This window comes from Schistocerca gregaria, chromosome 1, assembly GCF_023897955.1.
Source record: "Schistocerca gregaria isolate iqSchGreg1 chromosome 1, iqSchGreg1.2, whole genome shotgun sequence".
Taxonomy (NCBI): Eukaryota; Metazoa; Arthropoda; class Insecta; order Orthoptera; family Acrididae; genus Schistocerca; species Schistocerca gregaria.
This window is the reverse complement of record NC_064920.1, coordinates 622,184,804-622,288,689: the sequence shown is the minus strand read 5'-3', so window position 1 is coordinate 622,288,689 and position 103,886 is coordinate 622,184,804. Positions and strand designations below refer to the sequence as shown.

Sequence of the window (103,886 nt, the reverse complement as noted above, 5' to 3'; positions counted from 1 at the left end):
TACAAGTAGTCTAGTAGCCGCATCTCTGGTGTTGGTAAATTATTTAAAAGCTAATTGACTAAACTTTTACCATTCCTTTCACTTTTTCAAAATGTGGGAGGAAGATTACTCAAAAATCTAATTAAATATGGAATTCGATTCACATTACTAATAATAAAATCACTAAATTTATTAGTTGACTTGCATATTATTCCAACTCCTTCAGTTTGATAATTTTGATTTCCAGCTACGTCTTCTCCATGAATCTATTTATTTATTAATTGATGGATGTAATCCATCCAAACATAATGCAGGGGTTTTCTGAATATTTATTTATTAAGCCTTCACCAATTTTTTCATCTACACTTGAGTCTAAATCCACTGGAAATTATTTTTTTTTGAAAAATAATAGTCAACAATTTCTTTCATCAAATATTTATATTTATTGCCTTTAGTTGACTTAATTTTATTGAGATTATTATCAGAACATAATGTTCATGGATGACTCTATATATCTACATAATTTCATAAAACAGAACCTGTAAATAGTGTATTCATATCTTCCATAGTATCTTTTTTTAGTTAAAAGATTAACTAAACCATGAGTTCCTTCATGTAATCTATCACCAATTGTTAATTTGTGTCCTTCAACTTTTAGTGGTACTTTACCAAAAAAATTTAATGTGTAAACAGGTCTTAATCCAAATAAGCTTATCTTCATTATGGTTAATATATTCTACCATTCTTTCACTTATATTTATTTCTTAGTATGTTGTTTCTCCCTATTTTTAACCTATTCGCCATATTTATTCAATAAATCTTGCATTTCTGATATGCTTAATGTATAATCCCTATCAAGTTGCTTAACAGCTGGTATGCCATTAAATTCTTCTAAATAATATTGATTATAAGGAAGTATTTCTTTTTCAGTTTCTCTATTTTCTTCAGTATCTTTCAATACATCAGCAACTAATCTTGCAACACCTTGTTTCACTTGTTGTATTGCACTGATAACTAGTTGACCTTATTTATACTTTTCATATTCTGTTCTTAGTTTTTCCATTTCTTAAATTCTTTGTTAATGGGTCTTTTACTTTTTTATTTAGCTCAGCTTTTTTAACAACTTCTAGATCATGCAATGAAGTTCTACTTAGTCCTCTAGAACGATCATATTTTGCATAGATTTATTACAGATGAAAAAACATTAATTAAAATAATTTTTAACATTTATGTTTATTAAATCGCTGAAAAATACAATCCTTAATTTGCTTTCCTAGTCTTGTCTATTGTAAGAAATCCAAACTGGTCATTTCAACATTTTTTACACATTTCTTTAAAATCTTCAAATTTTAAATCACCAACAAACTCAGGATAAATGTGACCTAAATTTGTGTCATCTTGTCTAAAAATATTTTTAAAAATTGAGTTTATCTCTAATTGTTTTGATATTTTTTTAATACATTTGAGTTAAATAAGAACAATCTATTCCTTTATGTCTACCTCTAGTAAAATAAACTTCTTGATTTTCAAGAAGTCATCAAAACATACAACAGAACTGAAACTTCCCGGCAGATTAAAACTGTGTGCTGGACTGAGACTCGAACTCGAGACCTTCGCCTTTTGTGGGCAAATACTCTACCAACAGAATTGTCTTCACATCAATCTAGGGGTATAATTTAATCATTATTATCAATAAAAGTAATGATGTTATCAGTATGCTTGTCTTATATTTTTTCCCACGATTTTATATATTCTTGATGTATCTGTTGGTCCAGAATTTTAGAATAAATGTAGAAATGATTTTTTCCAGTTTGGAAAAATTGCAGTTAAAATATAATTGTCAATCATTAATATCTTTGCTCACAATCACTTGGTTCTATTATCACACATTGAATAGAATTTGTTAAAGGATACAATGTCCATATTTTCGTTTCTTCTCTGGAATTCTTATTTTTGGTTCCCAGTTGGGCTTCATTTAATTAAATAAAACTTATTAATAAATGAGTAGATTATTTAAATTGAGTTGTAAGTCATCTGTTCTCAAAAAAGATTGACTGCACTGGTTGATTTCATTCAATTTTTCTAACTGCCAATATTACATCGAAAAATAACAAACTTTATTGTGATATAGAAAGAATGGTGATTCCAATAGGTCAATATAGTTTAAAAACAGAAAAAATCATTCACTCAAAAAATCCTAATATAATCACTAAAGCAGATGAAATATTAAGTAGAGTTTTTATTAAGAGTGGTGTAAAATCATATTTGGATATAAACGATAGTACTAAGACTTAGTAACAAGTAGTTTAAAAACAGAAAAAATCATTCACTCAAAAAATCCTAATATAATCACTAAAGCAGATGAAATATTAAGTAGAGTTTTTATTAAGAGTGGTGTAAAATCATATTTGGATATAAACGATAGTACTAAGACTTAGTAACAAAATTGTTGAAGTTAATGAGAATACTATTAGCAGCAATGGTTCGAAAATTATTCCATTTGAATTAGTTACTATAAACTTTAATTTACCTGCTGGAATGTTCAATAAGCAAAATGATCACTTTCACTGTGAAACTAATATCATTGTATCATTTAAGCCTAATGCAGAATTTGGTGGACCAATAATGCATGTATTACATTAGCCTGTGTATATTCCGATTTCTGGTACTATTCAAGATTTAGAACTTACTGTAGTTGAGGAGAATGATAACTGACTAATTTTAATGGTGCTTGTATAACAGTTTTTTATAGAAATCTCTTAGTAAAATATTTCCATATTAAATCAGGAACAGGATCAAGAGTTATCAGTTTTACTCATTGCCTATGAATGAGTAGGATAAAAATAGTGTAATATCCCCAACTGGAACATGGAGATTAATATAAATTATGGAGATGGTTGGGTTCATCTTAATAATGCTGAGTTGTATATTAATTCTAGTATTATTGGAGCTGATAGTACAGATTATCCAACATATGATGGAAAATCCAGTTAAAAATTAATTGAGAACTATGTGACAAAGCTGTTTTGGGTCATCAGCATAAAGAAAGGAAACTATATTTTGTCTAGAATGGAAAATCCGTTCATTTCTTCAAACGTCCTTTGCAGCAGACTTCGACACTAGTTCATGAGTTAACCATGGATTGTTGTATCGTTGAGGGCTTCTGGAAAGATTCAAAATCGTAAAATGTTCAGTTTTTAGTTTTTTGCATCTACAGACTTTGTCCTTTCAATTGGTATATAATTTATTCAGTTCAGAAGACCACAACTGATTATAAAATATTTTTGAAATATATTCTGCATGGGGGTGACCCACTGTGGCGCTGTTTAACTGCTGTCGAATGTTGCACTGAATCTACATCTTCATCACGCACATTTTACTGATGTGAGAGAAAATACGTGTTAGAAAATAGGTGTTGTGGCTAACCTGTGATAGTTTGATGTATATCACTCACTCAAGTGTCATGTTTTTCGTATTCATTTGCTCTTTTGTAATCCTGAAAATATTTGAGGTGAATTCTGTTCTTTAAAGTTTCAGTTTTATTGAAGGATATTCATCAGTAAACATAAAGTGACTATAAATCCTCTGAAGGGTTTTAAGAAAAGGAGAAATGTTGGACAGTCAAAGGTAGGTGTTATTACCATAAACAACAAAGACAATAACCAAGTGTATGAACCTAACCTTGCTTGTTCACCACCCTATTGCAACGAAAGTGAGGAAGAGAGTACTTTGCAGTGGAAGCTTGATTTTGTTAGCGAAAAGTATGAATATTTCACGGGCGAATTGGATATAAGTGAAATATTTTATACCTGTATTTCACTGCTCAACAGAATTTTTGCTAAATGTGTAAGATGTATTCAGTGTAGTGAAGTCACTTCAGAACTCCCTATAAAATAATCATGTGGGACTTGCCAATGAAATGGAACTGAAGTGTGTAAGTGTTCATACATGAGCATCTATTGGAATTGTGTTGCAATAATGAAGAATATTGTAGCAAGATCTATGAACAAAACATTAGATTTTTTTTTGATGCCTCGGTACAGTTGGTAAGTGTGCTACTGCAGATGCAATTTTCTGTGGCATGATGAACGTTCCAAATCCCCTAACCAAACTTACGAACTTTAATAGATTTATAGGGTGTAAAGTAGAAGATGTCTGTATAGAATATATGAAGAAAGCTCTGGAACAGGCAGTAATAGGAAACAGTATTAACAGAGACTTGACTGCAGCATTCGATGTTACCTGGCATAAACAAGGAGATTGTGTAGCATCTGCCACCAGCATGTATACAGGGGAAGGTTTAGATCTGCAGTAATACGAGGGTCAGTCAAAAAGTAATGCCTCCTATTTTTTTTCTACGTTTAATTGTCAGGAAATTTAAATGCAATTACATAGGTTGAAAACCACAACATTGAGGATCATTTTGTCATTTTTCAATGTAATCTCCGCCCATCTCTACAGTTTTGGTCCATCTTTGAACAAGGGCATGTATCCCAGCACGGTAAAAATCACAGCTCTGCATCCTAAGCCATTGACGCACGGATGTTTTGACGGCCTCCTCATCTTCAAAATGAATCCCACGATGAGCTTCTTTTAGTGGCCCGAACAGATGGAAGTCTGATGGTGCCAGGTCAGGGCTGCATGGGGGATGAGGCAAAACTTCCCATCCAATTTTGACAATCTCGTCAGAGGTGTGACGACTGGTGTGTGGTCTTGCATTGTCATGCAAAAGAAGAACATCTGCCATTGATTTTGTTGGGCGAACTCGCTGAAGACGTGCTTAAAGTTTTTTGAGGGTTGTGACGTATTGAACAGAATTTATTGTGCATCCCTGCTCCAAAAAATCAACCAGAATCACACCCTCTGTATCCCAGAAAACTGTTGCCATAACTTTCCCTGCCGATCGCACAGTTTTGAATTTTTTCTTCCTCGGCGAGCTTGTGTGACGCCACTCCATTGACTGCCTCTTTGATTCGGGTTCAAAAAAATGCACCCATGTTTCGTCCCCGGTCACAATTTTTTTCAGAAACTCATCTCCCTCCAAACGGAAGCGCTGCAAGTGTTGGGAGGCTATTGTTTTCCTTGCCTCTTTATTCTGATCGGTTAACATTCTTGGAACCCACCGTGCACAAACTTTTGAGTACCCCAATTGTTTAATAATCGTGATCACACTGCCTTTACTAAGAGAAATAATGCGACACACTTCATCTGCAGTCACCCGACGGTCACCACGAATGATGTCATCAACTTGCTGAATGTTGTGTGGAGTCACTGCACTCACCGGCCTGCCGCTCCGCTTTTCGTCAGTCAACGGTGTTTGCCCTTCAGCTTCCTTACAACGACGAACCCATCGTCTAACAGTGCTGATATCCACTGTCACAACACCATACACCTTCTTCAGTCTTTCATGAATGCGTATGGGCGTTTCACCTTCTGCATTCAAGAATTCAATCACACAACGCTGTCTCAAACGAACATCGATGTCGGCCATCTTACAAACTTCTGCTGTGCTGCCACCTGTTGACACAGAAAGTTACTACTGCAGTGGATTACAGAAGAAGGTTTGAGGAATGGCGCCAAATTCAAATTTTTGAGTTAACTTAATTTTTTTAAGTAGAAAAAAAAATGGGAGGCATTACTTTTTGACCGACCCTCGTATCTAAATATTATAGGTGCCCACAAAAATGTAAAAGTACTCATGAAAATAACTGCACAGCTAACTATAGTGGCATCAATGGAGTAATTGAAGTGGCTAAGTGGCTGCTGTTGGTAGTATGTTTCAACTTTCTGTTGTGTTTGGTAAAGTGCAATATGTGAATTACCTTAGTGACAGTGATTCTTAAAGTTTCAAATATATTCAAGAAATGATGCCGTAAGGTGATGATGTTGTAGTGCAGAAATCTGGGTGTACTGGACATGTACAGAAATAAATGGGATTAAGACTTTGGCGACTGAAGGCTTCACACAAAAAACAAAACTCAGTGATGGTAAAGTGTTGGATAGGAAGGGAAGGTTAACTGACAGTGCACTTGACAAAGTAAAGAACTATTATCGAATGGCAATTAGGCAAACCACACAGAGTGTCGATGAAATGAAGAATGTTTGTTCTCCTTTTTTCATACTTTTTCAACCAGTGAAAGTCCAATTCATTAATTGAGTCCCAAACGAGAAAACAGTTGGTGGAAGTACAACAAGGGACTGCTAATTGGTGAAGTGTACACTCATAAACATAGTCTGCCTGATGCAGTAATGGAGGTGGTCAAACATATTTTGCCGGGCAGGGTAGCCACCTGACCTGAGGCGCCTTGTCATGGTCCGTTGCTCCCCCCGCCCCTCCCCGTCGGAGCGGAGCTTCAAGTCATCCCTCAGAGATGGGTGTTTGTGTGTGTGTCTTCTCCTTACTGTAAGTTAGTTCAAGTTACATTAAGTAGTGCATAAGCTTAGGGACTGATGACCTCAGCAGTTTGGTCCCATAAGTCCTTACCACAAATTCCAAATTCAAACCTATTTTCAGAGATGTAGCAGCACCTGAACTGTTCAAAAACTCATGGAAATACTCACAACCCCAATGAAAGTGTAAATAGTGTTATATGGTCAAGAATTCTGAAGATTGTTTTTGTTGGAACACAAACGCTTCACTTTGTTCTGTATGATGCTGTTGCTACTTTCAATGATGGGCACGTTGTAATGTGCAAAGTTTTTCGAAATATGAGATGAAGATAGGTTTCAATATGGTAAGAACAATGTTTGATTTAGACAAGTAACGTCTTCAGGTTGCTGATAGGGCTGTAAATACCCTAAAATACAAATCAGAGTGCACAGGAGAAGGACAAAGAGCGGGCTGGAGGAGGAGTTTGCAGAAGATGAAGCTAATCCATATGGAGTGCACTAACCAGGTAATCCAAACTTTGGCGCTCGATTCTCAAAAGTTTTATTTCTTCATACAAATTTCATATTTTCTCAGAATCTACCAAACCAAATTGCTTCAAATCTTCAGGAATTGTTGCACAGTCTTTCTGTGTAATGTAACTGAGCCTTTTTCCGAAAACACGAATATTGTTGAATTTATAAACAAAAAATTACACAAAAAGTAGTGAATTTCCATGACAATAGAAAGTTTAGTTTCTAACAACTGAATTCAAATTCTTAAAAGTCCCTGGGTTAAGTTGTAGCATATACTCCAGTAAACAAGCCATAAAAATTCCTCTCCCTAGCTCAGATACTTTCTGAGGAAACATGTAATTTATATGTGCTATTTTAACATTGGAAAGATAGGGCCTTGTGGTGCCCCTTAATATTAGAAAGATAAAAAGTAAGAAAAATGAAGTACTTTTTCTACTATATTTGTTAGGTGGTTTTTTCAGATATTATAAAGACGTGATTGGGAAGGAGATTTAATGGTAATCTTTGGTTGGAGTCAAAGTACTAGAGATGCCATTTTTAGATGGGCTGATAAAAATTATGTTGGAGTTGAAATAAAAGATACTCTTCTAAAAGAAGGTACAACTGCAGTAGAATACATACATATTCGTGTTCCAGTGGTGAAGTATGAACCCGAACATTTACTAAAGCTAGAAGAAGAAAGACTAAAAAAATTCAAAAATTCTAGTTCCTTCCTTTGAATCACAAACAGATGAAGTAGCTGGCTTAGATGGAAAAAGAAATTTTGAAATAAATATTACTAATTATTATAATTCTTCAGAATTTGATATACCTTATTTTATTTTTCTTGTATTTAAAACAAATGAAAAAAATAATCAGATAATTGATTCTTCTTTATTTTCTTATGTTAAGTTACAGACTATCTATTCAAAGAATGGATGAAATGAAGTTTTTCCTAAAAAATGTGGAATCTAGATCTAACAAACAATTATCTGAAAGCATATAACACTTTCCTTAATTTTAAGAGGGCCACTCAATTGAATGCTGATGTCAATGTAACTCCATTCAATTTTATTTAAAATTTTCGCATTTTTGTTATAAATATGTCCAGGAGAATGAATCTGCTAGCCATACAGAAAAAAAATGAAATTAGTTGCCACCTTTAATGATAAACTTCCAAAAGATATAATTGCCTACATATTTATGTATGGTATGAAAAATTAGACATATTACACTCAGCAAAGAATTTCAAGTGAAAATTATTAACCTAATTATTTTTTATACTTTACTGTATAAAAGGATATTCTACTGAAAAAGCTTAATAATGAGAGCAGCTAAAATTTGTTTCAAAAGATTGGTAAGCTAGGAGTAAATGAATTGTATTATATTATGGGTTGTGAATGTTTAAAAACAAGATATGGGGAGAAAATTTGAATGGTAATCGATAATATATTTAAAATTATTTTACCAAACAGATATAATCAATTAATTACCAGCTGGGATTATTCAGTTATTTGAAAAAGTGCTTAATAGTGATAGTGCATTTCATGATCTGGAGTTCATTATGTGAGAATACATTGTTTTATTTTATACACTCCTGGAAATTAAAATAAGAACACCGTGAATTCATTGTTCCAGGAAGGGGAAACTTTATTGACACATTCCTGGGGTCAGATACATCACATGATCACACTGACAGAACCACAGGCACATAGACACAGGCAACAGAACATGCACAATGTCGGCACTAGTACAGTGTATATCCACCTTTCGCAGCAACGCAGGCTGCTACTCTCCGATGGAGACGATCGTAGAGATGCTGGATGTAGTCCTGTGGAACGGCTTGCCATGCCATTTCCACCTGGCGCCTCAGTTGGACCAGCGTTCGTGCTGGACGTGCAGACCGCGTGAGATGACGCTTCATCCAGTCCCAAACATGCTCAATGGGGGACAGATCCGGAGATCTTGCTGGCCATGGTAGTTGACTTACACCTTCTAGAGCACGTTGGGTGGCACAGGATACATGCGGACGTGCATTGTCCTGTTGGAAAAGCAAGTTCCCTTGCCGGTCTAGGAATGGTAGAACGATGGGTTTGATGACGGTTTGGATGTAGCGTGCACTATTTCAGTGTCCCCTCGACGATCACCAGAGGTGTACGGCCAGTGTAGGAGATCGCTCCCCACACCATGATGCCAGGTGTTGGCCCTGTGTGCCTCGGTCGTATGCAGTCCTGATTATGGCGCTCACCTGCACGGCGCCAAACACGCATACGACCATCATTGGCACCAAGGCAGAAGCGACTCTCATCGCTGAAGACGACACGTCTCCATTCGTCCCTCCATTCAAGCCTGTCGCGACACCACTGGAGGCGGGCTGCACGATGTTGGGGCGTGAGCGGAAGACGGCCTAACGGTGTGCGGGACCGTAGCCCAGCTTCATGGAGACGGTTGCGAATGGTCCTCGCCGATACCCCAGGAGCAACAGTGTCCCTAATTTGCTGTGAAGTGGCGGTGCGGTCCCCTACGGCACTGCGTAGGATCCTACGGTCTTGGCGTGCATCCGTGCGTCGCTGCGGTCCTGTCTCAGGTCGACGGGCACGTGCACCTTCCGCCGCCCACTGGCGACAACATCGATGTACTGTGGAGACCTCACGCCCCACGTGTTGAGCAATTCGGCGGTACGTCCACCCAGCCTCCCGCATGCCCACTATACGCCCTCGCTCAAAGTCCGTTAACTGCACATACGGTTCACGTCCACGCTGTCGCGGCATGCTACCAGTGTTAAAGACTGCGATGGAACTCCGTATGCCACGGCAAACTGGCTGACACTGACGGCGGCGGTGCACAAATGCTGCGCAGCTAGCGCCATTCGACGGCCAACACCGCGGTTCCTGGTGTGTCCGCTGTGCCGTGCGTGTGATCATTGCTTGTACAGCCCTCTCGCAGTGTCCGGAGCAAGTATGGTGGATCTGACACACCGGTGTCAATGTGTTCTTTTTTCCATTTCCAGGATTGTATATTAAATTTGTGTGTGCATTGGTTTGCTCAGTGAATTTTGTCCTAGCACACTCAAGCTACCCACTTGCTATTAGCGTGATTAGCAACAGAATTATTGCAACAAAGCCACAAACACAATGTGAAATGCTAACATAAATAATAGCATTAGCTGAAGGTCGAAAAACATAAAGTTTCCAAACTATGCATCTAATAGCAGAAAGATAGAAACATACCAAATGTCGGATTGTGGACCAGTGAAATTAGAAGGTAAATCAGTTAAAACATAGAATTGCTGAACATGCTTCCAGTCTCAGAAGAATCCTAGCATAACAAATAATAGGTTTTTTATTTACTGCTATAGACTTCATGACGCCCAGTGGCAGTTAAGGAACAAGAGGCATTTTCTCACGCCGCGATTGGAAGATGGGGTTCATTGCAACCACAATTTAGGTCTTAGAATGTTATTTGATGATCCACCTATGATTGAATTTCACCTACTAGGTGTTTGGGCATTGACAAGGTGTCCTGCTGCTGCTGCTGATAGGTAGGTAGGTTACTTTTGTAATCATTTTATCCCATTTTTTAGTTTATAAATTTTATTCTTTATTAATCTTATTTCGTAATTGTTTAATGGAGTACATTACAATTGTTGTTCCGCTTCAGATTTCAGATATCCCTGATGATAGGGGTAAGACTACAAAACAGTGGTCCTGTATAGCGACTTCTGTCGTGTAAGAATACAGTCAATGGAAGTATTTTGCTATTGTAGTGGATTTGTTCACCATGAAGATTTGCAGAACGTTGTGAATGTCCCACAAATAAAAATTTGTTATCCAGTTACTGTCACTAAACTTCATGGGGATATCGTCCAAGAGGCCATTTTTCTCACTACTTCTGCCTAAGACGTCATCAGATGAAAGAACGGGAGTTGCTAACGTCGTATTTCAAATTTGGGTCTGCTACTTTTTTTATCAACTAGCTGTTACTTCCTCCTGATGGGCCAGAACCTATCTCGTTTCAGCCCTCCCAAAGAGGGAGAACCCTTGGCAGTTCTAAGGACCGAACCTTGTATTCCATGTAGGTGTCATATGCACTGGCACTGTAGCCATGGATGTAGAGTCTAAGAAATCAGGTGTTCCAACTGTAACATTTGGCATGCATTTGTCATTTTACCTGCTTGCACCCATGTTGCCACTCTCCAGCCTCTGATAAAATAATTATACCCACAAAAAAGTATTGACGAGAAAAAAACACAAGTATCCTCAGCTTGATGAGGCAGTGATGTGTGTGATCTTGAGACCTGTAAGGGTGATGGGATGATGGTGGCATGAGCTCTTGGTAATATGAAGAGGTAAGGGATTGGGATGTAAATGAGACTGCAGATGTACTGGTATGAGAAAGATATGGGATGAGTTTAGAGAAGGTCAAGAGATATACAGTGAAATTCAGCTGCCCCTACCAATGAGGTTTCTGCAACTTACATGTTCAGATACCAGGCATGAGATTTTCATATTCTCCCATTCGCTTCATGCAAACTATTAGTTCTCCAGGAAAAATAAACATTGCCTTTTTGTGGAAATTTTAAACTAGTTAAATTTTATATTTGCAAATGGTTTCTCTGGAGGCCATGGTTTTCGAATTATTCAATAAAAACGCCTTTGAAGGTCACAATTGCGTGTTTTGCTTGTGTAATCCGAAAACTAAACCCTGTAGTGAAATCCCACGACAAAATTTAACTACATTACAGTTCCTGTAGGACTAATAATTTTCATGCAGCAATTGCGAGAATATCAAAATCTTGCACTTAGTATTTGAGAGCATTGTGGGTTGCATAAAACACATTGGTAGGAGCAGTTAAATCATCCTGGATGTGTTACCAGGCGGCTGGGATAAAAATTATGCAGAGAAAGTGCGGAGTGGACTTGAAAAGCTAGGGTATGAAACAATAAAGTAGACTATACATAGTTGCTGCGATGGGTAGATTTCAGGATTGATTTCACATTTACGAAAAGGACATAGGGTGAGTTGAAGTGTAAGGAAGAGGGAACGTGGTTATAGAAACACTGCAGAAGAGCAGCATTGTCAAACACAGTGGAGTGCGGGGGGGGGGGGGGGGGGGATTATAATGAGGTGTTGGGAGAAAACTTTGAGGAGACATAGGACTGGTGTAGATTTGCTAGGTGTTTGTGAAGGAGTGGGTACTTTATCAGCTGGAAGAGAATCGGAATGGGGGAGGGTAAATGGATACGAAAAGAGAGGCAGAGTGCATGACATATAGAGATATGGAGGGTGAAGTAAAACTTGGGAGCGGCGGGCGACAAGAGGAGACCATATATTTTAAGGAGAGTAATGCGCACTTGCAAGATATAAACCCCAGCAATAGATCCTGGGCTAAAATTTTGGCCATTACTCTTGTAGTATACAGTTATGACCTTCTAAAAGTACACCTTTTAAACTATCACGTGATTTGGATGTTTGTCACTCGCTCTACTGGACAGCAGCAAACTAATACCCGAGTGCGAAGTATTGTACAGTGCAGTAGGAGGTTTGTGAATTACTGTTCTCATATTGTTGAGAGGCTTTGTTCAGTGTGTCAAAAAGAGTGATTTCCAACCCGGCACCGGTACCAGAGATCTCTTTGGTTTCATTACTTTTACGTTGCAATTCACAATGGCAGTACAATGAATGAAACGAATTGGTTTGTCGTTAAAGAAGTGGCGTGGTGCTATTCAGTTGTTACTTTCTTTGGATTTTAAAGGTAACAATGTCAAAGTGAAGTAATGTATATTTTCAGGAGATGTGATATTCTTCAATGTGACTGGCATTATTAAGTTGTAAATCGAAAATCATTTACTTCATTTCATAATAATTATCAGGTTTATTCATTTTGATTTTGAGACCAATATATGACTTAAGAATATCAATATGAGAATACTGTTACAATAATGTTGAACGTATGTGTCTGTGAAGCAAAATTATTATGTACTCATATTACTTCCCATTTTTCTCGTAAAACAACATATGTCGTCGAACAAGATTTCGAAACACGTTGGGCAGATGTATCCATCTCCCGCCTCTTCTTCCCTCGTGTGATACATCTCCCGAAAAGAAGGTATGTTCTATAAGTACTTCATGCTTTGGCATTTAGAGGCTGCAGTGGGACGGAGCGAATCACCAACAACTGGTGCGTGATAGATGTAAACAAACCTATATGATAACTTGTGAAGTATCAGAAGGGGCTAGTAAAACTATTTCAAATGCGTATACCAATTGATGTTTTAAGATGACAATTGTTGTGGAAGCAAGTAAACACTCGAAAGGCTGATGCAACTGTGAAGCATGGCATGTGAGCCCTGCTTGGTGGTGAGTAGACCGCAACAGCCTGTTCTGGCAACTTTTCTTTCAGTTCTAGAACAATTTTAGCGTATTGTCGTGAAAAGTTTCAAAGGCAACGTTAACAAGCGTTTTATAACTGTACTCAAGTTTTCAGGGGCTACAAAAAGTACATCGTTCCATTAAAAAATACTTGCTTCATTATTATTCGGCATTATTCATATATTACTTCAGAATATTTCCCAAACAACGTTGCGTGCCCATCAACCTTCCATCATTTGCGGAAAACACTGTTTAGATCTCCTGAATCGTTCACGAATCAAAAGGAGTGTAAGTTTTAAATGATTCATCCTGTATGTACGGAGTGTTTCGAAAGGAATATTAAATATTTAAGAGGTCGTAGTATAGACTAATTTGAATGAGATATTTCACCTGGGTCCAATTTTATATTGCTTACAGAGATACGTATGACTACAGAGATAAGTTTTCATTTCGCTTGTTCTTACTCAAACAGATATGCATTTATTTTTGCATTGTCATTTTCGCTCCGGACTTTTAGTTGTCACGTTGCACTTTAGTTCACTTGATTGAATTTTTCAGCTGTAACTGTGACGGTAATTCGTTGGACTGTTGTATTACCGCATCGCATTACAAGTCCTGCATCGAGACTTCCTGAAAAGGAGTTTCCAACATTATTTAAAGAAGATGCTTTAGGTATGAGAATGGGTAGTGCTGGCTTCATAAAAGAAAGCCAAATGACATCAGAGGAGCTATAGGTGGTCTTCTCAAGAGACATCCAAAATATTATGAAGACTGAAGTGTAATTTATGATATCAACTTGAAACCTAATCACTTGCCCTTGTTTAACACATTCTGTGAGTGTTCCTTTGGTTTATCTTATAACTGCTGTACGTCTGCAAGCAATAAAAATTGGACACACATTATAAGGAATGCTTTATTAGAATCAGTTTATACTAGCACATCCTAAAATATATACGAGGGGACTTCAAAAAGTAAGTTATATGTTATTATAGCACGTCAATTAACTTTTACTACGCTTAAAAGTGACGCGGACACATGACACTGCTTTTAAACATAGTCACCGTGCCTTTATGGACAATAGTGAGAACGTCCTAACAACTGTTAAATTCCTCGATGATAGGAATCCGCTCCTTGGTCACCGAGCCGTTTGCGAACCGTTGTGTGAACGAACTCACAGTTGGAAAATCTTTTTAACCAGGTTTTTTCAGCTGGCTGAAAATATGGAAACTGCGTGGTGCAAGACGTGGACTCCTTGATCAGCATCACACACGTCTATGGGACCTTGGTCAAATTGTTGGCACCATTTCACTACTGCTGGACGTGAAATTTGCACTTGATTCGTATTCCACCGGATTTTCACTATGAATCTATGTGCAATGTGGACGTTTTGCCCAGAACAGTTGTACTATGCCTCGTACTTCAATTTCGATGTACATTTCCATTTTGCTGTGCAGTTTCAATCCCACGGTATGATGGTCCTATTATATGTACCGTAGCAGAGCTGTGTCTCCAGGAAACCTGGAGCATGATTATGTGCCATTCCTGTTGCGCTATGGTCTTAGCGTGGAACATGTATCACTTGTTTTATGCTTCTCCTGAAACGTCTTATATACAAGATGTTTTAAAATTCATTTTATACACTTTTTGAGGTTGTAGAGGGAACTTAGTAGATCACATTTTACTTAGGAACCAATGTCCTGAAACGTCATCCAACGACGCCACAGAGCCTCAAAACTATAGGTGCTGGCGCCTGTAAATGTAAGTGTTTAAAGGATGATTCAAAAATGGTTCAAATGGCTCTAAGCACAATGGGACTTAACATCTAGGGTCATCAGTCACCTAGAGTTAGAACTACTTAAACCTAACTAACCTAAGGACTTCACACACATCCATGCCCGAGGCAGGATTAGAACCTGCGACCGTAGCAGCAGCGCGGTTCCGGAATGAAGCATCTAGAAACGCTTGGCCACAGCGCCCGGCTAAGGGATGATTCCGTGAAGATTTTGCTAACTTTCAAGGATGATGCAGAAGGGTAACTGTATCAGTTTGAGGTAAGGATCCCTGTACCGGAGACGAACGAGGCGAAAGTTACAAACGAAAATCGTTCTTATACCTCTGACACTGGAATACGGGTGTCGGTACTGTTGTTGTTAAGAATGTAGGATATGAAACTTTCAGAGGTGGTGCTATCGAACAAAAAAAAAAAAGAAAAAAAGGATAAATATCCAGTAAACATGGGCTCCAAAATGCATATCAAGAGCTATAAACACTTGTTCAATAAGGGAGATGACTTTCACACTAGCGAAGATGAAGATGTGCTCACAGCTTCTCAGGTATGATTTCAGAGCCCACTTTCACTGACGTTTTTTCTTGTCTTTTGTCCATACTACCACCTCTGAAAGTTGCGTACCCTACATTCTTAGCGACAACAATATCGGTACATGTATTCCAGTATCGGAGGTATCAAAATTATTTTCGCTTGCAACTTGCGACTCTTTCGCTTCTGAACCAGGGATCCTTACCTCAGATTGACTGATTTCTCCCTCTCCATCATCTTTGAAAGTCTGTAACATCACCACGGAATCATTCTTTACATACATACATTTACAGGTGCCGGAGCCTAAAGTTTGATGCTGTGTATAGCCGTTGGATGATGTTTCCGGACAAGGGTTCCTACGTAAAACTTGATCTCTATTAAGACCCCTCTGCAACCTCTAGATATTTGTAACATGAATTGCGAAACATATAGGGTGAGTCACCTAACGATACCGCTGGATATATTTCGTAAACCACATCACATACTGACGAACCGATTCCACAGACCGAACGTGAGGAGAGGGGCTAGTGTAATTGTTTAATACAAACCATACAAAAATGCACGGAAGTATGTTTTTTAATACAAACCTACGGTTTTTTTCAAAATGGAACCACGTTAGTTTTGTTAGCACGTCTGAACATATAAACAAATACGTAATCAGTGCCGTTTGTTGCAAGGTAAAATGTTAATTACATCCGGAGATATTGTAACCTAAAGTTGACGCTTGAAACCTCCGAAGTTCAGTTGCGAGAGCCGGTGGAGAGAGTCAAAGTAGTTTCATGCGCATACTGCATCGTCACCGCTTTCATCCGTTTCATGTGTCACTACATCAGCAATTACATGGTGATGACTTTAATAATCGAGTGCAATTCTGTCAATGGGCATTAACAGAGAATGCGTTGCAGTTCTACCTGTTTACCGATGAAGCGGGTTTCACAAATCACGGGGTAGTGAATCTACGGAACATGCATTACTGGTCGGTGGACAATCCTCACTGCCTCAGACAGGTAGGGCGACAGCGACCGTGGACTGTAAATGTATGGTGCGGAATCATTGGCGACCACCTCATTGGTCCTCACTTCATTGCAGTGGCCCAAACAGCTGCAACATACACCGCGTTTCTACAGAATGATCTGCCAACGTTGCTCGAAAATGTCCCACTGGAAACGCGTCGACGTATGTGGTATCAGTATGATGGTGCACCTGCACATTCCGCAATTAACACTAGGCTGACCCTTGACAGGATGTTCGACGGGCGTTTCATAGGACGTGGAGGACGCATAAATTGGCCAGCCCGTTCTCCTCATCTTACACCTCTGGGCTTCTTTCTTTGGGGCACGTTAAAGGAAAATGTGTACCGTGATGTGCCTACAACCCCAGAGGATATGAAACAACGTATTGTGGCAGCCTGCGGCGACATTACACCAAATGTACTGCGGCGTGTACGACATTCATTACGCCAGAGATTGCAATTGTGTGCAGCAAATGATGGCCACCACATTGAACATCTATTGGCCTGACATGTCGGGACACACTCAATTCCACTTCGTAATTGAAAACGGAAACCACGTGTGTACGTGTACCTCAGCCCTCATGGTAATGTACATGGGCGTCAGTGAAAAAGACCAATAAAAAGGTGTTAGCATGTGGACGTAATGTGCTGTTCCAGTCTCTTCTGTACTTAAGATCCATCACCGTTCTCTTTGGATCCCTGCGTAATTCGGTGCTCTCCGATACACACGATCGAACGGCGGAGGAGTGGTACTCAAGCGTCAACTTTAGGTTACAATATCTCCGGATGTAATTAACATTTTACAATGCAACAAACATATATATGAGAGAGAGAAGAGGGGGGTGCCAAGAAGCGGCACATGCCGTGCCTTTTCTATGAGCTCATCCTCGCCCTCCATGGGCGCGACAGTCTGAGCCATCGCGTCCTGCGTCGCAAGCTGCTCCATTTCCGCCTGCGCCACGACCGTTTCAGCGCCAGCCCCGGCCTCAGCTGCGGCTCCACCTCCAGCGGGGACTTCGGCTTCAAGTCCACGTGCAGCTTCAGTTCCAGATTCGGCACCAAAGTCGTCGGCCATTACTGGAGCGGCTACCTGCTCAGCCACCTGTTCGTGCTGCTCCAACCCAGTCTCCTGGGTATGGATCTCCGCATGCTCGGGCTCCACGGGCTTCTCCAGCGGACCCGGCTCCACCGGCTTCTCCAGCAGATCGGACTCCGGTGGCTTCTCCAGCAGATCGGGCTCCGGTGGCTTCTCCAGCAGACCGGGCTCCAGTGGCTTCTCCAGCAGACCGGGCTCCAGTGCGTTGCCCGTCTCCAGACGTCGCGTGGCCAGCTCCTCTGCCGCCCCTTCCTCCCCTGCACCAACCTGTGAAATGTGCATGTCTAAATACACCAAACCTTGGCTCCTGGAACAACAAAACGCAGCAAATAACTATTTTGTCAAAAGTACTCATCTGCTATGTATATGTATCTTGTTCATTACATGAATGCTGTGCATGTATACCTACAGCCGCCTACATCTACATCTACGTGATTACTCTGCTATTCACAATAAAGTGCCTGGCAGTGGGTTCAATGAACCACCTTCAAACTGTCTCTCTACCGTTCCACTCTCTAACGGCGCGCGGGAAAAAGAGCACTTAAATTTTTCTGTGCGAGCTCTGATTTCCCTTATTTTACCGTGGTGATCATTTCTTCCTATGTAGGTGAGTGCCAAAAAAATGTTTTCACAATCGGAGGAGAAAACTGCTGATTGAAATTTCATTAGAAGATCCCGTCGCAACGAAAAACGCTTTTTTTTTTAATGATTGTCACTCCAATTCACGTATCATGTCTGTGACACTGTCTCTCCTATTTCGCGATAATACAAAACGAGATGCCCTTCTTTGAGCTTTTCCGATGTCATCCGTCAGTCCCACCTGATGTGGATCGCACACCATACAGCAATACTCCAGAATATGGCGGACAAGCGTGGAGTAATCAGTCTCTTTAGTAGACGTGTTGCACCTTCTAAGTGTTCTGCCAATGAATCGCAGTCTTTGGTTTGCTTTACCACAAAATTATCTATGTGATCGTTCCAATTTAGGTAATTTGTAATTGTAAATCCTAAGTACTTATTTGAATTTACACCCTGAAGATTTGTGTAATTTATAGCATAATCGAAATTTAGCAGGTTTCTTTCAGTAATCGTGTGAATAACTTTTCTTTATTCAGGGTCAATTGGCACTTTTTGCACCATACAGGTATCTTATCCAAATCACTTTGCAGCTCGTTTTGGTCATCTGATGACTTTACAAGACAATAAGGGACTGCATCATCTGCAAACAATCTAATAGGGCTACTCAGATTGTCTCCTATGTCGTTAATATGGATCAGGAACAGCAGAGGGCCTATGACACTTCCTTGGGGAACGCCGGATATCACTACTGTTTTATTCGATGACTTTCCGTCCATTACTACAAACTGTGACCTTTCTGACAGGAAATCACGAATCTAGTCACACAGCTGAGGCGATATTCCATAGGCACGCAGTTTGGTTAGAAGGCGCTTGTGAGGAACAGTGTCGAAAGCCTTCTGGAAATCTAAAAATATGAAATCAACTTGACATCTCCTGTCGAGAGTACTCATTACTTCATGAGTATAAAGAGCTAGTCGCGTTTCACAAGAACGATTTTTTCTGAATGTATCAATAAATCGTTTTCTTCGAGGTAATTCATAATGTTCGAACAAAGTATACGTTCCAAAACCCTATTGCAAATCGAAGTAGTGATATGGGCCTGTAATTCAGCGGATTACTCCTATTTCCCTTTTTGAGTATTGGTGTGACTTGAGAATTTTCTAGTCTTTAGGTATGGAACTTTCTGTGAGCGAAATGTTATATATAATTGCTAAATATGGAGCTATTGTATCAGCACAATCTGAAAGGAACCTGACTGGTATACAATCTGGACCGGAGACCTTGCCTTTATTATGTGATTTAAACTGCTTTGCTACACCGAGGATATCTACATCTATGTTTCTCGTCTTGGCAGTTGTTCTTGGTTGGAATTCAGGAATTTTTACTTTGTTTTCTTTGGCAAAGGAGTTTTGGAAAACCGTGTTTATTAACTCTGCTTCAGTGGCACTGTCATCAGTGACCTCACCGTTGTTATCGCGCAATGAAGGTATTGATTGACTGCGTCTTGCCACTGGTGTTCTTTATGTATCACCAGAATCTCTTTGGATTTTCTGCCAGATTCCGAGACAGAGTTTCGTAGTGGAAATTAATAAAAGAATCTCGCATTGAAGTACGCGCTATATTTCGAACTTCTGGAAAGCTTTGTCAAAGTCCATCAGGCCACCATACGTTGTCTGCCGAAGAGTAGATAGAGTACATCTATCATTTTCCCCTTCCTGTTCCATCCCTGTGCAAAACCGAAAATAAGAAAAATGAAGCTTTTGAAATGTGGCTCTATTAAAGAATGTTGAAAATTAGGTGCACGGATAAGATAAGGAATGAGAAGGTTCTCCACAGAATGGACAAGGAAAGAAAAATGTTTAAAGCTCTGACACAAGGAAGGAAGTGGATGTTCAGACATCTACATTGATACTCTGCAAATCACACTTAAGTGCCTGGCAGAGGGTTCATCGAACCACCTTCACAGTTCTCTATTATTCCAGTCTCGTACAGCGCGCGGATAGAAAGAACACCTATATCTCTCCGCACGGGCTCTGATTTAGCTTATGGTGATCGTTTCTCCCTATGTAGGTCGGCGTCAACAAGATATTTTCGCATTCAGAGAACAAAGTTGGTGATTGGAATTTTGTGAGAAGATTCGCAAAGAAAAACGCCTCTGTTTTAATGATGTCCATCCCAAATCCTGTATCATTTCAGTGACAGTCTCTCCCCTATTTCGGGATGATACAAAACGAGCTGCCCGTCTTTGAACTTTTTCGATGTATTCCACCAATCCTATCTGGTAAGGATCCCACACCGCGCGGCAGTATTCTGAAAAAGGACGGACAAGCGAAGTGTAGACAGTCTCCTTAGTAGATCTGTTACATTTTCTAAGTATCCTGCCAATGAAACGCAGTCTTTGGTTAGTCTTCCCCACAACATTTTCTATGTGTTCCTTCCAATTTAAGTTGTTTGTTTTTGTAATGCCTAGGTATTTAGTTGAATTTACGACCTTTAGATTTGACTGATTTATCGTGTAACCCAAGTTTAACGGATTCCTTTTAGCACTCATGTGGATGACCGCACACTTTCATTATTTAGAGTCAACTGCCAATTTTCGCACAATACAGATATCTTTTCTAAATCGTTTTGCAATTTGTTTCGATCTTCTGCTGACTTTAGTAGCCGACAAACGACAGCGTCATCTGCAAACAGCCTAAGAAGGCTACTTAGATTGTCACGCAAATAGTTTTCTTGTATGAATTTTTCACTCTGCAGCAACGTGCGCTGATATGAAACTTCCTGGCATATTAAAACCTGGAATACTGATCATGTACATAGAAGGACGGCACGAATGGTGACGCTCTTGAATGACCCAAGGGGTAGTGTCGCCGAGATGCTGAAAGAAATGTAGCAGCAAACCCTTGAATTTTGACGCAAACTATCCCGTTAAAGCCTACTTGCAAAGAGAGGCCCTCAGGGGTGTGATTGGCTTTCTGAAATTACCCATAATGTTGTGTATGTTAGACTGGCAGGTATTACACCCTGCAGTCGTTCACCCTGGTTACGTTCCGTTCGCGCGGTCGCGAGTGTCCGTAGTTGTTTACTACTTCATCGCTGCTAGTTTTAGAGTCCATCACTACCATAGTAGTATGGCACAATCATGCAGACAAACCACCGTCAAGGTCAGTTTTCAAACCCATCATGCACGGCCGCGGGCTTTTGAAGTGTACGTTTCCTACGTGACGACGTTAAAATTGATCCGCAGGACATAATTGTCATCTATCTCTCTATCATGAGCAGTGTCGTCTACGTCAAATTAGTAAGTGAAGAAGTATGCAACAGAATCGTGCGCGCACATGCAAATGATCTTAAATTCAAACATTCTGATGGTCATATTGGGGCGGTCTCTGTCGATTATGCGGAGCTTGACCTCTGTACGACATGAGTCTTCGAATCGAATTCCTGTTCGAAGTACCACCGGACGTAGTTACCGCCGTTTTCCAGCCTTACAGCAGAGTGGTCATCCACATGGCCGAAAAACGGACCACCTTTACAACGTGCCCAGTTCTTAATGGGGTACTACAGATCAAAAATGAACTGACAAAACATGTGCCATCCTATCTTGTCATCGGCGTATGTAGGGCGATTATTATGTATGACGGACAGCCACGCACTTGCTCTGGTTGTGGCCAAGAAGGACACGTCAGGTCGGACTATCTCTGGCTGACGGCTTGCTGAAATCCCGACAGGTGAATCTATGGCTCCTACTATGATGACGACCCTTCATCTTAATTGTTCTGGGACTGCACGGTCGCCGGCCGCGGTGGTCTCGCGGTTAAGGCGCTCAGTCCGGAACCGCGCGACTGCTACGGTCGCAGGTTCGAATCCTGCCCCGGGCATGGATGCGTGTGATGTCCTTAGGTTAGTTAGGTTTAAGTAGTTCTAAGTTCTAGGGGACTGATGACCACAGATGTGCTCAGAGCCATTTGAATCATTTGACTGCACGGTCGGCCACCCTTTCTGATGCTGACCACATTTGTCCGAAAGCCGCCCCCAGTCGTGAGGCCACAATGGATTCTGCAGTACTGGATCCAGCCACTACAACGGCGCCCCCTACTGATGACAATCACTAACCGACCTGGCAAGAAAGAACGGATGACAGAATGGTCATTGGCCCATGGGCTGTGCCGACAGCGGCTTTTCTTCCAGACACTGGAGCAGCTGAAGAATCCACTCACATTCGGATTCTGAAACACAAGTCAGTAAACAGCGTTCCCTGTGGAAACACAAGAGATGGCGACGTGCTCCATCGAACAAGTGCTTGCAGTGAATGTCTGACGTGGGCTGAGAACAATCCCATGACTGTACCGGCGGTTCAGATGCCACAGTAACTTCCCATCCAATAGGTTGTCATGGTGATGGCTTCAGTCCCTCCGACCCCACAGAACAGCAAGATCAAATGCAGACAGCCGCTGCCGATTACCACCCAGTAGGCCTAACAAGTCTGCGCCGAGTGCCGCAGCAGCCACCAGCAGCTGATGGTGTTTCATGGCGACTGGGCGGATGACAGCGAGGAAACCTCCTTGCCCATCGTGTCGGACAACACACGGGGGAATTCGCCCCACCAGTGTTGATCCTTTTCCGTCATCAGTGACAGCAATGAGGAAACCTGACGTCACGTGCACACACTCCTTACGAGGGTGTTGATAGCCAACACGGGTGCTATGGTTAGACCTCAAACTTATTGTGTTGCGACTATAAACTGTAAGCTGGCAGCTTGAATGAATGTCAAGTTCGGACCTTACCTGAGAGATTTTATATGTTGTAACAAGTAGATGCGTTATAAGAGTCGAGGGGCATGAAAGGGAACCAGTGGTTGGGAAGGGAGTAAGATAGGGTTGTAGCCTCTCCCCGATGTTATTCAATCTGTATATTGAGCAAGCAGTAAAGGAAACAAAAGAAAAATTCGAAGTAGGTATTAAAATCCATAGAGAAGAAATAAAAACTTTGAGGTTCGCCGATGACATTGTAATTCCATCAGAGACAGCAAAGGACTTGGAAGAGCAGTTGAACGGAATGGACAGTGTCTTGAAAGGAGGATATAAGATGAACATCAACAAAAGCAAAACGAGGATAATGGAATGTAGTCGAATTAAGTCGGGTAATGCTGAGAGAATTAGATTTGGAAATGAGACACTTAAAATAGTAAAGGAGTTTTGCTATTTGGGAGGTAAAATAACTGATGATGGTCAAAGTAGAGAAGATATAAAATGCAGACTGGCAATAGCAAGGAAAGCGTTTCTGAAGAAGAGAAATTTGTTAACATCGAGTATAGATTTAAGTGTCAGGAAGTCGTTTCTGAAAGTATTTGTATGGAGTGTAGCCATGTATGGAAGTGAAACATGGACGATAAATAGTTTAGACAAGAAGAGAATAGAAGCTTTCGAAATGTGGTGCTACAGAAGAATGCTGAAGATTAGATGGGTAGATCACATGACTAATGAGGAGGTCTTGAATAGAATTGGGGAGAAGAAAAAAAAATGGTTCAAATGGCTCTGAGCACTATGGGACTCAACTGCTGTGGTTATCAGTCCCCTAGAACTTAGAACTACTTAAACCTAACTAACCTAAGGACATCACACACATCCATGCCCGAGGCAGGATTCGAACCTGCGACCGTAGCAGTCGCACGGTTCCGGACTGCGCGCCTAGAACCGCGAGACCACCGCGGCCGGCGGGGAGAAGAGGAGTATGTGGCACAACTTGACAAAAAGAAGGGATCGGTTGGTAGGACATGTTCTGAGGCTTCAAGGGATCACAAATTTAGCATTGGAGGGCAGCGTGGAGGGTAAAAATCGTAGAGGGAGACCAAGAGATGAATACACTAAGCAGATTCAGAAGGATGTGGGTTGCAGTAAAGTACTGGGAGATGAAGAAGCTTGCACAGGATAGGGTAGCATGGAGAGCTGCATCAAACCAGTTTCAGGACTGAAGAACACAACAACAACAACAACAAGTAGATCAATATGTCACCTGACATACTTTGGTGATAATGAGCAGATTTGCCTATCAAAATGTACAATACGTAATGCAAAGGGATGACACTCAATTTGACGGCATTAACACACTGAACCCAAATCCTGCATGTCAATGAGCAAAAGCTAAAACAAGCTGCTGTGGGAAACGTTTTAGTTTGGGGGAAGACGCGAGTTGCGCCATCATGGCCTGATTAAAATGGAACGCTTCTAAAAAGGGGTTGGTGACCCGCAGCGAGAGGGAGAACAAACGCTCCGGGTGATACATCGAGGAGAGCAATAGCGAGCCAGCGCTACTTGCAACAGAGAAATTCTTTTGAAAACAGCGTTCGGGAATTTCCAGATGGATAGAAACAGACCAGTGATGATCAGGAGTGGGCACGAAATGTCCGATTGGCTGAAACAAACTCAGAAAGAGTAAAAAGGGGCAACATTTCGACGCAGTTTAAAGGTATGCCCTTTGCGGTTTGCAGAGGTAGTCCCCACAAGATGAAAGGAACGCTGCTATTGGTCTGAAAAAGCCATGACGTGAAGAAAAAAGGGAACCAGGTGGGAGACAGTTTCCTACAAAAACACAAGACCGAAAACTTCGATAACTCTCCTCTGAATCAGCGTAAAGTGTAAAACAGGGCACATCATGCTCTGTACGACAGCAAAAGAGGAATTTCGTGTAAAACTGCGTTCACTTTGGCTGACATTCAGCTAGAAATCAGCTGAAGAGTCGTTGAGCTCCGATAGTTGAGATACGAGACAGCCGCGTAGTTAATTGTTCTTGCAAGAACTGTGAGGGCGTTGAAGCATACATGCTGCTCCATCTATGCACGTGAATTACTGAGAGAGTTAAATACAATTATTGATTTTGCCTCCACTAAACTCATGTTGACTGTTGATGGTGTACCTCTGACAGTTAATTTAATTCAAAAGCAGGAATTGCATGAACGCTACTGCCGTAGGATCGAAATTAAGCTGATAAAAAGAAGTTTCAACAGGAAGATTTCTAACCCTCTAACCGAAACATCAGAGTTAACTATAGGAGAACAGATTGATGTTAAAGTAACTGAAGCAAATGCCCTGAAATCTCAACAGAAGTATGAGTTGAAACAATTGTTAAGCAATTACACCATGGTATTTGATAAGAAATCGGGTGTTACCAAAAATTATGTGCGCCATTTAAATATTAGGCCACACAAAACTTACTGTCATCGATATTACTCCATTCCATGGGCATTAAGATCTGCTACCGATCGGGAGATACAGCAGATGATTAGCTGGAACATCACTGAACCATCCGAAAGTCATTACTGCAGTCCACTACATGTAGTACCAAAGTTAGACGATAGTGTACGTTTGGTTTTGGATGCTAGGGAGATTAACAAAATTATTCTTCCTGTGAGACCCCAACATCCCAATATAGAAGAACTAATCCATAAGTTTCCTGGTGTCAAGATTTTTTCTACAGTTGATTTGTGATCCTCATTTTGGCAGGGTGCATTAGTCATTGAATTAAGGAAGTACACAGCATTCCTTTATAACCACCGCAGTTATCAATTCACGGTATTACCATTTGGTTTAAACGTGAGTTTAGGTGTTTGTATTTCAACGTTGGATACTGTCTTGGGACCTGAACTGCATGAATTGGTTACCCCGTTTGTGGATGATATGTTGATTGCTACAACCAACTGGGAGCAACATATTGTCATCCTTAGAAGAGTCTTAGAAAGTTTTAGATTATCAGGAGTAACTGCTAACTTGAAGAAATCCAAGTTTTCCTTGAATGAAATCAATTTCCTAGGACATCTAATTACATCCTATGCGATTTTGCCAGCTCAGAAGAAAATTGCCGCAATAGAAAACGCGCCATCACCACGCAACCGAACACAATTAAAGGCACGTCTGGGATTAGCTTCATTTTATCGTCGTTTTATACCGACACAGGATCTTAATTCAGAAGCATTAATATCCTTACTTAGTAAGATTGTGTCATGGCAATGGACTCCAGATTGTGAAGAAGCATTCAACAGAATCAAAGTGGCACTTGTCGATGCACCCATACTACACAATCCGGACATGGCAAAGGATTTTGGACTAATGACAGATACATCGTCATATGGTTTAGGAGCTTGCTTATTTCAAATTCAGATGGTTGACAATAAATCTATTTTTTGTGCCATATCTTTTGGAAGCAGGAGACTCACTCACTGTGAACGAGTATACACAATCACAGAGCTTGAAGCCTTAGTAATTATATGGGCATTTAGAAAGTTCCACTATTGCCTAACTGGTGCTTATACAAGAGTGTACTGTGACCATCAGGTACTAAGTTTTCTAAACAACTGTAAACTCCTTCATCCAAGATTAGCAAGATGGATACTAATACTTCAAGAGTACCAGTTTGAAGTGATATATGTCAATGGGAAAGAGAATATTATAGCTGATGCTCTTTCCAGACTACCAGAAGGATTAACTGAATCTGAAGAAATAGAATCTCAAACAACAGAATTCAAAATCTTATTAAAGAAGGATGTTGAAAACAGAAGAGGTTACTTTGAGATGTGCAAAGACATGACCCATTTACAACTAGAAGATCCTCAATGGACACAAATAATTCAGAAGATACTGGCAAATGACTCACCTAAACTGAAAGAGATGTATCAATTACATGACAACGTCTTATTCCATAGAAGACAGTCACAATCGAACCAATGGCGTGTCTGTATTCCACACGATTATGAAACGAAATTAATATGGCATACACACATAGTCTGGGGACATTGTGGGTAGGTAAATGTACAGAGAAGATAGGTAGATACTGTCACATTACTAACTTGAGAAAGGTTGTACAAACTACCATAAGGAATTGTCATATTTACCAAAAGGCAAAGTCTTTGAATCATGGAGCAAGAGGACTGTTGCATCCGATTGTGGTTGAGGAACCTTTGAAGGTAGTAAGTGTTGATGTAATGGGACCCCTACCATGAACCAGAGGGAGTGTTAAGTACATTGTCGGATTTTATGATTTATTCACAAAGTATGTAAAATTGTACCAGATCAAGACTTGTACTGCAAAGGCAATTATTACGAAAATCATCACTGATTATATCCCAGGTGTTGGAGAACCCAACGTTTTAATATATGATAATGCATCAAGTTTCACCGGATACAGATGGAAAAGATTCTTGAAGGAAAGCTGGATTAAACAATTATTAATTTCTAGATTTCATCCAGAAGCCAATCCAATTGAGAGGCTATTCCAAGAAGTAACAGATCTATAAGGACTTATTGTCACCATAAACAAACTTTGTGGGTGGACTATTTAAAACAATTTGAAGAAGTTTACAATAATTTACCACACACTTCAATCAACAATACACCCTCAGAATTTATGTTTAGTAAAAAAGAAAATAATTAGTGGATAAATTGTCTACCTAAATTATCAATCAGTGAAGAATCTATGGAGGCAAAGATTCATCAGGCACTATCAGTGATTAAAGGAAAAGCTCAACAGAGAAAAATTTATAATGATTAAAGTTTAAAAAGGACAAAAACATTTCAGACTGGGACGAAGGTGTTACTCAAGACACATCCCAAAGAATCATTGCTCAAAAAAAGGAATAAGAAGTGGTCATTAATTTTTTCTGGACCCTACAGAGTAATTTCAATGCCAAATCCAGGAGCCTATATTTTAGGACATCCAATGACTAAAAAGTAAAGGGCATGTACCCGCATAAAGATTTAAAGCCATATTTCTCAAAAGACTGATACAGTCAATGATCTAGGATAATTGTGAAAAGTTTGGTTTTAATTGGTATATTGTACTAGTGACATTGTGTCATTTGATCTTGTATGTTAGTGTTAAGTGTTCTTATGGTGATGTTTCTATAACTTAGTAGTTATGAATATAAGCGCTTTGCCATTGAACTTCATACACAGCACATAAAGGAGACTAAGTTAGGGTTGTGTCTATCTATCCTTAACCTAAATGGAATCGAGATGAATATTTATTTGACTCTCTTGGGGAGGAGTTAATCTTTTTGTGACTTGATGTATTAGGAAGTCCTTTGCCCTTGAGATGAGTCGGTAGACATGGATTGGGGACGTACACAATGTGATATCAAAGGTATTAATGTTATTTCAGTTTTAATTTAATTGTATGATTGAGTAATAGACCATCTGAAAATTGTGAATGTGGGACCATCTGTTTTCTACAGGTATTCGGATACAGTATTGATAAGGATTGTTCTGTGGATTTGCATTCCTGTGCAATGACTTAAATGGACATATTATTATGTACAGTGGATGACTTCAGTGTTTCAGTGGAGAACTGTATTTATGTGCAAAGTTTGAACAGGGTATTGGTGGGAGAATGTGCTACCACACAATATGATGTGATCTGACATGAACGCTCATATAGTGTCATGAAATATGATCCAAACTCTATTCACACCAACTTGAGTGAACAGTAGTGTTGCAATAAACATCGCATTTCCTAAAGTGATAAGCTATAATTTCTTTCGAAACCTATAATAGTGACATTTGACAATTCTTGGTTTAATTTTGACTAACTTTTTTGAGTGTTGGTTTCACTCAACTGTGCGAACTGATTATTAACACTTACAGTGCTGTCTGGGGAATTCATGACGATAAACTCTGAATCCGAATCGCCCAAGATCTCAGATTCGTCATGTGGGAATGGATTTGATATATAAATTCATCCATCTCTTACAGGTGTATCGAGTACTATTGCAAAACTCTAATATTTAATTTCGAATGTTTCATGTTCTATCCGTGGGCTGTGTCCCATGAAAGAGTAGAGATCATGTATGTCATCAACCCTGAACCAGGACCTCGATCCTGATCCTGGTCTCATCTTCCCATCGTCTGCAACGTCGCTCACCAAGTCCAGCATCGTTCGTTGACGTTTGAAGAGAATAATTTTATGTATTGGAGCAGAAGATTGTAAAACATCTAAAGTTTTCCTCTATTCATCACAATTAAAGATCAATGTGTCCTTATGCAAACGAATAAAGAAAACCATTGCAATTCTCAATATTGAAGGCCTCGATGAGGTTTTTTGCCTGGTTTTCCCGTTATCCATGCTCAAATGAGGAGGCAAGATATAAATCCAGGATTGTCTTTTTGTTTTCCAGTATTGAGAACTTTAGTGGAGACACACACACACACACACACACACACACACACACATACACACCATACAATACCATCATTCACAAATCAAATATTAAAAAGTGTTATCAGTATGTTGTATTATACATGTGTGTTAAATAATGAACAACTGTGGGTAGGATTTCATAATCGACCTTCAGTACTCTTATGTACTCCTAGGGAGGCATGTGTAGTGTAATAAATATGTTATGTACTGAATCGACAGTGAGAAAGTGGCAAAGACTTTATCTGAGAGACTCCATGATAATTATATCGTTGACTCGGAATATTACTCTCTCTGTGGTTTACTCGTAACTAAGGGTAACTAGAGTTTTCTGTTCGCTTCTTTTGATGTTATGTGGAGAATTATACAAGAGACACAATAAACCGTTATTATTTCATGAGAACAAAGGTGAGCGTCACTATCTTTATTAGTAGTTTTGGAAGTATTGAAATAGCAGAACTGTTTCAGATTGAATGCAACGTGTACGGGAAGAGACGTGGACAACAGCACTCGAACCTGCAATCTCATGTATGAATAGTTGCTAAAAATATCCAGCCATGTCTCCCAAGACTCTTCATACGCGCAACAAACACTAATTCTTTTAACAGCACTATCAGGGACAATTTTATCACATTGTTACGACCTTTTACTGCGAGCATAATACATCGACAACAGACAAACAAAATATAGACAAACACTTAAAAGAATCTACCACAGCGAGCGAAAGCCCATCTATGTTCCACGTACTTCGTGAACGTAAACCACCCCAAAGAGCACTGACACGTTTCATCGACACAAAGGACAATCGTCGCCTCACCAAGCAACAAGAAATAAGCACAGTGTTCTACGAGCATTATTCCCAGTTCTATTCGGCTCAGACTCCTGTTCCGACAGCACTGGAGGATGTCTCTAAGACGATTTACGGCACCGTCACCCCACCAATGGAAGCGGCCTTGATGGAAGAAATTACGGAGAAGAAGTAGTCGACGCCATTAAAAAAAGAGCTGTAAACAAGTCTCCAGATCCTGATTGCCTCCCCTTTGAATTTTACCGGACTTTTCAATATTTATTAGTCACCCGATGGACGGACATCTGTCGCGAACTACTATTCTCAGAAGTGCCGCTCCCTGCGACCCTTGTAGAAGGGTTGATTATTCTTATTCGCAAACCATGGCTCACGGATCCAGGACTACCGCCCGCTGAAGCTACCCACAACCATTTTTCACTGTCGTCATGCGACTACTCCGTGGCGCCACATCCAAGGTGATCGTCAACGGCTGACCTACGCAGCCCCTCACCATTTCTCGATCGATATGCCAAGGCTGCCTTCCGTCCACTTTAGTTTACGCTATGGCCATGGAACCACTCCTATGTGGCCTGTGCCAGCGACTAAAGTGTGTGACTTTACGAGGCCATACTTTTCGATGTAAGGCATACGCTGACAACCTGCTGATTGTCATCCGCAACCGCCAGCGTACTGCTTGGATAGCTACATATAGCATGGCCACTGGTAGTCGTACAAGCGTCACAAAGTCAGTGGCGATGAACATCGGGGTCGGACTGCCTGAGGACAGCGTCACCCCCTTACAGCTCAGATATACTTTGAAATGCCTCTTCATTGATTTCACAGACGATATTCGACAAACCGCTGCTAACAACTTTCGACGATTTTTACGAAATTTTCGGAATGGGATAGCCAACAACCGCCTACGAGCACTGGAGATCGTCCAATGGACCTAGTATGTCAACACGCATTCCGCACATTGCTCAGATGTTACCTATACCGTTGATGTCAGCTCGCTATATACTGATGGCTTTTGGGTCCTTCGTGAGTTCAGGAATGATTTTCTAGATCACATACAAAACTCTCGCCCTTCCCCCGGATCGGGAAGGGCTTGGCCTTTACCACGTTCATGAGAGAGTGGTCCCCCTATTTGTGAGCATGTTAGTCAAACTATGGCACCGCCGTACAGACAGTCTGAAGAGTTTGTTATTACAAGAACTAGCGCCAGCCTCCCTCTCGCCACCTGTGCCGATACACCACGTTCCCCCGTCACTCTTCTACAACGGTATCTGTTACCTCGAACTCAGGTAAGTTCGACTTGTCTTACCAGCAGTATTGTGTCCGCAACGTGGGCGACCCGATAACATACTGAAGAGGAAGCATCCGTTCTTCAACTGGCGAGTAGTGTGGAGGACGATTCACCACGTAACACTGGACATTGACGTGACAGCGATGTGGTATATCATTGTCAACGGTAATAAGGTGACCAGATCAAAGTTACATGAGATCCATATGGTAGACTCACCCATGTGCAAGAGCTGTGGCGTTTAAGACAACGATGAACATCGTCTTAGCTGTCGCGAGTCTACTGCAGTGTGGCACTTAGTGAAGAAAATGTCAACGTACTTCCTTCTAGTAACGCCGAATCATATCAAACCCAAGACTAATTATTCCCGGATGAGACGGATTACCCACGCACGAAAAATAATGCCGTGATGTGGCTTCGTTGACATGCAGTACATTATTTGTTTCAAGACGGCAATATGGACTCTTTAGACTTTTGGAAATATCTGCAGGAACGACAATGCAAGATCCTCCAGAACCTTAGGTATTGACAATTATTTTTACAGTTATTTGTGGAGTGCGTTCCACGATCCTCCACGCAGCTGGATCATCATGGCTAAGAGAAGCTAAAATTACAAGACGATGATAGAACACTACAAGGTACAACGTGGAATCGACCTTGGTCATTGGGAGAAGTCATACCCGGATGATAAAGCAGATGGAAAGTTCCGTCGTGACCCCTCGTACTGTGTAACAGTATTTGCCCCTTTCCTCTTTTTGTCCCCAGTGCGAAAGGTTCTTCGCAGTTTTTGTTTCCCATCTGGTGCAAGATGTAGTGCCGGTTAATGGTGGTACGCATTCCACCCTTATGTTTCATTTAATGCCTTCCTTAGCCATACACTTTGCTCTCTTTCTTTTTGGCCATTGCTGCAACTGTAAGTATGTTTTCAGTTATGTATGTCCCCAATTCGACACATCGAGTGTACTTGTCAGTTTCAGTTACCTACTGCTTAAAAAATTAATTAAATAAATAAAATTACAAAGATAAATAAGTAAAGAAAAATAATTGGTAAGATATGTTCCCCAAGTGCAGAAGATTAAGGGTTCGGATCTCATCACATGATTTGATATTTTTTATTTTTTAATCTTTATGAAAATGATTTTGATTATTAGTTTTACTCAGTTAATTGGTTTAAATTTAATTTTTCATTCCTAATTCTTAGTCACGTCATTTTAATAGTGGTATTAACTTTCTGATTCGCTCTCATTTTTTCTTTCTTTCATTCTTCTTACATTTGGAATTGAGTTCACGTGATTTTAATTATTATCGTATATTAACTTTGATTTCACCTTATATTTTAGTGCATTTTATTACATTCATTACTCCGGTTTTCCTTGAACTTCGTTTTAATTACAATACCATTTTTCGTTGTACTTATAATACCTTCTTTCATTTAAATCTTCATTTGCGTTACTTTGTCTATAGTGCAACAAGAATTTATGTTGTACATGTTGTAACGAATAATAATTTTTTTACACCACTGCATAGTCAGTATAAATAGATTCAAAAATGTTCAAATGTGTGTGAAATCTTATGGGACTTAACTGCTAAGGTCTTCAGTCCCTAAGCTTACACACTACTTAATCCGAAGTATCCTCAGGACAAACACACACACCCATGCCCGAGGGAGGACTCGAACCTCCGCTGGGACCAGCCGCACAGTCCACGACTGCAGCGCTTTGACCGCTCGGCTAATTCTGCGCGGCTATAAATAGATTATTTCGTCCTTTGTTTGTAACCAATAGATGGGCATTTACAAATGATAAAATATTATGTTGGATAAATTAAAATAATTAAATTCACATGCATATGGATGCCAAACGGGAAAACATGAAAGGAAGAAAAATGAGAGCACATTGTAAATTCAAAATGATGATTAAAACGACTGGCAATGGATTAGAAATAAAAGATTACATTTACACCAATTGATTCAATAAAAATAATTATCCAAATCATTTCCATTACGATTAAAAGATTTCAAAGCACCTATGAAGATTCAAACCCACAATCTTCTGCTTATCGGGAACGCACCTTAATGACGCTACGCCCCTAGTCTCTACAAAGACTTCTGTGTATAAAGCTCTAGCATATCGCGCGAAATTACGAATTTTTTTTCGTCAGTTTCTCGCAAAAGATTATCCACCAGGAAAAATGGCTACAGGATGTGATATCTTGGACCTTAATGAACATCACCATACAGATGGTTTCAAAAAATCGATCCTACGCCACTGGCCTCTCTTTATTAATAAGTTTTAAGAACCAGCGTTGAGTAATTAATCTATAGGAGCTATATATCGCTACCGTAGGAATCGCGATTGCAAGAGGAGAGCAATTACGGCGCGCACAGAGACTGTTAAGTGACCATTCTTCCCACGGTCTCTGCGTAAATGGAACGGGATGAAGCCCTAGTAAATGATACAGTGAGAAGTACCCTCTGCCATGCGCTTCACAGTGCTTTCTGGAGCACGGATGCAGATGTAAATGTGGATATGCAGGATGGTCCATTGATGGTGACTGAACCAAATATCTCACGAAATAAGCATCAAACGAAAAAAACTACAAAGGTCGAAACTCGTCTAGCTTGAAGGGGGAAACCAGATGGCGCTATGGTTGGCCCGCTAGATGGCGCTGCCATGGGTCAAACGGATATGAACTGCGTTTTTTTTAAAAAAAATAGGAACCCCCATATTTTATTGTATATTCGTGTAGTACGTAAAGAAATATGAATATTTTAGTTGGACCACTTTTTTCGCTTTGTGACAGATGGCGCTGTAATAGTCACAAACGTGTAAGTCCGTGACATTCCGCCAGTGCGGACGGAATTTGCTTCGTGATAAATTACCCGTGTTAAAATGGACCGTTCACACATTCTCCGGCGGTACTTCGCTTGAATACCGTCCTTCGATTGTGCTGTTGCGGTACCAATCGAAGCGATAGGTGTTGCAGGTGCCAGCCAGCCAGCCAGCCCGCCCGTCGACGTGCAGCAGTCCAGCCAGTCAGCCCGCCCGTCGACGTGCAGCAGTCCAGCCAGCAGTGGTCCCCGCCAGCAGCCAGCAGCCAGCAGCCAGGAGCGGTCCCCGGAACCAGCGGTCCCCGCCAGCGGCCCGCCAGCGGCGGTCCCCACCAGCCCTGATCACAGCCAGCAGCCAGCGGTGGTCCTAGCTGCCTCCAGCAGCAGCAGCAGCAGCGAAGGCGTCCCCACCGGCCAGCCAGCCGGGTCGCCGCCACCGCCGGCGACAGCAGAGTGGGGCTTCGGCCCCAGTCTCCTTCGTCATTCTCTGTCACCTTCTACTCTGTGTCTCTCGTCGCCCTGCCCGTCTCTCGTTTGTTTCCTTGTCTTGTCTTGTGTTTTTCCTCTCATCATAATGTCAAACCCCACCACCTGTTCTACAGTCACCACCACTGCCATCGTCTACACCTCCCCCTCAGCCGCTGCCACCACTATCACATGGTGTGCCGCATCACTCCCCCCTCAGTACATACCCCCACTGCTCACTCTCCCATCTACCTCACTATTTGTCGCCCCATCCCCGGCTCCTCCCTCCCATGCCTCCTCTGATCCCTTCCCTCCCCTCCCCCTGCTCTTTCCGTTTCTGCGGCCCCACTAGGGTGGTTGCCCGGAGAGCTACAGCTCACGCTCAACTCTCCTCTTCGCCCTCGTCGTCATCATCATCTTCACCGTCGCCTTCGCCATCACCCTCACCGTCTCCGGCGCCGACTCCAGTACCGGGACATGTCACTTCCCGCCACATTCCAGTCGTTCCCATCCCCCACACCTCCTCCGCCGCCGTCAAGTGCCCCAGTGGCACCCCTGCCTCCTCTACTCCCAAAAAGGCTCCGCCTCGTCCCCCTTCCCCACCTCATGATGCCATGGATGTCTCCCCACCTGCCGCCCCTCCTCCTCCTCCTCCACCCCCTCCTACCGCTACCTCCTCTCCCGTCCTGATCCCTCCTTTCTTGAAGCCTGGAACCTCACCCTCTTCCTTCGCCAGAATTGTCCTGGTGCCCCCATCTCCCTCCTCACTCCTCGCCATGATTCGGTGCTCATCTCCTCCCCCAGCCCTACCCTCCACAAGGACCTCCTTCCTGCATCCCTGTCACCCGCTTCGGCCCTAATGCCTCCCTCACCCTTGCTCCTTCCCCGTCTCCCTCCCGCCAACCCCAACCCCCACGTCGCCCAACGACCCTCACCACCGTGATCACTCGGCTTAATCCGGCGATCACGGAGGAGTAGGTCTTGGCGGAGCTCAAGGCGCATCCCCATCTGGAGGTGCGTGCGGTTCACCGCATCCATAACTCCGCCGGCCCCACCCGCCTTATGCGGGTCTTTTCCGAACTTGCCCCCTCCATCAACCATCTCCTGAAGGAGGGTGCCCTTCTCTTTCACCGCCGCTACCCAGTTGACCCTTCCCATTCCCCTCCTCAATCCCTCCGATGCCAGAGGTGCTTGCGGTATAATGCGCACCCTACATCTGAGTACCGCGAGGCTCCCACCTGCCCGCACTGTATGCAAGCCCACTTTCTCAGGCAGTGCCCCAATCTCCAGTCCCCTCCCTCTTGTAATACCTGTAACCTCCCTCACCCCACTTACTCCCAGAAATGTAAAGCCCAACCCCCTCCTACCACTCCTGAGCTCACCGTTCCTGTCCTCCCTCTGGACGCCCCCACCCCTTCCGGCAATTCCCTTCGATCACCCACTACTGCTGAGGACATCATCAGATTCCTCACCATCGTCCTTCAGAATGTTCATCCTTTTCAGCGCCCCCACACCCTCCAACAGGTATCCCTCGCCGCCTGTTCCGTTTTCCACCTGAAAATGTACGCCACCTACTCCAACAACCAGGCCCATTTCACCTTCTCCCGCCTTGACACCCTTGTCTAAATCCCTATCATGGTGCGACAGCACTGTATCCTTTTCAATAACATCTGCTCCCTTCCCGCCAACAAGAACCTCTTCCTGCACACCCTTGCCACCCACTGCGTGGACGCCTTCCTCCTCAATGAAACCTTCCTCCAACCCCACCACACCGTCCACACTTCGCCATACCTCCTTCACCGTTCTGATAATCCCCTCCCGATTGCGCGTGGCGGAGTTGCCATTGGTCACCACCGCCAGATCTCTGTTCAGCTCCAACCTCTCCTTCCCGACCCCACCAAACACCTGATCGTTAGTCTCTTCTTCTCCGGCCTTACTGTTACCTGCGCCACCATCTATGTCCGCCCTAACGTCCCTATTCCCTTCAATTTCCTCTCCCACATTGACCGTACCTTCTCCTCCTACGTGATCGCCACCGACCTCAACATCCACAGTCGTTCCACCGCCCAGTTATGGCGGTGGCATCAATTCCTCTCCTCCCTTCAAGGCGACCTCATCCCCATCCCCCAGCACCCCAGTCCCGAATCCAACTCCACTCCTGATGTTGTCCTTTCCTCCGCCAACCTCCTTGGCCACATAACGGTGGATGTCCTGGAGCCTATTGGTAGCGACCATCTCCCATTACTATTCCCTTGCCAACTGGAATGCCTACCGGGATACCCTCTCCACCCAGGTCGATAGCCACCCCTTCACCTACCGTCACCCTGATGATGTAACCCATGCCGCCTCTTTTCTCCAGCAGACCTTGTCTGAAGCCGTGGAAGCCCATGTCCCTACTGTCGCTATCCACCCCCACCATCCTACCTTACCCTCACAGGCCGTCCTCCTCCTCCGTGAATCCCGCCGTCTCTACCGTGCCTTCCTCCACACGCATGACCCGGACACACTACGACGCCACCAGCAACTCCAACGACACATTCGCAATTTGCTCGCGGTCAAGAAACGCCAGGACTGGCGACAGACATGCACCTGTTTAAATGCTACCCTACCTATGAATTTGTCCAAGTTCTGGTCAGCCTTCCGTCGCCTTACCAAAAATAAACCCTCCCCCTACTATCCTTTTCTCCATGATGATCACCACTTCCCTGACACCCTTAGTAAGGCCAATCACTTTGCCTCCTACCTGTCTGATGTCTTTTCCATCCCTGATGATCCCCAGTTCGATTACTCCCTCTTCCCGGATGTCCGCGATCGAACTGACACCTCTGTCCCTCCCCTCACACCTGGTTTTCAGTACTTGGACAACATTGCACACACCGAACTCAATGCCCCAATCACTACACAGGATCTCATTGCTACACTCCGCACAAAACGCAACACCGCTCGTGGTCACGATCGTGTCACCTATCGTCACCTTCGTGAAGCTCCTGCCTCTTTCCTCTCCACCTTGGCCAGGCTCTACAATGTAGTCCTGTCCACCGGTTGCTACCCCGACCTGCGGAAAACCTCCCATATCCTGATGTTCCTTAAACCTGGAAAACCGCCATCCGCCGTCTCTTCCTACCGCCCCATCAGCCTTACCTCGGTCTTCAGCGAGGTCCTGGAATCTATCCTCACCCGCCACATCCACCAGCATCTTCGCCAGCACTGCCTCCTTCCTGTTACCCAGTGTGTCTTTTGGCCGTCCTTCTCTTCCGACGACCTTCTCCTTCACCTCACTCATCTCCTTTCCGACCCGCTTAATTCCCGTCGCTCCACTATCTTCCTCTCCCTGGACCTCGAACGAGCTTATCACCGCATATGGCATTCCAGTCTCCTCTTCAAGCTCCAGACCTTCGCCCTTCCCATTAACCATGTCCATCTGATTGGCTCCTTTCTCTCCCACCGTCCTTCCTACGTCACCATCCATAACACGGATTCCTACACCTTTGTTCCCTCCGCTGGTGTGCCCCAAGGCTCCGTCCTCTCCCCCCTTCTGTACCTTTTGTATATGGCGGACATGCCGCCGCTGTCAACCGCCCTCCACCTTCTCCAGTTTGCCGGTGACACCGCCTTCCTTGCCCTTTCGCCCCACCCTGCAGCGCTCCCAACACCTTCTCCAATCCCATCTTGACCAGTTCACTGCTTGGTGCAACCAGTGGTTGCTCAAGGTCAATCCCTCCAAAACCCAGGCGATCACTGTAGGCAAAACCACCACTTCCTTCTGCCTCCTTGATTTCTATCTCACCATCTATGGCCGTCCTCTCATCCTCACTCCCACCCTCAAGTACCTTGGCGTCACCCTCGACCGTCGCCTCTCCTGGACCCCCCATCTCCGGACAATCCAAGCCAAGGCACACTCCCGACTCCATCTCCTCAAGCTCCTTTCGGGCCGTACGTGGGGTCTGGACCCCTCCATCTTCCTCCACACCTATAAATCTCTCATCCGCCCTATCCTCTGCTATGCCCATCCGGCCTGGATCTCCGCCCCCCCTACCTTTTATAAACCCCTTCAAATCCTTGAACGCCATGTTCTCCGCCTCGCCTATCGCATCCGTCTCCCCTCCCCCACGCGGATCCTATACGATCTCATTCCTTCCCCCCACCTCCTCCTTTTCCTTGAAAGGATACGGATCCTGTACACCTCCCGCAAACTCGACCCTCCTCACCCGCTTGTCTCGCCCATCCTCTCCCACCCCCGCCCGCTGCCGCGCCTGTATTCCCACGTCCCACCCGGTCTCCATCTCTCCACCCTCCTTACCCTCTCCCAAGGTGGCTTCCGCCGGCTCCCCCTCCCTGATGATGTCCTCCTTCCCTCCATGTACCCCTCCTATCAACTTTGATCCTCTCCAGCCCCACTCCCATGTCCTCTCCTCTTGGCACCCTCCCTCCCTTCTCTTTCCTTTTCCCCCGTCCCCTTCCTCCGCCCCTCTTCCACCGAGCTCCCCCCTTTTTTCCTCCCATCGCCCTATCTCCCTTGCCCATGGCATCTGCCCTCCCCTCTCCCTGTCCCATTCCCGTTCCTCCTCCCCCTCCCTTGGCAGGTCCCCGGACTCGCACACGCTCAGTGAACATTCGCGCGCCGGAGATCATCGCCATCAGTGTCTCGTGTGTGTGCCTTTGTTTTGTGTTTAGCGTCTTTCGCCGTCACGCCACCACTGTTCACGTGTGCCGTCGCAGTCATCCGTGTTATGTGCGCTGTGTCAACAAGTGTTAGTGTTTTTCCTCGTCCAGCGTGAACGGCTTCATGTTTATTGTTTTTTGTATCTACATTTTTTGCCCGCCGTTTTTATTGTATTGTCAGTGCCACCTATATGACATATTATTGTACCACTCAAGGCTGAAGACCAGCGTAATATGCTGCTGCCAGCCCGCTTTGTATGAGGTGATTAAAATTACAATAAAGAAAAAATTAAAAAAAAGACCGTTCACCAATTGCGGAAAATGTAGATAAGGTGTTGATGTACGGCTATTGTGATCAAAATGCCAAACGGGCGTGTGCTATGTGTGCTGCTCGGTATCCTGGACGACATCATCCAAGTGTCCAGACCGTTCGCCGGGTAGTTACTTTATTTAAGAAGACAGGAAGTATTCAGCCACATGTGAAACGTCAACCACGACCCGCAACAAATGATGATGCCCAAGTAGGTGTTTTAGCTGCTGTCGCGACTAATCCGCACATCAGTAACAGACAAATTGCGCGAGAATCGGGAATCACAAAAACGACGGTGTTGAGAATGCTACATCAACATCGATGGCACCCTTGCCATATTTCTATGCACCAGGAATTGCATGGCGACGACTTTGAACGTCGTGTACAGTTCTGCCACTGGGCACAAGAGAAATTACGCAAAGCAGCATAATATGCACTATTAGGCAACGGAAAATCCAGGATGGTTACGAAAAGTGGAACATCAGCGACCTTAGCGGGCTAATGTACGGTGCGGCATTATGTGAGGAAGGATAATTGGCCCCCATTTTATCGATGGCTCTCAAATGGCACTGAGCACTATGGGACTTAACAGCTATGGTCATCAGACCCCCAGAACTTAGAAGTACTTAAACCTAACTAACCTAAGGACATCACACAACACCCAGCCATCACGAGGCAGAGAAAATCCCTGACCCCGCCGGGAATCGAACCCGGGAACCCGGGCGTGGGAAGCGAGAACGCTACCGCACGACCACGTTTATCGATGGCAATCTAAATGGCGCAATGCATGCTGATTTCATACGTAATGGCCTACCGATGTTACTACATGATGTTTCACTGCATGACAGAATGGGGATGTACTTCCAACATGGTGGATGTCCAGCACATAGCTCGCGTGCGGTTGAAGCGGTATTGAATAGCATATTTCATGACAGGTGGATTGGTCGTCGAAGCAGCATACCATGCCCCGCACGTTCACCGGATCTGACGTCCCCGGGTTTCTTTAAGTGGGGGACGTTGAAGGATATTTGCTATCGTGATCCACTGACAACGCCTGACAACATGCGTTAGCGCATTGTCAATGCATGTGCGAACATTAAGGAAGGCGCGCTACTCACTGTTGAGAGGAATATCGTTACACGTATTGCCAAATGCATTGAAATTGACGGACATCATTTTAAGCATTAATGTGGTATTTACAGGTAATCACGCTGTAACAGCATGCGTTCTCAGAACTGATAAGTCCACAAAGGTACATGTATCACATTGGAACAACCGAAATAAAATGTTCAAACGTATCTACGTTCTGTATTTTAATTTAAAAAATCCTACCTTTTACCAACTGTTCGTCTAAAATTGTGAGCCATATGTTTGTGACTATTACAGCGCCATCTATCACAAAGCGAAAAAAGTGCTCCAACTAAAGCATTCGTATTTCTTTACGTACTACACGAATGTGTAATAAAAAATGGGGGTTCCTATTTTAAAAAACGCAGTTGATATCCGTTTGCGCTATGACAGCGCCATCTAGCGGGCCAATCATAGCACCATCTGGTTTCCCCCTTCAAGTTAGACAAGTTTCGTTATTTGTAGTGTTTTCATTTGACGCTTATTTCGTGAGATATTTGGCCCGGTCGCGATCAATGGACCACCCTGTAGACATTCCGTTCCGTTTCGCCAGGTGTGAATCGCACTCTAGCAGTAGAGTGTCGTGCGCAGAGACCTCGGCGGTGTGCACGGGCTGCTGCGGGGCGGAGGTGAAGGCGGTGGTTGCGGCATGCAGCGCGGCCAGCTGCTGCTCCAGGTACTGGTGCACGCTGTGCAGGCGCGTCTGCTCGCGCGCCGACAGCGCGTGGTACTCCTTCAGCAGCTGCTTCAGCAGCCGGATCTGGCGATCCCGCTCGTCCTCCAGTTCCTTGCTCGCCGCGCACGTCCCCTTCTCTGCAAAAGAACAGTATTTGCTGCACCATTACTAGCACACGCTCTTCACTTCAAAACTCTTGCAACCGTCGTTGGACAGAAAACCCGCCTCCGTTGTCGAGATCGCTAAGGCACACCCGTGTATTGGCACTCGACTCGGAAATAGCCGATTCTGTAGTGGTGTGCACATGGCCAAGCGGGCAGTGATGCGTTGCGCAATGTACGATGTGACGCTCGAGCTTATCCCTTTCGTGAGCCGTGGGAAACATGCTTCCCACTACAATGAACTCGCTCCTAGTCCCGTGGAATTCACAGTTCCCACCTCTGTACGGCGCTACCACCTAGTGAACAGTATAGGGTACTACTACCAATCAGAAGTTCCCGCCGTTTTTGCTGTACCTTCGCGCAGAGGCATTGTATAGCTGAGTGTTGCTCTGTAGAGGAGCCTTTCAGTGCTGTTTGCGTGACATTTTGTGATTTTTTCCTCAAAGCTATAGTATTTGCCCAAATTTATGAAGGACTACGTAAAATTGGAACGAGGAGAATTCCAGTTTGAAACAAAAGGAGCCCTTTTTGCAGTAAAATGGATGGATAACCGTCCAGTCACTTTCCTGTCCTCAATTCATGACCCATGAGAAACAGCCACAGTGAAAAGGAAAAACAAGGATGTTACTAGTATAGAGATTTCTTGTCCTGAAGTTGTGGCAGAATACAACAAAATAATGGGTGGTGTCGATAAGTTTGATCAATTACGAAAAAGGTATGCTATTGGCAGACGTTCTGCAAATTGGTGGCACAAAATATTTTATTTCCTGGTGGACGTTGCTGCACTGAACAGTTTTATCCTTTGGAAAATAAGTAAAAGAGAAAGTGGACAGCATGATCAGCTCACATACAGGATCCATCTAGTTAGACACTTGACCGCTGGCTTCTCATCCCAAAAAAGGCGTGGACAAAAACCTGTCATTCTGGCAAAAAGGGGTAAAGTACCTGAAGATTTTCGTCATGTGGCTGTAGGGGAGCATCAACCCATTTTAGGAGAAACCTACTGGACGTGCCGTCATTGTAGTACCAAAGCTGCGGAAAAGAGCACTCGCTGTGTTTGTGCGTATTGTCAAATACCACTTTGAAAAGACCCATGTCCAGTATAGACTCATCGTCCAGTATTATAGTTTGGAGAAACCCTTTGATGCCTTTTATCTGGACTAGCATGTTAACTGTGACTTCTGTTGTGGAAGACGGCATGCTTGTCACATATAAATATTTGGAGTAGACATGTACGACTATTAGCCACATAGTGGCCAGAAATGCTGACAAAGTCTGGCCGGCCGCAGCGGCCGAGCAGATCTAGACCATGCGGCTGCTACAGTCGAAGGTTCGAAGCCTGCCTCGGGCATGGATGTGTGTGATGTCCTTAAGTTTGTTAGGTTTAAGTACTCTAAGTTCTAGGGGACTGATGACCTCTGATGTTAAGTCCTATAGTGCACAGAGCCATTTGAATTTTTTTTTATGTTGTAGCAGCAAAAGCATGATTTCCGTCAGGTGAGTACAGGATTACATAAGCAAAAACTTATAGAAGTAATGGAATAGCACATTTAAGAATGAATAATAAAATAGAAATATGAGTTAACTATTAGAAACAGCACAGCGAACACATTGTCACAGCCAAAATAGAAACAAAACCAATACCCACCTCAGTAGTACAAGTTTATACGCATACTAGCTCCATAGATGAAGAGATTGAAAGAGTGTATGATCAGATAAAAGAAATTACTCAGATAGTTAAGGGAGACGACAATTTGTGATGGAGGACTGGAACTCGATAGTACAAAGAGGAAGAGAAGAAAAAATAGTAGGAGAATTTGCGCTGGAGAAAGAAATGAAACATGAAATGACTCTGAGCACTATGGAACTTAACATCTAAAGTCATAAGTCCCCTAGAACTTAGAACTACTTAAACATAACTAACCTAAGGACAGCACACACATCCATCCACGAGGCACGATTCGAACCTGCGACCGTAGCGGTCGCGCGGTTACAGACTGTAGTATGAAACATGAAGCCGACCGTAATTTAATCATCGCTAATACTTGGTTTATGAATAACGAAAGAAGGCTGTGTATGTGGAAGAGGCCTGGAGACACCGGAAGATTTCAGATTGAGTATGTAATGCTACGACAGAGCTTTCAGAACCATATTCTAAATTGTAAGATACTACAAGGGGCATATTTATAGAGACTCTTGCCACAATTTGCTGTAAACTGTTTATTCAAACTGAAGAATGTTCAGAAGGTAGAAAATTAATTATATGCCATCTGGATAAGCTGAAAAAAAAAAGAAACAGAGGATTTTGAGAGTGATAAGAGTGTGCATTAGGCAACGCCTGCCTAGAACAGGGTAAAAGAATATGGTAAAAGACGAATGGACAGCTCTAAGAGATGAAATAATGAATGCAACACAGGACCAAATAGGTAAAAAGGCAATTTCTAGTACTAACACAGTGGATACTGAATTTAAATGATCAAACGAGAAAACACAAAAATGCATCAAATAAAGCAGATAGAAGGGAATACAGACTCCTAGATAGTGGTAAGTTCCTATGGGACCAAACTGCTGAGGTCATCGGTCCCTAGGATTACATAGAGATTGACAGACAGTGCAAAATGGCTAGAGGACAAATTCAAGGCTGTAGAGGGATGTATAACTACGGAAGACACAGACATCATCTACAGGAAAAGTAAAGAGGCCTTCTGAGAAAAGAGAAGCAGCTACATGAATACCAAGAGCGCACCTGTCAAATCAGGACTAAGTGAGAAAGGGAAAACTGAAAGGTGGAAAGAGTGTATAGAGGGTCTACACAAGGGAAATGAAGTTGAGGACTATATTATAGAAAGGGAAGAGAAAGTATATTCCAATCGCGGAAACGAGAGACGGCCTGGCGCATGATCACAACGCTGTCTTCGAGGAGCGAACAAAAGACACACAGCGCACACACACACACACACACACACACACACACACACACACACACACACATACACATACACAAAAAGTGCACAACAATTACGGAGCAGATGAAATGGCTAAGACTGCAGGGAGAACTGTCCTTCGAGTTCCTCTGTACCACTGTGAATTAAACGCCAACTAGTTAGTTTGGGTCAGAATCAAAGACTAAAGTAGCAAGGATAAAATATGTAGTACAATCCACATATCACAGTGTCACACCAAAGTCGGAAAAACGAATCGATACCACAGACGTTAACGAGGTGTCGCTTCTATCCGCAACGACGACTGGGAGCGGCTAAAGAAGACACGTTTTCTCAGCATAGCAGTGCTCTCGCGCGGAGGTCAACACAGAGCCAAGCACGGAGGCACCCTGCTCCAGTTCGTGACCTCAGCTCAAGCAGTCAATATCATCGAGTAGGACTGAAGAGTTATTCAAGTTGCAGATGGAAACTACTTATGTAAACGTTCAACATTGTGCTTCAAAACGAAAGTTTGTTAATTACTGCATCAAGTGACGCATAAATAGTCAATAACAGTTGTAAATTATCATTTCTGTGGCAAAGGTTCGTATCAAGTTAAGTAAATCTTTTTATTATTCAAGTAGTAAAGTTAACTAATATTTCACATTTTGTAGTTCCAATGAGCAATCTCCCAGAGCAGTAAAAATGGCCACAGTTATGGCTGAATGATTCTAGTTTAGTGTGATCATAAAATACATGAAGCGAACGGCTATTTACGACTTTTACAGAAACTGGACAGCAATTATACGAGTCGAAGGTCATGAAAGGGAAGTAGTGGTTGAAAAGAGACAGGGTTGTAGCTTATCCCCAACGTTACTCGGCAAAAAGGTACAGGAAACCAAAGAAACATTGGAGAAGGAATTGAAGTTCAAGAAGAAGAAATACAAACTTTGAGGTGTACTGATGACACTGTAGTTGTCATAGATTGCAAAGGACTTGGAAAAGCAGCTGATTGGAATGGACAATGTCTTGAAAGGAGGCTATAACATGAACATCACCAGAAGAAAAAAATAACTGATGATAGCCGAAGTAAATGATACAGTAGAGAGGACGTAGAATGTAGACTGGCAATGGAAAGGAAAGCGTTTCTGAAGAAGAGAAATTTGTTAACATCGAATATAACTTTAAGTATTAGCAAGTGTTTTCTGAAGGTATTTCCTTGGAGTGTACCCTTGTATGGTAGTGATACGCGGATAAAGAACAGTTGATATACTAACATCGAATATAAATTTAAGTGTTCGGAAGTATTTTCTGAAAGTACTTCTCTGGAGTGTAGCCTTGTATAGAAGTGAATTGTGGAGGATAAACGGTTCAAACAAGAAGAGAACAGAGGATTGCGAAATGTGGTTCTGCAGAAGAACGTTGAACATTAGATGGGTAAATCGCTTAACTAATAAGGTGGTATCAAAAGAATTGGGGGAAAAAAATCTGTGGTACAACTTGACTTATGGAAGGGACCGGTAGGCAGAAAACGTTATGAGACGCCATCAATTTAGTATTGGAGGGAAGTGTATGGGGGATGAGGAGGTGGTAAAAATTGTAGGGTGAGACCAAGAGGTGGATTCAATAAGCAAGTTCAAGTGGATGTAGGCTGCAGTAGTTATTAGGAGATGAAGAGGCCTGCACAGAATGAGTAACATGGAAAGCTGCATCAATCGAGTCTTCAGACTGAAGACCACAACAACAACAACGAAGCAAACACGACGAGTATTACGTTAATAAGCGACAGCAACAGTGTAAAGGTCTAGTGAGAGACAGAAGAAGAATGGCCTGGTGTGGAACTTACTCCAGGAATGTCAGTTACCAGGATAGGCAACGGCAGGAGAGTCAGACGTGGGACGGAGACAGAGCGCACGCTGGAAACTCAGTGAAGTACCCGTTCAGCAGAACGCATCACACATCCGCCTTCTTAGTTGCACACTACTTAAATCCTCGTGGCGCAAGGCATTTTCACTGCCGGCAAGGGATAAGAGGTGGTGCCGTAAATTTCCTGATTACCAGACTTTGCACCAAAGGTCTGGCTCTCTGCAGAGTCTAGTAAGTAATGGCAGTGATCCTTCGAATGAGGGTATTAAGCACAGAGGTCCAGTGGCGCTATTCTGCGCCCGCACAGAGATCCATTCCGTCCCTTCTATCACCATTATCACAGAACACAATCACCACACACACACAGACACACACACACACATACACACACACGCGCGCGCGCGCGCGCGCGCGCACTCACGCACACAGGTGTACCGTTACATATACTCAACATATACGTTTAAAACCATACTTTACCACTCATAGAGTGCTATTATATGGATGTGTAAGCATGCGATGGACAATAACTTTCCAGAGAAAGCTCAAATGTGGTGTGCAGGATACACGGTGGCTAGCTGGATAAAAGAGAAATCAGTAAAGAACAGTTTGAAGAAATAAATAACAAAGGGAGCATTAAGACAACGGTTGGTAAGAGATAAACAAAACTTTTGGATATTCCTTTACGCATGACAGCTTCTTCAAATTATGAAGGCTGTCCGGATAGTAGCTTCCATTTTCACGTTCCATTCTAAGCAGCTTGTGGAACGGAGAAGCCGCTACGCTGATTCACTCAGTGGGTCAGTGTGCTTGTAACAGCGATGAGGAAAAAGTCACATTGCTCACAGTTCAAACACAGTTACCGTTCAAAATGAGCGTTGTAATCACCTTCCGTGATTAGGTTTTTAGTGCGACAAAAGTCAGAAGTATTGCCATTAACGGCGGAATTCGTGCTGTGCAGAGGCGCAATGTAATTACTGAGTGTGTCAGTGGCGTACTTCCTTTAGAATGGAATGACGAGAGTTCATGACGAAAGGAGAAGTGTCCATTGCCCATGATCAGCAGCGAACTATTACGGAAAACTGAGGAAAATCTTCACGAAAAATCGGCGTTTCGCAATATTTCAATCGCTGGACAACTTTCTGCAAATTTCTCGGGGAGTTTTTGCATGAAATTATGACTCAATATAAAAGACAGCCAAATGTGAATGGAAAAAGTAAGCAAACTATTTATTATTTCAAAATTTATCGCCATAACTTTTAATACATTTACCCCATTGTGAGACAAGACTGTCGATGCGTTTATGGAAAAATGTTTGATTCTGCCTATGGACCCATGATTGTAACCAGGCGTGCACTACTTCCTCCGACATAAATCGGCATTTAAATATCTTTCTTCCAAGCTTCAAAAATATGGATATCGCATTTGGAGGGATAAGGACAGTATGGAGGTTGTGTAAGGGCTTCCCAGCGAAGCTTCTGCAGCGTAGTCGAAACAACAGGCACGCCAGCTCCGGAAAAGTCACGATGACCTTTTTCTTTGACTGCAAGTTTCCGTTGCTCATTCACTACTGTGCAGGACACGGCGCCACAATTAACGTCCAGCGCTACGTAGCACTTTGCAAAAATTGAAGGGTGCCATCAAGTCCAAACGACCAAGAATGTTGACAGACAGCATCAACCTGTTGCAGGGATGTCCACCAACGTGTTGCAAAAGTTGTTTCGAGTATGCTGCAGACGTTTCGCTTGGAATCCCTTACACAGCCCCCATAAAGTCCCGATCTCTCACCATGCAATTCCAAACTTTTTGGAGCCACGAAGAAAGATACTCGTGGCCGTCTATTTGCATCCAATTGAAGAAGTTCACGGACTGGTACAGTAATGGTTCTGTAGGCAACCGCAAACATTTTTTCGTGAAGGCACAGACAGTCTCACAGTGAGGTGAATGTATTAAAAGTTATGGTTATTACTTTTGAAATCATACAGAGTTTACACATTTTTTAAAAATCTGTCTCATTTCATTTGACTGCCCTCATAATTAGATTACCAGATATTCTCTGTCAGGTGAGTTCCAAAAGTCTGAGGTGACAGAATTATACCCCGGACAGCCGTCGTATTCATTTATGATTCATTCTTCCTTTTCCTCCGCTACGCACTGACATGTTTCCGTGACCTTCTTGTTCAAATTGGCATACACATACAACATAAACACATCAAAAAAAAGTTCTACATCACTCCGATTCCGAGAGTTCCGGAACCTGTACAGAAAACTGAAATAGAGAGCAACATAAACAACATTTCCGCCATTTTTATTGCTCATGAAAACCACACATTGCATGTTGTACCACCATACACCGAGACTTTCAGAGGTGGTGGTCCATATTGCTGTAAACACCGGTAACTCTAATACCCAGTAGCACGTCCTCTTGAATTGATGCAAGCCTGTATTCGTCGTGGCATACTATCCACAAGTTCATCAAGACACTGTTGATCCAGACTGTCCCACTCCTCAACACCGATTCGACGTAGATACCTCATAGTAGCTGGTGGGTCACGTCATCCATAAACAGCCCTTTTCAATCTAACCCAGCCATGTTCGAAAGGGTTCATGTCTGGAGAATATGCTTGCCACTCTAGTCGAGCGATGTCGTTATCCTGAAGGAAGGCATTCACAAGATGTGCACGATGGGGGCGCGAATTGTCGTCCATGAAGACGAATGCCTCGCCAATATGCTGCCGATATGGTTGCACTATCGGTCGGAGGATGACATTCACGAATGGTACAGCCGTTACGGCGCCTTCCATGACCACCAGCGGGGTACGTCGGCCCCACATAATGCCACCCCAAAACAGCAGGGAACATCCACCTTGCTGGACTCGCAGGACAGTGTGCCTAAGGCGTTCAGCCTGACCGGGTTACCTCAAAACACGCCTCCGACGATTGCGTGGTTGGAGGCATATGCGACACTCATTAGTGAAGAGAACGTGATGTCAATTCTGAGCGGTCCATTCGGCATGTTGTTGCGTCCGTCTGTACCGCACTGCCTGGTGTCGAGGTTACAAAGATGAACCTCGTCATGGACGTCGGGAGTGAAGTTGCGCACCATGCAGCCTATTGCGCACGGTTTGAGTCGTAACACGACGTCCTGTGGCTGCACAAAAAGTATTATTCAACATGGTGACTTTGCTGTCAGGTTTCCTCCGAGCCGTAATCCGAGGCATGATTAGAGCCTGCGACCGCAGCGGTCGCGCGGTTCCAGACTGTAGCGCCTAGAACCGTTCGGCCACTCCGGCCGGCTTATGTCCAAACAACATCGCTTTGGTTCACTACGAGACGGCTGGAAACTTCTCTTGTTGAGAGCCCTTCCCGGCAGAAAGTGACAATGCGGAGGCGATCGAACCGCGGTATTGATTGTCTAGGCATGGTTGAACTACAGACAACACGAGCCGTGTACCTATTTCCTGGTGGCGCGACTGTAACTGATCGGCTGTCGGACCTCCTCCGTCTAACAGGCTCTGGATGGTTGTTTACATCTTTGGGAGGATTTAGTGACATCTCTGAACAGTCAAAGGGACTGTGTCTGTGATACAATATCCACACTCAACGTCTATCTTCCGGAGTTCTGGGAACTGGGGTGATGCAAAACCTGTTCATGTGTGGAAGTACACATTACTAGTAACTGAATTTTAAGGTTAGCTCCATCATCAGGTGGCACATATGTTGTCTGGCTCAGGTGCATTCCTGCTGGGATGCCAATTATATCAGAGTATCAGCAGCCCTGTTCATCTTCATTGTTCATTTTTAGAGCATTGCCACTGAACTTTCCACATTCACTGTGAATGTTACCGCACAGTAACATCATCGGTGAAGTATTTAAACAGCGAATGTGTTAAGCGAAATGACAGTGATCTCGTTAAAAAGTATACAATGAAGAAGAACAAGACTGCAGACATTTCGACATAGTTGGTTTCCCAAGAGCAATGTACCTGAGCGAAACACCAGATGTGCCACCTGATAATAGAGCTAAGCCTCCGAAAAGCGTCATAAATAGAAAACTTCAGATTTTGTGCCTGGTTATGTTGTGTTCTTGTTCCGTTTCAGTCCTTGTAGGTTTGAAGAATACGTTATAGATAAAAAGCAAAGGAGAAAGCTACGGCAGAAACGAGTGGAATACTTCTTACAGGTAACAGAAAGTGGAACCTACTAAACCACGCAGGGAGTAGCGGAAAATACAGATTGGTTGTAGCGAAAAGTCGTAACCTTTAGAAGAGGATGAGACCTCAGGTGACTCTCCTGGAACTACAGACGTTCCAGCACCATCGAATGCAACGGGAGCGTTAGCGTCCTGAGGGATTTTCCATTTTTCCGGCCAACAACAGGCGACACGAAATGCCCCTACCTCTGTGTTCGGCGCACGGGTTGGACCCCTCGGATTGCTCCTCGGGAGGGGGGTGCTCGGTGACGGGCGGCACCGGCGGCGTGGGCGCGGGCTCCTTGTAGTAGGCCGCGTAGAAGGCTAGCCGCTTCGGGTCCACGTAGCCGGGGTTCCGCGGCCGGAACTCCTCGTGCGCGCCCTCCAGCAGCCACTTCGCGAAGCAACGCAGGCGGGGGTCCATGGGCTCGCAGCGCGCCACGCTCACCTTCGGCAACCGACCCAGCGTTCGCAGTCCGTCAGTCAAACCGGCTGAGGCCGAGCGAAAGCGCACATTTGTACAATGAGGTATCAAAAGCCATGGGCTACCTACTAATATCGTGTCGGACCTCCTTTTTCCCAGCGTAGTGCAGAAACTCGACGTGCCGTGTAATCAACATATCCTTGGAAGTCCCCTGCAGAAATATTGAGCCACGTTTCCTTTATAGCCGTCCATAATCGCGGAAGTGTTGCCGGTGCACGATTTCGTGCAGGAACTGACCTCTCGATGAAGTCCCATATCGGGCGATCTGGGTGGACAAATTATTCGCTTGAATTGACCAGAATGTTCTTCAAACCAATCGCTGACAATTGTGGCACGGTTACAAGACATCATTGTTTGGGAACATGAAGTCAATGAATGTCTTCTAAAGATCTGCAAGTAGAGAACATAACAATTTCCACTCAATGATCGGTTCAGTTATTGCGTGTAAACACAACCCACACCATTTTGGAACCACCACCAGCTTGCACAGTGCCTTGTTGACAACTTGGGTCCATGGCTTCGCGGCATCTGGGCTTCACTCAAACCCTATTATCAGCTCTTACCAACTGAAATGGACACTTATCTGGCCAGGTCACGATTTTCCAGTCGTCTAAGTTCCAGAAGAAGAAACGGGAGTAAGTTTATAAGAAACAGGGGATCCAGTATTAGCATCAGAATTTAGGAGAGCTCTCGATGACTTAAGATAAAATAAGGCTGAAGAGGTAGATAACATTCCACCAGAATATCTAAAATCGTTGGGGGGAGGTGGCTAAAAACGACTATTCAGTTGGTGTGTAGAATGTATGAGTCTGCCGACATACCATCTGACTCTCGGAAAAATATCACCCATAAAATTCCGAAGACTGCAAGAGCTGACAATCTGCGAAAATTATCAGCTTAACAGCTCATGTATCCAAGTTGCTGACAAGAATAATACACAGAAGAGTGGAAAAGAAAATGGAGGATCTGTTAGATGATGATCAGTTTATCTTTACCAAAGTTAAAAGCGCCAGAGGCAATTCGGGCGTTGCGGTCGATAATGGAAGCAAGACTGAAGAAAAATGAAGACAAGTTCATAGGATTTGTCGACCAGGAAAAAGCGTTCGAAGATGTAAAATGGTGCAAGATGTTCGAAATTCTGAGAAAACTGGGCTAAGCTATAGGTAGAGACGGCTATTTAACAATATGTACATGAGCCTAGAGGGAATAATAAGAGTGGACGGCCAAAAACGAAGTGCTCGAATTAAACAGGGATGTATTCTTTCGCCCCCTACTATTCAATCAGTACATCGAAGAAGCAGTGACGGAAATGAAAGAAAGGTTAACGAGTGGGATTAAAATTCAAGGTGAAAGGATATCAATGTTAAAATTTGCTGATTACATTACTATCCTCAGTGAAAGAGAATAAGAATCACAGAATCTGCTGAATAGAAGGGTTGTCTAATGAGTACAGAATATGGACTGAGAGTAAGTTGAAAAAAGACGAATGTAATGAGAAGCTGCAGAAATAAGAAAATCGAGAAACTTAACATCAGGATTGGTGGTCACGAAGTAGATGAAGTTATGGAATTCTGTTATTTAGGCAGCAAAATAACCAACGACGGACGGAGTAAGGGTGACATCAAAAGTAGACCGGCAGTGGCAAAAAGGGAATTCCTGGGCAAGATTGTCTCAAACACAGGCCTTAACTTGGGGGAGAATTTTCTGAGAATGTACGTTTGGAGCACAGCATTGTATTGTAGTGAAACATGGGCTGTGGGGAAATCGAAATAGAAGACAATCGAAGCATTTGAGTTGTGGTGCTACAGACAAATGTTGACAATTAGGTCGACTGAAAAGGTAAGGAATGAGGTTCTGTGCAGAATCTGAGAGGAAAGGAATAAGCGGAAAACAGTGACAAGAAAAAGGGATAGGACGATAGGACACCTGTTAAGACCTCAGGGATTGAATTCCATGGCATTGGAGGGAGGTGTAGACATATATTGGAATACATAAAGCAAATAATGGAGGACGTAGGTTGCAAGTGCTAGTCTGAGATGAATAGGTTGTCACAGGGGAGGAATTCGTGGCGGGCCGCCTCAAACCGGTCAGAAGACTGATGCCTCAATAGCCCATTAACGTCGTATTTCGCAGCACTCTCCTAACTGCCTAGTTCGTCGTTCGTTCAACATTGATTTCTGCGGTTATTTCCTGCAGTGTTCCTTGTCTGTTAGCACTGATAACTCCACGCACATTAGCTGTTGCTCTCGGACGCTAAGTGAAGGCCATCGGCCACTGCTTTCTGATGAGAAGTAATGCCTGAAATCTGGTATTAGCGGCAAGCTCTTGACACTGTGAATCTAGGAATGTCGAATTACCTAACAATTTCCGAAATGGAATGTCCCATGCCTCTTGCACCAACCACCAACCGCGTTCAGAGTCTGTTAGTTCCCGTCAAGCAGCCATTACCACGTCAGAAACGTTCTCGCAAGTTGCTCCGCCAATGCCTTGCCCTATTACTCTTCGTGTACGCGATACCGCTGCCATCTGTATATGTGCATATACAGTAGCTGTCGCATGACTTCTATCACGTCATTGTACACATACCAGTACACACCCTATTCTTTAAAGAGTTGAACTCCCATGTATGACACAGCTTCAAGCATCTGATTACTTCACAAATGAGTTACTGTATTAAATGCGCTGGTGCAAAAAACTTAAAGGTGGAAGTAATAATGGGGTGATGTGTCACTGGCAAGTAACATAGATCGATGAAACTTGGATCATACACGAAAGAACTGCACTATATAGTACAAAAGGTAACTGAAAGAAATACGCAATGACATGAACGGCAATGTAAGCTCTGCCACTTGCTACCACGCTGGTCATTACGTTGTTAGGGAGTTCTGTGATAGGGCGTTCCATTCCTCCACCAGCGTGTGTACTGTCTCCTAGTTAGGATTTATTGAAAAACCGCGCCGAATAATTTTTGATCTGTGCGATAAACTGAAAGTACTGTAGAAAACGAAAGAAACCGTGTGAAGCGAGTGATAAAACGTGATCAGCGACGATGATGAACAATTACATGTGACTCTGTGATCTCTGATTCTAAGGACATTCATAATTAATATTCTTTCCGTCTTTTGCCCAGTAAACAAGGACTGACTCTAGCTCTCTTGAGATAACCGCTGCCTTAGACTGACGTGACTTATAGCTCTTATTAAGATACAGGTCTGTTAATAAATATTGTGTGAATTATTTACTTAAGTGCTTTCAGAATACAGTAGTATATTTGTTGATCACAAAAAACCTCTTTCATTTGTAACTTAGTGCCCTCACTTAAGATACTCAAGAGAGTTTTACGTAGCTTCAGTCCTCTAATGTTGGCCACCATTGCTATCGACCTCACAGATTTTGTGAATTATAGTCTTCAAGCCTGCCTACTTATGAAAAAGTTCATTCAGTCTTTATCCAATTTTAAAGGTAAATGTTTAATAACAAAATTTGTTGGTTCTTTGTAAAAATAATGGTCGTAGTAAACATATGTTACGGAGCACATGTAGTCTACCATATTTGCTGTGACAGCAATCACGAAATATTAACTGAAAATACAGGCTGGTTGGGTAGTGAACATTAGCACCAGTGTGAAACTCCTTCACGTACGAACGAATCCACTTCCGAGTGAAATCTCTGATTCATGCTCTACTGAAATTTATTGCACCGATATGTGTAGAAGTAATGTACGTAAACCTTTTCCGCTTTTGGCCACAAATAGTTAAAATTTGACGTAGCATCTGACTGTTGTTGACGTCATAATTGTGTTTGAGTATGAATGTGGTTTCAGGAAATAGTTTTAATGCAAGTATTGACGATAGTACGAGGTACCCTCCGCCACGCACCGTATGGTGGATTGCGGAGTATGTATGTAGATGTAGATAGTAACATTCACTTTAATTTGCATTTTAAGCATACTGAAAGATCATTGAAAACACAACGCAACATGTTGAAGCCTGCCTTGGCGTCAAATGTGTGGGGTCTACGAAACTTGCATTCTCGGATCGCTAGACAACATTCAAACAAATCGTATCAATTAGTTACATTACGAAAATTAAATGACAATAAATTACTTAACTTTGAGAAATACACAGATGTGTCGCAAGCACAGGGCTACATACAAATGAGAAATCTCTTCAGTATATAGAATTCCTAAGTCGCTGGTCTTGAAGTGCCTAATCTTGATGCTTTTTTTTTTGAGGGGGGGGGGGGGGTTCGACCAGTCGGCGCGGCGCTTATGTCCTCTTCGCATAGAGGCCGCTGCTGTCGCGTTGTGGTCGTGGAGAGGGGTCGGTCAGCGTGTGATTGGCTGACGTCTTCTAACCCTTCCTGCTCTAACGTTTCCGACTCAGGTGCCGGCGCGTGACTACGCCGTAAAACAGTACGCTATCCAAACACGGTACGACACGTTACAGTGTCATTCCATAATACGGGGCTCCATAAAAGAATTTATCTATAAATTTATGTAAAGATATGTGATGTACTTTGTGCTAGTGAAGATACGTTTTCACTTTCATGTACGATATTAAGGAATCTCAGTGATTCGCAACAACCAAGAAAGAAAGCTTTGATGAGTACAAAAAAAAAAAGTGTATTAAAAATTACACGACATAGTATACTGCAGTAACTGACACAGGCAAGGGCAACTGTGCATATGTACGGGGGTCACTCCAAAATAAATGCAAACTATTTTTGTAAAAATACAGCTTTCATTCTTCATGTGTAAAAGTTTTACTGTGTGTAGATACATCCCTCCTGCTTGTTTTCAAACTTAGTTCAACCTGTTCCCGTGAGTGGTGCCGTCACAGCATGTCTTCAAGATGGCTGCTACACTTGACGCTCGTCAAAAACAACGTGCTGTCATAGAATTCCTGTGCTGTGAAAACGAGACAGTGGGAAACGTCCACAAGAGGTTGAAAAAGGTGTATGGAGATGCTGCTGTCGATCGCAGTACAGTTAGTCGGTGGACAAGCAGGTTACGTGATGAAAGCGGGCACGGCAATATTAAGGATTGTCCTCGCAGCGGCAGGCCTTGTACTGCACACACTCCAGACAATGTGCAGAGAGTTAACGAATTGGTGACTGCTGACAGACGCATTACAGTGAACGAATTGTCACACTAAGTTGGGATAGGGGAAGGAAGTGCTTGCAGAATACTGAAAGTGTTGGCGTTAAAAAAGGTTTGTGCCAATTGGGTTCCCAGGATGTTGACAGTGGCTCACAAAGAAACAAGAAAAATGGCATGCAGCGAACTTTTGGAACAGTACGAGAATGGTGGAGATGAATTTCTTGGAAGAATTGTGACTTGGCTCCATCATTTTTCACCAAAGACGTAGAGGCAATCAATGGAGTGACATCGTGCAAATTCACCGAAGAAAAAAAGTTCAAAACCACACTTTCTGCTGGAAAAGTTATGGCTACGGTGTTTTTCGATTCCGAAGGACTCTTGCTTGTGGACATCATGCCAAGTGGAACCACCATAAATTCTGATGCATATGTGACGACACTGAAGAAACTTCAAGCTCGACTGAGTCGTGTTTGACCACATCGGTAAGAGCAAGATGTTTTGCTGTTGCACGACAATGCATGGCCACATGTCAGTCAAAAAACCATGGAAGCAATCACAAAACTCGTACAGACAACAATGAAACACCCGCCTCACATTCCTGACGTGGCTCCATGTGACTATCATCTCTTAGGGAAATTGAAAGACACTCTTCGTGGAACAAGGTTTGAAGATGATGACTCCCTTGTGCACGCTGCCAAACAGTGGCTCCAACAGGTTGGTCTAGAATTTTACTGTGCGAGTATGCAGGCGCTGGTTCCAAGATGGCGTAAGGCAGTTGAGAGGGATTGAAATTATGTGGAGAAATGAAAATATTGTTATTAAAGGATATATCTACACACTGTAAAACGTTCAAACATGTAGAATAAAAGATGGATTTTTAAAAAAATAGTGTGCTTTTCTTTTGGAGTGACCCAAGCCTGTCTCTTCAGGTCGTTTATCAACGTAGTACGACGTATGCGCAATTAAAAGTTTTTGTCCGAAAGTAAGCAAACGAAGCGTGACTAGTGTGCGAAGTAGCAACTGCGAGAGAACAAATAAGCTGTTATACTGTTTTGATAAACGCTAGAAAGCAGTTTTTATTGACAACTTCTGTGTATATACCTGTGTTTAATATTAAGTTGTTTATTTATTGTGTGATAACGTGTGAAGCATTATACAAATTTGACAATATGGTTAGATCAAAGCGTAAAGAACATAATGACGTCGACGAAATTTACGACGCCGACCAACAGGAAGTTGTTCAAGAAACTGGCAACGAACAGATAATAGACAGTTAACGGCTGAAATTCCTACTGAGAAAGAAGATAAGTACGAAATAGACCAAACTGCTATTGCCCATGAGCAAGAAGCAGGAGGTAGTAGCAACACATACACTATAACCACAGTGATAGTGTTGCTAGTATGTCTGTGATGGAGGTGGCGGAAGCTAACCTTCTGACACATCCAAAACTAGAAAAAGACATAGTTTCACGCTTAGTTCGAAAGTTCAAATGGCTTTGAGCACTATGGGAATTAACATCTATGGTCATCAGTCCCCTAGAACTTAGAACTACTTAAACCTAACTAACCTAAAGACATCACACAACACCAAGTCATCATGAGGCAGAGACAATCCCTGACCCCGCCGGGAATCGAATCCGGGAACCCGGGCGCGGGAAGCGAGAACGCTACCACACGACCACGAGCTGCGGACAGTTCGAAAGCCAGGAAAAAGGGAAAGAGAACGGGAAGAATAGTAATCTAGGCTTGAACGAGAACGTGAAGCTATAGTAAGCAGGCTTTAATCGAACAAGAACGTGAAGAGAGGCATGCTCGGCTTATGAAGAAGCTATGTAGAACTTATTGAAAAGAAAAAAGATAATAAATACGACTTTATGGAAGAGGAAAGGGGAAAGAGAAAGGAATTAAGAGAGAAGGAGTTAGTTAGGCAGTTAAATGTAGCTCTAACTACTCGAAAAGCAGAAATGGAGAAACGAATATGGTATTAGACGCTAGAGGTAAAGTTATCGCTGATGCTCTAAACGGATAGTCGGACAAGGTGCGAACTGAGGTAATATCCGTGCAGCAAAGCTCCAAGACTATGTACTGATGTAGGTAACACACAGCTCGCACATAGTAAGATCGAAGAGCGAGTAAAGGTCGTCACTTCTACCGTGGAAGAAATGTTTTCAGGTTGAGGGGCACCACTAAAAAAGAAGTCAATCAGGAAACAGACAACGCTAACATGAGTCAAGGAGACGCGTGGCAAGATTTTCGTGGAGAGTTAGCCAACATCCGAAGTATATGTTACAATCTACTTTTGTGACGCTACGTCACATAAATTGACATTTTAGTAAAAGAAAAAAGGTTTTTGCTTGTGTCACGTGTGAATTATAAATTATGTGAAGACTGTGTACATGTGCGTGATGTATAAGAAATATTTAAAAAGTTAAATAATACCACCAAAAACCACATACAGCGATGCGATATAAAAAAGAACATTTTTTTTGTATAATATCTGTGTAATATAGGCCATGAAGATCAGAGACAACGTTTTGATTGAACCTCTCCTGTTTTCGTTTCGTCTAGCGGTAGGCCGCTGTTGTAGCGCTGGATAATATGTAATATTAGTCTGGTTGTAATTTAGTAAAATATACTTATAATTATTATTAGAAAGAGTGTATTATTGACTTAGTTGCCGCCTCTCATGATAGTAATCATTAATTATAACTAACAAAGTTTTTACAGAACTTCGTAGTGCAGGGAACTCATCTCCTCTATCAGGATTTAGTCGGCCATTACGCTGACTATATTATTTAATTAAAATTGCATGTCATAATATTGAATGTAAATGCGAGAGACTTCTCAATTTTGATCTTTCATTAATTTCAAAGTTAAAAAGAGAGGTGATTGATATCATTTACTAAAATCCACAGCACTGAATGATTTCAGTATGTTTCATTTTGGCCGCCTAACGGCAGATGAGATTCTCTCCAGTTTTGCCTTGAAAATCATTCCATTCAATTAGCTCAGCAATATCTCAGTTAATCTTTGTGTAGTTTGATACATAAATAATCAGTAGCCCCTGAGACCCATATTAATAATTACAGTTTGCATAGGAATACGCATATTTTCTTTTCTAAACAGCAGTGCTCGCGAAAACTATTTATTAGAAGGCGGTGAGTCACGCGTTGTGTTTTAAACATATTATATCGTACGTACTTCGGGGCAGTCGATGTCCGTACGAGTCTTATCGCAGTAAAAGTTAAAACCACTCCAACCAAAATCATAAAATATAATTATAATTATCCTGAGATAAGTGGTCCCACAAATTCATGTATATAATTATACCGTGATACTTTCCCAGAGTGGCAAAGTAACAGACAGTATCTGGTAACAGAAACTGAACAGACAGTGTGTAATGATACACTGTTGAACAATGAAATTAATGGTCTTGGCGGAATATTGTGGCCGGTAGATGCACAGATGGAAGGACACGCGAGGGGAGAGGGGTAGTGGTGGGGGTTACAGGACAGGCGGTGTAGGGGAAATGCCGATAGCTGCAGGGGAGGTGTCGTACTAAACTGAAGTCCACATTCCCCTTTTTTTTAAATATTAAGCAGGGAGCCTCCACGCCCACACTTGCAAGGCGATCATTCAAAAAGATCTGTCACTTCTGCTTTGGTTGGTATCTAAAAATAATTTCGCCGAAAATGCAGCGATTTATTTTCGCCTGGCTTGTTAACTATTTGTAACTTTCAGAGAAGCATCATGAGAGGGAATTTTGGGTGAAAGCCACACAGTTCTCTTGTTGCCCTGTTAAAATCTGCTTCTTTTGCTGAAACACCACATACATAGTCTCACCTCACTAACATGGGGTGCAGGTGCAATTACGAGAGAATTCTAAAACAGTGGTTTACAAAGTTTATTAAGTGAGGAGCTGAGGAAAAGTAAGCTCAGTATCTTATGAAAGAGCACATCGTCGGTACGAAATAAACATGTAATATCTCACTTATGTTGTTCCAAAACCCATAGCATTTCTTGTTTCACCAGCTATCGATGGCCCATAAAAATTACATTCTTTCATCGAAAAAGTCTGTAGTTAGTGGAAGAACATGGTAGATAATGAAGTTTTGCATAATAACCACTTGGGAGAATACTCTCCGCTTTGCGTGCTATCATATTCTAAAGTCTCATTTCGATATCTTACGCCGCTTATGAAATATGAGGAATCTTATGGGCATTTCACTCTGGTTTTGTCGCTGGCGCGGCGCGATCGCAAATGAGTCTGCTACGTCAGATCAATTTTCTCGAGGCTAGTGACAGATAGAGACCACCAACCAAGTCTAAAGAAAAATTCAATTGTTAAATTTCACACACAGCAACATATGTAATAGACACCAAAAGCAAAATCGCAACGATTCCTATTTTTCATTGCAAACTTTTTCAAATTTCGCACTGTCCCTTACTTCCACATAAATATCACAATAACTATGACCATTAGCGAAATGATGGGCACATCTCAATGGACCTGACATATAAAGCTACAAGTAAAGCAAAAATTAATTTTTTTACCGAGTAGTTTCCGTAAAATCGTTTGAGATAGATTGCAGGGTGTGCACCCCGATTCTGTCATCGTCGACTGGCCGAAAGGTGGCAAACTCTGTTGGATTCCCCTTCCGAACAAACGAATGAACTCGCCCTATGGTTTGGACGAAAACTGGCCACTGAGCAACAGCTACCGTATCTTGCGTGGACTCTATCCAAGGCTGCATCGCACTACGGAAACACACCTTTGTCACAACCAGTTTATAAACGCATGCATGGAAATGACATGAGGTCATATACCCATGAACATCAAAAATACGTAAGAATCTAGCTAGCCCTGAACAAGGGATGACTACATTGACAAAACTCATGCAAGAAGAAAGCCTTATAAACACAAGCAGTTTCAAACATTTAATGAAGATAGCAAGAAAAATATTCACCCTGTAGTTTTCATAAAGATTTTAGGCATGTAAATATTGAGCAACCAGTAAAGGAAATAAAAGAAAAATTTGGAGTAGGTATTAAAATTTATGGAGAAGAAATAAAAACTTTGAGGTTCGCCGATGACATTGTAATTCTGTCAGAGACAGCAAAGGACTTGGAAGAGCAGTTGAACGGAATGGACAGTGTCTTGAAAGGAGGATATAAGATGAACATCAACAAAAGCAAAACGAGGATAATGGAATGTAGTCAAATTAAATCGGGTGATGCTGAGGGAATTAGATTAGGAAATGAGACACTTAAAGTAGTAAAGGAGTTTTGCTATTTAGGAAGTAAAATAACTGATGATGGTCGAAGTAGAGAGGATAATGTAGACTGGCAATGGCAAGGAAAGCGTTTCTGAAGAAGAGAAATTTGTTAACATTGAATATAGATTTATATATCAGGAAGTCGTTTCTGAAAGTATTTGTATGGAGTGTAGCCATGTATGGAAGTGAAACATGGACAATAACTAGTTTGGACAAGAAGAGAATAGAAGCTTTCGAAATGTGGTGCTACAGAAGAATGCTGAAGATTAGATGGGTAGATCACATAACTAATGAGGAGGTATTGAATAGAATTGAGGAGAAGAGGAGTTTGTGGCACAACTTGACAAAAAGAAGGGACCGGTTGGTAGGACATGTTTTGAGGCATCAGGGGATCACAAATTTAGCATTGGAGGGCAGCGTGGAGGGTAAAAATCGTAGAGGGAGACCAAGAGATGAATACACTAAGCAGATTCAGAAGGATGTAGGTTGCAGTAAGTACTGGGAGATGAAGAAGCTTGCACAGGATAGAGTAGCATGGAGAGCTGCATCAAACCAGTCTCGGGACTGAAGACCACAACAACAGCAACTACCGCAGTCATGAACAGAACGTCAGAGAATGCAGTTTACAATCTTGCATAACACCGAAGATGCGTCATTTGGGTGCTATCCACAATGGAAACATGTGATACATTCACGGAATTTGAAAGAGATTTCTTGGGACGTTTTTTGTCAACTTCCGTACAAGAACCTCTAAGAAAAGCAGTTCACTGCCCAGGACCATACAATCCCAAGATAGAAAGCCTGAGACGGTATTCTGAGAAATACATTAATCTTACGAGAGACTGGGAAGAGACTATCTCGCATAGCGATGTACTGCGAATACTTGAGGCACGTTTGCCAGTAAATATTAGAGAGAAACTGGTGATTATACCTGACATATATGTAACAGATTTCTTAATTGTGATAGACTCACTACACTTAATATAGAAAGATGCTTAGAAGTCATGTAATAGTAATGATTCAGACCAGTCTAATAATAACAGCAACTGGAATCATGCTAATCAATAGAATGATGGTAGTCCAAGAAACGGTGGTTCTAGATTACAGAATACAGGTAATCCCAGTCCGAATCATAATAATAGGCTACAGTTTGATGGCAACAGTAACAGTTACCATCATAATCACAACAATAATGGCAACTATCAAAACGGTAGTAGTAATGGCTTTGAACAGGAAAAGAAGGAACGACAACGGCTATAAGAATAATAACCGGAATACAAATATGCAACGAATGGGTCGTGGCAGGACCTAGGACCCAATGGATCCTAGCGCTAGGCCACCACCACAGCAACAACATATAAATCAAGTATCGGCTATACGGTTGCCTGCTAAAAAATTATCACCAGCAATGGCAATCGCCACAACAGAATGTGCAGCAAAACCAAAGCCCAATACAAAGTGTGCGTATTATAGATCTGACAGAGGCCGAGAATAAAAAGCAACAGCGGGCGTTAAATTTTACGCGAACTCTGTAGGCCTTCGTCAGAAATGAAGGCACTGGCCGACAACCAAACCATTGCATGTTACGGTGCAATGAGGAGAAGGATTTACAGCAGGAGCTCTCAGAAGAAGCCCGTAATTGTGCTAGCGAGAAAGTCGAGTTAGTACAAAATGCCACTAATGATTCTATAAAGGGTTTAAGCGTCCACATGATAATAGACACTGGCGCGTCCGAGTCAGTTACGGAGACAAGTTTCTTTAAACAGGTCAACCAGGTAAAACGTTTACCTATTTCTCCAGTGCAGGATTGCAAAGTGGTAAGTGCAAACGGTACGAAAAGCCAACTCACTAGTTATTTTGAAAAGGAGCTATCAATTGCACTTTTCCATTAGTGAATCACTGCCGTTCCTGTGAACCTGGGCTGGGAATTCATGCGAGAGAGGACCGTACAAATAGACCTCTCACGTGGACTTTTTCAACTGATGAACCATGGAGAAGAAATAGTTCTGAAATTAATTAAGAATGTAGACATGCATGGCAAATATTGTATTGCTGTTAAAATAAAGTTTGATCAAACAAGGATTTTTTTCTTACACGATGATCAATTGCAAGAGGGTCATTGTAACTACGTGGCTGACCAAAAAAGAGACACGAAAACCACTAATAGTCCGACAGAAGACAAGGTATCAGAATCTGATTACCTGAGTACTATGCAACGAAAAGAATTAGCTGAGTTATTATATAAACATGCTGAAGTATTCTCAGAGTAACTTGTGGTTATTAGAGGATACATTTATTTCATGTAAGTCTGTGATTACCAGACTTATTGCCATGCCGCATATTCAGAACGGTGGACACAGAAAGATGCCGTCAATCAGAGAGGTACGCAAAAAGTTAGGATGTGAAGTAATAGAGACATCTTACTCACACTATAGTAGTTCGCTACTAGCTGTAGCTAAAGCGGATGGTAGCATTAGTTTGGTGCTCGATACATGAGACATCGGTAAGATCATCATACCGATGAGAACCCGACCTGAGAACTTGGATGGACAGATCCAAACGTTTTTTGCAACACAGTACTTCAGTTCGAACAATCTGCTTTCTTCTTACTGGCAGATAATGTTGTCGGAGCCCTCACGTAAATACACTGCGTTTATTTTGGCTGGGAGGAGTTAAAATTTTACCATTTGGTTTGAATGTAAGCGCAGGCATATTCATTGCAGCGCTTGATGCAGTGCTAGGGCCAGAATTGCTTGATCGAGTCACGTATATGTAGATGATCTACTTATGGCCACATGGCCACTGGAATCTGGGAGGAGCATATGGAACTAGTAGAAAAAAATTCGAGGTTATATGGGAATGCAGGAGCGACTGCAAATTTAAAGAAATCTAAGCTCGGGTGTCAGGAGATAAAGTTCCTGGGCTATTTCATTTCGTCAAATGGTATTGTACTCCCACCGGGAAAGGTGGAAGCAATACAAAACTTCCCGTACCCAGGAATAAGAATGCAATTGAAAGCTTTCAACGGACTCCATCTTTAGGCGTTTTGTGCCGGCACAATTACCTAACAGTGATGCAATTTTGAGTATACTAAAGAAAAATGCTCACTGGTGCTGGAATTATTCTTGTAAAGAAGCGTTTGATAACATCAAACAAGCTCTAGTGGAATAAGATGTACTGCAGCACCCTGATATGATTAAAGATTTCTGTCTAGCGACAGATGCATCGATTTGTGGATTCGGCGCTGGCGCTTGCTTTTTTGCAGACCACAGACATGTCAGCATGTCAGGAAAAGTAGAAATGCGTATTACTGGGTTGCAAATAGAAGCTTATCAGGATGTAAGAGACCATGTACAGTCACTGAGCTGGAAGCTTTAGTCGTCGTGTGGGCATTCAAAAAGCTTCCATATTACGTGTACGGCAAACATATAAAAGTCTTTTGTGACCGCCACGCGTTAAGCTTCTTGTTATTGTGGAAGTTATTACATGCTGCACTATCGAGATGGACGCTCGCTCTGCAAGAGTATGGTTTTGAAATTCACCGCATCAGAGGGCAGGATAATGTTGCGGACGCATTGTCTCGCCCGCCACAAGGTCTGCCAGAATTCGCAGACATGGTCGAAAAATCGACTGAATTTAGAGTGTTGCTTATAAAGTATGCTACATACAGGCAAAGTATTTTAAATATGTGAAAAGATCTCGACAAACTGCAAGATGTAGACCCACTGTGGAGGAATTTTCAGTACATCATAAAGACAGACCACAAGTATGTTTCATCAACGTAATCAGTTACAGGAACAGGTAGTGTTTCATCAGCAGGACAAAGCAGGTGACAAATGGTGTGTGTGCATAACAGAAGATATTCCCGAAGGCATCACATCTGTTGTACTCACAATTCTTGGAGTAATTTTGGTATAATAAAATGTATGAATAAGATAACTACCTATTGCCACTATCCAAATTTAAAGAGACATGTGCAGCGGGTAATTAGAACATATACTACTTGTCATCAGGAGAAAGAAAACTGGCGTTCTACGGATCGGAGCGTGGAATGTCAGATCCCTTAATCGGGCAGGTAGGTTGGAAAATTTAAAAATGGAAATGGATACGTTAAAGTTAGATATAGTGGGAATTAGAGAAATTCGGTGGCAGGAGAAACAAGACTTCTGGTCAGGTGAATACACGGGTATAAATACAAAATCAAATAGGGGTAATGCTGGAGTAGGTTTAATTGTGAATAGGAAAATAGGAATGCGAGTAAGCTACTACAAACAGGATAGTGAACGACTTATTGTGGCCAAGATAGATACGAAGCCCACGTCTGAAACAGTAGTAAAAGTTTATATGCCAACTAGCTCTGCAGATGACGAAGGTATCGATGAAATGTATCATGAGACAAAAAAAAAAAAAATTATTCAGATAATGAAGGGAGACGAAAATTTAATAGTCATTGGGGACTGGAATTCGACAGTAGGAAAAGGAAGAGAAGAAAACATAGTAGGTGAATATGGAATGGGATTAAGGGGTGAAAGAGGAAGCCGCCTGGCAGAATTTTCCACAGAGCAAATCTTAATCATAACTAACACTTGGTTCAAGATTCATGAAAGGAGGCTGTATACATGGAAGAAGCCTAGAGATACTAGAAGGTTTCTGAGAGAATATATAATGGTAAGAGAGAGATTCAGGAACCAGCTTTTAAATTGTAAGACATTTCCAGCGGCAGATGTGGACTCTGACCGCAATCTATTGGTTATGAACTGTAGATTAAAACTGAAGAAACTGCAAAAAGGTGGGAATTTGTGGAGATGGGACCTGGAAAAACTGAAAGAACCCAAGGTTGTAGAGAGTTTCAGGGAGAGCATTAGGGAACGACTGACAAGAAAGGGGGAAAGAAATACAGCAGAAGAAGAATGAGTAACTCTTAGAGATGAAATAGTGAAGGTAACAGAGGAGCAAGTAGGTAAAAAGACGAGGGCTGGTAGAAATCCTTGGGTAACAGAAGAGGCATTGAATTTAATTGATGAAAGGAGAAAATACGAAAATGCAGTAAATGATGCAGGCAAAAAGGAATACAAACGTCTCAAAAATGAGATCGACAGGAAGTGGAAAATGGTTAAGCAGGGATGGCTAGAGGACAAATGTAAGGATGAAGAGACTTATCTCACTAGGTGTAAGATAGATACTGCCTACAGGAAAATTAAAGAGACCTTTGGAGAAAAGAAAACCACTTCCATGACTGTCAATAGTTCAGATGGAAACCCATTCCCACGCAAAGAAGGGAAAGCAGAAAGGCGGAAAGAGGATACAGAGGATCTATACAAAGGCGACTTACTCGAGGACAATATTATGGAAATGAAAGAGAATGTAGATGAAAATGATATGGAAGGGTTTGACAGAACACTGAAAGACCTAAGACGAGACATCGCCCCAGGAGTAGACAACATTCCACTAGAGTTCCTGACAGCCTTGGGAGAGCCAGGCCTAAACAATCTCTACCATCTGGTGAGGAAGATGTATGAGACAGGCGAAATACCCTCTGACTTCAAGAAGAATGTAATAATACCAATCCCAAAGAAAGCAGGTGTTGATAGATGTGAAAATTACAGAACAATCAGTTTAATAAGCCACAGCTGTAAAAAACTAACACGAATTCTTTATAGACGAATGGAAAAACTGGTAGTCGAATTAAATCGGGGAATTACATTAGGAAATGAGACGCTTAAAGTAGTAAATGAGTTTTGCTATTTGGGGAGGAAAATAACTGATGATGGTCGAAGTAGAGAGGATATAAAATGTAGACTGGCAATGGCAAGGAAAGCGTTTCTGAAGAAGAGAAATTTGTTAACATCGGGTATAGATTGAAGTGCGAGGAAGTTGTTTCTGAAAGTATCTGTATGGAGTGTAGCCATGTATAGAAGTGAAATGCGGACGATATATAGTTTAGACAAGAAGAGAATAGAAGCTTTCGAAATGTGGTGCTACAGAAGAATGCTGAAGATTAGATGGATAGATCACATAACAAATGAGGAGGTAATAAATATAATTGGACAGAAGAGAAATTTGTGGCACAATTTGACTAGAAGAAGGAATCGGTTGGTGGGGCATATTCTGAGGCATCAAGGGATCACCAATTTAGTACTTGAGGGAAGCGTGGAGGGTAAAAATCGTAGAGGGAGACCAAGAGATGAAATACTAAACAGATTCAGAAGGGTGTAGCTTGCAGTAGGTAGTGGGAGATGAAGGAGCTTGCACAGGATAGAGTAGCATGGAGAGCTGCATCAAATCCGTCTCTGGACTGAAGACCACAACAACAACATGAGTTTCATCGCTGCTCACATGTTCCGCTAGCTATGAAGAGAACATTTTAGCACAGATAACGAGCTACAGACCAACGTAGAAAATTGGCAGAAAGCACAGGAGCCTGCTTCCTATGACGAGGGATTGGAAATTTGGTACAATGCTACGACAATGACTCAGTCGGAGCGGCGACTATGTAGAGGAGTAGCTGCAAAGTCTAGCTAACTGTTGAAAAGGAAACATTTTTGATTTTCACCGTGGTTTCCAATTCGCGATCTGTTGTTGTTGTGGTGGTCTTCAGTCCTGAGGCTGATTTGATGCAGCTCTCCATGCTACTCTATCCTATGCAAGCTTCTTCATCTCCCAGTACCTACTGCAACCTACATCTTTCTGAATCTGCTTAGTGTATTCATCCCTTAGTCTCCCTGTACGGTTTTTACCCTCCACGCTGCCCTCAAATGCTAAATTGGTGATCCCTTGATGCCTCAGAACATGTCCTACCAACCGGTCTCTTCTTCTTGTCAAGTTGTGCCACAAACACCTCTTCTCTCCAATTCTATTCAATACCTCCTCATTAGTTATGTGATCTACCCATCTAATCTTCAGCATTCTTCTATAGCACCACATTTCGAAAGCTTCTATTCTCTTCTTGTCTTAACTATTTATCGTCCATGTTTCACTTCCATGCATGGCTACACTCCATACAAATACTTTCAGAAATGACTTCCTGACACTTAAATCTATACTCGATGTTAACAAATTTCTCTTCTTCAGAAACGCTTTGCTTTCCATTGCCAGTCTACATTTTATATCTTCTCTTCTTCGACCATCATCAGTTATTTTGCTCACCAAGTAGCAAAACTCCTTTATTACTTTAAGTGTCTCATTTCCTAATCTAATTCCCTCAGCATCACCCGACTTAATTCGACTACATTCCATTATCCTCGTTTTGCTTCTGTTGATGTTCATCTTATATCCTCCTTTCAAGACACTGCGCATTCCGTTCAGATGCTCTTCCAAGTCCTTTGCTGTCTCTGACAGAATTACAATGTCATTGGCGAACCTCAAAGTGTTTATTTCTTCTCCATGGATTTTTATAGCTAATCCGAATTCTTCTTTTGTTTCCTTTATTGATTCCTCAATAGAAAGATTGAATAACATCGGGGATAGGCTACAACCCTATCTCACTCCCTTCCCAACCACTGCTTCCCTCACATGTCCCTCGACTTTTATAACTGCCATCTGGTTTCTGTACAAATTATAAATAGCCTTTCGCTTCCTGTATTTTTCCACTGCCACCTTCAGGATTTGAAAGAGAGTATTCCAGTCAGCATTGTCAAAAGCTTTCTCTAAGTCTACTAATGCTAGAAACGTAGGTTTGCCTTTCCTTAATCTTTCTTCTAAGATAAGTCGTAAGGTCAGTATTGCCTCACGTGTTCCAATATTTCTACGGAATTCAAATTGATCTTCCCCAAGGTCGGCTTCTACTAGTTTTTCCATTCGTCTGTATAGAATTCGCGTCAGTATTTTGCAGCTGTGGCTTATTAAACTGATTGTTCGGTAATTTTCACATCTGTGAACACCTGCTTTCTTTGGGATTGGAATTATAATATTCTTCTTGATGTCTGAGGGTAATTCGCCTGTCTCATACATCTTGCTCACCAGATGGTAGAGTTTTGTCAAGACTGGCTTTCCCAAGGCCGTCAGTAGTTCTAATGGAATGTAGTCTACTCCCGGGGCCTTGTTAAGACTTAGGTTTTTCAGTGCTCTGTCAAACTCTTCACGCAGTATTGTATCTCCCATTTCCTCTTCATCTACATTCTCTTCCATTTCCAGAATATTGTCCTCAAGTACGTCGCCCTTGTATAGACCCTCTATATATTCCTTCCACCTTTCTGCTTTCGCCTCTTTTCTTAGAACTGAGTTTCCATCTGAGCTCTTGATATTCATACAAGTGGTTCTCTTTTCTCCAAAGGTGTCTTTAATTTTCCTGTAGGCAGTATCTCTCTTACCCCTAGTGAGATAAGCCTCTACATCCTTACATTTGTCCTCTAGCCATCCCTGCTTAGCCATTTTCCACTTCCCGTCGATCGACGTTTGTATTCCTTTTTGCCCGCTTCATTTATTGAATTTTTATATTTTCTCCTTTTATCAATTAAATTCAATATTTCTTGTGTAACCCAAGGATTTCTACTAGCCCTCGTGTTTCACCTACTTGATCCTCTGCTGCCTTCACTACTTCATCCCTCAGAGCTACCCAGTCTTCATCTACTGTATTTCTTTCCCCCATTCCTGTCAATTGTTCCCTTATGCTCTTCCTGAAACTCTGTGCAACCTATGGTTTAGTCAGTTTATCCAGGTCCCATCTCCTTAAATTCCCACCTTTTTGCAGTTTCTTCAGTTTTAATCTACAGTTCATAACCAACTGATTGTGATCAGAGTCCACATCTGCCCCTGGAAATGTCTTACAATTTAAAACCTGGTTCCTAAATCTCTGTCTTACCATTATATAATCTATCTGATACCTTCTAGTATTTCCAGGATTCTTTCATGTCTACAACATTCTTTTACGATTCATGAACCAAGTGTTAGCTATGATTAAGTTCTGCTCTGTGGAAAATTCTACCAGACGGCTTCCTCTTTAATATTGGATCTTATATACGAATAGCCGTCGTGGTTCACAACAGACTTTAAGCCGACACCCACATAAACCGTTCATTTGAACGTTCAGTGGTGAGCGTTGAGCGTGCGGAGTTTCTGACACCACTGCGTGGAAAAAGCACGTTGGGGAGTTTTTCCAAAAGTGATGAGCAATATCTAGCATTACAGATATTCTTAACGTGCGTTTGAACGTTGACCTGTGAGATGGAAGAACGTCAGCTACGTCACGTTCACGCTATCTCTCTTCAGTACAGTGTCGCGAGACGCCATATTGTCTTTCAGCTGAAGCCTCAGCAGACTGAGGATCTCTCGAAAAACCGTCGTCAGTTGCATGAATTGTTGCAATAAAATGACGGGAAACCTGATATTGGTGGTTAAAGAATTATTGTAACTTGCATATTAGGGAACTATGCCTGAGGAACCAAAGGAAATGCAATGTTTCTGCTTGAGTTTGTTATAATTAATGTCAGTTAATAACATATCTAAGATTAGAGTTCTGAGAACGCTGTAAAGTGGAAAGTTTGGTCGTATTACACTCAAGTCTGGTAAAGTGCAATGAACAGATTCGAGAAGTGTGACACATGGACTTGTATGTTGCCAATTTACGTCCAGCTGGACAAAAAAAGGAAATACTGATCTTCGCATTTTCTTATAGGGCCTGATACTTTCTTATTAGTTTAATAAAAATGTATTCTGTAATATTTGATATTATGCAAATTTGTGCGCTCTTTGTGATTAGTGGGTTTGTTCGAGTGGCTTAATTTACACGATAGCTTGCACTACCGACAGTAAGATATTTTACACTTTGTTGTTTTAAGTTTTACACTTCAGATGTTGTAAAGATGACGATGAATGGGAAGAGTAATCTAGGAAGACTGACCTTAGGAGTTTAGTAAAAAGTGAAAATGACGAAATAATTTTTATCTTACGTGGAGAAATATAGTAAATTTGTATTGCCTTATTTGTAATCCATGGAACTTTTATAAGCCGATGTCCTTATTGATTTGTAACGTGTCCATGGGTATGGAAGTTTTTGTTTTTGTATACTACGAATAGAACAACATGACTAGCGAGTGGACAAGCGAGCTAATGTGCGCTTTAATAGAGCTAACAAAGGAATTTTACCGCTCGTCAATTTCGTAAACAGTGTGACGTACGAGTCGTTTACAGCTTAGAACTGCGGCTGCATCGCGCTGCGATCGTGTCTACCATATTAAGAACATGTAGCGTTTGCGTAAGCGGCAGCTTTTCTGAGCGTTCAGCAGCACGTGGAACTCGTCACGCTCAACGTTTACGTTCGAAAGGAGGGCCCTTGTGTCGGCGAGTTTAAGAATCACATCATTTCGTAACCGAATGTCATTCTATTTTATTATACGTTCTATGAATTGTTTTCTGAGGAATTTACGAAGTATGATTAATGTAAAGTAACTCGAGTGTTCGCCCGCCACCCTGCAGCGGCTAGCGGCTGACCTCGTTATTGACGATCTCGGCGACAGCCTCGGTGAGCTTGGCGAGCAGCTGGTTGGGACACTGGTGCCCAGCGCACGCAGTCGCTGCTGGCGGCCGGTGCACCTCCGCCTCGGCCGCCTTGTCGCGCTTCAGGAAGGGGCCCAGGTGCTTGCTCACCTCCTTCGACTTCTCCACCTGCTTCATCACCTGCAACAGCCGCGCCACTGTCGCTCTCGCTTACTTCAAAACTAACAGCGACACCTAAGCTGGTATATTGATTACTTTCTAATTGTGTTTTTGCAAATGGGTAACTGAAATCAACTAGCCATGTTCCTCATCAGATTTATTTTTTGGAAGTGAAACAGTTGTAGTGTATTCTATTTATATTCCTGCAGCTGTCACACCTTACCTTTTTATTCTTTATTAATTAAAATGCTATTTTCGTGTGTAAGCGTTTTATAAATAACAAATCAACTTCCTGTTACATGTGCCTCACTGCCTGCTGCGCCCGTTTCTACTCGATGCTATTTCAGCAACTTGTTTTTTTCTGTATGTCAGGTGCGTGGTTGTCTAGTGTTGGTGACTGTGATCAGAATGTCTAGAGACTAATTTCTGATTGTTGTTGTTGTTGTTGTTGTCTTCAGTCCTGAGACTGGTTTGATGCAGCTCTCCATGCTACTCTATCCTGTGCAAGCTGCTTCATCTCCCAGTACCTACTGCAACCCACATCCTTCTGAATCTGCTTAGTGTACTCATCTCTCGGTCTCCCTCTACGATTTTTACCCTCCACGCTGCCCTCCAATGCTAAATTTGTGATCCCTTGATGCCTCAAAACATGTCCTACCAACCGATCCCTTCTTCTAGTCAAGTTGTGCCACAAACTTCTCTTCTCCCCAATCCTATTCAATACCTCCTCATTAGTTACGTGATCTATCCACCTTATCTTCAGTATTCTTCTGTAGCACCACATTTCGAAAGCTTCTATTCTCTTCTTGTCCAAACTAGTTATCGTCCATGTTTCACTTCCATACATGGCTACACTCCAAACAAATACTTTCAGAAACGACTTCCTGATACATAAATCTATATTCGATGTTAACAAATTTCTCTTCTTCAGAAACGCTTTCCTTGCCATTGCCAGTCTACATTTTATATCCTCTCTACTTCGACCATCATCAGTTATTTTACTTCCTAAATAGCAAAACTCCTTTACTACTTTAAGTGTCTCATATCCTAATCTAATTCCCTCAGCATCACCCGATTTAATTTGACTACATTCCATTATCCTCGTTTTGCTTTTGTTGATGTTCATCTTATATCCTCCTTTCAAGACACTGTCCATTCCGTTCAACTGCTCTTCCAAGTCCTTTGCTGTCTCTGACAGAATTACAATGTCATCGGCGAACCTCAAAGTTTTTACTTCGTCTCCATGAATTTCAATACCTACTCCAAATTTTTCTTTTGTTTCCTTTACTGCTTGCTCAATATACAGATTGAATGGCATCGGGGAGAGGCAACAACCCTGTCTCACTCCTTTCCCAACCACTGCTTCCCTTTCATGCCCCTCGACTCTTATGACTGCCATCTGGTTTCTGTACAAATTATAAACAGCCTTTCGCTCCCTGTACTTTACCCCTGCCACCTTTAGAATTTGAAAAAGGGTATTCCAGTCAGCATTGTCAAAAGCTTTCTCTAAGTCTACAAATGTTAGAAACGTAGGTTTGCCTTTTCTTAATCTTTCTTCTAAGATAAGTCGTAAGGTCAGTATTGCCTCACGTGTTCCAACATTTCGACGGAATCCAAACTGATCCTCCCCGAGGTCTGCATCTACCAGTTTCTCCATTCGTCTGTAAAGAATTCGCGTTAGTATTTTGCAGCCGTGGCTTATTAAACTGATAGTTCGGTAATTTTCACATCTGTCAGCACCTGCTTTCTTTGGGATTGGAATTATTATATTCTTCTTGAAGTCTGAGGGTATTTCGCCTGTCTCATACATCTTGCTCACCAGCTGGTAGAGTTTTGTCAGGACTGGTTGTCCCAAGGCCGTCAGTAGTTCTAATGGAATGTTGTCTACTCCGGGGGCCTTGTTTCGACTCAGGTCTTTCAGTGCTCTGTCAAACTCTTCAAGCAGTATCGTATCTCCCATTTCGTCTTCATCTACATCCTCTTCCATTTCCATAATATTGTCCTCAAGTTCATCGCCCTTGTATAAACCTTCTATATACTCCTTCCACCTTTCTGCCTTCCCTTCTTTGCTTAGAACTGGGCTGCCATCTGAGCTCTTGATATTCATATACGTGGTTGTCTTCTCTCCAAAGGTCTCTTTAATTTTCCTGTAGGCAGTATCTATCTTACCCCTAGTGAGATAAGCTTCTACATCCTTACATTTGTCCTCTAGCCATCCCTGTTTAGCCATTTTGCACTTCCTGTCGATCTCATTTTTGAAACGTTTGTATTCCTTTTTGCCTGCTTCATTTACTGCATTTTTATATTTTCTCCTTTCATCAATTAAATTCAATATTTCTTCTGTTACCCAAGGATTTCTAGCAGCCCTCGTCTTTGTACCTACTTTATCCTCTGCTGCCTTCACTACTACATCCCTCAGAGCTACCCATTCTTCTTCTACTGTATTTCTTTCCCCTATTCCTGTCAATTGTTCCCTTATGCTCTCTCTGAACCTCTGTACAACCTCTGGTTCTTTCAGTTTATCCAGATCCCATCTCCTTAATTTCCCACATTTTTGCAGTTTCTTCAGTTTTAATCTACAGGTCATAACCAATAGATTGTGGTCAGAGTCCACATCTGCCCCTGGAAATGTCTTACAATTTAAAACCTGGTTCCTAAATCTCTGTCTTACCATTATATAATCTATCTGATACCTTTTAGTATCTCCAGGGTTCTTCCACGTATACAACCTTCTTTCATGATTCTTAAACCAATGATTAAGTTGTGCTCTGTGCAAAATTCTACTAGGCGGCTTCCTCTTTCATTTCTTAGCCCCAATCCATATTCACCTACTATGTTTCCTTCTCTCCCTTTTCCTACACTCGAATTCCAGTCACCCATTACTATTAAATTTTCGTCTCCCTTCACTATCTGAATAATTTCTTTTATTTCATCGTACATTTCTTCAATTTCTTCATCATCTGCAGAGCTAGTTGGCATATAAACTTGTACTACTGTAGTAGGTGTGGGCTTCGTATCTATCTTGGCCACAATAATGCGTTCACTATGCTGTTTGTAGTAGCTTACCCGCGTTCCTATTTTCCTATTCATTATTAAACCTACTCCTGCATTACCCCTATTTGATTTTGTGTTTATAACCCTGTAGTCACCTGACCAGAAGTCTTGTTCCTCCTGCCACCGAACTTCACTAATTCCCACTATATCTAACTTTAATCTATCCATTTCCCTTTTTAAATTTTCTAACCTACCTGCCCGATTAAGGGATCTGACATTCCACGCTCCGATCCGTAGAACGCCAGTTTTCTTTCTCCTGATAACGACATCCTCCTGAGTAGTCCCCGCCCGGAGATCCGAATGGGGGACTATTTTACCTCCGGAATATTTTACCCAAGAGGATGCCATCATCATTTAATCATACAGTAAAGCTGCATGTCCTCGGGAAAAATTACGGCTGTAGTTTCCCCTTGCTTTCAGCCGTTCGCAGTACCAGCACAGCAAGGCCGTTTTGGTTAATGTTGCAAGGCTGATTATGTTGTTAATAGTAATGAGAGAGGATGGAGAGGGAGAAAACTGGTGTCTAGTAGTCACAAATAGCACCAAGTAGGCCTCCACAATTAACGTCCTCACCAAAAGAATTTATTTCCATAAAAATCACTGTTGAAAGAAAACTCATTATTGAGAGACTGTTTAACCTGGGATACCCACGCAAAGTCTGGTGATCAAGAAATTTGCTCCACAACATTTCCTCCCCTGGTCTTCACCAGAATATGACGCGTCACTTTCATTGTCCAGCACCATCAGACAAGTGTGCGGTAATAGTTTCAGCTGTAGGTATCTGTAATTTCTGTCATTTCTGCAATGTCTAACTTTTCACGGGACTGTTTATTCCGACAACATTAGATAGGAGTTTACACAGGAAAAAAGGTTCACACAAGGAGATGCGCTGCTTTTCAACAAATAAAAAACCATTTTTCCATGCTATGGAGTGTAACAGACTTACATGTAAGGAATGGCGAGATCTTACCCATAAAAGGAAAACGAATAACCGATGAAAAGTTATTACTGAGCTCGTAAACTAGGATGGGATGTTTGAGAACTCTGACCATGGCAGATCCCAGTGGGACTGGAGCGAAGAAACCGGTGTGCGGTAACCAACTGCAGTATTTTCTGGAGCTCCTTAGTTCGTAAACGTCAAATTTTTAATTTGTTTGGTACAATATGTCCAAAATAAGAATATGAGTATCTACTATGTGGATATAGTCGATAGTGATTGTAACAGAGTTAAGTCAGTGACTTACTCAACAGGCAACGAATTGTAGTTGGCCGTGGCACAACGTGACCAGAAGAAGGGATCGGTTGGTAGGACATGTTCCGAGGCATCAAGGAGTCACCAATTTAGTATTGGAGGGCAAAAAAAAATGGCTCTGGGCACTATGGGACTTAAGATCTTAGGTCATCAGTCCCCTAGAACTTAGAACTACTTAAACCTAACTAACCTAAGGACATCACACACATCCATGCCTGAGGCAGGATTCGAACCTGCGACCTTAGCAGCCTCGCGGTTCCGGACTGCAGCGCTAGAACCGCACCGCCACCACGGCCGGCGGCCAGCGTAGAGAGTAAAACTCGTAGAGGAAGACCAAGAGAGGAATACACTAAACAGATTCAAAAGGATGTAGGTTGCAGTAGGTACTGCATCAAACCAGTCTCAGGATTGAAGGCCACAACAACAACATGGTTGAGCTGAACCGTGTCGTCGAGCATACAACAAAAAGAACGTTGATACCCATCAAACTGCCTGTGGGAATGTATAACGGTATTGTTGTTGTTGTTGCGGTCTTCAGTCCAGAGACTGGTTTGATGCGCTCTCCATGCTACTCTATCCTGTGCAAGCTTCTTCATCTCCCAGTACCTACTGCAACCTACATCCTTTTGAATCTGTTTAGTGTATTCCTCTCTTGGTCTTCCTCTACGAGTTTTACCCTACACGCTGCCCTCCAATGCTAAATTGGTGATCCCTTGATGCCTCAGAATATGCCCTACCAACCAATCCCTTCTTCTAGTCAAGTTGTGCCACAAACTGCTCTTCTCCCCAATTCTATTCAATACCTCCTTATTACTTATCTGATCTATCCATCTATTCTTCAGAATTCTTCTGTGGCACCACATTTCGAAAGCTTCTATTCTCTTCTTGTCTTAACTATTTATCGTCCATGTTTCACTTCCATACATGGCTACACTCCATACAAATACTTTCAGAAACAACTTCCTCGTGCTTCAATCTATACTCGATGTTAACAAATTTCTCTTCTTCAGAAACGCTTTCCTTGCTATTGCCAATCTACATTTTATATCCTCTCTACTCCGACCATCATCAGTTATTTTGCTCCCCAAATAGCAAAACTCATTTACTACTTTAAGTGTCTCATTTCCTAATCTAATTCCCTCAGCATCACCCGATTTAATTCGACTACATTCCATTATTCTCGTTTTGCTTTTGTTAATGTTCATCTTATACCCTCCTTTTAAGACACTGTCAATTCCGTTCAGCTGCTCTTCCAAGTCTTTTGCTGTCTCTGACAGAATGACAATGTCATCGGCGAATCTCAAAGTTTTTATTTCTTCTGCATGGATTTAATTGCAACTCAGAATTTTTCTTTTGTTTCCTTTTTCTGCTTGCTCAATAGAAAGATTAAATAACATCGGGGATAGGCTACAACCCTATCTCACTCCCTTTCCAACCACTGCTTCCCTTTCATTTCCCTCGACTCTTATAACTGCCATCTGGTTTCTGTACAAATTGCAAATAGACTTTTCTCCCAGTAATGTACCCCTGCCACCTTCAGAATTTGAAAGAGAGTATTCCAGTCAACACTGTCCAAAGCCTTCTCTAAGTCCACAAATGCTAGAAACGTAGGTTTGCCTTTCCTTAATCCATTTTCTAAGATAAGTTGTAGGGTCAGTATTGCCTCACGTGTTCCAGCATTTCTACGGAATCTCAACTGATCTTCCCCGAGGTGGGCTTCTACCAGTTTCTCCATTCGTCTGTAAGGATTTCGTATTAGTATTTTGCAGCCATGGCTTAATAAACTGATAGTTCGGTAATTTTCACATCTGTGAACACCTGCTTTCTTTGGGATTGGAATTATTGTAGTCTTCTTGAAGTCTGAGAGTATTTCGTCTGTCTCATACATCTTGCTCACTAGACGGTAGAGTTTTGTTAGGTTTAAAAAAATGGCTCTGAGCACTATGCGACTTAATTTCTGAGATCATCAGTCGCCTAGAACTTAGAACTAATTAAACCTAACTAACCTAAGGACATCACACATATCCATGCCCGAGGCAGGATTCGACCCCGCGTCCGTAGCGGTCGCTCGGTTACAGACTGTAGCGCCAAGAACCGCCGGCAGTTTTTTGTTAGGCCTGCCTCTCCCAAAGCTGTGAGTAGTTCTAATGGAACGTTGTCTACTCCTGGGGCTTTATTTCGAATTAGGTCTTTCAGTGCATTGTCAAACTCTTCACGCATTATCATATCTTCTATTTTATCTTCATCTACATTCCCTTCCATTTCTATAATATTGTCCCCAAGAACGTCGCCCTTGTATAGATCCTCTATATACTACTTCCACCTTTCTGCTTTCCCTTTTTTGCTTAGAACTGGGTTTTCATCTGAGCTCTTTGTATTCATGAAAGTGGATCTCTTTTCTCCAAAGGTCGCTTTAATTTTCCTGTAGACAGTATCTACCTTATCACTAGTTATATATGCCTCTACATACTTACATTTGTCCTCTAGCCATCCCTGCTTAGCCATTTTTCATTTCCTGTCGATCTCATTTTTGAGACGTTTGTATTCGTTTTTGCCTGCTTCATTTACTGCATATTTACATTTTCTCGTTGCATCAATTAAATTCAATATATCTTTGTTACCCAAGTATTTCCATTAGCCCTCGTCTTTTTACCTACTTTATCCTCTACTACCTTCACTATTTCGTCTCTCAAAGTACCCGTTCTTCTTCTACTGTATTTCTTTCCCCCATTCCTGCCCATCGTTCCCTAATGCTCTCCCTGAAGCTCTCTAGAACCTCTGGTTCTTTTAGTTTATCCAGGTCCAATCTCCTTAAATTCCCACCTTTTTGCAGTTTCTTCAGTTTTAATCTACAGTTCATAACCAATAGATTGTGGTCAGAGTCCACATCTGCCCCTGGAAATGTGCTACCTGATTCCTGACTCTTTCGTACCATTATGTAATCTATCTGATACCTTTTAGTATCTCCAGGGTTCTTCCATGTACACAACCTTCTTTCATGATTCGTGAACCAAGTGTTGGCTATGATTAAGTTATGCTCTGTGCAAAATTTTACCAGGTGATTTCCTCTTTTATTTTTTACCCCCAATCCGTATTCACCTACTGCGTTTCCTTCTCTTCCTTTTCCCACTATCGAATTCCAGTCACCCATGACTATTAAATTTTCGCCTGCCTTCACTATCTGAATAGTTTCTTTTATCTCATCATACACTTCATCAATGTCTTCTTCATCTGCTGAGCTAGTTGGCATATAAACTTGTACTACTATGGTAGGCATGGGCTTCGTATCTATCTTGGCCACAATAATGCGTTCACTATGCTGTTTGTAGTAGCTTATCCGCACTCCTATTTTTGTATTCATTATTAAACCTACTCCTGCATTACCCCTATTTGATTTTGTATTTATAACCCTGTATTCACCTGATTAGAAGTCTCGTTCCTCCTGCCACAGAACTTCACTAATTCACACTATATCTAACTTTAACTTATCCAATCCCCTTTTTAAATTTTCTAAGCTACCTGCCCGATTAAGGGATTTGACATTCAACGCTCCGATCCGTAGAACGCCAGTTTTCTTTCTCCTGATAACAACCTCCACCCGGAGATCAGAATGGGGGACCATTTTACCTCCGGGATATTTTACCCAAGAGGACGCCATCATCATTTAATCATACAGTACAGCTGCATGCCCTCGGGAAAAATTACGTCTGTAGTTTCCCCTTGCTTTCAGCCGTTCGCAGTACCAGCACAGCAAGGTCGTTTTGGTTAGTGTTACAAGGCCAGATCAGTCAATCAACCAGACTGCAACTACTGAAAAGGCTGCTGCCCCTCTTCAGGAACCACACGTTTGTCTGGCCTCTCAACAGATACCCCTCCGTTGTGGTTGCTCCTACGGTACTGTTATCTGTGTCGCTGAGGCACGTCAGCCTCCCCACCAACGGCAAGGTCCATGGTTCATGGGGGAGGATAATGGTATTACAGTTACTGAAAATGAAGTGCTCTTTTATAATAAATATTTGCAACAATTATCTAATAAAGTTTTCCTTATCATCCGCGTTTACGCATTTTAGCATATTCTAACGAAAGGTCCCTCAAAGAAACATGCTACTAACTGATCCCTGTTATGCATGCTTACAGCGTTGTGAATGGCGCTGTAGCACAAGGGGCATATCAGTTTCTGAATATGTAAGTATCGATAGGCACCAAATAGTTTTTGGAAAAAATTGTGTCTTTCAATAAGTACTGGTAAAGAAGGGGCGGGCTATTGTAGAGTGAGGGGTCCACTTGTACGTGGAGCCCGATTTCTTAACATAATTCATGAAACATGACCTGAAACGATTGTCATATGTACAAGAGATTGTATTTTTGACACCATTGAAACAATTAAGTTGCCTGAGTGGCAGAATCAATTGTAAGTATGGGCGCGTGGAGCGCAGTTGCAGTTGTCATTGCTCTCTGTTACAGGTAGGATGTAACACTTAAGTAGCTAGGTGAGAGAATTTAGTTGTCGGTTTACAGACGTAGCAGAATAGATTTTTTATAAAATGAAGTGATGAATGATACTGCAACTCAAAGATGTAGCAACTGGATCAATTTTGTAAGGTAATGAAATTTTGTATATTTATTTTTAAGTATGCAGCAATGCAATGTGGCATTCGCTAATTTTTACAGCGCTGACCCTTGAATGTAGGAACCAAGTGTTTTCCATCTAGCTTAATGTATCGATTGATTAGGTTTATCCGATTTGTAATATTTTGTCAAACGATTCAGGTAACAATCCAAGTGTTTTTAATTAACAGTACAACAGTTGAGAAGTTCACTGATTTTGAGGTTAATGTAAAATGTTTCATATCAGACTTTGTGAAAGAGAAACTTTATTTTGAATACAATATTCAATCTGAAGCATTCGGTCTTAGCATATCAACTTATCAGTACCTCATCCTATTCCGTGTCGTGTTTATTTGAACCCAATGAATACTTTTTTAAAAGAAATAATTTTTCAATCAGAGTAAAACACAATTGATGTGCCAGAATCAGAAAAGTGTTGATGTTGGTAATAGCTTCAATGCGGGCAGCATTGCACAACGCTGAGCCAATATCCAGTTTTTTCACTGACCATTTACAAGGTTATTCATTTATCAACCAATCTACTGACATTATCTGTATGAAGCTATTTTACGCCCGACATTGCACTTCGCTGTGCCAAGACTGAATATTTTCTATACCTACTGCCGAGAGGACAGAATACCAAGGTTAGATCCGTTGCGACTCTAGAGCTAAGGAAAATTTATATCATTGTTTATTTGCACAGGGACGTTTATTGCACAGGGCCATAGAACTCGGTGCTCACAACACTGGGCAAATTTCAGTGGGATTGATTTCATTATGAAAATTGCGTATTGGTTTTGCAGATTAAGTCATTTGCTCAACAACACATCACACAGTAAATTTGCATGACACAAACATTACGCATTTCATATTCATTGCCAAACAAAAACACAAATCAAGAACGTTACAGTAGCACTTTATTCTTTTCAGTCATATACCCCAGAAAGCTGGGAATGCAGAGAGTCATTCCCAATTGGGAATATTTGTGAGGGGATTTCCTGTTCCGGCGTTCATCTAACAACCAATGGGAACCTCCCGAACGCCTTGGTCAGAACTGGAGAAATATAACTATTTCAGTTTATGTCTGGGACAATTTTCCGCAAAGCACAGTAAAAACGTAAAATGCGTATATATATATATATATATATATATATATATATATATATATATATATGTGTGTGTGTGTGTGTGTGCGCACCTGACGTGTTAACACTACGGTCATCGTCCCTACATAACTTGCAATCACGCCACCATAACCGAGGTCACCTGTCAGTAAATGGAGAGCAAAAATGTTTTCTTACTGAACACATTCTGATTCCCACCCCTTCTCCGTCACCAGACACTGATCAACGCCAGGAGTCAGTTTTTCAGAAGTCAGTTTTTATTGACTGAATTTCAAGCGGCGCTATATACATACCTCACGAAAATGCTTTGTGTTCTGTGTACACCAGATGGCAGCTTAATGAATTTTTGAAAAGCAGTTTTTAATGCTCAAGAACAACAGAGAGGAACAGCATTTTGCACAAACCTATGATGAGTGAAATACAGAACTTCAGGTACTATTTCTCGTGCGACTAATTTCTAAGCTCAAGATGGAGCTGATATTTCGAATACAAAATTGTTTCTTAATAAACGACGATGTCGGCAAGTTAGAAGAAACCATGGAAATAAAGGCCAACAATACTTCATCATGAAGGACAGACAGCATTTATAGCTAAGAAACAAAACTAAATGCTTAGGTGACAAGATGATTTTAGGCAATGATGTGAAAATATTAATGGTATACAGATATTCTAGCTCTTTGTTTTATGTGGACGTTCGTTACTGTCTCAATGAATGGCTCCTCCAAACTAATCGACGATAAGAGAGACTTTGACTGAACATTGACTATTCAAGAAAAAAACATTCTTCCTAAATACAGGGTCTCTCCAGCACATTTGTTTCTGGGCTAGTGGCGCGCACGTTTGTCTTATCCGTCCAATCTATTTGACGTATTATTCTATCCCTCAGACAAGTAACGACACAACATGTTCTCCCAAGAGCGCACAAATCTATTGAAGTTGACAGCGGAATTTTCGAAAAATTATTGTGAACTGTACAACAGCTGTAGTATGTATGACAAGTATGCTGATGGTTAGAGGTAAATGTGTAGAAAATGGGTATTTTTCAATAGATACTTTGTGAAACGCGAGCTGTAATATTACTAACAGTTGTACATGTGTATACCTGACAGTGTATTGCATAATATAGAAAATAAATAATAATGTACATAAAATTAGTTCTATCACTAAAACTATTCGGAATATGAAGGTTTTTTTCTCCCAAATGATCGTTCCCGTTGTATCCCTGAATATTCACCATTCCTCCAGTTGTTGTTGTTGTTGTCTTCAGTCCTGAGACTGGTTTGATGCAGCTCTCCATGCTACTCTATCCTGTGCAAGCTTCTTCATCTCCCAGTACCTACTGCAACCTACATCCTTCTGAATCTGCATAGTGTATTCATCTCTTGGTCTCCCTCTTTGATTTTTACCCTGCACGCTGCCCTCCAATGCTAAATTTGTGCTCCCTTGATGCCTCAAAACATGTCCTACCAACCGATCCCTTCTTCTAGTCAAGTTGTGAACAAACGTCTCTTCTCCCCAATCCTATTCAATACCTCCGCATTAGTTACGTGATCTACCCATCTAATCTTCAGCATTCTTCTGTAGCACCACATTTCGAAAGCTTCTATTCTCTTCTTGTCCAAACTAGTTATCGTCCATGTTTCACTTCCATATATGGCTACACTCCAAACAAATACTTTCAGAAACGACTTCCTGATACATAAATCTATATTCGATGTTAACAAATTTCTCTTCTTCAGAAACGCTTTCCTTGCTACTGCCAGTCTACATTTTATATCCTCTCTACTTCGACCATCATCAGTTATTTTACTTCCTAAATAGCAAAACTCCTTTACTACTTGAAGTGTCTCATTTCCTAATCTAATTCCCTCAGCATCACCCGATTTAATTTGACTAAATTCCATTATCCTCGTTTTGCTTTTGTTGATGTTCATCTTATATCCTCTTTTCAAGACACTGTCCATTTCGTTCAACTGCTCTTCCAAGTCCTTTGCCGTCTCTGACAGAATTACAATGTCATCAGCGAACCTCAAAGTTTTTACTTCTTCTCCATGAATTTTAATACCTACTCCAAATTTTTCTTTTGTTTCCTTTACTGCTTGCTAAATATATAGATTGAATAACATCGGGGAGAGGCTACAACCCTGTCTCACTCCTTTCCCAACCACTGCTTCCCTTTCATGTCCCTCGAATCTTATAACTGCCATCTGGTTTCTGTACAAATTGTAAATAGCCTTTCGCTCCCTGTATTTTACCCCCGCCAACCGTAGAATTGGAAAGAGAGTATTCCAGTCAACATTGTCAAAAGCTTACTCTAAGTCTACAAATGCTAGAAACGTAGGTTTGCCTTTTCTTAATCTTTCTTCTAAGATAAGTCGTAAGGTCAGTATTGCCTCACGTGTTCCAACATTTCTACGGAACCCAAACTTATCCTCCCCGAGGTCCGCATCTACCAGTTTTTCCATTCATCTGTAAAGAATTCGTTTTAGTATTTTGCAGCTGTGACTTATTAAACTGATAGTTCGGTAATTTTCACATCTGTCAGCACCTGCTTTCTTTGGGATTGGAATTATTATATTCTTCTTGAAGTCTGAGGGTGTTTCACCAGTCTCATACATCTTGCTCACCAGCTGGTAGAGTTTTGTCAGGACTGGCTCTCCCAAGGCCGTCAGTAGTTCTAATGGAATGTTGTCTACTGCGGGCGCCTTGTTTCGACTCAGGTCTTTCAGTGCTCTGTCAAACTCTTCAAGCAGTATCTTACCTCCCATTTCGTCTTCATCTACATCCTCTTCCATTTCCATAATATTGTCCTCAAGTACATCGCCCTTGTATAAACCTTCTATATACTCCTTCCACCTTTCTGCCTTCCCTTCTTTGCTTAGAACTGGGTTGCCATCTGAGCTCTTGATATTCATACACGTGGTTCTCTTCTCTCCAAAGGTCTCTTTAATTTTCCTGTAGGCAGTATCTATCTTACCCCTAGTGAGATAAGCCTCTACATCCTTACATTTGTCCTCTAGCCATCCCTGCTTAGCCATTTTGCACTTCCTGTCGATCTCATTTTTGAGACGTTTGTATTCCTTTTTGCCTGCTTCATTTACTGCTTTTTATATTTTCTCCTTTCATCAATTAAATTCAATATTTCTTCTGTTACCCAAGGATTTCTAGCAGCCCTCGTCTTTTTACCTACTTTATCCTCTACTGCCTTCCAGGGTAACCCTATAATTTTTTCTTTATCAGACATGTGTAATAAAATAAGATTATTTTGTTGGGATGAAGCGTTCTCCTACCACCCATCTCTATAGCTATGCAAGTTAAAGCTGGCCCAGGATCGAATCACCCCGGCAGATTAACGGTGAGGGTCCGTGTGCTGGCCAAGCAGCACGTGGATTTTAGACGGTTTCCTATGTCCCACTTGGTAATTATCGATCTGATTCCGAAGTCCCACTTCAATTAGAAAATTTTCGCCCACTTTCGCATGAATAACGCTACATGCAGACGGTTGGGCTACACATTTTCCGTCCCGGAGTTTAAATTAATCATGCCTAATCCGTTAAAACCATACCGACCCTTCGCCGATGCGGAACTAAAGCACAAGGAAAAAAAGAAAATGTAGCGTTCTCCTTATTTCAAATGCAGGAGTATCCGGTGACGTTTGAAAGTAATGAAGAAAGGTATCCGCCGTAGCCTAAGTAAGAGACAATTCACGTACATCCCGATAACGCAATAAGTAAATAGAGAATGTTAACGTCGATGTGTTAGAATACAGCTCTCTTGAATACTTTACAGGTTACACCTCCGTCAGAATGTTCTTTTTTTTTTTGCCACTTTCCAAGTAACTGTACCGTCAAACTTGCTGTTGACGTCTGACTCATGTATAGAGTGGTTATAATGAAACTTTCGCTACTTGAGAGGGCACCCATCAAAAACGAGTGATCGTAGGACCATGAAACTTTGTGGAAACATTTATAAGATCGCGTGGAAGAGAGATAACGAATAAAACATTGAAAGAAACACATTTTAATTTCCACATGAAATGCTAACATTTGTTAATTGCGTACCGTGTTAACGTACCAGGTTACAAATGTTGCTCAAAGACGAACATCTGCATCTACAACAACCTGGAACCACACTGGAGATACCATTTCACAATTGTTCGCAGCACTTGTCGAAACATGGAGGGTTCAGCTGTTATGCGCCATTAATTCCAACTTCCCACTTATGTTCTCCAGCTCCAGTGCGGAAAGACGGCCTCGCCCTATTCCTTTAATGTGTCGATACTCGCGAAGAGAAGCAGCACTGTTGCTGTTGTTTTGATAAAACAACTTTACGAGCGAGGCCCCACTCATCTTGTCAAGTCCCATATTGACTGTCTATAACTGTAATCCACAATGATACTTCTGTTTCTTTTTAGGGAAGTAGACTGCATCACAAAAAATGTGATGCGGAATTAAACTGCAAATACACACTGAAGATTGTACACCAGACTGTACAGTCATTAACAAACAAAGTTGAAATAAATATACTCCTCAGTAGTGAATGGAAAGATGTTTCAGTTTTATGTTTTTGTGAGCATTGTTTACAAAATGATTATTTACAATACTTAAAATATTATCCTTAGAAAGATTTATAGTCAGAAAAATATTGGATACTTCCAGTGTTTAATCAGCGAACAACCTTGGACAGAAGTATATGATACCTCTATTACCAATGAAAAGATGAAAAAATTTTAGAACATTTTCAACCATAACTTTGACATAGCTTTTCCACAAAGGAAAGTGATTTCCAGAAGGACAAATAGATTCAAAAACTGGATTTCATCAGGTATTAGAGTATCTTGTAAAAAGAAGTGGAACTTTTTCTGCAGTCAAAAACTGACAGTAGTCCAGAATTTCTTAGTTATTTCAAAAAATACAAGCTAGTTTTTAAACATGTCATAAAGGAGGCAAAAATTAAGGAAAATGACAAATATATTATGAAATCATCCAATAAAACTAAGTCCACATGGAAAGCTGTGCAGGATCTTAGAGGAAGAAGACAACACACAAAAATATTGTGATATCACATGGTGGCAAGAATGTCACTGACCCTAGGACAGTTGCAAACCACTTCAATTCCTTTTATGCAACTGTTGCTGGAAAATAAGTGAAGGAGAAATTTTGTAATCCACCTAATACATCATGGAAAGAACTTTCATATATTGAAATAAAAAATATATCCATGTTCCTCAGGCAAATAGTCCCAACATAGCTCCTAAATACCATTAATTAACTGAAGAGTAATTATTCAACTACTATTGATGATATTCTAGATTCTATTATAAATATAACAGCAAGACAAATACTCTCTCCTTTATTAGACATATGCAATTCATCATTATCATGTGGTGTCTTCCCACAGAAATTGAAAATGGCAAAAGTAATACCACTGTATACAAAAGGTGATCAGCAATGTATAGGTAGCTATAGGCCTATGTCTTCACTGTCAGATTTTTCGAAAATTATTAAAAAAGTGTTCCTTTCACAATTAACTACGTTCTTCGACAAGAATAATATTATTTCTGGATGTTAACATGGCTTCAGACCACAGTGATCATTTGAAAGAGCCACTTTCAATCTGATAAACCATGTCTTAAATGCAGTGGACAACCACAGAAATATCTCAGGTTTATTCTAGGACCTAACAAAACTCTTTTTTCGATTGATGTGCTCCTGAGGAAGCTTGAATGGTATGGTGTAAGTCGTAAGAGGAGTACCAAATCAGTGGATTATGTCATATTTGGAATATCACTCTCAGGTAACTGAATTAAGTACGTGAAAGGAAATGAACTCCAGGTACACCTTTCAAAACCATGTGGACTAAGTCATGGTGTTCCACAGGACTCAATTTTTGGGATACATTAATGATTTCCCATCACACATTAGGCATTGTGAACCAGTGCAGTTTGCAGATGACACCAGTCTATTGATTGAAGAGAATAATGAAGAAAATCTTACTATATCTGCGAAAGATATTACAAAAGAAGTAACTGAATTGTTTACCAGAAACAGGCTAATAGTTAATCCTCAAAAAACGGTACTCATGAATTTCCACATCGATCAAAATAAAAATGTGGTACAGCCCATAATAAGTATAGATAACCAAAACATTAGTGCTGTCAATGAAACTACAGTTCTTGGGATTAATATGTAGGGAAATCTTAAATGAAGCACTCATATCACATTCCTAAATTCAAAACTAGCAAAAATGAGCTATGTAGCAAGAATTCTTTGCAACAATGCTAGTGCAGAAACAGTTGGGGCTGCATACTTCGCTAGTGTACATTCAACATTGAGGTACAGTATCATTTTCTGGGGAAATGTACACCAGGTTTTCAGGAAACAAAAGGCAGTTATAAGAATGCTGAAACAAGTGAGCAGCAGAAAACCATGGAAACCTTTCTTTAAAGATCTAAAGACCTTACTCCTTCCCTGCATTTATATACTGGAAGTAGTCATGCATGTCAAAAAAAGTATACTATGAAAAGAAAACCTTTTTCCTCAAAACAAAAGTGTCCATGATTACAGTACCAGGTCAAATAAGTGACATGTTAATCACTGTAACATCACATTATGCCAAAAAGGTGTATATCATGCAGGAACAAAACTATACAACAGACTACCAAAGACATATAAAATCTCTTCCTGAACTATAGAGCTTCAAAAAGTCTGTGACAGCCTACCTTTTGAAAAACCGCTACTATTCAGTCTCACAGTATCTTACGAAAGAAAAACCTAATCTGTATCTTTAATTGTAAAAACAAATTATAAATATACAGTATTTTTTAAAAAAAACTGTAATTACTAACTGTATAGAACCAATTTGTTATAAAAATTTAAATAATGTATTTTTGATGTTTGAAAACCCAATAGAAAGAAGGTCTCCTGTCCAATAGCCTGTGTACGATATATGTACTGAAAAAGAGATTTATTTAAATGGACAAATAAATAAATGTTTCAGCCTACGACTCCGTACCAGCGCTGGCGCCTAGGGGCAAGTTACGACATTAACACTACTAAGACGCAACTCCTGCAGCGCACAGTCTAAACATCAAGTTGGGTAGCCACACGGTAAATAGTTTTCCAACTACACTATTTCAACTAGTGAAAGTTTAAATATATACGACCTGTAGCAAATACCTCTCGTATATTATCTGTAGAGCCTGTGATTAAGGGTGGGTTCGGTTTCACATTTAAATAAAACATCGAACGCAATGAGTGTCTGCAAATTCCCAAGAACCAGACTAAGTTAATATCTGTCAACGATCTACCCTCTGAATCCTAAATATCAGTACCAGAGTTCTGAACTGTCATGGATCTTTACTACCGCTCGTGGCACGATATATCACTAGACCACTTGTAATCATTTATAAACTAAGGTGTTGACACTCTTCGTTGCGTTTTAGTCATACATATATACAGACTAGTGCTCTCTCTCTCTCCCAAAAATTCGCCTTCACTGAAGCACAGAAATTACAATAGAGGGAAAATGGAGAAGCCTTCAAAAGGCCTAATGCGATACCAAAGTCAAAAGTTTATTACACAAATGACCAGGGATTAGTGGTTCAATCCAGAATCAACAAGAGAAATTATGGAAGAAAAAGAAATAACAGTGTGAACATATTCTATTACCTTGGCAGCTGCGCCAAGAAAGACTGGGGAAGCCATGGCAGTAGTTCAGTGCCATATCAGTAACGTAAAGTGAACCTTCCCACAGCTGAGGACTCTATGGAAGTCTAGTCAGCTTCGTCACATTACCAGAGATATTAGTTCAGTACTCTTCCTGGGGCATCATCGCCGAAAATAACCAACAAATGTCAAGCTTCCTGAACATATATTTGGAAATTGTAGTATCTATATAGTATTCAGCCGTAATATACGACACTAAATTCTAAGTAATTGCCAACTATACACCAATAGAAGAGCTAATCAAGGAGATAAACGTATATATATATATATATATATATATATATATATATATATATATATATATATATATATATATATATATATCTTGATGAAGGAGTACTAACGAAACAAGTCACACACAGGAACAGGCTAAGTCGGAGGGATCGAACTGGACGTTTGATTATTTGATGGAGCTCTGTAGACAGGAAAATAGCAGCTGTGAATAATGCTTGCCTGGCTGCCAAAGACAGTAACGGCCTAGAACACAGCCAGAGCACAGAGCCGCAATTAGGACTCAGATGCGGGTAACGACATGCCCGATCAGCAGCAGCAGCAGGACGTTACCAGACCAAAATTCTGCAAAACAACTACGGGGAGACTGGTCAACGTCCAGGAAGCTTCTTTAATTCGACCCACTCCCGTGTGGCAACAACTGGATCCCAGTCACAGGCCTGGTACAAGACGCTTCCATGAGACAAACAAGTGCACCACCTTCCGCACATTCGGCACCAGACCGCTGCATTTAAACCCGCGGCTCAACTGATTAGGTGATCGGCACGGCAGGACCACGCACGGTGTCTGCCATATGTCAGTCATTGCCACAAGTTCTACTAACACAGTTGCGGAATCTCCGCCATAACTATGACCTTCGTGCCACTGATGCCCCAAGGCCGTAAACTGCTAACCCCAACCTGACCATCCAGACCGATGGTGGCCAAACTCTGCCATTGTCCCTACGAGACCTCTCGCCTATTTACCTATAGCCTTGGGAGTATGTTCGCCCTCCATGCTGTCGTAACCATTAAATCCGACTGTCTATTAAAATTTAGACATCCAAATTACACGACTTAGCTTAAACAAAAGGGGGAGCGATTAACATTTGTCGATGCATATAATTTGATCTTTGGCTGTAATCGCCAGAGAAAAATAATGAGAGCAGGAACAATTTCCAAACGTTCGGACACAACGAGAACATGTATATAAGAAAGGAGAGAGCGGAAGAAGCTAGACCACAGAGCGAGCCAATGGATCAAGCAGCTGTCACGTCGCATCACACAGCAGCCAGCAGTACCAGAAAACAACGAATGTAGGTGTTGCAAATTGCTGTACGCTATTAACAAAAAGTTCATTGCTGTAGAAAAACAGTCTCACAGTGTCCCACTATTCGAGTAATGATAGATGCTGTAGTAGGCTAAATAGTGTATTCAGAATTGCGTGAGATGAAAAGTTATATTCGCGAAAGCAATTGGATAATGTTTAGGAAAACTAATAGGGAAGATAAAATAGTGAAAATAGAGATAAGGCCCAACAGATGTGTGTATAAGTGAGGACGATTGTCAACTGAATCTAGGGAAAACGGAACAACAACGTGAAATTAAATACGAAAATTGGTCTTATGAGAAGGAGTACCAATCGGTAACTCAACACAATTCTCATCTGAGAATAGAATGGGGCAAGAAAGCGGGAAATCTGGCCACATACCAAACGTTATACGCGCGAAGCATAACCACACACAGAACGGTAAATGGGGAAATCGTAATGGCAAGCACAAATAGTGACTATGACACACACAGAGAAATACCAAAGACTAGGATAGGAACAGATACTGACCTGTATCTTATACTAAAGGCATTAAGGAAAATGGAATCGTCAATAGCAATGGTTCAACTGTTTCAAATGGCTCTGAGCACTATGGGACTCAACTTCTGAGGTCATTAGTCCCCTAAAGGGTAGAACTAGTTAAACCTAACTAACCTAAGGACATCACACACATCCATGCCCGCGGCAGGATTCGAACCTGCGACCGTAGCGGTCTCGCGGTTCCAGACTGCAGCGCCTAGAACCGCACGGCCACTACGGCCGGATAATAGCAATGGAAATAGATCGAAAATCAGATAAGCGAGTAAAAGAAAAAAAAACAGAAATTCGAGCAATCAAACAGAATCAGAAAAGACAAGCAGCGACTTCTGAGGGAATGTTTAAAACATGGAAGAAAGCCATACGTGAGAAGATAAAAGTAGGACAGTAAGCACAGAAGGAAACGAACGAAATAATGAAGGAACAAATAGTAAAACCAGAAAACAAACATTAAAAACATGGGAGAAAAGCAGAAACAGCAGCACGATAATGTAACAAAAGATGATGGAGCAATAGCAGTTCTGGTATATATGAACGCAAAAAAGCGAATAGAAATCACTATACACATAGATGAAATCGAACAACAAGTGAAAGATGTGAATAAAGTGGTGAGGAAAGTAAAAAATGCAGCAAACAACACAACAACGGGTCGAGAAGACAGTGGGTAACAAAATAAAGTGAAGTGGGATCAAGGTACGGTTCGACACCAATAGCAGCTAAAAATGACCCCCAAATGAAATTTATAAGCAATTGTTCAATCAATTCCATCAAAAAATAAGTGACATCCATTGGCATTCATAATAAATTTCCACATTTTGTTGCCGCAAATATGAGTTGACAAAATATTGATTGCCTACGTCGTCAACCAAACGGACGTCGAAGTTTATAACTGAGGTATGCAGACGGAAAGTTGAAAGTATACGGAGTTCGAGAACATATTCCTAAACAAAGACTGTTCCAAGAACAGGCAGGACGATATTTTAATTTCGATATGCAGCTGTCATATAATCGAAGATTGGGTGGCACATACAGAGAGTTCTTAGAAAGAGAACTGGAAAGAAACCAAAACTTTGACGCCCCATACGACGAAGGAATGTAGTGAGCTGGGTGGTACAAACACTGCCGCGTGAAATACACTTAGCCACCTAATAGAAACGATAATCGAAACAGTGAAATAAGCCAGAATAATCTTCATACAGTTATAAAGTGACGAACGACAGCAAGAAGCGCAGAGAGACACCTTCAGCACAGTGGAAATACAGCCCGAAGTTGGCCGTGAACTAGAAATAAGGAATGAACTAACTATGAGACCGGAGAGGCTGAGGACGCGGCGTTTATGGCTGTGGATACTACCAAGAACAAGCAACCACGTGGACAGGAAGAGGACACGGCCCGTGAGAAAACAGATACAAGGGATGGCAGCCGAGAAATGGCGCGGACCCGGTAGCCAATGAAGACGTGGGAAACAAACTGTAGTTTCGGGACTGGGCCGCCTGGAACGAATGTTGCGGGGCCAACAGAGGTGACGACGATTTGAGAAACATACATGTTATAAAAACAGAAGAGTTAAGTGACGCCCGCATCTCGTGGTTGTGCAGCGGGGTCAGGCATTTTCTCTGCCTCGTGATGACTGGGTGTCGTGTGATGTCCTTAGGTTAGTTAGGTTTAAGTAGTTCTAAGTTCTAGGGGACTGATGACCATAGATATAAGTCCCATAGTGCTCAGAGCCATTTGAACCATTAGTTAAGTGACGTACAGGAGGAATTATAGAAGAAAATATTATATTGCTGGGTAAGGCAGTGATACTACCTATGTCATTAACTGATTTTAGAAGCCAGTTACTTGTGACCAAGAGTAACGTGTACGACGAACTACTGAAGTCAGGAGTTGAAATACTGAGTCTGTCGGTTAACGGATTCAAGATAATGGATGAATATCGAAAAACAATTAACTGTCAAATACTGTTGGGTTTCCAAACAGGAGAGGAAATGTATCACATAATCGCTGTAGCATTGCTCAATTTATACACTACTGGCAATTAAAATTGCTACACTAAGAAGAAATGCAGATGATAAACGAGTATTCATTGGACAAATATATTATACTAGAACTGACATGCGATTAGATTTTCACAAAATTTGGGTGCATAGATCCTGAGAAATCAGTACCTAGAACAACCACCTCTGGCCGTAATAACGGCCTTGATAGCCTAGGCATTGAGTCAGATAGAGCTTGGATGGCGTGTATAGGTACAGCTGCCCATACAGCTTCAACATGATACCACAGTTCATCAAGAGTAGTGACTGGCGTATTGTGACGAGCGAGTAGCTCGCCAACCATTGACAAGACGTTTTCAATTGGTGAGAGATCTGGAGATTGTGCTGGTCAGTGCATCAGTCAAACATTTTCTGTATCGAGAAAGGCCCGTACAGGAGCTGCAACATGCGGTCGTGCATTATCCTGCTGAAATGTAGGGTTTCGTAGGAATCGAATGAAGGGTAGAGCCACGGATCGTAACACATCTGAAATGTAACGTCCACAGTTCAAAGTGGCGTCAATGCGAACACGAGGTGATCTAGACGTATAACCAATGGCAACCTGTACCATCACGCTGGGTGATACGCCAATATGGCGATGACGAATACACGTTTCCAATGTGCGTTCACCGCGATGTCGCCAAACACGGATGCGACCATCATGATGCTGCAAACAAAACCTGGATTCATTCGAAAAAAATGACTTTTTGCCATTCGTCGTTGAGTACACCATAGCAGGCGCACCTATCTGTGATGCAGCGTCAAGGGTAACCGCAGCCATGGTCTCCTAGCTAGTAGTCCATGCAGCTGCAAACGTCGTCGAACTGTCCGTGCAGATGATTGTTGTGTGTGCAAACGTCCCCATCTGTTGACTCAGGGATCGAGACGTGGCTGCACGATCCGTTACAGCCATGCGGGTAAGACGCCTGTCATCTCGACTGCTAGTGGTACGAGGCCGTTGGGATCCAGCACGGCGTTCCGTATTACCCTCCTGAACCTACCTATTCCATATTCTGCTAACAGCCATTGGATCTCGACTAACGCGAGCAGCAATGTCGCGATACGAAAAGTCGCAATCGCGATAGGCTACAATGCGACCTTTATCAAAGTCGGAAACGTGATGGTACGCATTTCTCCTCCTTACACGATGCATCACAACAACGTTTCACCAGGCAACGCAGGTCAACTGCTGTTTGTGTATGAGGAATCGGTAGGAAACTTTCCTCATGTCAGCACGTTGTAAGTGTCGCCACCGGCGCCAACCTTGTGTGAATGTTCTGAAAAGCTAATAATTTGCATATCACAGCATCTTCTTCCTGTCGGTTAAATTTTGCGTCTGTAGCACGTCACCTTCGTGGTGTAGCAATTTTAGTGGCCAGTAGTGTATGAAGAACTAACCGCAGGAACCGACTGACTGATTGAGCACCATGTTGAAACAAGCTACAGTGAAATGAAATAAGGTTCTAGGAAGAAGAGGAAGAGGAAAGGGTGAAATTTTTTGAAGGAACGACAATAGACAGGATACCAGGATTTTCCAAAATATACCATGTAACAATATATGATAATGAAGAAGAAGAAGAAATTTTGGTGGACGCTAACCAAGGCAGGGTAACGACGACAAGTGAGGAAGAGGAAGGTGAACTCTACAGGGAAGAAATTAGCAAAAAATTATGGGATTACAATCTCAGGATGTGAAGAAGCAGTACAGCTGACCGAATTAGTAGGAAAATACAGAGAAACTTTTGCAACGAAACCGGGAGTAATCAAGTGCCCACCCTACGGGATAAAGATAAAACCTCATAAATCATATTTTTGGCCATCTAATCGAATGCAACATGGCAAGGAAAGAAGCTGTAAAGAAAGAACTACAGAAAATGCTTGCATCAGGCGTCATAGAAAGAGGTCATAGTGAATATAACAGTTCCTTGTTCGTCACTACAAAGAAGACTGGCGATGTGAGGCTTGTTCTGGACGCTCAAAAAGCTAACAAAGTATTTCATCTGGAAAGAGATCGCGCAGCGTATATGGACGGAATCTTAAAAAATTTAGAGGAGCGAAAAATCTTGACAAGTCTCGATTTAGCATCACCAATATTATCGCACCCCAGTAAGATGATAACCTTTGACCTGGGACGTGATGGGTCGGCCTGTGGACTGGGGATCGGACTGTATCAAAGGGAAGAGGATAATGGAGTAGTCATGACAGCGACAGTTTCTTTTGGCAGTTGTGTTTTAACCATGCATGAGCACAAATATTCTGCAGTTTCACAAAGATCAGGTATTACGCGGCCGGACAAAAGTCAATTGTAGTATCATATTATAAAGCTCCACCCTTTATCGTAATCTGTACCGTGGCAGACTAACAAGACAGACGCTAGCTCTACAAGAATTTGATTTTTGCTTTGTATATCAGGCATGCAACAGATGCTGCCATATGTACTATTATGCTTGCGTCTAGGGCTAGAAAATCAGCCCATAACTCCAAAAGTACAAGATTATAATATGTGCCTGTTAAAAGGTATCAATCTTGAAAGAACTACATGGGGTATGTTACGGAACATTAGGAGAAAGCAGAGTGAAGACGAGAAATTTGGCTCTAATAAAAAGGAAATACAATATTACAAATACAAAAGATTAGGAGTTATTATCTTATACATGAGGGCATGTTATACCATGGAATAACGAAGATAAAAAGGAATGGAGAGTATGTATTCCGGAACAATGCATAGAAAGTATATTGTGGTATACCCCCACCTCAACAGTAGGCATTTACATTCAAAGAAGTGTGCGACAAAGCTACGGCAAGATTTTGGTTCTCTAATATGGCTAGGTGAACAAGGCATTCACTAGGACAACACAAAAGCTTCGTTCAGATAGTATTGTCCGAAGAACCTACGGGAGCAGTCGTTGTGGATTTTCTAGGCGCTTGGTGGTGTATAATATTTTCTAGTAATGATCGAGTTAATCTGTCGTTACATATGGTTATACCCAATAAGAAAAGCCACCAGAAGCAATATGTCAGAAAAGGTGACCAAGGTTGATTTTAACAAAATGTGCAGGCCCAAATGCATCATTTGTGACAATGGCAAACAGTTCACTAGTAAAGCGTGGACAAACGCATTGCATCAACAGAGCGTGTAGCCGACATATATTTCAAGATACTGGCAGTCTCTAACCCCACCAAACGACTGTTCAAAGAAATAAATTGGTTTGCTAGGTGTATTGTCACAACAGGCACAGTCGATGGCCACAGTGAATTATTACGTTCAAAGACATCAAAATGCAGTTGTGGAAGTTTTGTTCAACCACGTACCAAACAGCCTACGGAATATGCGTTAGAAGAATGTTACATGGGACGAGAAAATTGAAAAAGCATAATAGACCCTTATCAGAAGGACCAAGACTTGCAAGAAACAGTTCAATAAACTTATACATCCAATAATGTACAAGATTTGTGACCTAGCATTGATACAAACACGAGGTTAATCCTCCAAAAGGATGAACACCAGATGAAAAAGTTCCATCACTCTTATAAAGATTATATAAAATCATGGAATTGAACCATCCGAACACGTGTGAGCTTGAAGGGTGACAAAGCGGTAGGTGGAATGGATGTTAACATCATGAAAATAAAAGATGTATTATACCAAGGATCTGATACGACGAGAGAAGGATAATGGTTGGTTGGTTTGTTTGGGGAAGGAGACCAGACAGCGTGGTCATCGGTCTCATCGGATTAGGGAAGGATGGGGAAGGAAGTCGGCCATGCCCTTTCAGAGGAACCATCCCGGCATTTGCCTGGAGTGATTTAGGGAAATCACAGAAAACCTAAATCAGGATGGCCGGACGCGGGATTGAACCGTCGTCCTCCCGAATGCGAGTGGATAATGATGGAAATGAAGAGTAGAATATCAGATGTAAATATCAACTATGCATGACTGTCGCGAAGGAACAGTATCAATATATTTACAATTAAATACGCCGTTTTTAAAGACAGTGCTATTTGTTTGTTTTAACTTTGTGGTTGAAAATGGAGAAGAAGTGTTGTATGTGTATACTTGAAATGAGGTAGCACAAAAGCTATAAACATATTTATATACACAGCAACTTATATAGGTTTTTGCAATACACCATAACGCTTGTGCCGTGCACACGCCCTGTTGTCGATTCTGCCACTCGTTGAACCTCTCTGGTAGTGTTGCTAAGCTGCTCGGATGTTATTAATAATTGAGAAGTTTAAGTTCTATCACAGCATTCTGCTCCGTCCGCTTCAGCACAAGAGTAGTTTATTTCACTTTCATATTTATTTTTATTAACACCCTGCTCTGTCTGCTACATAAATGTATATAGTTTGTTACTTTGTCATATGTTCGTTTTTTTTTATCCGTTCGTTTTAGTATTTACTATAAAAAATTGAACCTTGTCAGCTTTAAAGACGTGTAGCCCGCCCGGTTAGCCGTGCGGTCTAACACACGGTTTTCCGGATGGGAAGGAACGCCTGGTTCCCGGCACGAATCCATCCGGCGGACTTGTGTCGAGATCCGGTGAGCCGGCCAGTCAGTGGATGGTTTTTAGGCGGTTTTCCATCTGCCTCGAAGAATGCGGGCTGGTTCCCCTTATTCCGCCTCAGCTACACTATGCCGGCGATTGATGCGCAAACAAGTTCTCCACGTGCGCGTACACCACCATTACTCTACCACGCAAACATAGGGCTTACACTCGTCAGGTGTGAAACGTTCCCGGGGGGGTCCACCGGGGGCCGAACCGCATAATAACCCTGGGTTCGGTGTGGGGCGGCGGAGTGGTGAAGTGGACTGCGGTAGTCGTTGTGGGGTTGTGGACCACTACAGCTGCGGCGGGGACGGAACCTCTCCGTCGTTTCTAGGCCCCCGGTTAACATACAATACAATACAATACAATGACGTATACAAAATGTTTTCTTTCAAAGGTTTTAGATTACTAGTTTCACTGTCTGCTTCAAAAACGTGTATAATTTGTTGTTCTTTTCAAATTTTTCGTATTAATGATTTCACTCACTTGGTCTAATAAGTCTTGAAAGTACAGTTGAGTCTGCTTCGCAGACAGGTTCTATTTGTTGCCTTTCAAAGTCATTTTGTGTTTGTGGTTTCACTGTCTGCTCACAGACATGTATAGAACCTTAAATGTCAGATATCTGTTACTGTTTATTACATAACTATCCCTAAAGTACAAGTTTATTATTCAGTTTGTTTATCTATGTAATCGACAGTTTGCACGTTGTATCGAATTAATTGTACTTGTTTTGATACTTCCAATACATGTCTCTGTAGTTGATAAATTATTGTTATATTAAATTATTTTATTTACGCTTAGCACCTTACTACTCTCTGATCCTAGCTCCCTACCAGTTCAGTGATGTAGTGCTAGAAAGGTGTGGGCCCACAAACTGCAACACTCATTAGGTCTTCGGAGCGTCGGCAGCTCCGGAAGAGAGCAGTGGAAGCATTCGAGGCAGCAGCTAACCTAAATCGCAGGGCAGCGGGGTATAGCCGACTTCCTCGATCAGCTGACCGAGCGTGGTGGCTCAGTGGTTAGCGCACTGACTCGCGAGGGTTCAACCTCGAGTCCGGTCAGGCTGACACAAGTCTTCCGTGATTTCCCTAAATCGCTCCAGGCAAATGTCGGGATGGTGCCTTTGACAGGGCACGGCCAATTTCCTTCCCCATCCTTGAAACAAATTGAGCTTCCGCTCCTTCTCTAATGACTTCTATGCCGGAGAGACACTAAACCCCAAACTTCCTTCCTTCCTTTGATCAGCTGGGCAGCGCAATGTGCTGCCTCTTCGACGTAATTACACGACGCGGCGCCGTACCAAGTGACGTGCGAAGAAGGCGAATTGGCAGCTCACAAATAGTGAAATGTTTGCATGTGTGCTGTTCCATACCACTCCATAGTGTCGCCATGGAAGTATAGTTTTAAGGGAAAAGACATGCAACTGTGTGCACGAAATCATTGGTGTTCCTTTCTCGTATTATCATCCAGCAAAGCTGAGTCTTTCCATATTGTCAGATTCTGTCTTTAATGTCTACTTTATATCCGACTGTTACATGAGAGAAAACCGCTTAGAAAGCGAAACGCTAATGGCTTTGCATATAATTAGGAATACTTCAGTATTAATGCGACTCTTCTGTAGGGTTTGCCAATTTCACTGAAGACTGTTTTTGAATTTTGATATATGTTTAATACACTACTTTCTTGCAGATTTGAAAACACTGTTCCAAGAGATTTGGAAATGAACTGAAACTAAATAAGTTTGTAAAATGTCATGATTTTTGTTAAACAGTTTATGTCATGTATAAATGAACTCTGTAAGAATTATAAATTGGTAGGGATGGATGAACGCGATGTGTGTGCCCTTTTATGATACTAACATTCAGACAATTAATGTCAAAATGAGCGAGCCATTGCAATCCGTGGTTAGATGTCTGTTTTTGCAATATTTCCATTACACTTTGGCGATTTTGTTTTCCTGCTCATTCTTTTCATTAGATTGAGGGACTTTTTTATATTTCCGAAAATCATTCATTCTTTCGGATTTTGGAAGCATTTAGCAAGGGGATGTAAGGGTACAGATATCAATCCTGTCCTGAATGCAGCTTGACGCCCACCATTTGCTTTGGCGCGCGAATCAGTCTCGCCTCAATCTTCTTAAAGATAGGATCGCGAGAGTGTGAGCGGCACGCGATCGGGAATAAAAGGCCTTAATTTGTGGAACTGAAATTATTTAGATGATGAGGGGATGACTTTAAATTATGGACGAACTAGAGAACTTACCATCAGTGGTAAAATCGATTCAAATGCGGCGCAGAGCGAATATGATTAGGCTCATAGGATTGTCTTGTTTGTGATTAACGTGCAATAAACCGAGTGCTGTCAAATCTATGTGAATTTCATTTAATCTGGGCATATAAAAATAAAAATTATGGGGAATTTTGGAAACCGCAGATGGGGCGCGTGTCAGGAGGCGTATGATTAAGAAATTTCTCGCACTGGCGCTTATACCTTGGAAGTAAGTTCCCCCTCCATGCTATCGTAACCGTCAAGTCCGATTGCTTATTAGAATTCAGACATCAAAAATGAGAGAGTTAGCTTTTATAAGAAGTAACTTACAAGCTGTTGCCATATGGTAGTGGGTGGAACCGCAGAAGCTTCCTGGAATTTGGTTGACTTGTGGATGTTCGGTGTGGAAACGTCTCGCTGCTGCTCACCAGGCAAGTTCTCGCTCGTGTCTGAGGCCTAGTTACGACTCTGGTCCGTGGCTGTGTTTTAGACCGTAACGGATTTAACCAAGATAAGAATGAAGTGGTGACCAATCGAGGATACTGTTTGTTCCATTGCGAATTGAAGGATCCGACACATTGTAGGCTGAAAAGATGAAAGACAACCCGTTACGACACCAACAATAAAGTTTTGATTAATTTATGTTCCTGCTGACTCTCGAGAAGATGCTTATCGTTTTTACTTCTTTCCAAAGAAAATGCAATAATCATACCTAAAGTATAATATAACTGCCTTAAATGTCGAGAGTTTCTTTCGGGAAGGTCAAATTGAGCCACTGAGCAGACAAGAAACTCAGGAAGCCTTATATAATAATTATAGCACCCACAGTCATTCAAAGCCAGAAAAGCATCCGAAAGCTAACGCTGCACTCCTCATTTGAATTGCAACGTGAACAGTTGTTATTCCAGTGTAGCCTGGACAAGATGCGCCTGCTGTTCTAAGAATAAAAAGGAAGCTGCTACTGGGTAGTAAATGCTTAATACTTTACCTCATCGACAATTCCAACGATGGCTTTTCCACTGTGAACGCCCTCCATTTCTGGGTCTTCACGAGGCCCTTGTGAAGTCTGCTCTTCGATGTCGTTGAGTTTCTGCATTTTACTCGAGGAGTTTTGATTATTTTTCCCCATATTTTGTTCCGTATGCGCTTCCGCACTGTGCTGTTCCGTCTTATTTGGCGAAGCATTATGGTGCTTATTATCGAACTGATTGTCCCACAAGAAGTGGTAGCTGTCATCGTCTTTTAGTGATTTTGCAGACGACCTTTGTCTCGAAGAGTGGCCCATATCGAAGAGGTCGAAATTTCCAGGCGAGTCCTCGAGGATTAGTTGCTCCTTGGTCGCTGCGGCAGAAATGTCGTTTCCAACTAAATGGCGCAAAGAAGGTTTCTGCTTAGCTGAAGAATGACTTTTCAACCTACCAGAATGTGGCTGCCGTAACGTAGAATATTTATCACGGCTAAGCGGTTCTTTTGCTTCCGCCGCGGCCTTTCTTTGTTTCGTTGATTCGTAGTTGGCTACAGGAGCGAAGGAATACCTAAAACGCCTGTTTTTTCTGTATTTTGAGTTTTGCTCATGGGTTGTTCCTCGTTCACGCTTACTTTCAGGCACCTGTTCCATCTGTGTTCGCCGTTCGTTGTCGTGCCCGTAATCATTTCCTTCCGGGTGCCTAACTGTATATGACAATCTACCTCTTCCGCTGGGATATCGGTTAACATCATTATTATTTAGTTCATCCCATCTTTCAGATTTTCCTCCACTCAGTTTCTTTCTTTCTGTGTCAGCACCACGAAAATTAGTCTTTTGTATCCTTCCATCAAGAGAGAATTCAGTTCCTTTGTCAGTAAAAGGTGCTCCATACCCTGATTCGATTCCGTTTTTCTCCTGCCCAAGACGCTGCCTGAGAGCGAGTGAATTTCTTTGATAAGGGATTATTTTATGTTCTCGTCGGACAGGAACAACATTCCGGTTATTTTCAACCATGTCTGAGTCAAGCTCATGCTGTCCTTGAGGTGAGCCGTATTCGTTGCCTGTTTGGCTTCTAATATCAGATGGTGGTATATTATCTGCCTTCCGTGGACTTTTCTGCTCGAATATTTCTTCATGGGACTCAGGTCTCTCCATCTCCGACTCAGTATCTAATAGAGACCTCCGCATATTTCTGGGATAATTGTCAATTCCAGTTAAAACATATCTATCTGGTAACAATGCATTTTTACGCGTGTGCTGCATACCACCCAGCTGACTTTGCGATGACAAACCATCTGCTGTTGAGTTCCCGTAGAATTCTCTCATTCGTAATGTTCCAGGTGCAGCCAAATCGTGGCCCGACATACTTTCCAATCCATACTGCTCTTTGATGGGCGTTTGAAACTGATTCGACATTTCAGCTTCCTTGTACGTCTGGTCTCCCACATACGGACGCCGTCCTGAGTTGCCCATTTCCCGGCTCAAGTCACGGTATAACTCTGGTCCCTCATCACTTGTAGGCACATAATCTTTTCTCGAACCATACTGTATGGCCATCCGATGCTGTCGTCTCTTGTTACGCTTGCTGGATTTTGACCCACGCTTTACGGTATCGCTTCCAGAGTTAATCTCTTCAAGTTCTCTCAGGATAGCAGCTTCGTCGGTGGCCTCGTTGTCAGGCAAGGAGGGCTCATCGAAACCTTGTAAACTGAAAATGGAAATGATCCTCTATTATTCTCAACTTACTGTACAGTTGTTTTTATACAATATAGCCTTTCATGGCCGATGTCTACAGTTAAAACTTCCAGGCTGATAGGCTCCCTGACGCCTCTTGGTCAATTGCGGAAGATATTTCAGATGTCAAACGACAACTGCAACCGTAGCTTGAGGGGTCGTCTCACTTATAGAACAAGTTAGAGAGCATCACCATTAGTCACTCGATGTCGATTGCGAGATTATCTCTGGCTGGCGCTATCGTCGTCGATTAAAAGTTAAATAAAATGTCGACTTTGCGCCAACAGAAAAGCAGTCTATTACTTTTAATCGAGAACGGTGGTTCCCGACAGAAATAAACAGGCAGTCGGCATCACATGACGAATGATGGTGCCATCTATGGTGCTCTATAACTGCGGGGCCCCCTCGAGCCATGTCTGTAGATGCCGTTTCACCTCCAAAGGATGTCTCTCACAGTTGGAGACGAAATGACAGAGAGTAGTTTTATATATCAACCAAGACCTGTTAATCCGGAAGTTTTAACGGAAGTTATTTTT

The 103,886-nt window shown here is 42.0% G+C and overlaps 1 protein-coding gene across 1 annotated transcript; it reads right to left on the bottom strand.

Moving 5' to 3' along the window:
• Window positions 1-41,639: 41,639 nt before the first annotated feature.
• Window positions 41,640-102,122, bottom strand: LOC126299633 (uncharacterized). Its single transcript, XM_049991674.1, has 3 exons — window positions 101,638-102,122; window positions 72,009-72,194; window positions 41,640-41,719 (listed from the first exon to the last, which is right to left on the bottom strand). Exons 1-3 carry the CDS (start codon window positions 101,932-101,934, stop codon window positions 41,654-41,656), a joined length of 549 nt encoding a protein of 182 aa, XP_049847631.1. The 5' UTR covers window positions 101,935-102,122; the 3' UTR covers window positions 41,640-41,653.
• Between the last annotated feature and the right edge of the window lie 1,764 nt (window positions 102,123-103,886).

Coding starts and splice junctions, on each gene's coding strand:
- LOC126299633 (XM_049991674.1), bottom strand. CDS start 101,934: ATGGGCCACTCTTCGAGACAAAGGTCGTCTGCAAAATCACTAAAAGAC. Junction 72,195..101,637: donor TCGTTGGAATTGTCGATGAG/GTAAAGTATTAA, acceptor CGGCTGTTGCAG/GTGATGAAGCAGGTGGAGAA. Junction 41,720..72,008: donor CCGAGATCGTCAATAACGAG/GTCAGCCGCTAG, acceptor GTTCTTTTGCAG/AGAAGGGGACGTGCGCGGCG.